We start from the raw sequence: 144,179 nt of genomic DNA on the forward strand, positions 1-144,179 counted from the left end.
AATCCAATGCACCTCACCCCATTTCAATCCACCCCACTCTATCCAATCCACCCCACGCTATCCCATAAAACCACCCACTCTACTTCAATCCAATTCACCAGACTACCTCAATCCATTCCAACATACTCCACCCTACACCACTCTAAGACAGTGGTTCCCAACCTGTGGTCCGGGGACCCCAGGGGGTCCGCGAAGCTTTCTCAGGGGGTCCGCGAAAGCGTAGAAAATATTGACAAATTAGGTCCTCGGCTTCCAGTAATGACTCAGGCGGGGTCCACAGATTCCAGTGATGATTCAGTGGGGGTCCCGGGGTTCCATTAATGTTAAAATGGGGGTCCACGTAAATCAAAAGGTTGGGAACCACTGCTCTAAGACACTCTTTGCCACTGAACCACTGAACTCTACTCCCATCTACTCAACTCTACTACCCCTACTCCACAACAATATATACTCCAACAAATCCACTCTACAACACTACTCCCATACTCTATGACACTCCACGCCACTAACGGTTGGTCATGCTGAACAGCAGTGACACTGGTGTACAAAAAACATATTGCCAAGCCATTAACTGTTGCACAGGCAAGACGTTTTGGCTTTGCCAATGCTTGTTTTGTCTTGGCAGTTTAGAGCCATCCTGCGGTCCCTTTAAGACTGCAGGGGCGGTGCTAAGGGTGTCTACTGTAATTCAGTTTAACACGAGGAAGAAACTACACGGATGAAGAAAGCCACTGGCTCGAGAGCGTGAGTGCATTTCCTGCAAGCCTGAGTTTAGCCCTGAGTGGGGCGTTTCCACGCAACAAAGTAATGTGTACATGCCCTGCAGACGGCAAGGCGTTTGTTTTCGTTCTCCGATTTTGCACAAGCATCGATCCAAGCAAGCCCAATTACTTGGAAGCTTCTGCGCCCTCGGCTCTGTTCCGGTGACTTGCACAGCCGCCTCCTACACGTCTGCGCCTCCAGCATGTTTCGTAGTGAGCCACATGTCGGTAAAACCCCCAATGCCCCCTTCCTTCTTGTAAATCGATAGTACCCTCCCTAGCATGTCGCCCCGTCGCTCTGACGTCCAGCACGTCTCTCCTGGAGTCTTCCAACGACTCCCGCCCCCCGCAGACCCACTGCACTGTATTTCCAGTGTGTCCCTCTCCTTGTCACACTGTGAACGCCACCTTTCTCAAAGCAAAATACCATCATTTGTTTAGATTTGGAAAGACCGACAGTTGCAACTTGAATCAGGTTTTGAAGAATATCCTATGTGTTCGCCTTCAACCTGACAAATTGGCCCCTATTTCACATAATTCTCTGTAACAGTTTACTCAGCTTTAAAAATATTTTATATGATTTCGCTGTGTATTTGCTTGGTTAAAGCAAATACACACATTAAAAAAAATGAAAGAGGAAAATATCAACTTTTGCTGATTTTTGCAATATGTGTTGATGTCTATCTACGCTACCCCGACAGAAAGGCAGCATTAAGTTTGCTCGTTCTCTTAAAAAAAAGTACAAGTTTGCTCCTGTGGTTATCCTTCAAAAAAGTACCCGGTGTAATATCAATTTAAGAGTAAGGCTAGACTCGCCTTTTAATTGGAACTCCCACCGAAACCGTGACATAACGTACTATAGCTTTGCTGTTACAAATCATTGTTTTCAGGACTGTTCATGTAAATGGCTCAGTTGAACTGTGTGTACATCCTGCAGATGCAGATTTATTAACCGAAAGTACAACTGGCAACTAGTAGCACAGTATTTCCACTATTGCATAACCCTTTCCCTGACACTAACCGAGCCACAATGTGCTTCCTGAATCTCCGAATAAGTACCTAATCAATTATGTATGGTTCGCACAGTGCTCGTTTGAGTTATTGTATTGAGCCATTTCTGTGGCTCTTTCCTACCTATTGAAGAAGCCCCAAAGTGCTTTCCAGCAGGTCATGTAGGTAGCTATGCAATCTTTCAATGCATAGATGAAGGAAAGGTGTTGGTTGCTGTGTTATCTCTCATTGTTGAGTTTAGTATTCCTTGTGAGGCCCTGAGAGTGTGCTCCAGAGTTGATACAGTGGTGTGTAGCCAGATTATACGCCTGGATTTGTATACAAAATGAGCAGGAAGTGTTATTTTCTGTGCACCATATACAATTCACTATACCTTTTAGGCCAGACATTTTTTTAAAATTGAGAGCATCCATGTCTTTATTGCAAATCAAAATTGAAAGTGAATTTAAATGATCGATACTTTCTACAGAAGCATATTCCTAGGTGCAATAGGGGTCCAACCCCTGGTGGCACCAGGCGAACACTGTCAAGGCCACCCAGGGAAGATAGAAGTCCAAACTCATGCAAAACACTCAATAGAGTTATCCCAGGAGCAATATATACCAGAAGCTTTGGAGGCACTGTTAAGCCACCAGTAATGCTCTCTATGGAGTCTACCCAGGAGCACTAAAAGCACAAAGCCCTGAAGTCACTGTTAAGTCGCCAGAAATATGTATGTAGATGGTATTTCTGTAGTGTAAACCTGGCCAAAAAGCACCATAGACTGTACATGGTCAAAGACATGCACAAAGTCAACAAGTAACTGAAGTGGAAGCTGAGTATTGGATTGTTTTGTGGATTGTGGTGTAGCGTTTTTCAAAGAGGTGAATGTTCAACTCCTCCTTAAATTGCTGCAGCGTTGTTGCTGCCCTGATGAATACTGAAATGTTTCAGATCCTGCGTGCACAGATGGAAAAGCTGTCTTGTTTTTAGGTTAAGCATAGCAGCGCACAAGCGCTGCTTTTCCTACCTGTTGGTATCTGTGTGGACTTTTAAACACGCCCATCACCTTCCCTCGTTTGTGGGCTTGCCTTTCAAAAATTATTTGCTGACATTGGTAAATGCTTTATGTTTGTCCCTCCTTGGGGCGGTTTTGTTATCGCCTTGTGGACCGACCCTTTTACATGGATAATTGTACGTTTGCCGATATGTTTCACTGCGAGTGAACTTCTTTTTTCTTTTGTGTCTCTACTTTGGGCTCACGCTCAAGGTGGCCATGACGCTTTTAATCGGCTCACTTATGCAAAAATGTTTTTCTTTTCATTTTCAATTTATGTGGCAAGAAAAGTCCAGTTAGGAATTTACAACGCTAATAGCTCTAACACAAGTCCTGTTACATTGCAAATGCTTGTTTTCTTTTTTTTACGCTTAGTCTGCAGTCTAATGGTGTCCTAGCTGTGGGTTTGCTGATATCCATCAGAGATGATGAGTTTGTCTGCAAGACAAGTGTGAGTGCTGTGTCATGTTTATTGTTCTTGTCAAATGATAGGAATTCTGTCTTGATTGGATAGAGTTTCAGGTAGGCGCTGGACATCCAGACTGCATGAAGTGCAAGCAGTGTTTGAGAGGTTGGACCAGAGAAGGACGTTGCTGTTGAATCCCATTTGAGACTCCAGGGTACATGTGAGAGTAGGATGGTCAACTCTGTGGGAGGCAACTGAGAGGTCCTTAAAGATCAGGAGATAGGGGGGTTGTGCAAGAAACGTTTATCATTCCTGTGGTCTTGAAGTTGAACACGGGCTACTTTTCTCAATGATCTTGTCAATGAATGGCAGCTGAGTGATGGTCTTGTACTTGGTAAGGTCATCAGGGTCTAGTGTAGGTTCCTTTAGGAGTTGGAGGCTCTGGACTGTCTTGAATGCTTCTGGAAAGATTCCTTAAGTGACGGAGACATTGATAGTGGTAACCAGGGGTAAGAGAGCATCTCCAGGGAGAGCTTTGATGAAGGACGATGGTAAGACATCATCTTCAGAAGAAATGTTTTTGAGGGAGTTGAATGTGTGAGCAGGATCTTCGAAAGAAAGGGCTTTGAAGGCTGACTATTGCGAGAGTCAAATAGACTCTTATGTACCAGATTGTCGTCTGCTGCTCTTCTGGCTGTGCAGCCTTGCCTGCTCTGACCCGCTGCTCCCTCTGCTGTATTGCATTGCTCCCCGTGCATTGTGCCTGAGCCCCTGTCCTAGTCACTGTTTTCTCTGCCTGTTTTTATCACTGTCCCTCTGCTTTATGTCACAGTTTTCACTGTTGTCACTCTTTTCACTGTTGTTTTTTTTCCCGCTGCTTGTTTTTGTCACTGTTTTCACTGTTTTTGTCTTGCTGCTTGTTTTTGTCACTGTTTCCACTGTTGTTATTTTTGTCTCGCTGCTTGTTTTTGTCACTGCACTGTTGTTGTTTTTGTCTCTGTTTTGCTTTGAGTAATGACCGAGCTGACAAAAATCTCTGGAACGCACTTATCAGTTCAAAGAAGACATTTATTATTATTTCACCACAAGGTTTGAAAAAAAGGAGATTAGTAGGTTGAAAGCACACGTTTAAAAATAGTCACAGCAATGAAAGGAAAATATACCAAAATGATTCTCAACTGCAATGTACACAGCAAATATATGTGGTTATAATTATGCAAAGCAAAGAATAAAGTAAAAATTCATCACCGTAGGGCCTGCCAAGCTCTTTATCTTTCTCATGCCAGCAAGAAGATGACCCCGTTCAACTGTGAAAAAGAGATCTCCACCCTCACGGGACAGATATGTCAGGCATTCGATGCCTAATCCTGACCGAGGTCTTGGAAATTCTACTGCTACTGAGCAGGGCCACCTTTTTATATCTTAAAAGAACCGAAGGGCTTTCTAGAAAAACCATTCCCATAAAAAAGAAATATTCAAACATGCTGGCTAATGTAGGTCAGAGTTGAAAGAAACAGGTTGGAACTGGTCAGTCTCCCAAATTGTCTCTCAAGGCCAAACCATTCCCTGCTTCCACAAAAAAACAGAAGTCTGGTACATTCTTATCGTGCTGACTGACTAACTGTTCGGTGATAATATGTCCTAGCTCTTTGGTGAGAAAGAATACGAAAACAAGCACAGTTTGCAATGTGGAAAAACAAAAATATGGTCAGCCTTTAACATGGCAGTGTCTAACGCTACGATAAAGTCATTAGGCAGCTAAACTGAATACAAAATGTATCTGCAACTGGTGAACACTGAACAACTAATCCAGATGCAAAGTGGTGCAACACAAAGTCAGTGGTCAAAAACACATATTTCACTACAGTCTCGCTGCTTGTTTTTGTCACTGTTATCACTGTTGTTGTTTTTGTCTTGCTGCTTGTTTTTTTGTCACTGTTTTCACTGTTGTTGTTTTGTCTTGCTGCAGGTATGATTCTCCCCAGTTGCTGACTTTTCCAGCCGTTTCCCCTCCTGCTCGATTCTGCCACCCCTAATCCCTCTTTAACCATCAATCCAGCGCCCCTCTCTCCCCCCCAGGTCCTAATTAACGGAGGCTGCAGCGCTGAAGCGCAGTGGGCATGCTGCTGATGTGCCAAAAGCAAGCCCATCTGTGCCTGGACTGCACCCAGCACCAGGCAGCCTGGCCCTCCGTCCCTGGCCCTCCATCCACCCACCAGTACTTCACCACTGAGCTCCATGCTCTGGACCCCAGATGCCACAACAGCTGCTGCATTGCCTCCCCCTGCCCCTGGTCAACCAAAGGACCTTTCACCTGCTGACGCTGCCACTTCTTTTGCAACACACCCATGCAGGAACCCTCACCGCACCCAACCAGAAGACCCCAAACACACCAGAACTACTTCAGTGCGTTCTGCTCAACGCTTCATCCCTCTGCAAACATACCACGGAAATCTGGGACACCATTACTAGCCTCTCTTTCAGTGTAATCTTCAACACTGAAGTCTGGTTGAACCCCTCCTCGACCCCTGATACTGCCACCACAACGCCACATGGCTACAAGACAATACACAGTGACTGCACCAACAAACCTAGGGGAGGCATTGCCATCATCGTCAAGTAACCTATCCGATGCCTCGCCACCGAAGACGACCCCACACCTATCCTGGAACACCTCAACTTCCAATTCCTAACTGATGCCAAGACCACCATTAGAAGCACAGTTGCCTACAGACCCCCTGGACTGCCACCTGCTTTATGCAACACTGTCTCCAACTTCAGAGCCCCTCAAGCTATTGACTCCAAGCACTACATACTACTTGGTGACCTCAACTTCCACCTTGAACACCCGGACAATGCCAACTCTACCAATCTCCTGGAAAGCATAAGCAATGTCGGCCTCACCCAACTGGTCACCGACCCTACACACAGCGCAGGGCGCACACAGGACCTGATCTTCACTTCCAGCTACAGTCAAGTTGAACCACATCACCAAACTCACCTGGACTGACCACTCCCATCGTCCATTTCACCATCACAGGCTCTCATGGTACCTCCACCAAGCCCTGCAGCTCCCCTCACCACAGTTGGAAGAAGGTGACTGCAACCCAGTGGACACAGGCCCTCAACACCATACAGCCCGAAGCTGCGTCAGGCCTAGAGAAGGTATTTCAGAACTTCACCGACTGGATCACCAAATGCACCGACACAGTCACCCCTATGAAGCCAGACAAAACCAACGAAGCCTCAAGACCAGACAGCCAGTATACCCCTGAACTCAGAACCATCAAGCATACCTGCAAACAAGTAGAGAAGCAATGACACACCACCAAAAACCCTCAGACCGAACTGCCTACAAAGCAGCTTTCAACAAATAGCACCAATGCATCAAAGTGACCAAAAGAGCAGCCCTCGTGAACTGCTTTGAAACAAGCGCCAACCACACAAACAAACTCTTCAACATAGTCAGGGAATGCTCCTGCTCGTCAGCCACCTAGTACACTATAAGCCGTTCACAAGAGCTCTGCGACACATTGTCAAACTACTTCCACAGCAAGATAGCACCCATCTACAACCACTTCGACCCCCAACCCTTCAGCTTCAAAGTCAACATCTCCGACCCACCCACACACACCAACCACATTATCACCATTTGGACTCCGCTCACCATACAGACCACCTCAGCCATTGTGTTCTCCATCCACTCCAGAGTTCCTATCGGCCCCAGCCCCCAACACTTTCTCAACCTCGGCTCCAAGGAAATCAGTGCAGAACTAAACAACATCTTCAACGCCTTCATCAACACAGTGGCTTTCCCTATCAGATGGAAACCCGCAGAGGTCATACCCCTACCAAGGAAACCCTCCGACGACCCCAGCGAACTCAAAAATTATCACCCCATCTCACTGCTCCTGTACTCCACCAAAGTCCTTGGGAAGGCCATCAGTCACCAGCAGACCAAACATCTGGAGAAAAAGAACCTGCTAGACGCCTCCTAATCCAGCAACAGCATGGAGACGGCCTTCATCGCAACCACTGACAACATCAGAGCCCTTCTCGACCGTGGTGAGAATGCAGGCCTGACCCTTCTCGACTTATCGGCCACTTTTAACACAGGATCTTACCACACCCTCATCAACAGACTCCACAGCATCAGCATCCAGGGAAAGCCCTCTTTGAATCACATCCTTCCTCACTGGAGGAACACAGAGAATCAGCCTGCCACCCTTCACCTCGGAACCAAAGAGCATTTTCTGCGGCATACCCCAAGGATCGTCCCTCAGCCCCATCCTATTTAAAACTTACATGACTCCCCTCGCAGACATCATCACAACCCACAGACTCAGCATCATCTCCTAAGCAGATGACACTCAACTCATCCTTTTGCTCACCAAAGCCACCACCAGAGCAAACTTCCACAATGCCATGACCAGTGTTGCCAACTAGATGAGAACCAACTGCATCAAGCTCAACTCGGACAACCCGGAAGTACTGATCTTTGGGAAGAACACACCTCCCCTTGGGACAACAGTTGGAGGCCTTCTGAGCTTGGACCCCCACCTACCGACACGCCCACAACTTCAGCATCATTCTCGACGACAGACTCACGATGAAGTGCAAAGTCAATGCAGTCCCCTCCTCTTACTTCCACACCATCCACATGCTCTGTAGAGTGTTCAGATAGATCTCCATCAACACCAGAAAGACTGTCACCCATGCCCTGTCAACTGCAGGCCAGACTATGGCAACTCTCTCTACTCCAGCATCTCCACTCAGCTCCTCCAGAGACCACACACCATACAGAATGCAGCTACTCGACCTTCTCAAACGTTCTCACATCATACCCCACCTCAATAACCTCCACTAGGTCCCCATCAAGAAAATATGCCACTTTAAGATTATCACACATGTCTACAAAGCCTTACATGACCAAGGACAGGCCTACCTCTACCACCGCGCAAACTTCCATCAACCCTACAGCACTTGCGCTCCGCCGCACTGAGCCTCACACACACACACACCCCACATCCGTCAAAGCCTCAGTGGGGGTCCTTTCTTCTCCTACATCACCACCAAGACCTGAAAGGGCTTATCCCTCCACCTGCGAGCAGCTCCCTCCCTGGTAGACTTCAGACTCAAGACCTGTGAATTTACCAGCACCCAGATACTCTCAGGGGTGATAGAGTTGCGCTATACAGATACTGTTTGATCTGTTTGAATTATAGCAGGCCTGATGTCTTCGATGTGCTGTTGGATCTTCTGTATTTTTTCACATAGGAAGTTGATGGTATTGCACTTTAAAATGAGTCACTGGTGATCCGGCAGGGGTTTGATGCAATGCTTGATCGTCTGGAACAGCCTTCTGCATTTGTTAGTGGCTTGACTGAAGGTGTTGGTATAGTACTTCACTTTGGCTGATATGGTGAGCTGTCTGCCTTTTGAGTGGAGGAACTTCAGTATCAAGAGGTCCTCAGGAGTTTTGTTTTTATTTCATTTTCCTTCCTGTGTCGATGGACCGTTTATTGTCATAAATGCCTTTAGCCCACCAGGCTTTGGCTTGCACTTGCATGTTTTAATTGGGGAGTGGATGTTCACCTAGGCAAAAAAAAAAAATAATAATTTAGAATAGTGTTGATGTTGGGTGTGGAGTTCATAGGATGAAAGATGAGTTCAAGCATTCGGTTGTCTACGGGACGTCTTTGAAGGATCCGAAGGTTTGGTCTTCTTTTATGTATTCACCTTAGCTTGTTGGTAAGACGCTAAAAGATAAGGATGGCAAAGTCATCCAGTCAACGGGTGGGGGGGGGGGGTTGCATTGGATTGCTAGTGAGGTTGAGAAGAGAAGGACTAACATCTGGCCTTTGGGGTGTGTTGGTTGCTTGACATGCTTTACCACGTTATTGTATCAATGAGGTAGAATAGAGTGTCCTTTTCTTTATTTGATGGAGGATAAATTCACCCAAGAGGGTGGTGTGGGCATGTTGGGTGGATGAGGTATTGAAGACATCAATAATTTCCTTGTTCTGCCCGGGAAGCCTGTACATGAGATGGAAGGTGGCAGTCTGATTTGCAGAGTAGGAAACTCTTTGGAGGTGAGTGCTACTTGCTTGCCTGGGGTGCAGGACTTATGGATAACAGTGAGACCACTTTCCTTCTTATGTCCACGGTTCACAGGATGGATGCTGTAGTCTGTGGGAAGAAGAACATCCAGGACGTGCAAAGATGTGGGCATGAGCTGTGTTTCTGTGATGAAGAGGGCATTACGCTTGTGATTGGTAATGAGGTCTGTGATGTCTGGTTTTGTGGAGAACTGCAGAGCAGGCATGAGTTGGAATGTGTTTTCTGTAGTTTGAGGTTGTGTGATAGTTAACGGAATGTGTATAAGGCTGGGTCTGTGTGTTGTGCGAATGCTATGTGAGTGTCTGGGTCGTCTGCATCGGGGTGTGATTGCAATATGGGGTGCTGGGTGAGGCCCATGATTGTATCTTACCATGTAAGTTTCAGTGGGACAAGGGATTCTGGCCAAAGGCCCTTCCTGGCCGGAACAGACGATAGCTTTGTCCAAGTCTACCCTTTTATGGAGATACCCTAAAGAGCTGACTGAAGCAGGGAAAAAGCAAGAAGTGATGTCACTTACTTTGCAGATGGACGATGGCAAATCTAGTGACGCCTTAGGGAAGAGCGGAAGAGAATTTAGGTCAGGGTATTGGGACAAGAAGATGCTGTTACCTTTTCATTATCCCTACGTCCTTTCTCCTTGTCACAGGCATTACTTCTGTGGTTATTCCACCTCTGACATGAGAAAGTAAAGAAAGTTAATCAAAAACTCTGCCCACCCGATGGATGCTCCAAAGACTTTACATACCCATAGAGTATCCCGTTTTTTCTCATGACTGAGACGAAGATTTGTTTGTGCCGGGCACAAGGGGAAACCAGCTCTGCTACAAAATTTTAATGAGTAGAAGGAGATTATGTCTGTAGTCCCTTAGCATTAATATTAGCCCAAAAGGAGAGTTGACTGTCCGTTGCAGCAAAGGATGCTGCCAATTTTACATTAGCAGAACGTGTTGCTATAAAGGTACTGGAATGGTAGGATTGTAGTACACATTTTCGTTTCTGGAGCTTTTTAGGAAACTGTAACCTTACGTTTACCCTTACCTTTGACTTTGTTTCCACCCTGGTGGGGATGAGGGTGACTCGAAAGGTAAGCTTTGTAAAATTTGAGTGTGATTAGCATCTTAGCAAAGTTGGTGCACGCATATCAAGTATCAGTAAATGGTAATGCACATGTGCATACTTTTGTTTTTGTGTACGCACACTTTTCTCTTTTAAGTAGAAGACATTCTGCAAATATTAGCAATTTTGTTAAACTATAAGTGTTGTTTGTGGCAGAGTTGTAGCTGGGTATAGAGTTGATGCTGGGTATTTGCTTTCATAGTAGTAAAACATTCAAGAAAGACACAAAATGAGAAGGCTGTCTCTTATGGTTCCTCTGTTCTTCTTGTTCTACAAAGAGCCGGAGAAGGGATTTTTTTCCAAATCGAGATGATCTAGAGGAGAACGTGAGTTACTAAACAGAGACAACTACAAAACTGCTTAATGTTTATTTTTCTGAATATGACTGACAAGAATATGACTTTGTTGCCAGAATAATGGGAAACATATATGGATAAGAAATTTTACCAGAAAAATAATTAGATTATAACTAGAGCATATCATAATATGGGATTTTCGTTAGAGAAGTTACCATCTACATTCTCAGAGCCTGTTCTGATACAGTTTCTTCATGCTCCACCTCCTGCCAATTAATCAACATGTTATGGACGTTATTGTACAACAATGGAGAGGCCCAGAATAGTCTCTGCCTTTTAGATGTCAGGGTAAGAAAATTCCACAGCCTGTAGCAGTGGATTTCCTGGTGAAATCTCACATCACTGGCAGAGGAGAGTCATTTTAAGGGTCTGACTGACAAAAAGACTGACTCGCCTTTAAAGAAGACCTATGCTGGTGTTCATGGGCAATGAGATAGGAATTTTTGGTGCTTACACAAGCCTGTCACTTGTACTGGATTTTAAGTCTTTATTTAAGGCAGTACAAAAGGGAGATGTTTGGTCTATTATGGTGGAAGCACCTAAAAAACAAATAAGAGTTTATCTCTGACTTATGTTTTGATGCTGTACGTTCAGCTGCATTGGCAGACACTGCACTACAACAAGACACAATCTATTTTTGAAGCAATAGAGAACAGATTCATCTTGGAGGTCGGCAGCCTTACGTATGCCTTTTGATGGATCACATTATTTGGTACAGTACTAGAGAGGTTGCCACAATTATTTAAGAAAACACATCTTTCATCATCCAGATAAGGCTACGGCTCTTCTGCTGGTAATGTTAGTCTGTTTCCAAGCCCTCTTTTGGTCTGTCGTTGTGAAGATCTTCACAGCAGCAACAATCTTGCTATTTCAGGACGCACAAAAATAAGAATGACAGTAATCAGTAGAAGACAAAGGCTTTTTGTTCTTAAAGACAGCATTCCGGACTATGCCAAACAGGTAACTAATCTCGTGGGAGGTCAGTTCAAGCTGTTCTTGACGAGTTGGAAGGAATCCACGTTTGATGCCTCGATCATGAAAACAATCAGGGAAGATTGCCTTACTTGAATTCTCAACTGTCCCTCTAGACACAGGGACGATAGCTACTCCTTGCCCCCAGAATTCGGCCAAGTTGAAAGCACTGAGGTCAGCAATCCAATCATTGAAGAGGAAAGAGGAAAGATATATTATTCGATAACTTTTCTAGTTCCCAAACTATTAGGAGACCTCAGATTGATCATTAATCTCCAGAGAATGAACAGGTGTATCGAGAAGATACCATTCAATATGTAAAGTTTACAGAACATCCTTATATTAATTCCAGAGTGTGCATTCATAGTCACAGTGGACTTGAAGGACTCTTACACCCATCTCCCTGTGACTAGGGAGCAAGGAAGCACTACTATTTCCAGGTATTACTCTTTGGTAAATGATTCGTACTGAATATCTGTATAAAGTTGATGGATCCATTCGAACACCTAAAAGGATGGAACTTTTATCCTTATCTTTGTGAATGATAACTACATGCTCCATTAATGAAAGGAGCTCTGTTGGGATGGAGAGCAGTCCAAGAATGTCTTTTAAGTTATAGATTACTGATAAACTTCATAAATTCAGGTTAGAGCTGGTTGAGGACAGAACCTTTTTTGAAACTCTTTTCAGAGTAGATATTGAAATGGAATGACTTTTGTTGTTAAAAGTGTAGAGAACGTGAGCATAGCTACTAGTTACTGGAATCTAGTCAAGTTACAGCACGTCTGTGCCTCATAGTACAGGGTCATATGGCATCATCTGTGTTACTGCTACTTTTGGTATATCTTCATCTGAGATCGCTAGTATTACACTTGTTATTGAAGTACTAGAAACCTGCCTCAATAAATCATAAAAAATTGATTCCAGTGACATTCCAGATGAAAGCAGCATTGCAGTTTTGTTTAGCTCCGGATTCTCTTGTGAAGGGATTTCCTCTGCAACCGGGTCCCAGGAGGATTATAACAGTGCAAATCAGTATAGAAGGTTGGGGAGCAAAGTTGATGAACCTATCCATACAGAGAAGCAGGGGCAGCTCCTCCTTTAGGGCGGTGGAGCGTCGACCCACCCCCTCTGCCAGCAGCGGCAGCTGCAAAACCTTTAAAAGAAAACGATAATAAACTTAGTTTATTAACGTTTTCTTTTAAAGGGGCGGGGTGACGTGCATAGCACTCCCCCTCACTGTGTATGTATGTTTGGCTGGCTTGCTCAGGCCGGCTAAACACAGGCACAGTAGGCTCTCTGCAGGCCAGCAACACAGTTGCAGCATCAGGATTGGCTGCAGGGCAGGCTGGGAGACTGTGCCTGCAGCGAGGAGACAGAGGAGCAGAGCGGCGTGCGGTGTCTAGGTAAGTGTTTTTTTTAAATTATATTTTATTTTAATTCTCCCCCCGACTCTCCAACCTCTCCTCTGCGTGCCGCCCACCCCTTCTGCTTGCACAAGCTGCTCCTGCAGAAAAGATGGTCTTTTCAGGAGAAGACGACTCATTGACCTGGCGGGAATTGTCAGAGATTCTTCGAGTAAGATGGCAGTTTCAGCTACAGATTCTCCATCAACGTGTTGATTTGAACCAACAATATAGGTGCTATGTCCTATGTGAACAGACAGGGAGGGACAAAGTGTTTATGCCTTAATTCTATTACATTGAAGATTGGGCTATAGGCAAAGCATCATCTTCTTGTCTCTGAGAGCGATGCACATCTTAACCATGTAGAATCAGATCTCTTTAGCAGAAAGTATCCTACCTCTCATGATCTGTTCCTAACTCCAGAAATATTTGTGAAAATATGTTGCATGCTCGGGAGACCTTTCCGGGATCTGTTTACCTCTCCAGAGGACAGTTACTACAAAGATACTTTTCTTGATTTCGCACTCCAGTGTCTGTTGGAGTGGTTGCCCTCTCTACACCGTGGCCTCTTCTTCACATGCTTTCCCTTTTGATTCCTTTGATCCTTTGGCTGCATCTAAAGGTCCATTAAGTGGCCCAAGTGATAGTGGTGGTTCTTTTCTGGCCTCGAAGACCCCGAATCCCTTTGTTGAAATCACTAGCTATGTGTCCTCACTGCTAAATTACTCTGTTACCCTTCCCTCTTGGAGCACAGGTGTCTCTTTCACTTCGCCGGTTGTCACTCTCAGTCTGCAAGTTCAAAGGTTAGGTTTTCAGTGTAGAGTAATCTCTCACTGTCCATCTAATCTGCAGGAAAGAAGCCAGCTCCTTCCTCTAGCGCGGCACTGGGAAGAGCACAACCAGTTTTACCTTCTATAACAAAGGGGGGCTAGCATGCCTCCCTGTCATCACTGCAGGCAGGTGGGTCCTGCCACTCCTGGGTTTTAAACTAGGACCAGCAAAAGGCCACAGGGACTGTGATAACTAACAGCTGCTTGCATCTGTTACTGCCTGGGTTAGAATTCTTCTCCATGGACCCAGCAAATACTGAGGTGCTCTTTCCTTCATTCCCTTAACTTTTCCTCTGATCTCTATCCATCTATCCTCTTTCCTCTTGCTGTCTTTCTGGCTTTGCTTATACCTCCACCATGTCTATTGCAATAAAGTAACAGAGGCACAATCAGTAGTCCTGGGGCTTAAAAAAATAAACTCCCAAAAGTTCAAGTCTACTGGACAAATACACAGTGAGTTAAATGGTAAGTGCCAAAAGCATCCAGCTGGTAGTCTCAATTGGCCGTGAACCAGAGCCTTGTTTCCAGGACATTCCAAGCGTCCCACAGCCAGGAACAGTGACTATCGCGACGGCAGGCTGATCCTGTCAGAAAGTCTACTCTGGCTCTGCAAGGCGATGTATGTCTCCTGTAATTAATACATATTTTATATGATGAACGGTGGAGCAAATCAGGACGAGTCAGAAGACTAAGGGTAAACCCCACCCCCACCAAGCACAGGCTACCAATAGGGATGTTCAGAGTTTTGATTACTCCCTGCTGGAGGGACAACCGAGGTCCATGCCAGGGTATGACACTTGGCCAATGTTTAGCTTAAGCTAGGGATAGGGCCAAGTTTCTTCCCTTGTGTAATTAGGCCCAGTCATCGATAGGGAGCTGAGATAAGTGATAACTCCCATTGATCCCCTGTAGGTCATGTAGATAGCGTCATAGAGACAGCACAGTGAAGAAGTGGTCTCTTTCGGAGAGGTGTGTGACTTTCACGATTATGTAGATTCCTCCTCCTTGGAAGTTGGCTAGATATACCTTTCAGTCATTCAAACGGGCAAAGGAATTTCAGGAGGCTCTTGACAGGGCCCTGCGCTTTTCTGAGAGAACATTGTTGGGCGATAACCTGCTCCTCAAGGCTTGAGCGCTTCTCAGCTTGGTGCCACTGTACTGGATTTGGACTGAGGAGGGGCTAGTTTATTGTCAGCCTGCAGGAGATCTCCCACTGCTCACCCCTCCATTAGCTTTTCTTCCCAAACCAAAGTGCCATATGATGTTGCCTGCTGATGGTAACATCCAGACAGCCCTCTCTGCTGATCTTTCTACAGGTGACATGCGTGATGGCACGGACTCTGTTACAAACTGTCATTACAGCACTGTTCACTACCAGTTATTAAGTGAGCCAGCGATCCCTACCTCTCAGGATACTTTTCTAGAGTGCACATTAGGGCTTGAGAGTTCTCTGAAAATACCCAGTTTGTTGGCATTCGGATATGCTCTACTTTTTCTAACTGTAGTTATTATTGCAAATGATTGATGTTTAACACTGCACGAAATGGTAGTTCTTGTAGGTAATGTGGGTTAGCCATCCTTCTGAAGTACCATTCTCAGTTGGTTCCTGCAACTTGACAGCATACTTTACTGTGCTGTTTCCCTGCAAATCATGAAATGTCTTAATACAGAACATTTGGCTATCAAGAATAGACTACAGCAAAGGCAACGACACATAGAAAGGGCTGTCACTCTAAAGTTATAGATGGCTATAGATTTATCACAAACACCAGAGATTTCTGAAATCTGCTTGGTGTGTGAGCTCATGCAATACTTAGCTTGCTAGTGTAAATTTTTTATTCACCACAACAATAGTGAATGCGTAGAGGCATTTGTGACACGGACTGAGACCCAGAACGAGACTCTGTCATCTAGAGTCGCACACCATGAGGACCATCCATACAGATCATGATTACAGGTGCCAAGTTGTAGAGTATTGACAGTGGTGGCAGTGATCATCTTTATAGTCTCTTACAAAGGAAGAAACAAGATTCACCTCTGTGCACTCATTCGCAGAGAAGAAGGGCAAATGTCTGGATGCAGGCCAATCAATCCATGTACAAGGAAGCATGTGGCCACAGCCCTGCAGAGGTCATGTACTGCCCAGATATCCTTCACGCTTTTGGATGGTAGCACAAAGCAGTCATCTAAGGCCTAAATAAAAGCGGAGCAAAAACACATATTCTCCTCTGGATTACTTCCTCAAAGTGTGCGTCTATGTCTGCAACGCAGAGCGTGCCAATCCAAATCAGGTTTACTGTGAAGCCAGACAGCCAATCTTCTGAAAATGGGGGATACTAAGATTATGATCTGCTGATTTCTGTCTCCTCGATGAAATATTCTGGTGTTTAGAGGGAGACTGCCTTAATCGGATCTGTTATGGTTGTTCAGTTTTTCTGTCCAAGTTTCACTGGGTGAAGCTTAACCTCCATTTGGACTTTTCTCAGGCCAGTGCCTCAGTTGACATATTAGATGCCCACAGAGTTACACATATGGGATGCTAGTCCCACTCTTCCTGGAGGGTGGCCACAGCTGTATCCTTGCTAGGGCCACTGGAATCACGTGATTCTGCTTCTGTGACAATTTTTGCCTGATTTTGCATGTGCCACATAATCCATCATCAGCTGCATAATCTGTAGATTTTAATAAACAATTTTGTTTGCTCAGACAGATCAAAAGTTAAAAAAATATAGCGACTTAAATTCGGGTGCACCAGAATGCTTTTTTCATAGATTTACTGCTCATCTTTCGGTTGATTATTCTCTTATTTGAGTGTTAAATTGGCACTAATAAGTTAAACTCTTTTCCAAGACACTGCGACCAGTTGTAAAAACGGCAAAATATTGAAGTAATACCACAAAATAATCCTTTTCTTGCTGCATTATTTAGTCAACCCTGCAGCATAATTTGGTCCTTCTCTGCCGCATAATTTCAGTGGCGCTGATCATAGCACTAGTGGAGTCGATTTGGTGTGTGGGCTTGTTCCCAGGGTCCTCTAAACCAATCTTGTGCCAATGGGAGTGAAGATCAGACCAGCGCTTTAGCCTTGGATCCTGTTGGCTTAAGTCAAGCATTATTAACACTGTAGAGTACCTTAGACCCAAAAGTAAATCAAGCTGTTAACACTCTTAATGCTTGGTTTTATTGGTTGTTCCTTTCTAGGAAAGATTTCTGTTTTTTTTTTTAGTGACCCTCACCCACTCTAGTAGTGACATGCTTCATCATCTGGTCCACCCCAGCCCCTAAAGGCCAGGGTGGGCTCAACCCACCAGCAGTAGCACTTATTTAGCTCTTACCGGGGAACTAAAGATCAATAAAAATACCTTACTGATCACAAAGGTTTCCCTTTATTTTCTGTGTCAGTAGGTTTGGATAAAACACAAAAACATTTGGGGTACTTTAGGGTTTTATGGTCCTATGACCCTCAACTATTGTGTCACCATGTTTCAGCCTTTTGAAGGCCTAGAAGGTCCCGGGCTTTCTGCAGGACAGTAAATGTCAAATGTAGCCCGGTTACTGATGAAACACTTCAGTAGAGTATAATAGGTCATGTGTAATGTATTAAAAATGCATGCAGGGCATAAATCTTAACTCGCCTGTAAGTAAATTGAAGCACAGTTGTGGTCCCCGTATAAGGAAACCACTTCGCTTCTCTGGTGGAGTAGGGTAGCATGCTCCTGTAGTTAGTTTAGTTTAGTTTATAAGATTTGTAAAGCGCATGGCGACCCGAAGGCATCCCAGCGCTACACAATCATCAATCATCAGGGGGAAAACGCGGCAGTTTGCACCTATAGTCACCTCTCACCCAGGCTTTGTGCTGGCATTCGTCAAGCACCTTTCTTAGTTTCTCGACATAGCCAGGAGGCAGGACTGCACTGAGGTTTCTGGCTGACTGCTGGGGTATGAGGCATCCTTGTGTGAAGCAAGATCTGGGAGATCTGTGGAGAGGGCTGCAGAAAGATAGAGCAAGCACAGATGTCTGGATGATAACCCCCAGATGACAATGCAGCCACATTTGGTTCCCCGCAAGAAGCACACCCTTTATGTATAGATATTCCTACCCCATCTTTGCATTTCATAGTATTATAAATAAGATGTTTCTATCAACCCATTTAATGGTATAAGAAGGATTACAGGCTGGTTTGCCCTCCTTATATTTAAATCTGTAAATAGCAGCACACATACAAATCTCAGCAATGAGTATCTAATTGTGACCTTTTTTTAACTGATTATATGGAAACATGACATTCACAATAAAACCGAATGTTTATAAAATGCATGATAAGTTTCAAAAGCGCTCCATCTTGCCTTTCAGTTACTTCAGAGCACTGAAATGCTAAGAGGTACAGTTCAACATACAATTTGGGAAAAGTTGAACTTAGACCGAATTGGTCAATAACTGTATCCAGTTTTGTTTAACTATGACCCTTTAATCTCAAACAGTTTATCTGAAAGATCTCCTTCAGCTAAACTCATTACCATATTAAACAATGTGATTACTTGGGAAGCGTCAGTGCCATGTCTCAGTCCCCCTCAGGTGGAAAAATATATTAATTCCCACCTATGTCCAACTGCTAGGAAAGGTCCTTGTGGTCACTCTTGCAGCATTCAGGTCCTAGGGCCAGCTATCTAGGCACCATATCTCTTTCCAGCCAAGGCACCTGCCAGCTCCAGTCCTCATTGATCATCTGGTCACTTTTGGATTCAGTAGTCCTTTTGCTTTTTGGTTCCTTGGAGCAGGCAAATATGGAGTCAGCCACTTGACCCTTGAAGAACAGCTTCAGTTCCTGAGTACCAGCATGTCAGGATTTCTTGAGTTTTCTTCTTCGTCTTCTTCTTCTAGTAGTTGTGCATATTCCTTCCTTACAAATATTTTTTCACCAGGTCCGAGAATGTTCTCAGGATGTGGTGGTGGGGTGGTGTAATTTCCTGTGTACTAGCCATCGATATAATTCTCTCCACTCGATCCTAACTACTTTCTTGCAAATTCTCCAATTCCTTTTGTAGCATTTCCTCTTTCAGAGTATTGCAAACCCTAGAATAAGATGACTCCTGTCATCTTCCCCCTGAAGAACTTCTAGACCCTCCTCTAGCCACTCCCCTGTGAAGATGAGGTATAATTTCCTTTCAGTGATCATTTGGATAGCACAATACAACATACAGTTCACAACCCCAACTCAGACCCCTTGTTTGAGCTACCCCTCCATCAAAGTAGAGGTCCCATGTCACCTTAGCTCATGCTCATGGTGGCCTGCCTTTTGGCGGGTCCATCATTTTTTTTTTTAAGCATTATACCCCAGGTTGTCAAGTCCTCCACCATTTTGTCATCTCTTCTAGTGAGCTCTATAGGCTGCTCATTTGGTATAGTCCACTTCAGTAACCCTGCCTTCCACGCCATTCATCTGAGGCCTTGAATGCTACCCAATGCATTGTAATCTGCCTCCCAGCCAACACCATACCAAGTACCATAATCTGTGTTTTCATTTGAAGTGTTTCTTGCCAGGCATTACACTCTACAGGCACAGCTTTATAGAACCCTCCAAAATCATCTCAATTTTGTTGGATATCACAGTCAACACCGTCCCCCCGAATTATGCAAGTTGTGGGAAGTCCAGGTCACATGCAAAACATTGGCAGGGTGGAAGACTACTCCTGCTGCACACTGTTTGTCAGGCATCAAGTGGGTTCTGTGCAGTTAATAAAACTGTATAAATTTGAATTGATTATTATGAGACACTTGTCAGACTTGCTCACAAGCCCTCCTCCAGTCAGCCAAGGATCTGTATTGGTTCTCAGCAGCAGGGTTCTAAACTTGTTATTGCCTAGGCAGCGCAAAGTATAAATCCTTAAAGTTGCTTTCCACCAAAGTTAACAAAAATCTACATTAACCAATAAATTAGATTTTTCAGACTAAGAGAAAAATAACTTTTAATCATCGGTATAGGATTTTCCCAGTCAGAGATATGAAAATATGATTTTTATGCAAGGTTACGCCTATTCATGCAAAATACAACTTTACCTACACAATGAGAACAGCTTTTGGATAATTGTTCCCAATGAGAACATACTGTTCCCAATGTGTACCATGCCACATTTTTATATATTTAGGACCAAGCTCCTCGGGCTTATAATGCATGCTTTAGGGGCGATTTATCTAATATATTAAAATAGATTTTCCTACATGGCAAAGACACTTTATCTTGCCATGTGTTACAGCACTATTAAACTGCTGTCCAGCCAGTGCACAAATCTACCCTCTGAAGCCACATATTTTTGTGATATTTGTGGGTGATCTGAATATCCGCCACCCATATATGGCATTTAACTTCCTTGACACTGATGCAACTTCTCCACCAACTGACATTGATCATACTGTACAGAGAAATAACCCAGTTGGGTGAAACCAGTTCATAGTACGATTGAATGGACCAAGCACACACACTGTGGCACTGAATAATGCTGTCGCAGTGCACAGAGTCCTAATATCTGCATAAATGGGGTTTGTAAAAAGCAGAAACATCTAGGGTGACTAGGCACAAAAGGTGGATTTCCTATTATTGCCATTTGCAAATAGTTTACATATACTATGCATTTGCATTCTGCTAAAACTCGCATTTCTCCATTTTTAAATGCGTGCCCTTGGGGCAAATTACTCATAATATTGTACCTTAGTATGGGTTTGAAAACTCTTTTAAGGCCCCTCAGTCCTTCATTTTGCTGACCTCGGATCATGTCTAATGGCATTGTGTAGGCATCCTCGTTTGAAAAGTGGAAGAGGGTTTCCGTAAGCACCGTAGTCATTGGTCCAAAATTCCTATTAGGGTGACATTCAGATACTCCTATTTGGGACCTCAAAAACTTGGAAATAATTGCTCAAGGAAGCAATTAGTGTTTTTGTTTTTACGGGGGATTTGGCCTACCCACCTTTTAACTTCCAGAGGCCCCGTTGATGCTGAAATATTCTCCATCGGAGTTCCGTGCTCCCTTTGCTCCAAGATTGACGTGCATTCATCTGTGTTAGCTAGTTGGCAGATTTGTGGGTTTGCTGATAAGGTACTTTCCCTATGAAGTTACTCTGATACTGGCTTCCCCAGTCCTCTGGCTAAGAGACCACTCCATATTATTGGGGACATAATAGTCTAACCCATGGGTACTCGCAAACATTTTCCCAGGGGCCAAAAAGTTTGGTCTGTGACATACCTGGGGGCCGCACTGATGCCAGGGCGGTGGCGGTCAGGTGGGGTGACTAGGGGGATTGGTGGCAAGGTAGGTGTAGGGGAAACAAAGGATATACATCTAGTGGCTGAAATAAACAATGGGAAACCAGAAAACCTGGAATTAATCCCAGCTTACCCACTTTTCCAAATTGTGTGATCCTAGGCAATTGTTTAGTGTCACTTTCCCTCCTTTTTCTGCATTATCACATTTAAGATGACCTCGAAATACATGATTCATGGTGTGCACTGCACATAACCTGCTTCTGTGTTTGATTTAATAAACTATAATGTTGTTTATGTATAATAGGAACCCAGGCCACCCATAAAGTGCACATACCAAGTGACTTGCCTCTTTAATTTACTATTGGTGGTGTTCTCAGGGTAAGGGAAATAATTAATGTTTCCACATTTATGTTTGAAAACTATCACTTTAAAAGGAATTCATCTCAATGCACTGATGAAATAAATTGTACTAAGGCGAAAAGGTTCTGCATGTTAACTAAATACACTTAATTTTGAAGAGACTGTCTTAGTTTTACACTTATGCTGCAAGATGTCTTTAAAAATGAAGGCGTTTCTAAAGTTAAGTGCAGGAGTCCCTTCTTCCTTTCTTTAGCACCAATTAAGTTTGAAATTAAAGATTGTGTGTGTATTTAATATTTTTGTTAGTGCGGAGTCGAGCAAACAGCTGCCCAGTGCTCCTGTTGCTCCAGGGGCCGCATGTAAAGGGCAGAGGGGCCGCATGAGGCCCGCGGACCGTACTTTGAGTATCCCTGGTCTAACCTAATGAATTTGATATTGGTTGAAATAAGTTGTATTAACGCACCCGTCCTGGAGCTTTGTTTATATTTGACCTGGAAATATGAATCCCTACCAAATTGTATATTTGTCGTTGTTATTTTATTTTTATTTTTTACAGGAAACAATGGCCCTTGTTCCCTATGATGACACACTAGCTGGTGGCTTACTGAAATTTCACCAGCCTGCAGCCACCTTCAGCTTTGCAAACCGCACAATACATATCCAGCAAAACTGGAATAAGTTAGGAGTGGCAGCAGTGGTGTGGGATGCGGTAGGTGCCCTAAAATATGTAAAAGATTATTGTATGGTAGGTGCCTTCAAATATGTAAAGGACAATTATGCTTTCTTTGTGTTGTGTGCAATGGCAAACATGTCCACATGTTGAGAAATGTATCTAGAGCTGCTCCATGGTCCAATCCATCGAAAGCAAAACATGTAGAGGATGAGTACTTTGACATTATTGACCGTTTGTACTTCTTCCTTGTTCAGCTTCTTACTTCAGAAAGTGTGCATCTATGTCTATCAAACAAGAAACCTTGCTAGTTCTTTAAATTTAATGCCTGCTTTAGGCCTATCCATTTGCTATAAGAACACGTTACTCACTGTTGTGTTTGAAACCTGTCTCTGAATGTCTTGCACCTCAACTAACAATTTCCCACATACGTTATCCTACATCTTTTTCTTATCGTACACTCTGTAAGGGCACCAGGTAATGATGCAAATTGGAGCATTCACGGTCTCGCCTGGGTAGTAACTTGCTATACAAATCAAAGAATTACAATTTATGGACCCACAAATGTGCCCACCTGTTTTTCTAAGATTCAGAAGCTTCAGAAACTTGCTGAAGTTTGTGTCCTATATCTGGCTAAGTTCTCTCTTTTTTGGTCTTTAGTATATCAAGATAGCCATGGACCTGAGAGTGGCCTTATTTTCAAAAATTGTGACATTCCTTCTGGGGGACTAACTTAACTCCTCTGAGCTGTGTGGAGCTGGGTGTAGGTATACCCAATGGGTTTAGGCCCTACTGTGCGTTGGTAGTGACACACACCCATGCCAAACAGTGTACCTGGCTGCCCCCTTCAAATATTAACTTAATTTCATCAATAGCTCTCCCAGCTTTTCTCTTTTTGGGTCGGACCACTTTCAGAGTTGATGCCATCTGAAATGAATCCCCAATTAAGGTTTTTGGTAGGTAGGTGGATTGTTCACATTCTTTACTGTGATCATGTGATGTAGTAAGTGACGCAAAGCTTTGGTGAAGGTTCACTGGGGAGAACTGTGTGCTCGCGTATAAGCCTTGATGGGTTACCCCAGATTTTCATTCTTACAAGTTGATAAGATGAGAATTAATGTGAGTTGGATAGTTATAATTTTATTATATTCAATTTAGAATGCTTAATCTACAAGCATAATATAAATGAAAAATGGCTATGCACAAAAAGCATTTATGGCTCGGATTAAAATAATGATTCATGTATGTACAACACCTTGCACAATTGTTTATTTTCTCGCTTCGGCCACTCTTCGGCCCCTGCCGACCTGGAACATCTCTGCGTACATCTCTTGTAGATGATTCGAGAGTTGCAGTTAGTTCTGGTTTTGGTCTGTTGCTGAACTGTTTTTTTTTTTCAATTTGCATGCACCGAGTTTTGTTACTTGTCCGATTTGTTAAAATTTTTAGAGGTGGCTTCCATTTCCCCAGTTTACTGTTGACTGTGGGTGGATGGGTGATGGCAGCATTGTGACAGCCTACTTCTTGTGCCTTAAAGCTAATGGTGCAATACATGTCTCGCTGTAGTGTGTTTTTTTTTAGCTCTTATTATTGCTGCTCTAGTCGCCTATAAAGCTACCTGTGTGGTGCTGAGTAAGAAAATTTTTCTTCTCCTTTTCAGTGGTTCTTTACCTAAGGTTCTAGCCTTGGGTAAACGTGGCGTGGTGTGGCTGTAGGGCCATGTTGGGAGCTTAGTGCGGGTCCTCACGTCTCCAGTTCATCAAGTACTTAGCTTCTGGGTGTTGGTAATTGTTTATATGCAGCCCAGCCGGCCCATGTACATAAACGTTTGTACGGAGAAGGGTGTTCATTGAGTCAATTACAAGATTACTATAATGCATGCCTGTCACATTTTATGTTTTGTCACAGGTGCTTCCTTTCCTCTGTCTTACATAATTGTCTCGTGTGTGCTTGTTTTGACAGCTGATTGCTGTGTTTTCATAAAGTAGGGGGCACTTAGCGGTTTTGGACTGGAAGTGCTGGCGGCTGCGAGCTAATTGTTGTAGGATTGCTGGTGAGCAAGATCATTAGATGTCCTCGGGGATGGCATGGTTAGCGCAGTATCTCATGGGCATCTGAATGCAGGAGGTGCAGTGTGGAAGGTTCAGCAGCTGGATGCTCTCTCTACTTACTTTTTCTAGAGAAATTGTGATTGACCCACTTGGCATTTCCTTGCCTGTATTTACCCCTCCCGAAAGGCCTGATGTACAAAGCCTTTTCGTGGTCCCAAAGAGACCCGTTTGCAGAATGGGGCCGTTTGTGACCTCAACAAGTCATTTTCTTATGTACAGAACTAAATTGCTATACAGTAACATGTTACCGAATCGCAGTTTTGGTTTACAACTAAATACCGATTAGGTATTCGGAAGGGGAATGTTTAGGGCGTCCCTTCCAAATACTAAATCGGATTGATATGTGTTAATGTTTTGCAACCGAATTTCGGTCGCAAAACTCTGATCTTTCACCACCTCCTCAAAGGAGAAAGTAAGGGACTTCCTCTCCTTTGTCAATGTTGAAAAAAATCACTTTTTAACAATAGGCAGGGGTCACATGAACCACTGCCTGCGCTTAAAAAATTAAACTTGTACATCTTTTTTTTTTTTTGTAACATCCCACTTTCCATAAAGGGAAACAGGATGCATTTTAAAATGCTTTCTTTAAAAGCAATCACAGATATTGTGGTCTGCTGAGTTCAGCAGTTCACCATGGGAAACGTCTTAAACAACGCGTCGTGAACAACGCAGATGTTTCCCACGCAAGCGTAACCACGCTTGCCGGAACAACAACTGCCTTTTTCTGTGCCTTAACCACACATGTGCTGAACTACCATATGCATGGTTAAGGCACAGGAAAACGCAGAGTGGATCGGGAGAGGATGCAGTGAGGTAAGTGGGGTTGGGGGTAGTTTTTAGGGGTGGAGTGGGCAGGGGGGTTGGGCTATTTTTTTTTTTTTTTTTTAAGGAGTGGGGTGGGGAATTTGGGTATTTTGGGGTGGAGGGGTTGTGCTATTTTTTCTATTTTTTTTAGGTTTTGAGGGTAGGGTAGATTAAGGGCTTTTGGGCTTTTTTTTTTAGGGGCAGGGTGGGGAGGTTTGGGTATTTAAGGGTAGGGTGGTCGTGCTATTTTTGTTTTAGGTTTTAGGGACGGGGTGAATTAAGGGATTTGGGTGGGGCTATTTTTTTTTTTTTGGGGTGGGGGCAGTCTGGGTATTTTAGGGTAGGGATTTATGCTTTTTTTGGGAGGGATTTTAGGGGTGGGGTGAATTAAGGTATTGAGTGGGGGCGTTGGGCTATTTTTTTTTTTTAAGGGGTTTGGGGGTCGTGCTGTTTCTTTTTAGTCTTTTTAGGGGAGGGTGTGGATTAAGGGCTAGGGGGTGGGTGGGGCAGTGGCACTATTTTTTCATTTTCTTTAGGGGCAGGGTGGGGGAGTTTGGATAATTTTTGGGGGGGCTTGGGGTGGAAGGTGGGTAGTTTATTAGGGGGAAGGTTTTAGGGCTCAGAGTGGGTGGGGAGTGTTGGGGTAGTTCAGTTTTTAGGGGTGGGGGTTGGTATAGTTTTGTTTTTAGGGTTCAGGGCGGCTGGGGTTCAGGGAAGTTTTGTTTTTAGGGCAGGTGGTGGGGTTGTGGTAGTTTAGGTGTGGGGTAGTTTTGGGCCCCATGACAGGTGGGGAGGTAGTGTGGTAGAACCACGCATGCCGTTTTGCATACCGTTTTCACACATGCCTTTACTAGGCATGCTTTTACAACAAAAAATCGTTGTAAAGAAATGTGTGTTAAAAGCATGCGTGGAAACAAGTAGTGGTTTCAACCACGTTGTTAAGGCATGCATGGTTCCAACATGCATGGTTCCATCATACATTCGTTCACCATCTCTGTGATGGCTACTATTCCTAGTGGCTCTCAATTTGTGACCTACCTCAATAATATTCATGAGATAGGTCGAATTGCTACCCAAATGGAATCAGTAATTTGCAAACTGAACTGTTAGTATATCAGTTTGCTAATTACTACACTGGTCACAAATATACTGGATGCAAATTGCGACCAGCTCTTAGTAAATAGGGACATGACTTCTGCAAGTACTTCTGCACTTGACTCTCAAGGTAGCGAGGGTAAGTAGTCACAGACTTCTCAGGGAGGTAGTGTGGGCGTGCTTAGCTCTCAACAGTCAACCAACAGACACAATCATCTCAGTCCAGCCCAATGCCTGTCTTTTCAAGAAATAAACTTATTTTTAAGCACATTTTATTGTAGTTTGTCAGACATCAAAAACGCAACTGCCCAATATTATCATGAAAGACCATGCACCAGCAGACAGACAATAGCACAATCCCAGACACATACACAGTCACACCCATATATGTATAGCTTAACGCCCCCAGGTGTAGAGTAACATCAATTTTGTGAGACGTGTGATAAGTGTGGGTTGCTAGGATCACCTCCCCAAAAGTATGTTGGTTATCTTCTTCCATTCCTGCAGATTATCTTGCAGCTTTTTATCTGTACACACCATCTTCATCTGTATTTCTGCTTCTAAGAAACAATCAGAAATGTCTTTATGCCACAATTATAAGGAAGGGTCCTGGGGTTGTATTTAGTGTATCATGATTCTATGCTTGAAAAGGGCTCATAGTAAGGATGCACATTTAAAATAAATGTCACCCTTTTTATGCAAGGGGTGTAACCCTAGTATAGTGTGCCAAGAAACATTTTATTGATACCTTCCGAATCAGGGACAAAGGCTTCAACATTTTCACCCAATATTTATCAGGCCACCGGACACACCCAGATATTTTGAAGGAAGTCCATTTTGATTTTTTTTTAACCTTCATTCGATTGCGTTGGATCTATATTGCTAGTGGTTTGTGGGGTACGGTAGACCCAATGCAAAATCTTAAATTGAATCAGGTGAAAGCAGGTATTACTAGAAACAATCTTATGGTACTGTATCCCTCTAGCCCAACTTGGGTGGGGGTGGGAACAGGGCAGTCCTGTCTATCTGCCACATGGCTCAAATCATCAAAGTTACTATTGTTTGGTTGGATTGGTTCTGTAACACTGCCTCTATAAGGAGGAGACCTGTCTGCCCAATCAATAAGTTCTGTAGTCACCTGTATTGTGGTAGATTCCGGGGTTTGACCCGGGACCTTGCCCTAGAAGTGCCGAGCTGCTGCTGTCATGTTAGCAAATGCCAAAAACTGGCCCAAACCCGCAGAGAACCTCTGTCTAGCCTCCTTAAATGTGATAAAGGCCTGCCCCTCTTGCCAATTTCTGTGCACCCTCCATCAGTCCACACAGCTGTCTCTGCCGCCCGTCTTTGCTTGTGGAAGAATGGGTATTCCCATATTTCCACCCTCACCACATGTTTACAATATTGCTCCCAGGTCTGAGACATTGATACTACAGTATAAGGTAAAAGGCTTTCTGAGCCATTCGTTTCAGTACCAAATGCACTGTTCCTCACGCATCCCTACCTTGTAATTTTGTCTCTCCACAGCTGTAAATGCTGCATCTGTGATGCCCAGTATTAATACTCAAAATCTGGGAGGGCTTTGGTATGCTGGACCTAACCCCCGGGAGGTGGTCTGCCTCGTAGAAGGACAGTTGTTATTGTGTCCGTTCTGCAGATCACTCTCTTTAGTAATAAAACGTGTCACCATGGAAGTATTAGCATTTTACTGAGGGTCACTCTTTCCGCGAGTGACAATGGTAGTTTCCGCCAGAAGGGGAGATACTTTTCCATGCCCTGCATGATCTTATCAATGTTGAGTACTGTGCCTTCCACAGCAGTGTGGGATATGTGTAAACCCAGATGAGAAAGCAAGTACTTATAACTACATAGTTGCACTAAATATACACAAATCCATTGATCATACAAAACAGTGCTTGTGAATCGCTACACTTGCACTGTTGCCTCTGCTACTCTCTTCTGGGTAGCTCTCACAGGAGTTAGTTTGAATCAAGCTCAGGTGCAGTAGTAGTATGACGAGTCAAATGTGCATGCAGTCCTTTTTATTCTTACTCACTTTTTTAGATGAATGGCACATTTAGAGTCCTCAGTCACCTTCTGTTAGAAGAGCTGGAAAGCCTGCTGGAGTGCATTGGAGGGTAGATGCAGATCAAATCTGTCTCTCATGCTCACCAAGCCTCAGTCTGTGTAGCCATGCCGAGGGGTCTGGTGCAGGTATAGGCACGGGCTCATCAGTCTTTACCGGGGTTGAGAATATATGCTGGCTGGATTATCCTGGGATGGTCACAGGTGTTGGGATCCCAGTTGGACCAAGGAAGGTGAAGCCTGGATTGGGTCTTTGGCAATCTGGTAACTGCTGCCCCTGCCCAGGCCTACGGGAGATGTCCATATTATTATGGTTTCCTCCAAGATGAGGATGACAAACCAGAGGGTACAGGAATCATAGGTGCTCCCTAATTCTCTCTTAGTAGTCTGCTCCCACTAGACATCCCACAGCCACCTGGGACTCCTTCTGGCCAGTCTCCCCTTCAGGGCTAGGCAGCCTGTTCCCCTCTCAGCAAGAAGGCAGGCTTCTAGGTTTTTCAAGGCAGATACAGACTTCAGGTAATGTTCTCTCATCCCTGGGAGACTGGTTATCAGTCAGACACCAGCCCTGGTTGATCAGCAGTCCTTTCAGTGTTTTGAGGGCACTCCTTTCTGTGGACATACAGGACTTGGAACTAGGGTAGTTTGAGTTCCATTTTAATTCACAGCCTCTAAACCGGGATTGTGGATCCATGGTCTCAAACTTTTGAACCAATATGGTATGCTTCTTCTTTCATGTTTCCTCCATAAGCTGCTTTACACAGCCTTTGCTAGAATGAAGCTTCTCAAAGCAAGTAGCACTGGGACTGCCACCAGCCTGGAGCACCCCCAACAGAGGAACAAAGAAGTGTGAGGTTTCTGCACCTGCTTGTCTTCCGCCCAACTGAAGTAGAAATAAGGGTCAGACAAAAAGGGATGAACTCTACTACAAATGTCCTTGCGTTACACAAGAGAAACTACATTTCCAACCCTCACTTACCATCAACCAACAGGCAGTACTCAGGAAGACTAATCCTCACCTCCCTGCTAACAGGAATCCTCGGGGAATTTCTGAGCCTAGCCCTGTCTTCATGCTCCAGCATACTCATTTTATTGTCTGGACCGTCTCACTGCCTCTAAAGGAATGCAGGCAATACACTTCCTCTATCTCCAAACATAGTTCTCAACCTCCATCATATGCCAGGGCATCCAAAATGGATCCTACTATCCTCATTTACTCAGGCTTGCTCATACATACAAATGATCACAACGTCATACTTGAAGATCCTGCCTCTTGCCCCTAGACACCAAATGGCAGTGCTCAGCAAGACTAATTGTTTTGAAGTAACATGGGGCAACCATATTCCTAGGAAGCTGGGCAAGAAGGAGAGTTTGAAAAACAGTTGTTTCTTCGGAATCATCAAATCCATATTCAACATTTCTAGTCAAATAAGTCTTTCATTGAACAAGCTCACTATCGGCAAGATATATACAAATTGCATTGATATAAAAATTATAAGCATTATTATACAGTAAGCATAAATATACAAAAAGATGCTCTACTTTAAGTGGTGCAGTGCATGTGACTTGTGAAAACTGACAATGTGATTTAGAAACAAATAATTCAGAACATTTAGTCTCAAACATTAAAAGCTAATCGTGGACCCAATCATTGTTAGGCTCGATATCTATCTCCCAAACAAATTATCATCAGATTCCGAAATTTCTAATATGTCAATGCTTTGAACCACTCTCCCACACACCTTCTTCTGCCTAGAGGGGTCTTCATAAGGACAAGATGCACCCTCTCACTCTGTGGGATCAACTACAACATGACAGAACGTACAACCCTGTATCATTCACTTCAAACATTGCAAGAGCTGGTAAGTAGTCCCTCTTCTCAGAAGATATTAACAAGTATACATATATCAAGAGAAGGCTTAGCGGACTCCCTTGAGTCTGAAATCAGTCAAAACACTTGGTGGAACTTCCTCAGTGCACAGAAGAGAAATTGCAATCCTACCCCAGTGCTAAGGAAGGCGAATCAGCATCTCCTCATTAACAAAAGGGCTTATTGAATTTCCAACTGTAGTCCTGTCTCCATACTTCTCAACTGGGTGTCTATATCCCCTACGACAAGCCACATGATTTCAGGCAGTATACTTCCCCTGCCTGGGAACATAGACTTCACCGTTGATCATGTACTAGACCAGGGGCATCTAAAATGGATCCACTGGCCTCTATTACTCAGGCTCACTTATACACACAGATTGTCAGCACATCATATTTATTCTGAAACTAACATCTTCTTTTGTGACCAATGAATGAATTCTTGTTTTAGAGTGCAGTGAGACTCCATTCCTCTCAGACGTTATTTCTCAGAGATCAAATGAGATACTGAATAAAAGGTGTCCTTCACTCAAGCCAACGCATTGATCAAAGGCTACACTGGAGTCTACCAAATCATTGCTGATCGACAGCCTGGAAAAGTAGTCAACTCTACCATTATCCCTGCCAGCATTGTGTTGAATACAAAAATTGGATTCACACAGCTTGTACAAAATTGTAACTCGCTGGAAAGAAGCTATACCAGTGCCATTCCCTGACAGGCTTAAGATGAGTTCTAATTGTGATTTGTCTTCTCCATGAGAAAGTTTTAAAATACTTAGCACCACAATTGCATCTTAGAGGTTCTCTTTCAGGCATGGATTACTTTTGCTTATCTTGAAAAAGCACCCTGGTGGATACAAGTGCAGCAAGATTGCCAGAGAAGTTCTCCCCCTTTCATGGCTGGGCAAGTACTGCACCCAGACCAACCCCAGTGGCTTTCAAGGTTCACAATGCAGTCTGCATCTTCCTTTAATGGAGTTAAAGAGAGGGTATTAATAATTTTGTATTTTTTAAAACAGTTTACTGACATGTATTACATCCAATATTATTTAGCATTCTTCTTTATGAGTACTCTAACAGAAGCTGTTCATTTAGAAACATTTTCAACAAATTGTGAATATTATTTGCATAAACCTAGAAAAGAAACCAGGTGTTCTTTGGTTTGGGTATTTGTGCTTTTGTATTGGCCTTACAAATTCTTGTGGTCTTAAACCTTCACAGGTTACAGTGTCCTGAATATTCAGCTTACTTCCTAGTAAATAATCTACATTTCTCAATTGGAGCATCCTACCTTGCTCCTGCAAGATTTTCAGAGCTTTACAAATCTGTTATTGTTTTCACCTCCTGAACAGCAGTGGCATCATTCATGTTTCCAGTTTGTCCCTAAGTCCTTGGAAAATGTAGGTGGCCGATGAAAATCAAAAGTCATGCACTAATAAAATAAAAAGCCAGTATCAGGATGGAGAAAAGTGGTCCAGTGTGTACAATTAGGGGTTGATTTATTTGATGGTAAAGAGCACATATAGTAAGGATTGAAAATAATTTCACCCCTGCCATGATCACAAATAGTTCTTGGATTTTGGGTAAGGGGTTGCAATGAACCAGAATCAGTTTGTTAAGGGATCTGGGATTGACACTTAATCTCAATTTGCTTGTCTTCGTATGCACCAGAATTATTGAGGAGACCCACTCCAAGGATTCCACTGGTTTAGTTATACCTTCTTTGCATATGTTTTTCAGTGTAGTAATTATTTAAATAATCAAGTCTTGGACAACAGTTCTGAATTTGCTTAGCATGAGAAATAGTTTCACCTTATGTGTAATAAACTCTGCGGCTCGTTTTAGTCTGTGGTAGTGGCTTTATTCCAGGTTAAAGTCTGGATTCGCTTGATTTATACTTTTTATTATGTTGTGTAGTTTCATTTCCAATGGATTATAGGTGATAATGGTGCGATGGGGAAGTGGAGGAGCAGTTAATTGTGAGCATTCAGTACAGATGGTACATATGGTATCTGGTTAAGACCTTATTTAAACGATTAAGAAAAAAGACATATTAGAAAACTAAACAAATGATCTGAAATAAAAGTATAGGCACTTATGAGGCTGAAGCAATAGTAATAAAAAATAAATTATACAAATATGGGAGGTAAATGTATAAATATACAACAATATGTATTTACTTGTTTGCACCCTCATGATGGCTGCTGTGATTTCCTTTGTTTAAATTGTCATCTATGTATTTGGAAGGTTTGAGCTAGAAATGGGAAAGTATAGGCAGTGCTACTTCTATTCTCACTGCTACCCTTAGTACAAAATATTTTGGGAGTAGAGCTTTGAATATCTCAGTGCTCCAATGATTTCTAGTATCATTTGTACTGAGTGTGGGATGCTTAAGAGGGACTTCTTTTCCTCTTGCAACTGGAAATGTGCACAATATTCCTGTGGGCTGATGTAAAACGTGGAAGGTTCTGCAAGCATGTAGTGGCTTAAGCCAGCTGACTCATAGCCCGCTCACTGTGTATTTGTATGTGTTGATGATATCAGCTCTGGCAGACAGCTAACCTGCCTAAATTGGGAATGAACATTGAAATTCCAAAAATAAATTTCTGTTTCTATGAAAAGCTGAAACTGTTGTTCCTTACATCTTATAAGGTTCCTATGATTTATTCTTCTTTCCATTATTGAAAAAGCTGTGAAGTGACAAGGCAAGCACTAGTAGCCCTCAAATCCTCAACAACAAAATGTCTGTTAAAAACTTTGGAAAATTAATACAAAAAATTTAGCAATGCCTAAATATCTTCATCCCACGCAAAGGTAACTGTGGAAAACCAGTTATTATGACCAGTTCCCCATAAGGTAAAGGTGTGGTAAGCCCATCGTTCCAAATTTACCACATAATATTTTAAAATTTTTCATACCCTCAACTGAGGGCTTGAGCTTAAGTGTTTTTAATTCAAAATATCACTTTGCCAACAGCCAAATCTACTGACGTTTGATGATGACCGCCTGCTGTAAAAGTTGGTTTACATATTAAAGTCACAGCTTGCAGAAGTTGGTCAGTGAGGACTTTGAGTGTGGAATGGAAAGCTGTGAATGAAGCTGTGGGGGAGCGTGGAAGGATGAGAAGATTGCAAAGGGTAAAAGTTAGGAGGATGTGGAGTCTGAAGAGTAGGTCAGTAAGTAAGATGTGGAGGCAAATGATGAGGAAGATAATAAATAGGATGTGGGGGTGGAAAGAATAATCTCAAAAGGATGAAAGGAGAGAGATGACAACAGGGTTAGGAAAGGATATGAAGGAGAGGGAAAATCTGTAGGATGTGGAGCAGGATAGTAGAATAGTAGGAGCCTTTATGAACGGTAAGGGCTAGAATCTCATATACAGTATGAAACAGAAAATTACAGTGAATAATATCAATGTTGTTAGAAATTGGGTTTCTGGTTGGCAAAGGTATGCACCCTTTCCAAGCAGCAACCACAATCCTAGTCAGGGTTAGTCAGTTACACACCATAAAATCTCCTGTGCCCACCTTCTGGTAGCTTGGCACAGAGCAGGGAGGCTTAACCTAAGAGGAAATGTGTAAAGTATTTGTGCAATACTTCAAACATTAACACAGTGAAAACACCACAAAAATACTTCACACCAGTTTAGAAAACTAGATTATATTTCTATGAACGAAACATGACCAAAATGACAAAAATACAATAGTAGAAGCTGAGAGATGAACGTTTAAAGACTAAACTTAGTTATAGTGCTTACAAAAATAAAGCACCCACAAGCGGTAACTGGTGCGCCTGACTGGGTCAAATCAAAAAAGTCAGGTCAACTGCGATGGAGCACAGGTCTGGTACAGGGACCAGGCTTTGGCCTGCTGAAGGAGTTCCTTGGTTCTGCGATGTGTCATCTTCAAAGCACAGTTGCGGGGATCAGAGGCGGGGATGCATCATTCCTTTCGATGTAGGCGATGTGTTGGTTCCAAGCCGCACAATGTCAGAGATGTGTCAGAAGCTGTTGGGCAGTTTTGGCAGTTGCAGCACTTTCTGGCAGTTGCAGCATTTTATACCCACTTATAAGGCCCCATGACTGGATTGGCACCACTTGGCAAGGCTTTCAGCAAGCAAAGTCCAGGTGCTGTTGCAGGATAATGAGAAGTCTTTGATGTCAGAGGCCAGCCAACATGCCCTTGGAGTCACTCTGGTTCAATTGAGATGTGTCTAGTCCATCCTCAGCAGGGCAGAAGGCAACAGACAGCAGAGCAGAGAAAAGCAGTTCTTCCAGAGCAGCAGTCCAGAGTGGCAGTTCTTGTAGCAGCCCAGCAATCCTTCCTCTGGGCAGAGTTCTTCACAGGTCCAGTAGTGCACTGAGTTGGTGGTGTCTGACGTCCAATACCCAGAGAGGCCTTTGAAGTGCACACAGTCCCTCTGCCCTAGCTCCAGACTCACTACAGGAGGGTATACAGCCCTCTGTGTGGGGACAGTACTCTGCCTATTCAGGCGTAAGTGTCAGCAGCTCCCTCCCATCCTGTCCAGGATGGCCCATCAGACTGTGGATGGCCCGTCAGTCACACCTAAGCTCCATTTGTGTGTGGCTGTCTAGAGGGAATGCACATAACCAGCTGTCACCCCACCCCTGACATGTATTCAGAGACAGGCAGAAGGAACCAAATGGCTAAAATAAGAAAATGCGAACTTTCTAAAAGTGGCATTTTCAGAATTACAATTTAAAATCTGACTTCACCATAAGTTATGAATTTAAATTGTGATTCCAGAGACACCAAACCAGAGGGTTCCATCTATTCCCAATTGGAAATTACACTTCTAAAATGTAATAAACCAATCCCACTGTTATCCTATGGGAGAGCTAGACCTTGCAGTAATGAAAACAAATGTAAGAGTTTTTCACTACTGGGACATGTAAAATGTAAAGGTACTTGTCCTACTTTTTAAACATGTTGTACCCTGCACTTGGGGAGTCCAGGGCCTACCTTAGGGATGACTAATGTACATTAAAAAGGACGATTTTAGTTCTGGCAAGAGAGTTAACTTAATAGGTCGACATGGCAGTTTAAAGCTGCATACACACTAGCTCTGCAGTGGCAGGCCTGAGATGTATTAAAGGGCCACTAAATGGGTGGTACAATCAGTGCTGCAGGCACACTAGAAGTCTTTAATTTACAGGCCCTGGGCACAAGTAGTGCAGTTTACTAGGGACCTATAAATTAATGAAACATGCAAATTATGGATAAGCGTGTATTTCCATGCTTTAAGCAGAGAGCACATGAACTCTAGCATTGATTAGCAGTGGTAAAGTGCCTAGAGTCCTAAAGCCAACAAAAACGATTTCAGCAAAAACAGGAGGTCAAAAGGCAAAGCGTTTGGTGATAACCGTGCAGAAAGGGCCAGGTTCAACAAATGTCCAGTTAGTTCATTTACTCTAAAGAGGGAAGGGGCTTCAACTTACATGCAGATAAATTGAGCAGTTAAAACTGTGATCTGCAAAGAAAACCAGAAGTATCTCTGAGGACTTAGGAATTAATCTGCCCTCTTGGTAATTGCAGTGGCTTTCTCTTACAAGGGATTAGAGTTTATGGAAGCGGTACGAATGTGGGGAGTCTGCACCACACCGTTGTACTGGTCCAAAGATGGCTATGAAACCGGACAACTCTTCAGGCTAAAACCTCAGTTGCTTAGTTTTAAATACTGCAAAATGTACAACACATTAGTTCCTAAGCCCTAAAATCTACAGCTGAAACCACAAGGCCTGCACCACAATAATGTCACCGGTGCAGGTCTCTGATCTGGTGTTGATGCCACAGGTGACTGGGTGGGTCACCAGTGCCTGGTTAGGAAGCTGTTCAAGTCATTCGAGTCTAGTCAGTAGCTGAGAACATAACTGGTTCTTATCTTTATAATCGCACATATTGATGTAAACGTGGGTCAGTAACAATTCATCGTGGCCCGGTACATTGAAGGGAAGCATCCCATACTATTACAGCCTTGGTCTAGGCTATTTGGTGGTTATGGGCATCGAGAATCCAGCTGGCTTCCACTAAGTTCAACGTTTCCACCATTTCCTTTTTGGCCTTATGGTTATGGTCTCTTAAGTGGGGAGCTAAAATGCCCTTATAAAGTCTTAAAAATGTGAGATCTCCAAGCTGTCTGGGCTATTATGGCTCAAACAGTAAATGAATCAGGACGGTCTCCTCAAGCCAACTGACCTGCACTCCCTGTCGGGGGTTATGAACATGACAGCCTGGGGCTGGGAAGGGGATAGAGGCTATCTTTGTATGAGAAGGGTCAAGTGCAATGCAGGCAAATTAGGCGTTGCACTGGCTCAGAACGGGGGTACCCATAATCTGGTACCAAATGGCTATAATAAGATGGATCACCCCCAATTAAGTTGTGTGATTGTCGATTTGACTAGAGAAAAAACACTCGGTTTACCAAAAAGTCAGACCGTGCAGGAAGATCTAGCTTTTCCACAAAGAGGACTTTGGTGCAGCGAACCTTCACCTAATTTACCTTTGCCCTACTATGTAGTCTAAACCCAAAGAGCATTCGCTCTGGATCACTAACCTGTAAAAGGATTGGTTAATGTGTACTCCCGAGTGCCCTTGTGCTATTCGTGGATTGTGTTTTCATACCACGTATAAAGGCGCTATGCCCTTGTTCGTTGCTCAGATTTTGAGTGAGTTTTGAGGCTTTACTGTTACTATTGCTCAGTTTCGAGATTGAAAAGCCTAGACTTAATATAAATTCCAGTGTTTAAATAAACACCCATTGGATGGCTCTGTGACGCCTCCAGGGCTGATTTTGATGATTAAAAACTATTGTAATTGAGGAACTTTCCTTATTTAACTAACGGTTTTATAGTAAAGTTTTGTTTCCTACGACTAATATGGGAATAAAACAATGTTTACTTTTTTATTGCACTTTCCCTTCTTATAGCAGTGTTGTTTTGCCGTCGCAAGATCCAGCGATATAGCAGTTTGTCATCCCATCGCAAATTAGTGCGATGCATAAGGCGAAGCAGTCTGTAATTGTAAATGGCCCCTTATTTGTCAAGATCTTTCTTCAAAGCTGATATTGTGAGGGACAGAGGCAAAATTGATGAAGCTGGATTTCTTATTTCAGGCCGTTGTTCTGTGCACCTTTTTGGAGATGGGCACTATTGACCTAGGAAAGCGGTCTGCAATCGAGCTGGGCGCAGGAACAGGACTTGTGGGCATTGTGGCTGCCTTACTGGGTAAGTTCTTCAGATATGATCAGTGAAATTTATACTTACATTAATAGGAATACAAGCACAGACCTTCGACCCCTTATTCGTCCTTTGCGCCGCACTGCTAGACTTCTTCAAAAATATTTCTGCTTCATCTTCAACGAGGAACTCTGCTTGACTATACACGCAGTAGAAGCGCCATGTTTCTGTGGTAAAAACATTGGCATTATCGGCCGCTTCATGAAATTCCAGTGGAGTACTGCGCAGTACCTCGACAAGGAGTGCTTGATGAAATTGGACTCTTCACGGGAAACATCCTTTTTTACGACCTTTTTTTCTCCGAAAGTCGTGGTTAACGAAAGCGCAACAACGCTTTTTTTAACCACGACTCCGTTTTTTTGTGCCTTAACTACGTACAACGAACATGCGTGGTTAAGGTACAAAGAAGGGAGTTGGCGAAGGTAAGTGGTGGGTTTAGGTTTTGGGGAGGGGGTGGGGGGTTTTAGGTTTTGGGGTGGGGTTGGGGTGGTGGGGGGTTTTTGGTTTTGGGGAGGGGGTGGGGGGTCAGGGGGTTTTAGGTTTTGGGGTGGGGTGGGGTTGGGGGGGTGGTGCGTTTTTGGTTTTGGGGAGGGGGTAGGGGGTCAGGGAGTTTTAGGTTTTGGGGTGGGGTTGGGGGGGTGGGGCGTTTTTGGTTTTGGGGAAGGGGTGGGGGGTCAGGGGTTTTTGGGGTGGGGTTGGGGGTTTTAGGTTTTGGGGTGGGGTTGGGGCGTTTTTGGTTTTGGGGAGTGGGTGGGGGTTAGGGGGTTTTAGGTTTTGGGGTGGGGTTGGGGCGTTTTTGGTTTTGGGGAGGGGGTGGGGGGTCAGGGGGTTTTAGGTTTTGGGGTGGGGCGTTTTTGGTTTTGGGGAGGGGGTGGGGGGTCAGGGGGATTTAGGTTTTGGGGTGGGGTTGGGGGGTGGGGTGAGGGATGTAGGGTGAATGGTGCCTATTACTAATGCTTTTATCAGGAATGCCTTTACAACGAAATATCGTTGTTAAGGCATTCGAGGTAAAATCATTAGTAGTAGCAACGAGGTCAGTGTTCCGACCTCGTTGTTAAGGCAGTAGTTGTTTTTGAAGTCGTTGTTTCGTCGTACAATCACTCTTCACTGCATTATAAATCTACCTGTTCGTTCACATGAAAATAGCGGCTAAGCAATGATCGAATCAAACGCACTTGGGTGTGAATGATCATCTTGCAACTTTACTTAGGGTTTTTTTAATATGTTATATTATCAAGAGAAATGAGCAATGTGCCACATTTAGACCTTGATTTAATTCTTCTCTTTTTACAATGCATTGTGATTTTAACACACCAAGTACAATTATCACTTACTCACCTACCTACTAGGCAAATCTCCTTAGTATGATCAGTAAATAGCATTTTCTACTCTTTTGCAATGCAATTAACTTAAGCATTGCCAAACTTCCCTTATGCTAGTTTTTTTCCCAAATAATTAATTTTCTAGGAAACAATGCAAGAAAGATTGTTCACCTGGTGTTATGCCGCTTTCGGCTAGTGGTTACATTGTTGCTTCTGTAACCCCAACAGAAAGAAATAACACAGAAAATATAATTAAAAAAATACCTCCTAACAACTCCTCCCTCTTTACACCCCATCCACTAGTGTGAATTAGCCATAAGATTTTGGATATCTTGTAATATCTATATTGGCCTCCAAAAGAGTGTGATTATGGGAAGCTCTTGAGGACTAATTGTCTAATTAAATAAACCCACTGATCTCCATGTTGGGGTACAAAGCATATTCGGTCTTCCTGGCTCAACACCTCCAACAATGGATTCCATACCCATAATGGAGGTATGTCTAGTTTCTTCCATTTGAAGACAGTGGTTGTCCTTGTCACCCTTAGGCATTGCAAAACCCCATACCACTTCTGCTCGATGAGGTCTTCATATACCCCGAGCTCGGCCCAAGGACCATTGTTTACGGCGAAGAGCAGGAGACATGGGGGAAATCCCTGCTTCATGCTTCTGTGGAGACCACAAGATTATGAGAGCTGGCTTTTGAATGCTATCCTTGCTGTGGGGCTCACATAATTAGCCAAGACCATGTCTCTCAATTTCAGATCGAATCCCATTCTATCTAGCACCTGTGTCAGAAAGGGTCAGTGCATTTAGTTGAATACTTTCTCTGCCTCTGATGGACGCAGGGCAGTCGGAGTTTTTTTTTTTCTCAACCGTTTCAACCAGGCAGACCACCCTCCATACATTATCATGCACCTGCCTATCTGAACAAAGCTGCATTGGTCAGGATGGACCCGTATTGGCAGGCGGTCATTTAACCGTGAGGTCAGGATTTTAGCAAATAGTCCTGCATCCTGCAGTGAAGATGGGCAGTTGGTCTGTGTGTTGCGCAGTACCTCACGTCCTTCCCCGCTTTGTGGGATTACTGTGACAATACTATGAGTATAACGTAGTTTACTCTCCATTAACATAGCAAACATAGGAATGGAAATCTTAAATTCAAATATACAACATATTTCAATTTAGATATTTATTATAGCTAATTAAACATTCAGTTCGCACATAATATAATCAACATAGAATCAACCCAAAAAATTATAATACAACCCCCTACCCTAAATGAAACATACACATATGAAAACATAAATAACATACCAGTAAATACGCAAAAATAAACAAATAACACAGAACCAACAAAATCACAAAATAATATACATACAAATTTACAACCGCCTAATACATGAGAGGATATTTAAACCGCACAATAAAGCCTGGCTTGTAAATTGGCATGTCTTGAACATTGGCATGAAGTGTTTGAAATTGGCAAATTTGAAGCCCTGACCAGGATTGGCTACCATCAGGCCTGTAACACGAGAATTTGAATCAGGAAATTATAACCTAGAATTGGCTGTTATTATGTTGAAATTTATACAATCCAAACTACAACGCATAATTGTAGCATCAAAGCAGTAACTTTATTGTGCGGTTTAAATATCCTCTCATGTATTAGGCGGTTGTAAATTTGTATGTATATTATTTTGTGATTTTGTTGGTTCTGTGTTATTTGTTTATTTTTGCGTATTTACTGGTATGTTATTTATGTTTTCATATATGTATGTTTCATTTAGGGTAGGGGGTTGTATTATAATTTTTTTGGTTGATTCTATGTTGATTATATTATGTGCGAACTGAATGTTTAATTAGCTATAATAAATATCTAAATTGAAATATATTGTATGTTGTATATTTGAATTTAAGATTTCCATTCCTATGTTTGCTATGTTAATGGAGAGTAAACTACGTTATACTCATAGTATTGCTTCCCTGTGTGTTACTCTCTGTATCTAGCTCAGGGACCCTGTTTAGATACGAGGAATTACTGTGACAATAGCCTTGCTCATTAATTTTGTGTCTCTTTTAGAGTCAGCACAGTCGTCAGTCTCACTAATTTGGGGATTAACTTTGTAGCATACACTTTATGGAATCCTTTTGTAAAGCTGCCTGGGCCTGGTGCTTTATTTTTTTAAATCAGGAATTTTATAACAGGCTTCACTTTCTCGTCTCTAATGGGTGCTTCCAAATCTACCATTTGTTCTCTAGTAAAACAAGGGAGTCTGACCTATAGAATGTAGTCATGTTGTTCTCTCTAAGAGTAAGAGTCTCTGGAAATAGAGAGTGACATAAAACCTTCTAAATTCCTCTAGCTTCTCCTCGTCTTTGGTACGTGATTTAGCTGCATTTGTTTTATCTTTTTCAAATATTATTTTTCTTGCTTGCCCCATAGCTAGCTAATAGGGCGCCCACCCTCTCTTCTAACACTAGAGAGCATTGTTTCAGATAAAGCAGAGATAGTTCTGTTTTGTTCATGTAGCTGAGTCATAGCTGACCTCGTACTGCCATTAACTTATGGTGTAACTATATAGAAGGGCAAGATTTGTAATCTTACTAGTCTGTTTTTAATACCCCTCCAATTTCTACACTTCAAAAGCTCTTAGTTACCTCGGATGGGACATCACGAATCACTGATTCCCATGTTTTCCCATGAAACTTCAGCCCCCCAAATTCAAGGTGACCTATTCTTCTATTTGTTGGTCAATTTCCTCCTTGAATATGGTGTCCCTCAAGAGAGAAATATGGTAGCGCTGCATCTAGGACCAGTACCCATTTGCAGCTGTGTAGAAACTGTAGTGTGATCAGACTCGGAGACTGAGCTGAAGCCTGTCGGTATAACATTGGAAAGTAATATGTTACTCATCAAAATGTAATCTATCTGTGATTATAAGCACAGTATGTGTGAATAATGGTGTATTTTTTATTTAATGTATGTAGGTCCTTCCATGCCTAACTAGGTCCTATATCAGAAAATATTAATTTAATTTTCTAGCAAAAGCCCCCACCTGTATAGATCCGGTAGATGACCTGTTACTCTGAGAGTCCCATGCTAGATTAAAGTCCCCACCAACAACAATCTCTCTGTTTGCCAGTCCAGTAAGAGCCTCAAAGAACCCCCTCAAAACCAAACTTGTGCTTGAGTTACATCTAGGGAGTAAACCATAGCCAGTGTTGTGTTACCATCCAGTCTTACGAGGAGTCCAGAGATTGCCCCCCCCTTTGCACCCAAACCTAGAACCACGTGTTCTGGCTACTGTAGGTTCTGAATCAAAGGAGTAGACAGGATTCCTTGTTCATCAGTATACAGCCCATTAATAGGTTGGTCTCCCTGCATCCCACTCATTCTGTAATGTGAAGAAATAGTAGTCCCCCATGCTTGGAGACCTCAGAGTGAAATGCCCAATGGGTGACTTCAGTCCCCAAGACAGTGAGCAATGGTGTTAAAAAATGAGGTTAGGTCCACAGTTCAGTGTTTTTCATTCTGGGCATCAAGCTACCTCATCTTCGTAGCACCTCATATAGTGAATTACTTATGAAGCCTAGTATTATTGTTAACCTTCTGGGGTCTCTGCTTCTTACAATTTGCCCCATCTTATTCAGTTGTTATGTGGTGCTTCCCTAATTTGAACGTTCCTCCTGGGATTGGTGCTCCACCAGGTCCATCTTAAGAAGTTTTGTTGTCTTCTCTGACCTTTTTGTAAAATTATGTTGCCCCCCTCCCTGCCTCCCCTCAAATTTGAAGGCTGTGCCAAGTGGCTATGTCTGTCTATAACAAATTGTATCTTCACTGAGCTTATGCATAATGGACATAGAGTTCATCCTTTTATGAAGGGTCACTAGTGAACCGTCTTGAAATATCATGCAAGTACAGTCTTGGAAAGTCACTAGAGGCCCTCAGACCTTTCTCTTTTTAAGAGAAGTAAATAAATTTGATCAGGATATCTTTTAGGCACAGGGAGTGCTGTGGTCTCTTGTTGCCCACTGTATGCCCATTCTAAGCAGATGCTCTGATGATCATCAGTCATAACAGTTGAAAACATGCCTGCCATGATCGCCTCCAGATTAGGGCTTTCTCCACCTTCCTTCAGGACCCTAATTTGTAAGTTCTCCCACCTGGATCTGTTATCAAGTTCCTCTGTTTTCAACTTTGCATCCATATATTTTAGTTTGATTGACTGCTGTGTGAATTTGAGACTTGTTCTAGAAAAACAAATGTGTATACCCTAGTTTGTATTTCCATCTCTTTAGCACTCACAGAGTGCACATCCTGTGTAAGATCATCAATCCTAGAACTCGGGTCAGAGCACGGATCACATCAACTTTTTTCAATATTGCTCTGAGGTTTTATGTCAGATCATTTTTAAAACAATAGAGGCTGTGCAGCAGGTCTGTCTTTGTGACTGCCATGTCTGTTTCTTTGTAGTCGTCTGTGCTGATAGCGCCCCGCACCAAAGCAGGATCCTTAGTAGCAGTTCATGTTTTAGTTCTAGATTTGCCAAAAAAGGCTTTCAACCCCTCTAGTGGGGTGTTATTTTTAGGAGGCATTCAGAAGGGGACTGAAGCACAGCTGGCTTGGTGAGAAAAGTGAGCAGTTGTAAATGTTGATGGCACATCAAGGCACTTTTAGAGGATTTTCCATCAATTCTTGCCCTATATAAACGCTTTTTTATGTTTCCTGCAACTTTGAAGTTTGTCAGAAAGTCTTTTATGGGGTGCAGGAGGTGTTTGTTAACCACTGCACGCTCCAGCTGCAACTTTTCAGTTCACTGCTGTATTTTCTCTTGTCATTTTTCCCATGTGCCCACCCACCCCCTGCGCTCGCTGCAGCTACATCATCTGTCCCTCCTTCGGGGCCCTCGCTGCAAAGCTTTCTTCATTGATAAACTAGGTCCCTGTAATTGACATGTCAACGTGAATGGACAGGTATGACGACCATGAGCTCATGTTAAGGGTGGGGGCTGTGAGCATCCTTTCTGACTGTCACATCCTACTTGACAGGCCTACTAGGTTTACATAGAACACTTGGGTAGAATGTGAAAGGTAGAGAACTGGATTCCAAGAAAGTTCCTGTTTATCCACTGTCAGTGTGCTGGAAAAGCCTGCTTTTGGTCTGCCAGACTTCTGTCTCTAGCTTATTGGGTGTACAGTGCCTGCTTTAACCTGGGTTTTAGTGTTGAATGTGGGAGGATACTAGTATTATCATAGTACCCCCCCCCCCCCCCCCAAATACACAGACACACACACACACCTAACCATCAGAGCCAAAGTTTAGTGTGGCTGAAGGCTTTTAGCATCTTGAAAATATCCTTAGTGGGTAAGGGTGGCCCTGGATCTTTTAACTTATTGGTTCCGGCATGTCCAGGAGTCATTCCCATCCACTAGTTTGTGCCAGGCATAAATATGGCATATCCAGGCACTCACTCCAGAACAATACTAGCCTGAGGAAGAAATGAAGAGGACTGGACCTGCTGTCAGTGCCCTGATAAATGTCCTGAAGGGCTGAGCCTGCTCCCTCTTGTCCCCAGGAGAAAAAAGTGGATTCCAAGGGTGATGAAGGGGAGATCCTTTTCAAGTTACAGAGATCCAACAAGGCGCAAGAGGCCTTTCATGCAGTTGCCCAGCTGCTCAGTGATAGCTGGGCCTGGACTGGAGCCTGCTGTTGGCCTTTGTCTGACAGCCTGTGCTTCTATAATTGATGTCCCGAAGGTCCTTGGGGGCCTTAGAAGTGTCCCTTTTTTGTGGATTGTATGTTAAAGGACTAAAGTCAAAATGTAAAATCTTTGTCCAGGACGAACATGGGCGGTGTATCAAACCCACACTCCTCGCAGTTAGTGTCCATTGCAGTAGGTCCCCATCTACCACGACCATAGACTGTCATAGGCACATCGGCACTTTGTGCTTCTTGCTGTTCCTACTTAAAACAATAAAGATTCTATTTCCAGTTCCCCTTATTGGACCTTTGTTATTTTGGGTCCTGTTGCTTATTACATTTTACTCAACTTTCTAAAGTCGGTTTGGGATTTTTATTGTGTTGCATTTGACTTTATTACTGTTTTGGTACTTCATAAATACTTTACACATTGCCCTAAGTTGTGCCTGTCTGCCTTGTGTCATCCCTACCAGGAGTTTGAGTGTAGGTTAATTTAGTGACTTGAGGGTTCACTCTGACAAGGGTTGTGATCATTCCTTGCACTGTTCAGTCACCGACCCCAAATAATAATATTCCGATTTCATACAATAATCATTTATATTTTAAAATGAAAAATGAAAATCTTGCTTTTTTATGCTGGATTTGTATCAACATTTGGTGTGGGGTTTCCACTTCCAAAGAGTGTCTAAAAGACCATTCTTTGTACATGTGTACCTATAAACATAAATTCCTGTACTTTTGTTCTCTTATATATGGAAAATGTCACTTACCCAGTGTACATCTGTTCGTGGCATTAGTCGCTGCAGATTCACATGCTGTGCACATCCCGCCATCTGGTGTTGGGCTCGGAGTGTTACAAGTTGTTTTTCTTCGAAGAAGTCTTTTTTCGAGTCACGAGACCGAGGGACTCCTCCCATTTCCACTCCATTGCGCATGGGCGTCGACTCCATCTTAGATTGTTTTCCCCGCAGAGGGTGAGGTAGGAGTTGTGTATGCTAGTAATAGTGCCCATGCAATGGAGTGAATACGTATGTACATAATGAAGTTTAAAGTAATATATTTACAAATTTACAAATGTTCAAGATCAACTTCTAAACGGCTACAGGCTCCCGGGGAGGCGGGTGGGCCCATGTGAATCTGCAGCGACTAATGCCACGAACAGATGTACACTGGGTAAGTGACATTTTCCGTTCAATGGCATGTGTAGCTGCAGATACACATGCTGTGCATAGACTAGTAAGCAGTTATCTCCCCAAAAGCGGTGGTTCAGCCTGTAGGAGTTGAAGTTGTTTGAAATAATGTTTGTAGTACAGCTTGACCTACTGTGGCTTGTTGTGCCGTTAACACATCTACACAGTAGTGTTTGGTAAATGTATGAGGCGTAGACCATGTTGCTGCCTTACATATTTCGTTCATTGGAATATTTCCTAGAAAGGCCATGGTAGCACCTTTTTTTCTGGTTGAGTGTGCCTTTGGTGTAATAGGCAGCTCTCTCTTTGCTTTAAGATAGCAGGTTTGAATACACTTAACTATCCATCTAGCAATGCCTTGTTTAGAAATTGGATTCCCTGTATGAGGTTTTTGGAAAGCAATAAATAGTTGTTTTGTTTTTCGAATTAGTTTTGTTCTGTCAATGTAGTACATTAGTGCTCTTTTGATGTCTAATGTATGCAGTGCTCTTTCAGCTACAGAGTCTGGCTGTGGGAAGAACACTGGTAATTCTACCGTTTGATTTAAGTGGAACGGTGAGGTCACTTTTGGTAACATTTTTGGATTTGTCCGTAGAACTACTTTATGCTTGTGTATTGGAATAAATGGTTCTTGTATGGTAAATGCTTGAATTTCACTCACTCTTCTTAGAGATGTGATGGCAATCAAAAATGCAACTTTCCATGTTAAATATTGCATTTCACAATAGTGCATGGGCTCAAAAGGTGGACCCATGAGTCGTGTTAAGACAATGTTGAGGTTCCATGAAGGAACTGGTGGTGTTCGTGGGGATATAATTCTCTTTAGGCCTTCCATAAATGCTTTTATGACTGGTATCCTAAATAATGAAGTTGAGTGCGTAATTTGAAGATAGGCTGAAATTCCGGTCAGATGTATCTTTATTGAAGAGAAAGCTAACTTTGACTTTTGCAATTGTAGTAAGTATCCTACTATATCTTTGGCAGATGCGTGTAAGGGTTGAATTTGATTATTATGGCAGTAATAAACAAATCTTTTCCACTTATTTATATAGCAGTGTCTAGTGGTAGGTTTCCTAGCTTGTCTTATGACCTCCATACATTCTTGTGTGAGGTCTAAGTGTCCGAATTCTAGGATTTCAGGAGCCAAATTGCTAGATTCAGCGATGCTGGATTTGGATGTCTGATCTGTTGTTTGTGTTGTGTTAACAGATCTGGTCTGTTTGGTAGTTTGACATGAGGTACTACTGAGAGGTCTAGTAGTGTTGTGTACCAAGGTTGTCTTGCCCATGTCGGTGCTATTAGTATGAGTTTGAGTTTGTTTTGACTCAATTTGTTTACTAGATATGGAAGGAGTGGGAGAGGGGGAAAAGCGTAAGCAAATATCCCTGACCAGCTCATCCATAACGCATTGCCCTGAGACTGATCTTGTGGGTACCTGTATGCGAAGTTTTGGCATTTTGAGTTTTCTTTTGTTGCAAATAGATCTATTTGTGGTGTTCCCCACATTTGGAAGTAAGTGTTTAGTATTTGGGGGTGAATCTCCCATTCGTGGATCTGTTGGTGATCCCGAGAGAGATTGTCTGCTAACTGGTTCTGAATTCCTGGAATAAATTGTGCTATTAGGCGAATGTGGTTGTGAATTGCCCAATGCCATATTTTCTGTGTTAGGAGACACAACTGTGTCGAGTGTGTGCCTCCCTGTTTGTTTAGGTAATACATTGTTGTCATGTTGTCTGTTTTGACAAGAATGTGTTTGTGTCTTATTATGGGTTGAAATGCTTTGAGCGCTAGAAATACCGCTAACAGTTCTAAGTGATTTATGTGAAACTGTTTTTGCTGTATGTCCCATTGTCCTTGGATGCTGTGTTGATTGAGGTGTGCTCCCCACCCTATCATGGAAGCATCTGTTGTTATTACGTATTGTGGCACTGGATCTTGGAAAGGCCGCCCTTGGTTTAAATTTATACTGTTCCACCATTGAAGCGAGATGTATGTTTGGCGGTCTATCAACACCAGATCTAGAAGCTGACCCTGTGCTTGTGACCATTGTGATGCTAGGCACTGTTGTAAGGGCCGCATGTGCAACCTTGCGTTTGGGACAATGGCTATGCATGAAGACATCATGCCTAGTAGTTTCATCACCAGTTTGACTTGTATCTTTTGATTTGGATACATGGTCTGTATCACATTGTGAAATGTGTGAACTCTTTGTGGACTTGGAGTGGCAATCCCTTTTGCTGTGTTGATTGTTGCTCCTAAGTATTGCTGTGTTTGACACGGAAGAAGGTGTGACTTTGTGTAATTGATTGAGAAACCTAGTTTGTGGAGGATTTCTATGACATATTTTGTGTGTTGTGAACACCGTCTTAGCCTGTTGGTTTTGATTAACCAATCGTCTAGGTACGGGAACACATGTATTTGCTGCCTTCTGATATGTGCAGCTACTACTGCTAGGCATTTTGTAAAAACTCTTGGTGCAGTTGTTATTCCGAACGGCAACACTTTGAATTGGTAATGTATCCCTTGGAATACAAACCTTAGGTACTTTCTGTGTGAAGGATGTATTGGTATATGGAAATATGCATCCTTTAGGTCTAGTGTTGTCATGTAGTCTTGTTGTTTGAGCAGTGGGATTACGTCTTGTAATGTAACCATGTGAAAGTGATCTGATTTGATGTAGGTATTTAATGTTCTGAGATCTAGTGTAGGTCTCAGACTCTTGTCTTTTTTGGGTATCAGAAAGTACAGGGAGTAAACTCCAGTGTTTATTTATTGTTTTGGTACTAACTCTATTGCTTCTTTTTGTAGCAATGCCTGAACTTCTAGTCCTAGAAGATCTATATGTTGTTTTGAAATATTGTGTGTTTTCGGTGGGATGTTTGGAGGGAATTTGAGAAATTCTATGCAATAACCATACTGGATAATTGCTAAGACCCAAGTGTCTGTTGTTATTTCCTCCCAATGTTTGTAAAACTTGGTTAGTCTCCCCCCCACAGGTGTTATGTGTTGGGGATTTGTGACCTTGAAGTCACTGCTTGTTTGGAGGAGTTTTGGGACTTTGGAACTTTCCTCTATTCCTTTGAAATTGTCCCCCTCTATATTGTCCCCGAAAACCTCCCCGCTGATACTCGCTCTGGTAAGTGGGCTTTGTTTGTGAGGTTGTGGCTTCTGTGGTTTGCCCTCGAAACCCCCCTCGAAATTGTGTCTTTCGAAATGTGCCTCTGCTCTGTGGGGAGTAGAGTGCGCCCATGGCTTTGGCCGTGTCAGTGTCTTTCTTAAGTTTTTCGATTGCAGTGTCCACCTCCGGCCCAAACAACTGCTGTCCGTTGAATGGCATATTCAGCACAGCTTGCTGTATCTCTGGTTTAAATCCTGATGTACGCAGCCATGCATGTCTCCTTATTGTTACAGCTGTGTTGACAGTTCTAGCAGCTGTGTCTGCAGCATCCATTGCTGACCGTATCTGATTATTGGAGATACCCTGTCCTTCTTCTACTACTTGCTGCGCTCTTTTTTGGAACTCCTTAGGTAAATGTTCAATAAGGTGTTGCATCTCATCCCAATGGGCCCTATCGTATCTGGCTAGCAAAGCTTGCGAATTTGCAATACGCCACTGGTTTGCTGCCTGTGCCGCCACCCTTTTGCCTGCAGAATCGAATTTTCGACTTTCTTTATCTGGAGGTGGTGCATCTCCTGAAGTATGAGAGTTGGCTCTTTTGCGCGCTGCTCCCACTACAACAGAGTCTGGTGTTAGCTGTTGTGTAATGTACACTGGGTCTGTTGGTGGCGGTTTATATTTTTTATCTACTCTTGGAGTAATGGCTCTCCCCTTAACAGGCTCCTCAAACACTTTTTTGGAGTGTTTTAGCATTCCGGGTAGCATAGGAAGACTCTGATATTGGCTGTGTGTGGACGACAGTGTATTAAAAAGAAAGTCGTCTTCAATGGGCTTTGAATGAAGGCTGACATTATGAAATGCAGCTGCTCTTGACACCACCTGTGCGTAGCCTGTACTATCCTCTGGTGGCGATGGTTTAGCTGGATAGCATTCTGGACTATTATCTGATACTGGTGCGTCATAAAGGTCCCATGCGTCAGGGTCATCTTGACTCATTCCTGTATGAGTTGGGGATTGCATCATTGGTGGAGTGGCTACCGGTGATGGTTGCGGAGAGTGATGTGGGGATGGTGGCGGTGTTACTTGTTTAGCCACCTTTGCGTGTGGCTGTTTGTCTTTGTCTTGGAAGGCAAGCTTGCGTTTCATTTTGACTGGAGGAAGAGTGCTGATCTTCCCTGTATCTTTTTGATAAAGAGCCGTCTTTGTGTGTGATCTGGCTCTATTGCCTGTAATTCCTGTCCAAATCTATGTGTCTTCATTTGTGTGGACAGTCCTTGTTCCTCAGTGTAGGAACTTGTTTTCGGTTCCGAGGCCGGATATTTCGGTACCGAAACCTTTTCGGCTGCTTTTTTCGGCTCCGACGAAACCTTTTTTACTTTCGGCGTCGTGCTCTCTTGGTGCCGACCCGTTTCGGTGCCGCTGTCTCGGTGCTGAATCTTCTCTGAGCCACTATCTCGGGCCCGAGATTGCTGTGTGCCGGTATCTCGACTGGAGTCGGATGACTTCGACACCAGCTCGTCCTTTTTCGGTGCCGATGAACGGTCACCTACTTTTCGGGTTAAGCCATGGCCTGTTGGCGGTGGCGTCCCCTGGGCTTTAGCGCTTTTCTCGTGAGTTCTTGGTTTCGACGTCTTACTCACGGTTTTCGGCGTTTCCTCGGGATCGATCTCCTCAGAGTCCGACTCCTGGGTGGAGAATGTTTCTTCCTCCTCCTCGAAACGCTCTTGTCCTGTCGGCGCCGACGCCATTTGCAGTCTTCTTGCTCTTCGGTCCCTGAGTGTCTTCCTGGACCGAAACGCTCGACAGGCCTCACAAGTATCCTCCTTGTGTTCTGGTGACAAACACAAGTTACAGACCAGATGTTGATCTGTATATGGATACTTGTTATGGCATTTTGGACAGAAGCGGAATGGGGTCCGTTCCATCAGCCTTGAAGAGACACGTGGCCGGGCCGACCAGGCCCCGACGGGGATGGAAGAAAACCCCAAAGGGCCACCGGAGCTCTTCTTAATTCGGTGTCGATCTGTTGTAACTAACCCGATACCGAACGCAAACAATACCGACGATTTTTCCGAGATTCTAACTAACTTTCCGACCCGAAACACGGAGCGAAAAGGAACACGTCCAAACCCGATGGCGGAAAAAAAACAATCTAAGATGGAGTCGACGCCGATGCGCAATGGAGTCGAAATGGGAGGAGTCCCTCGGTCTCGTGACTCGAAAAAAGACTTCTTCGAAGAAAAACAACTTGTAACACTCCGAGCCCAACACCAGATGGCGGGATGTGCACAGCATGTGTATCTGCAGCTACACATGCCATCGAACATATATATATATATATATGTTTCTTATTGATCTGTGATGTATGGTGGCTTAAAGTCTGGTTAAGTTCTGGCACCTGGTTGGTTGGAATATTTTTTACTAAAACTGCATCACAACTCGAAACAGAACCATGGAGCTGTGCTTACCCCCTGATACCAACACGGGTCAAATATCCTGGGAATAGGAACTGCCTTCACCAGCTGTTCCTCTACCTTGCACAGCACATCTCCAAAATTCGTCCCCCACCTTCAAACAGTCCACTGTCCTCTCCCTCTTTTATTGTGCCCATGTGGGCCCTGGTGTATTGTTTCTCACTTAAATCAGTGTATGCACCTTTGCATTTCACTCTTCCCTCCCTCTGTTTGCAACGTGGCTGTAGATCCTGCTCTGACGCCTGAACTCTGTACACCATTTGAATGCTCTTCTTGCCTCTGACCCTGTGAGTGCTCTCTGACGCTTCACTAGCACATTTTGACTTTACCTCGCTTTTCCTTGCTCATCTCTCACTCATTAGTGCTCCTGCGTATGCCAGATAGTGCTCATGTGGGACACCTGCTGTTTCTCTTTATAGTTCCACAGTTCCACCCTCATCAGCTCCCTCGGCATTGCAATTCCAGCTTGAGAAGAATTGGCAAAACCAGCAGCAATCAGTAGTTCATTAACTGGCAATGCCTGAGAATGGAAGGCCTACTGATAACAAGCCTGTTGCAGCAATCTGACATTGCTGCTACATCCTGTACCTTAATCATAGTAACTACGGAAGGAAAAACAGGAAACAATTGAATATTGGTAAATAGCCAACACCCAGAGTACTATTTTGTGCACCTGTTCTACCTCCAACATGAGCCAGGACACTTGCTTTGTTGTTTAGATGAAAAGCCCCTGATTTTTCTTTTTTTCATGCCTACCCAGTCTCGACTCCATTTTTGTGCCTTTTTCATTAACATGCTGTCCTTGAAATGAGGAATTACATTTAAATGAAAATGTTTGTTTCAGTTTAAAAACAAGCCATATAAATTACATTAAAATATCAATTTACTGATCAATAAAGTATTTTAAAATTCCTAACGTGCTCTACACACTTACCCGTTCTTTCTCATTCATCTCGTAATAAGGAGGTGGGTACGTTTTTAAATTTATCATACATTTGTACAATTTTCTTAACCATTAAACACGATGTGGGTGAGAGTCTCTAAATGTATTTTACATAGATGGCATCTTCTATTTCTTCTTTTTACTTCAAAGGTAGGTCCTTGCAACATCATGATCCTTCTTCGTTCTGAAATTAGATCGTCGTGTAGTAGTGTACAGTATTGCTTTTACTACTCTAAGACATAAACTTGGAATATCTGTTTCTTTGGATAGACATTGCATTTGTTTTTCAACATCACGTTTCTTTAGAACGGTCGATATACTTCCATCATCCAAATATCTACTTAAGTCTTATTTGTTAATAGATTGGCTGCACTCTATTTTAAAACTTCTGTATATTGGAAATCTGGAGTTCTTAGTTCTGGAAGAAGGCAGTCAGAGGCAAAAACAATAAGCGAATGAAAAAAGTTGATGTAGCAGCATACGATCAATTGAATTACCCTATAATTGATTGCATTTATTTTGGTTTCTAGGCTAATTCCTTCCATTGGAATACTTTTGCTTAGAGTAAGTAATGTAGTGAATCCTAGTTTGTTTTAATGGGATTACACGAGTTAGCTTAGCCTTTGGCTTGCAGACTCGTGCCCCCATCACCTAGTGACTTTTAACCTACTTAGCTTGCTCTGTCTTAGCCCATTTAATTATTTAGTTCATCTAAGATGGCTGACTTGTTTATAGTTAGGCCGCTTGTTATGCTTTGCATGATCAGTGCCGCCGCGCTAAGGCGTCAAGATCAAGCAACAAAGACAAACAAACAGTAGGTGTTCACACTTAGGGATTTTCCCTCTCTATACTTTTGAGGGATTTGTTTATAAAAATCGTCGTCTCAAGCATGTCTGTTATCTATTGTTTGGGAATACACCTACATCAAGGGTCCTGGTAGATCTGTATAAATACATCGCACTTTAGACAGATAATCAGAGGGATTCCGACCAGAGGGCATCGCCACCATTGCTGATAACGATGCTGCACCTCGTCTTGACGCTGACCCAGTCTTCGTGTCCCTGCGGAGTCTGAGATAGAGACCTCATTCCAAGGTAACTAGGTTTGGGGCTCCTCTCATGGACATGGCATTGGCAGATTAGGTTTAACAAACCCAGCTCTCCTTTAGGTAAGAGGTTAGGCTTATCATATTAGGGTATTAGGGCATATTACACCTCTTATGTCTTTTACATGCATTGCAAGATGGTGGGGTTCTTTGTAATAATAACTCTCGTCTTCACAATTCTGTTTCTTGCACTATTCATTATCCTAATCATTGCAGCCCATGCAACATATCGCAAATTGCAGTTGAGTTAAATAAAAACTATTGAAACTTTACTGCATCTTTGTCCTTGCCTGTGTTTGAATGAGACATTGTGTATCTGTGAGAAAAGGGTAATCTCCGTTTAACCACGACACTCTCTGAGATGTCTTATTCTCAAGTCCATGCGTAAAGGCTGCCACAAATCACCTTTTACTATTGTGTTTCTGGTGAGGTGCTGCTAGTGAGCCGGTAAGGTTGGGACAACAGTTGCGACTTGTTGTAGATAGGCATAGTCGCCTACAAACAAAGTACTGTCATCCTTAAACCAGCAGTATTGCATAGAGCAAGAGTCCAAACTACGACCGTAAATTTGGCATTTGATTGTTTTATATTTAGGCTGTTTAAACAGCCTAAAAAATAGCTGGATTCAGTATACATATGTTGTGAATTCTGGTGAGGGGTTTCCAGTGTTTGATAGTGTTAAAATAATCAGCGATCATTGGTGTTTACTCTCTTTTGCCAAATCCCAGGGACTGTGTTTTTTCTAGTGCTTAAAAAGAATGTTGATTTTGTTTTCTTCCTTCCTTTTCATTTGCATAACAAATGTTCTTCCCTTCTTTCTTCCCTCTGGCTCACTTCTTTGTATCATTTACTTGAATTTGGTCTTTTAAGTACCTTCGCATTATTTGACTTTAAAGCCTGCCTGATTTCTCAGTACTCCAACCCCTCTTTTCAGCAGTCCAGTCCCTCCACATGTCAAGCATGTGCATGGATGGAAATATGTTTGCACCTCATTAAGGTTTGATTGTAGTAGATAAAAGGTTAACTAATGATGGGCATTTAACACATTTTCCTGATGCTCTGTCCATTAACCAAATGGCAAAGATCAGTGGAAGGAAGATTTTCTATTTAGAACATGAGATACTTTGTGGGGTGCTTAGTGCTTTGCTATTGCAAGCCAGTATCATACTACCCTGTGTTTTGTCTCAGGATATCAAGAACAATGAGCTAATGTTTTTTTACTGTGATCTGGGACTGTTTCTGCCCTGTCTGGTCACAGGAGAGAAGACTGATAGCAACTACATACTCATACTGTTAGCTGTAAGGACATTGGTACCAACAGAGTGTTCTGCTGTATGAGGAAGCTGCTGAGGTCGTAAATAAACTTTATAACCAATAGGGTGTCTTTGGTCATGCCTATACAGTTTACATCATGAATTAAGTTTGTTTATGGGATTTCGTGCTTATTTGAAAGCAAGCACAAGGTAATTTTACCATTGATTTTTACAAATCATGTGGATGTTATTTGACATTACAGGACTTTGTTTCTGCTGAGCATATGTAAGAACTGCCCAAGGCATTTTACCTGTGTGGTCAGTGCAGCATGCACAGTTCTAGTTCGTTTTTCATCTTGGAACGAGGCCGACAAAAATGCAGCTCAATATGTTTCTATCAAATGCAGGCAAAGGAGTTTGTTTGTAAATGTGATGTTGGCAAGCGTCAAGTTATGTCACAGCACCATAGGTTCCAAGATTCACTTTGACATGGAGGAAGTAAGAATGAAACCTTAACTTGGTGATCATGGGCGTTATGACCGTGTCCTTTTGTCGTGCACAGAGAATGAGTCTGTGCACATATTTGTCGTAAAAGTGTGCTGTCTGCTGCAAATACTAGGAAAGCGAGATCAGTGATTGTCTTTCATGTTTCTGAGCTGTAGTATCTACTTCTTATACTCTAACATATGTTTTCTGAGTTAAGGTGTGCACTAGAAGCAGCACAATAGCAGCGGAAATGGTGCATGAATCCTTTCTAAGCCTGCTCATGGGGTCTGAAGTTGTTCAAGATGATACGTTCTCTTATCCTTCTGTGTGAGGGTATATGGTTCATAAAAGCATGCTGCTGGACCTGGCCCTTTTTACAGGGTCATTCCCCAAACATTTTGCATTCTCCTCCTTATTTTTCTGACTCTTTTTGGCTGACGTTATGACTCTGGGCACTTTAGCACTGCTAATCAATGCTAAAGTGCATGTGCTCTCCCTTGTAAACTTGGTATGATTGGCTTATACCTGATTTGCACATTTAATTTACCTGTAAGTCCCTTGTACAGTGGTATCTCTATACTCAGGGCCTGTAAATTAAATACTACTAGTGGTCCTGCAGCGCTGCTTGCTCTACCCACTAAAGTAGCCTTTCAAACCTGTCTCAGGCCTGCTAGCACAGGACTTGCGTGCACAGTTTGCTGCCACAGGGACCTGACATCTAAATCTACTTGCCAGGCCCAGAACTCCCCTTTTACTGCATATACGTCACCCCTAAGGTAGGCCCTAGCTAGCCCTATGGGCAAGGTACTATGTGTCAAAGGCAGGACGTGTGCCTAGTAGCGTGGCACCATAGTGAGGCCCCCTTTTTGCACAGTGGAGCGCCGGGGGTCCCGTATGGTCTTTGTAGGGCACTAGAGGTCCCGTTACATCACCAAACAGGTACTGTTAAAAGGACATATAATTTATAATGTTCCTGTTATGGACATGGTATTTTATTATGTTAACATGTTTTTTTGTACTACATATATGTGCTGATGTTCCTTTTATGGGCATGACATGCTGATATGTTTTCTTGACTTGCCATATAGTTTATAATGTTCCTGATAGGGGCAGTTATGATATTTCTATGACAAGTGCATTTATTTAGTAATCTGATTCCTGACTACTGCTTATGTTGCAGAATAATAAGTAACCAGTGTGTTATGTGTGACTACTGCTGGTTCTGCAGAGTAACTATTGTGTAACGTTCTGACAACTGCCTGAGTAGCAGGGTATTACTGACATGTTGTGTTTGGTCTAATGATTACATTGCGTACAATACAGTTTATTTTTATATACCTTGGTGTTGTGTTTCCATTGTGTTGGGAATAGTGCATCCCGTGTGTTGTGCAAATGCTTTACACATTGCCTCCTAGTTAGGCATGACAGCTCGTGCCAAGCTACCAAGGGGGTGAGCGGGGGTTATCTTGGACGTGTAACTCTCTTGCCTGGACTAGAGTGGGTGGGTTCTGCCTGGCTTAGATGCATATCCTAGTCAACCAGAAAACCCATTTCTAACATTGGTTGTCAGCGGAGGGATAGGATTTGCACTTGCACAATACCATTGTGACTCATAGTTGCACCACAAATTGCACGTAGACCACTAAATGTTCTAATTCGTTTTTATATTAATTCTCTTGTTCTCTCGAACCAGTCATTTTTATTTATTACTCCTGTGTCATATACTTGCACTTGGGACTCTCGTTGTCGTACACCTGTGTTGCGTTAATCAAAATGGAATCCACCTTTGACATGCATGAGTTGTGGGAATACACTCTAGAAGACTTAGAGGGATTCTGCAGGGAGAGAGGTATAACTATATGTGGAGAATCCAATATAATAGTCCTCCGGATAGCCCTGTATTATATTGAGCAGGCGCACGGGGTAGCAACAATAAAGGAGGCCCAAAGAGGGACGGTTCTGAGGGTGACCCTGAAGAGAACCACAAGAGTAGTGAGGACCAGTGGCGGCCCGTCCTTTAGGGCGGAGGGGCCACGCCCCCGCCTTTTGCGCCCCCACCTTTTGCCCTCCCATGAAGAGTGTCTGTCAGGCTGAACAAAGGTCAGCCTGACAGACACTCTTCATGTTCAGGTCAGGCAGCCAGGAGCAGACATGCGCGATTTGCGCAGACTCCTGGCTGCCTGAGCTGAACTTTGCTGGGCTGAGGAGATCACTATGGGCGTGACCTCCTCTACCCAGAAAAGGTGCCTCCAGGCCCTCCCCTGGGTGACGAGGAAAGCGTCACCAATTGACACTGTCCCTGGGCGCTTCAGTTTAAGCCCTGAAGTGCCTAGGGCGAGTGTCAATCAGTGACACTTCGTCACAGAGTGGGGTGGGGTCAGCAGTCTCACTGACCCCATCCCACTCTGTGACGAGGCTGAGACTGCTGCCTTCCCTCATTGGGAAGGGAGCAGTCCCAACCCTCCTGGGACCTGGAGGCCGAAGGTAAGTGTGTGTGTGTGATGTTTCAAATTGAATGTTTGGTGTGTGCGTGCATGTTTGAATGGTATGAATGGTGTTAATGGATGTGCGTGCGTGCATGTGTTAAAGAATGAGTGTGTGATGTTTTAAAATGAATGTTTGGTGCGTGCATCGTGCGTGCATGTTTGAATGGTATGAGTGTTGTTAATGGATGTGCGTGCGTGCATGTCTGTGTGTGAAAGAATGAGTGTGTGTGTGTGTGTGTGTGTGTGCCCGCCCGCCCCCCTCCCTCCTAAAGCTGCCGGCTGCCACTGGTGAGGACTCTGAGAGGGAGGGTCCCCAGTCCACAGCCTAGGGGGACAGTGACCCCAGAGAGTTAGACACCAAGGGAGAAGATGACTGGTCAGGGACACCAGTAGAGAGAATGGACCCCATAGATAGTGAGTCCCTTACTGGGTCCTTGCCTAGTAGCAACACCACCTCCCATTCCCTGTCAGAGATAGGCGGGAAGAGAGGGACCTGAGGCTTCAGCCAGCCAGGCTGGCTGTAGAAGAGGGAAGGGCTGATGTAGAGATGGCCTTAGTCCAGGAGAGGATGGTAAAGTCTGAAAGGGCCTTTGCTAGGGAAAGACTCGCCCTAGAGCGCAGTCTGACAAATCTGGACTCACCAGCACTGCAGGTGCAGTCCAGTGTTGGCAGCATTTATTGTAGTGTTAGACACAATCCTTAACTACCCACAGACCTAGTGCCTGGGTTTAAGAAGTGGGGGCGACATACGTCAGTGGCTGAGAAAGTATGAGGAAGCTCTAGTTGCGCGCAGGACCCTGAGAAGGATTGGGGGACTGGCCTAGGGAGCTATATTCCTGAGGTGGGAAGGGATGCCCTACTGGCCCTAGAAGGGAGTGACAGGCAGGAGTATCCCCTCATCAAAAAGGCCCTGATAGAAAGGCATGGTCTCACCCCTGAAGACTACAGGTTGAGATTCAGAGGCGGCAGGAAGCGGTCTCACCAGTCTTAGGAGGATTTTGTGTGGAATTGTTGCAAAGCCCTAAGCTACCAAGGAGGTGAGCAGGGGTGATCTTGGACATGTAACTCCATTGCCCTGACTAGAGTGGGTGGTTTCTGCCTGGCTTAGGTGCATATTCTAGCCAACCAGAAACCCCATTTCTAACACATGCTTTTCAGACCATCATATAGTAAACCTAGAAACAGGAGTGCTAGGTGCAGTATTTTATGTAAAGAGATTGATTCTGAAGATATCTTTATTCACAGTAATGTTGTTGCTATAATCTTAATACTAGAGATTTAAGAAAGCAAAAATGTAACGCTCAGTAAAGGAGGACATCATGGAAGCCCCCTGCCCTGGAATGACACACTACTTAGAGTTGAGATATGAATCTGCTAGCCATTACCCAGCAACATGCCATGATCCAAGGGCATACATGTTGAGCTAGGCTTCCAGAATGAGAGTAATGTAGGTCCAGGGACCCTGCAGATAGTCACAAGGGCATTTTAAGCAGCTAACCATGTCTTGAGTGTGCCATAGTAGTAGCATCCATCCCTGGAAAGAGCTTAGAGGTAGGGGGCAGCAGCTATACTGTATGACACCCCAGGATACCAAAGCAGTAAGGGTGGAGCAAAATATGGTGTTTTCGGATTCTACTGAAAAGGAAATATTCTCTTCTCTGATGTACATCCGTTTTGATCAGTTTTAACTGAAAACCGGAAACCCTATTTTTATTTTGTTGGTCTTTTGATTTACTTGACATTCCAGGTCACAACAAGTGTGCCATAATGTATAATATAAATATACAGCAAATGAAAATTAATCTTTTCACTCACTTCCCTTTTCGTGTAGCTACAATTATCAAAAATAACTTTCAGCAGCCAGTGTCTTACAGTGTTAGCACACATAAAGATTTGTGAATGAGTAGTAAAACGAAGAAACAACTTAATTTTCTCTTTTTCTCTTTACTTCTATATCACTTTCCATCCAAACATTAGGCCTAATAAACAAATAAAATCCTAATAATTCCACTTTCCTAAAGAATCCTGAAATAAGGCAGATCATTTCCTACATTGGCCTTTACATTAAGAGGGGGCATATTAGCTTTACACAACATGATAATGGCAAATTGGAGTGAGGGTGAGGTGAGTGGGGGACATAGTGTTAATCCAGAGGGATAGTAGATTATCCCTCAGATTTGTCTGTTTTCAAACATTAGAGAGAGTCTACACAGCAGTGCTCCATGGAACAGTGTTGTGGTATATGTTTTCCAAATGCATCTCTTCCAAGGTAAGATGAAGCTATACTATGTGTTGTGGCCACGGTAATTCAAGAACAGATATGAGGAGGTATACTACTATACAGGGAGTGCAGAATTATTAGGCAAATGAGTATTTTGACCACATCATCCTCTTTATGCATGTTGTCTTACTCCAAGCTGTATAGGCTCGAAAGCCTACTACCAATTAAGCATATTAGGTGATGTGCATCTCTGTAATGAGAAGGGGTGTGGTCTAATGACATCAACACCCTATATCAGGTGTGCATAATTATTAGGCAACTTCCTTTCCTTGGGCAAAATGGGTCAAAAGAAGGACTTGACAGGCTCAGAAAAGTCAAAAATAGTGAGATATCTTGCAGAGGGATGCAGCACTCTTAAAATTGCAAAGCTTCTGAAGCGTGATCATCGAACAATCAAGCGTTTCATTCAAAATAGTCAACAGGGTCGCAAGAAGCGTGTGGAAAAACCAAGGCGCAAAATAACTGCCCATGAACTGAGAAAAGTCAAGCGTGCAGCTGCCACGATGCCACTTGCCACCAGTTTGGCCATATTTCAGAGCTGCAACATCACTGGAGTGCCCAAAAGCACAAGGTGTGCAATACTCAGAGACATGGCCAAGGTAAGAAAGGCTGAAAGACGACCACCACTGAACAAGACACACAAGCTGAAACGTCAAGACTGGGCCAAGAAATATCTCAAGACTGATTTTTCTAAGGTTTTATGGACTGATGAAATGAGAGTGAGTCTTGATGGGCCAGATGGATGGGCCCGTGGCTGGATTGGTAAAGGGCAGAGAGCTCCAGTCCGACTCAGACGCCAGCAAGGTGGAGGTGGAGTACTGGTTTGGGCTGGTATCATCAAAGATGAGCTTGTGGGGCCTTTTCGGGTTGAGGATGGAGTCAAGCTCAACTCCCAGTCCTACTGCCAGTTCCTGGAAGACACCTTCTTCAAGCAGTGGTACAGGAAGAAGTCTGCATCCTTCAAGAAAAACATGATTCTCATGCAGGACAATGCTCCATCACACGCGTCCAAGTACTCCACAGCGTGGCTGGCAAGAAAGGGTATAAAAGAAGGAAATCTAATGACACGGCCTCCTTGTTCACCTGATCTGAACCCCATTGAGAACCTGTGGTCCATCATCAAATGTGAGATTTACAAGGAGGGAAAACAGTACACCTCTCTGAACAGTGTCTGGGAGGCTGTGGTTGCTGCTGCACGCAATGTTGATGGTGAACAGATCAAAACACTGACAGAATCCATGGATGGCAGGCTTTTGAGTGTCCTTGCAAAGAAAGGTGGCTATATTGGTCACTGATTTGTTTTTGTTTTGTTTTTGAATGTCAGAAATGTATATTTGTGAATGTTGAGATGTTATATTGGTTTCACTGGTAATAATAAATAATTGAAATGGGTATATATTTTTTTTTGTTAAGTTGCCTAATAATTATGCACAGTAATAGTCACCTGCACACACAGATATCCCCCTAACATAGCTAAAACTAAAAACAAACTAAAAACTACTTCCAAAAATATTCAGCTTTGATATTAATGAGTTTTTTGGGTTCATTGAGAACATGGTTGTTGTTCAATAATAAAATTAATCCTCAAAAATACAACTTGCCTAATAATTCTGCACTCCCTGTATATTGGATGGGCATTATTTTCCTCTCCTATTGAAGGAAATGGCTTTGTATTGGATCTCCTAAGACTTAATAAATTTAGTTCAGAGTGTGGGAATTAGTAGTTGTTGAAGCTCTGCTAGGTGTGAATAGATTCCCCCCTAGAAGTATATATGGTCAGATATCAATAAAATAAGTTATAAAAAGTTTAAATAGAATGCAGAATAACCCTTGGCCATTAACAGTAAAACAATTGCTCTGCACAGGTTTTTTTGGTCCTCAACAATAAACAGATTAGGTCTGTAGTGTGGAATATTAAGGAGTCATGACCTTGGATGTATGGTGATATGGCATCATAAATCTTTTAAAGATTTTACAGGGTCTGTGGTTTTGCTAACAAATGGTGCAAGGATCTCAGAACTGTGTAATGGAGAGAAACCAGGGATTGCAGCTGCTTGAAACAACATTATTGGGGTCATTTATTACCAATCGTTGTAAACCTAGGAACCTTTGGGACCTGATAGACTCCACCGGCCCAGACATCGCCTTCCTCACTAAGACATGGACAAACACAGTATCAGAACCAGTTATCGCCATCCCCAGTGACTACAAACTGCTCTGCAAAGACCTACCTTCCAGACCAGGCGGCTGACTAGCCATCACCCGAAAGACCACCCTCCGCCTATCAATCAATGCACAGGAACCCATACCCCTCATAAGGCATCTCCACTTCCAAGTCCACAGCACCCCAAAGGCCACCATCTGCAGCACCCTCATCTACAGACCACCCAGCCCCCACCCAGCTGTTAGCGACTTCATAGCCCCCATGCTGTCGCCTCCACCAACTACATACTCCTCGGAGATCTCAACTTCGACATTGATGACCACACCTCCTCGCTACTCGAGAACCTTGACACAATCGGTCTCAAGCAGTTGGCCACCTCACCAACACACATCGCCGGACATACACTCGACCCCATCTTTTCCGCCAACAACAATGTCACCATCAACGACTCAACACCGCCATACTGTACCGGTCACCACAGCATCCATTTCTCCATCACCACACCTGTAGCTCACATCAACATCGTCCACACAGGAAATGGAACCAGACCCCAGAGGGGCAATTCATCAACACCCTTAGCAACTCGCCACCCCAACACAACAGTTGCTAACACCTCAGCAGCCAAACTCCGCCAATGGATTGCCGATTGCGCCAACACTCTATCTCCACTACGAACGACCACAGGGAAACACACCATCAAGAAAGCCAGCTGGTTCACCCCCGCACTCCAAGAATCGACAAGCACCTGCAGGAGAGTGGAGAAAGGATGGAGGAACAGCAAAGCCCCGGAGGACCTTGCGGCCTTCAGATCCACCTCAAGATCCCACCATGGCCTCATTAGAGCCACCAGAAAAAACACCCTGCAGGACCGTATCAACGCCAGCACTCACAACATAAAAGAACTTCGCCACACCACAAGCTGAGGTCACTAACATCCCTCCATCCCAGAACCTCTGCGACAGACTAGCCACCCTCTTCCATCGGAAAATCGAGGATATCTACAGCTGTTTTGAACACCAAGACTCTCGGAACTCATCAACAAAGTCCCAACTCGGATCCACTGAACCCCCACAGTTCCTGCATGCCTGGACCCCCCTCGTGACAGCCGAGACTTGTTCCATCATGAGCAGCATCCGCTCTGGAGCCCTAACCTATCCTTGCCCCCACTACATCTTCAACAAAGCCAGAGCCTCGACCGCACCAAGCTCTGCAAATACTCCCTAGAGTCGGCCACCTTCCCTGAGGACTGGAAACATGCCGAGATCCTCCCACTTCTGAAGAAACCCACTGGTGACTGCAAGGATCTCAAGAATTACAGCACCTTCTCGCTGCTGCATTTCCCAGCTAAAGTTGCCTAAAAAGCAATCCATGCACAGCTCTGCCAACACATCGAGAACAAGAATATCCTGGACATTTCCCAGTCAGGATTCAGAACTAACCACAGCACCAAGACCGCCCTGCTTTCCGCCACAGATGACATCCGCTGTCTCCTCAACTGTGGTCAAACAGCAGCCCTCATCCTACTGGACCTATCAGCCTCCTTAAACACAGTGTCCCACTTCACCCCATGCACCACACACCACGCAGCAGGCATACGTTGCAGGGCTCTTCGGTTGATGCACTCCTTCCTGACAGGCAGAATGCAGAGAGTCAGACTCCCGCCACACCTAGCGGTACTTACAGAGATCAGCTGTGGAGTACCCCAAGGGTCCTCATTGAGTACCACACTGTTCAATGTATACATAGCTGTGCTCGCCCCAGTCATCAGAAACTACGGTCTGAACATTGTCTCCTAAGCCGATGACACCAAGCTGATCATCTCCCTGACAGAAACCCCCACAACGGCCAAGAAGAACTTCCAAGACGGAATGGAAGCAGTTGCCGCCTGGATGAAGGAAAGCTACCTTGAGCTAAACTCTGACAGGACAGAGATCCTCATCCTCGGGCCCTCCTCCTCAGCTTGGGACGACTCCTGGTGGCCCTGCACACTTGGCAGCTCCCCACCCCTGCAGATCATGCACGCAACCTCAGCGCTACCATGACAACACAGGCAAACTCCTTCACCTACACCTGTTTCTACACCCTCGGACTCCTCCGGAAGATCTTTAGATGGATTCCAAGCGACTCCCGCAAGACTGTAACACACGCCCTGATCACAAGCAGACTTGGCTACGGCAAAACCTTCTATGCTGGAACCACCAAGAAGAACCTGAGCAAGCTACAACAAATCCAGAATGCCTCTGCCAGATTCATCCTGTATACCTCCCGCCGAGAACACATCACAGGATACCTGAGAGATCTCCACAGGCTCCCCTTCGAGAAGAGGATCAACTTCAAGCTCCTCGTACACGCTTACAAAGCCCTCCACAATCTTGGACCCAGCTACCTCAACCACTGCATCACCTTTTACTCCCCTGCCAGACCTCTCTGCTCCTCCCAGCAGTCGTTCGCCACCGTACCCTGCATAAGGAAGTGCTCGGGTGGAGGGAGATCTTTCACCTACCTTGTAGCAAAATGCTGGGACACCTTGCCTCTCCACCTCAGGCAGTCGCCTTTGCTATCTCAGTTCAGGAGGACCTTAAGATCTTGCTATTCGACTTAATCTTGAGGATGTACCTCACGGCACCTTGAGACCTTACGGGTGAGTAGCGCACTTTAAAAATGCTAATTGAATTGAATAGGGGATGAGGAGATAGAAGGAATTTTGTGTCCAGCTATATAAAAATGCCAACAACTCCAGTCAGAACCAACAATGTGAAATATGCTTGGTAATTCAAATCGGAAATATGGTTTGATCTGATTCATCAGGTGTTATTTGCATCAATGCATTCAGTGTCATTATTTTTGTAAATGGAACATTTATAACTGCTGTTAATTTTGGCGTTTGTTGCAGGTGCAGATGTGACCATTACAGACCGAAAGGTGGCTTTGGAATTTCTTGAGCTCAATGTCCGAGCAAACCTGCCAACTCATATCCAGCAAAATGTTTCTGTCATGGAATTGACATGGGGAAATGACCTGGAGAGTTTCCCAAGAACGTTTGATTTGATTCTGGGAGCAGATATCGTTTACCTAGAGGATACTTTTGAGGATTTGTTGAAAACCTTAGAACACCTGTGTTCAGAACATACAATGATTCTTCTAGCCTGTCGGATTCGCTATGACCGGGACCAGACATTTCTGACCATGCTGAAGCGGCCTTTCTCTGTATCTGAGGTTCATTATGATCGTAATTCTGATGTTCATATATTCAAAGCAACAAAGGGCACGATAACGGAGGAATTGTGATCACAATGTGTGCATGTGTGCACATCTCGAATTCTACCCAATGTTAAATATTACACTACAATATTTCAGTTATAATATATCCAAATTTAAGGAAAGCTAGCCATAAAGCCAACCATAACCAGAGTTTAATATTTTGTTGTATTAAATTTATTTGCCATTTGGAGGGGCTAAAGGTGCATAGTAAGTAGCAATGTAGGAAATGATATGTCCGAGGTAAATGGGATAAAGGAAGGATCAGATAAGGTAATGTTGGTAACGTTATGTTCCTCGCTATTCCATTGTTTGATATTATGTATTTATTTTGGCGCATTCAGCATAAAATTTTTCCTTTTTTACAACAGGAAAATGTTTATTAAACGCAGAAAGTGAAATGCTTTCGGTTTTCTTTTCTGTAGTAAAACGAGGAAACAAATGTTTCATAATGGAGTTCAGAATTTAGTTTCAGTAAACATGTTTTGCTTTGTTTGAAAAAACATTCTGCTATAGAAAATAGATTTCATGAACCTGTTCTCCGAAAAATGCAATACAATTTTCCGGTTTTCTGCAACCTTAATAAACAGAATGCTGATTAAACCGTTGACATTTTAAAATTTTATCAGAGAGGCGTGCGTGTCATTATCTAAATGCACGTTTACGGTTGTGGGGGGATAACGATGCAAAATAAATGTATATAAAATCTTGCATGTTTGCCTAATTTGAATGAACAAAAACTGTGCTTCTAAACACATTTTACACGATAGTTTTCCTACTGTATGTTTTTTCCCACGATTCATGGAACTGACATCGTTCAATACTGCCTGTGGCAGCACAAGCATGCTGCAACATCATGCATAATTCTGAGTGCGTGATTTACGCAGAAAGTACAAATTCAGTACAAGCATCATCCTTTTAATAATTATGACCTCTTTGGTATAACTTTTCATGTGTTGTAGAACAAAATGAATGGAGAGAAGCTCCATTAAGTCCATGGAGGCTTTGCAGGAAGAGCTTACAGACCTCCTTGTATTATTTTCGCATGGCATAAAGAAGGCTCACAGCAACTGGCCACCACCCCCTAGTGGCATACACCGCAACAGTGGCAGCAGCCGCCACCATAAATGTTTGAGGCAACATAAGAACACAGATGAGCTGGCCTCACCATAGCGGTTCCTCCAGCCCGAAACAATGACTTCACTTCATTCAACCCTGCTCCCACTATCACACAACTCTTGTTAAGGAAACAGATTTTTTTTTCTGTACCAATAGGAGGAAATTAGTGACTCTACAGTTATCAAAACACCCATATTGAATTGAAATAGGGGAACTAGTGCCTAATCGGTGATCGAGAGAAGAAACTATCAACATAACACATCTGCTAGAAGAAATGGCATCTCCACCCAGTCATAAAGAAGTAAAACTACCATATCAGGGAAAATTAGTGTACTACGTTTATATGTTTCCTCATTTCAAAGAAAGATGGCGCACTGGTCCCTTACTAGATCACAGGACTGATTTGGAACCACTACTCTGCAGGATGACTGCCATGCAGAAAGTAATTTCTCATCTTCAAGTCTCATCAAATCTACATTTTTCTAAGCAAATACTCTAAATTCCAAAATTGGTGAAAGCATGCCCCACACATGAATGGGATCATTTTTTTTCTGAAGAAGAGTTCCCCTTTTAACTGAAATCTCAAACTTTGAATATGAAAAAGATTTGTGATTTGGGAATTCCAGATAATGACCTCATACATAGCGTTAGCAGCATATGCCAGACTTCACATGTGGCCTCGTATGGCCCAAATTACAGTTCACGTGCATTGTTCCTATTTACACTGGTACACCACTGGTGAGCCTTGCGGCTATCAGGACAGTGCACCCAATTACAAAAAATGAGCAGTTGACAGTGCAGGCACAAACCTGTGAATAGTGCATTGGTGAAAGCTGGACCAGTTGTTTGAAGGTGCCAGGCCTGTTTTCACTGCAGGCAGTGACCTGCCCTTTCTTTGGGGGATCAGAGATTCCCTCACGGGTGAATACAGTGTGTGACTGCAACTGCCTGCAAGGGAGTGCCTGCTGTGTTTCTGTGATGGGGTTCCTTTGGGTGCACACTGACTACCCTCCCATAAATGGTGCACAATCAGTGTGCCTCATGATGGCTTTTTTGACTCTGTATCTGCACATGGCGTTGGTGAAAAGTGTTCTTTTATTTGCGTGGGGCCTGCCCACCTTAAAATGAGGGGATTCCCCATACCAGGCAAGTGCAAGATGTGCAATGGTACAATCCATATAAAATAAATGGTCGCACAAGAGCCTGTGGTCCCCTCTATAATACCATTATGGCCAGGGGCAGGTGCAAATGCCTGTTGCTGCCCCAGGCCACTATGTATAATAGGATCACAGGAACCCCTTTCATAACAGTTGTCATAAGCGATAAGGTCATGGAAAGAAGTTAGTATTGGTAAGTGCTATTGTTCAGTGCTCGCTACAATAGTGTTACAGTTGCAATCTCTTGCTGGGCAGTCCTTGTGCAGACCTGCCCTAACCAGATGGAGTGTCACATGCATGATCTAAGGAAATGGTCTCAGAAGAAGAATCAAACTCCCTACACCCGTTGACTTTACTCACCTGTGACTGATCCATACCCTCTGCATCATCCATTTGCCAGTCATTATATGCGTTGTCAGTGATGAAAGGGGGCACCTGGGTGATTTGATGCCTGAACTTAACTCCCAAGCCTGTATCCATTGGTCAGTGACCAAATGGTTCATATAATTTTTCATAAGTCTCCTGGCCTGTTGGAACAGCAATAGTAGTCACATCAAATCTTGTACAGGAGTCCTGATGCATGCATCCTTTTTAGAGAGACCAGAAGTGAAACATCTAGTGGTGGTGGGTATTTCATACAGCCATGGGGTCAGCCCCTCAACTGTGATCTGCACCTCTACTTTCTGGTTTCTAGTGAGGCTGGTGAACTCCCACACCCTGAAGGTAGGCTTTCTTTTGATCACGACCTTTCTCCAGAGATTAGGAATGCTTGAAAGGGCTACGACAGGGTGCAGAATGCCATTGTACATATCTGTTATTAGGATTTATACCTAGCTACAAGTACTTTGATGATCTTGCACAAGCCCAAAAATACTTGTGTGCCAAAGCTGTTGGTTGACTTGAAACCCTTATAATTAAATATCAAAGACCTGTCAAATTCTAATCTTTGCTTCCTTCCAGTTTAGATGAGCTGCCAACATTTTGTTCCTATCAAGCTGGTAGCTGTGTCATTTGCTGCTTGAGTTCCCCTACATGCGTCCTAGAGAAGTAGTATGAAGCTTAATAGATTTTTAAGAATGCACAAATATGTGAAGGCATCAAGGCACTAAAGACTAGTTAGTTCAGTTGAGAGAAAAGACACAGCAATAGCTCTGTTCTAGGCATCTGCACTACGTCGGGTTTATAAGGTTTAAGAGCCAGTTTTTCAGGGCTTTTCTAAAGGATGTATGATTCTTCAAGCTGGTAACTTGATGGGGAAGAGTCCATAGCTTATCTGCAGCCACTGAGAAGACTACATCTCCATAGTGTTTTCTGAAATTTGGTACGACTACTAAATTTTGATTTGCTGATCGAAGCTGTCTAGTGGGTGCATAACACTGGAACATAGTTCTAAATTCTCCAGGCCCTGATCTAGGTAGGGCCCTGTGAGCAGTACACAAAGCTTTCAACATTCCACGCCTTTTCATTGGTAACCAGTGCAGCTCGTTTAGTCCTGCTGAGACGGAATGGTATTTGGGACTGTCTAATATCAGTCTTGCTGCTATTGGTTGCAGCTTCATTAAAGCTGACTCGTTGATGTCAAGGTAGTGCCCATTGCAGTAATGAAGTCGGGAAGACAACCACTTGTTTTCAGGCTGGTACTGAGAAACGTTTCAAACAATCATAATAATGTAAAAGCAGGTTGAAACTGTGTGACTGACCTGTAGGTGAAATGCCAGATTTTTGTCCACTATCACTCCCATATTTTTTGCAGACTCAGTGGGGGTAGGCTGTGATCTCAACATTTCTGGCCACCAGCTATTGTTCCATATAGATGGCTTATTACAAAAAATTTAGACCTCCGCGTTGTCTCCATTTACTGTTATACATTTATTTCTCATCCCATTTAGCCACTGCCTCCATGTAGTTAAAGTTGGCAGATAAGGCCTCAATGTTTTTGTAATAGACATAATTATTTGGGTGTCATCAGCATACAGAAGTGCCTGTAGCCCAAAAGTCCAAATCAGTTTGGCTAGTGGGGAAACATACAGATTAAATCAAGTTGGGCTCAGGGAAGATCCCTGAGGGACCCCACATGGCAGGGTGAAAGAATGCAACTTGAGTTGGTTGACAACCACAGTCTTAGATCTTTCCATAGGGAAGGATTTTAGCCATGTTAATGCTATGCATTTCATAGCTAACTCATGTAACCGACCTGTTAGAAGGGTTGGCGATATGGTTTCAAAGGCTACGGACAGATCCAATAGGATCAGTGCCACAGACTGCCCTGCATCGACCAATGATCTCATAAGTGTCTACCGCTGAGACCAACACAGTCTCTTTACCATAGTCAATCCTAAATCCAAATTGCGAGCCATCCAGCAGTCCCTTTTCTCAACATGAAACATGAGCTTTGCATTTAGATCTTTTTCCAGAATGTTAGCAGATATAGGTAGCAAGGAGACAGAGAGATAGTTTTTTAGATCTAGCTTGGGCTTTTTCAGTAATGGCCTGACTGCAGCCTATTTCCACAGACATGGATAGCATCCTGTACTGATGACTCCATTCATCATTGTTGTCAGGGGAGGAGAAATAGTGCTAGCTACTAAATGTATTGTTTTAGGAGGGCAGTGCTTAAAGGGGGAACCGTGACTTTATACCAAGGAGTTGAAGCTCTATTTGTTCTGCTGTCATATGTGTAAAGGATGATAGACCAAATATATGCTCCTCCGTTCCCTCTGGTCTCTGAGGCACTAGGCTCGGACTCGGTTGTGAGAGGTTTAAAATCTCCACGGAAAGTGAAATTCTCTTTTCCACGATGATGTTCAATTGTATGGGCTAGTTCTATTGTAAAGATGGACAGTATACCCTGGGGTAGATGGCATCCACCAAGCTCGGGCCGAACGAGTCAGTTACCTAAGTTTCAGTGACAAACCGCCGATCCGGGTTGTGTGCCACAGTGAATTCAACAAACTCTATTTTGCTTTTAATTAGATATCTGTCATTGATCAGGAACCTATTATATTTCTCTTCTGTGGGGACGTCGTCTTCTTTAGGTGGCCACTCTGGAGTGCCATGGGATTTCGTGAACATGCTAGATGAGGGCGACGGGATATCAACCTTAAACCTTCACATGATGTACAAGTGTAGCCCTTACTCTGATAGAGTTCAAAAGGCCAAAAGGAGAACAACCTGATGACGGCCTATGACAGTTTTCTCAGTAATATATACACTCAACGCCCTGTCTACAGTAACTACTCGGCTACTGCCCACAAGCAGGTGCTGCTGATGGGTGCAGAGATCAGGTGAAACCCTCCCCCAAGTGATGGAATAATAAGTATTTGTTTCAGGTCTTTGAGACTTCGTTGGAAAGTTGGGGTTGGGAACTGACAGAGAGTGCATGGCTGGGATTGGTTTGAGTTGCTGGGGTGAATTGTTACTGACAAGTAATTTATGTTCACACTATATTTTGGTCTTCTTATGGCTTGTCATTTGTGGGGCTGTGTGGTCCTTGATTTGCTAGTGTTTCTGGCTTGGCATGTAGATGATTTACCCTCATTAATTACCTATCCTTTAGTGAAATAGGAATCAACAATATACCGAAACACCAATATCTGAGATGGGAGAGAACTTAAAGTGTTAAGTTGGATGAGACACATTTTACGGAATGTTAACATACAAATCTGGTCAGGTTGTGGGGTTGCCAAGCCTTTTACTTCTGTTACCCCCTTCATGAAAGAAGTATGAATTTTGATTGATAAGCATGCTCCCGTGAAGATCCTTTTTCATAGGGGGAAGAGTATGGGTTGTTTATTAAAGGTATCCTCTCATGGAAAGTGGTACACCTGCTTAATGTTTATGGCCGAAACCCATATAGTTTGTTTCTAGCTGCATCAACCATAGTACCAGTTGTACTGACCTGTTATGAGTGGGCTATTTCAAATGCAAGCTGGACCCCAGCTTAGGTAGGTCCTCTGGGGTATCTCAGACTTCTTTGAGGAATACTCTGGCACTGCAGTCAATATTTACTTTTTGTGAGCTAGTTGACAGTGGGGAAACCTGCACATACAGATTAAAGATCATATTCGGTGTGGTGAATCAAAGGATTAATGCATCCACTGCAGGAAACTGTACGGGACCTCGAGGCCAAAGGTTCAAGACCCAGCGGGTCCACTCACTCTTTCAGCATTCTGTGATCCATAATATGAGTACCATTTGGTATCAGCACCAAGATGCCCAAAAAAGTACCCATGAGCTATACAAATATACTTTGTTACGAATCTGCCTCTTCATAAATCTAGAACCGAATTAGGCAGGTTATTATTGGAGTGGTCCAGAAGGTAAAATTCTGTGTATCAACTATGTTCCCAGAAATGCGCTCTGGACATTTCTGATTTATGGACATGGACACCCTAGCCCCTTTATTGTGTGTACAACCTTATGCTTTGTAGGAACTAAGCTGCATATGCTTTGTGAAGGAATACATTGAACTCTATTTTGCTGCCAACGTCTACTCCGCAGAGATGTGTCACGACTTACGTGCTGCTTAAACCTGGAGTCCGCAGATCGAGTGGCGTGGGTCTTGAATGTTCGGCCTTGGCCCAGGTAGGGGCGACTCTTTCTGGTAGCCACGGTGCTGCAGGCAATGGAAACGCCAAGAGCAGACCATGCCCCTCAGAAGTAGCGCCAGAGGGAAAAAAAACCTGAAAAGGGGAAAAAACCTCCAAAAAGATAGGTTCCTGAAACAGGAACAAAAGAAGAGGAATCAACAGAGGCAAAAATACAGAAAATATACTGGAACCGACGAGAACCAGCACTGGAAGGTAAAGAAACAGGAGCGAAGACACCATCCAAACAGGAAGTGTTGCAGCGCAAGGAGAGAAAGAATCACAGCCCTTAAATACCAACAAACAGGAAGTGACCAACAGGAAGTACAAGGACACCATCTTAGATAGGGAAAAGATACATAGAATAGAATGGACTAGGAGCCATAGAGAGTAGGGAACAAGGAATGCTGGGAAAAGAAGGGAAATATGGGAAGGGAGAAAAAACATAAAGGAAGGCACAACCAGATAGCCAGAAAAGAAAAGAGCAGGTGAGTGGGGGGTCAGACCTGCCTGTGAGCGCGGTGTAGGATGCAGATCAGCCTAGGGGCACGGCGCGTCTTGTGACTGCGTGCCGCGGCCCGAGCCGAATGTTCGGCTCATTCCGCGCGGTGGCGTGACAAGATGTTTCCATCGTTTCCAGAGACCTCTACTAGGTATGTGCAAGGCATCTCCCTGACAACAGAGAGACGTGAAATGCCTCCAAATAGCTGGCAAGTGATCATTGTGAGTTATCCAAACATATGCACACTACTGAAAATCCAGGGCACTAAGATAGACGACCTGGAGAGTAACGTGGGTTTACTGATTTTAGGAGACTATTTGAACTCATACACCACAGTAATGCAAATGTAGTTATGAGAAATACAGTCTTAACCAAGAGGATACGTCTGGCAGGAGCCTGGCCTGCATGTCCAATATAGAGCAGGGTATTCACATATGCAGGAGATATGGATAGTGAACGGGAGCACTACTTGTGACGCTGCACAGATTAATTACAATTTCTGGAAGAACAGTCAACAGATCGATGTCGTTAATCCAAATGAACACACATTACACATGTCAGTGGAATGCTAGTTGGTGAGCCTAGCTATGAAGGTATGTACATGTTAGTGTCCATATGGATTAATATACTTTGGAAAAGCGTGAAAAGTGAAAATTACACTTACTGAATACCAGTAAACAGAATCAACAATAACAGCACATTTTGTTTTAATGCAGTCACAATATTAGTCAACTGAAATTCCAGGTATTGGAAAGGCTTTAACTACAACCAGAAACAGAGACGAGAAGGAAACTACTCCAGGTTCATTGGATAAAAAAAATCTTAATGCACTCAGTGAAAGAACGTAGCTTTCTTTACCAACTGTTCTGTCTTGCATTTATGCTTTTGACATATACACTTGTGTTTTCAATTTTAGTTCAACAATTTGGGTAACTGATACCATATTCGTGGAGTTATGATTTAATGTTTTATGCCTGTAGTATAACAGAATTTTTATAAACCGTGAATTTTTCTAGCTTGCTTAGTATTTTGTCCCATTTCAGTATGGTTCATTGTGTTTCTCTCTATGGGAGAGTTATTACACTAGTGTTTTCTTTCCCCAATATAGTTGAGCTATTTATTCCATCGAAATTATTTAAACCTATTTTCCTTCTTTGTCTCTGATATCACCCACATGATTTATATTCAGATCAGTTGTTTCCTATTTATATATGGTGCTTAGTTCAATCCCTTCATTCAGGCTTAGTTAATGGGTGTGATGGAACGGGAAAGTCCCTCGCCAGAGATAGACCTTTGCTCTAAGTGTCCCACCTGTGGTGATATCTGGATTAATGTAATGATTTTTGGCCATGAGAGAACAAAGATCATGTTCATGCACTATGTCCTAAGCCTGCACTATGTCCTAGGCCTGTGTCACGGACTGTGGTCTGCTTACAGCAGAAGGGGTGCCAAAAGCACTACTCTTACTTGGTGAAACGCTACTGCCTTCACCGTGAGCCAAGTAGCGCAAGTTCGGTGGTGGCAGCATAATGTGGGGCATATTTACAAGGAGCTTGTGCTGCCATTGCATCATTTATTTTTATGCTCTGGTGCCGCATTCTGTGCTCCATAAGTTACAAAACAATGCATTAGACCCAATGCTTTAGATTTTGTAGGCCTGTGTGTCACAACATACCTGCGTTCCAACTGGCTGTGCCACCCAGTTTATAATGTATGCAGGGTAGGTGTTCCCTCAGAAATTCTCACTGACAACTGTCAGATTTATATTTACAAGTTTGCCAGTGTGCGATGCAGCTTTACAATGTGCTGCTTTCAGCCTGTCATGTGTCAAAATTCCTACGCCTCTGTAACGCAGGAGTAGGAAATGACGCAGTGGTTTTGTCTGTCTAGGGATCTGACCAGCTTAAGTCAGGTAACACACTGTAGTAAGTAATACAATCACATCCCCTCAACTAACAGTACTCCTACACATGTAACAATCATGTCGTAGGACCCCTTGACCAATCTGGGAACATGGCACCTAAGATATTAGCATCCATTGCAGCAATTTGATGCTATGTACTCCATGTAAGGGACAGGCCAGGATTGTCTCACATCTGTAGAGAAATGGGTCCCTAAGTCCAGCCAAGTGTTCTCCAAAGCACAACAGGTAAGTACACACAAAAGGTAGGTCACATGAATTGCCACTTTACATTACAACATATACTGGCATCCACTCACATTTAAGTGTCACTCAATATGTCACACATACTTAGGTCTCTATGTACACATAAGTAGACTATGCCCACTGTAATGTGACATATAGCCATGCTCCATACTGGTCTGTATTATACCAGGACCAACATAGTATAGTATAAGATGACTTTTCCACAATTTTACACTCTATTACATTGGTCCCCACACATTAGGCTACTTGCCTCAGTCAGAACTGTTTTTTGATGCATTGCTAAAGTTGCGCTTGTCTTTAGCCCAGCTTCAGCAATGCACCACTTGTGGCCTTAATGTGTAGCGGCATCCTTCCCACTGATGCGTCAGAATTTCTGACAAATCCGTGGGACCTGACGCCATGGTGTGCCGTACTGTAAATACGACACATCCATGGCTTCGTAACCTGAAGGGGTACTTGGCCCAGTTGCTCAGAGCCCCTAGTAGGGCAGGCCATGAAACACCCGAGTTAAAAGCTTCAACCACCATGGTTGGGCCCAGTAACTCCTTGTTGCACCGCAGCTCTCTGTAAGAGATTCTGACAGGCTGTGAAGTAATGGGCTCCGTCCCACAACAAAAACCCAGCTTTTTGATTTTGTATTTCATATTTGTTGGATCTCTACTGTTAGTGAGTCTGCCTAAAGGAGTCTTGCCCATTGTAAACTTCTGCCAAAATGGTTTTAACCTGTAACTCCCAGTGCCTTCTTTTTGAAAAAAGGTGCACTGCTGTGCAGCTGGGGTAAGGGGCCCAGTGCTGACTACATCTGAACACACATGTGCCAACATGTTTAGGGCTGATTGAGGAAGATTGTTGTCTTACTCAACCTGGTGAGAGACAGATAGTAATACCGGACCCCTAATATACTGCCTTTAATAAAATTGGTGTCCAGAGATTTCCATTTTTGATTTGTGTTTTTGGATCATTAGAGAAGTAATTTAGCTTGGGTAGACATTGCTGATCCGAACCAAAAGACAGATGTGTTTTGTAATATTTCAGGACCATGAGTCATTTATACTTCATTTTGATGTCAAAACATAGGTTTTGAGGGTCAAGTAGTCTTATAGAGACAGAAAATAACTCCTCAGAACAACCCTTACACCATTTTCCAAAATGGCAGCTATATTGGAGGAAGAAGAGAAATGTATAGAAATGTAAAAAAATAATGTTTTTTTAATCATTTTATGTGTACACCAAACAATGTTCTGAATACGAAAAAAAATAATGTTCATCACTCCTGTTTTAGACACATTTTCATAGTTCACTTTATTTGTTTAGGCAATCACTCGTGGTACATTTGCAGAATGTTGAACATTTGAGAAGAGCATATCGACAGAGACATCTTTTTGTAGCACAGGTTTTGCAAGCACATGTACTTGTAAGTTCTGTGGGTAGAGGCTTTATAAATTTAGTAGGTTTTAGCACCCCATCACTATCTTCCCAAACAAATTCACACAGATCTTTCTCTGCATATGCATGATCAAAACATTACCACATCTTCTGATCAAGTAGAACGCACTTTTAATGTGTCCACGCACAGAATATGATGTCGATGGAAGGTCACTTTGTGGGACTGATCTCTTGAACTCACTGTACCAAAGATCATCCGATGTGTGACAGTCAGAACTCATTTTCCACACATGCACAATGCAATTTTCTACAACTTCAAAGTCACATTCTTCTTTTATCTCAGCAAATCCTTTTAGAAACTTCACAGGTTCAGCAGTTAAAGCTCAAAGCTTCGTAACAATTTTGCTCATAGTGTCATCACTATTAAGAATATGTGCCTTAATAAGAACACTGGGCATCTCTGGGTGAAGTTCCCTATACAGAATATGAAGCAGGGTGAAGTGTCTTTCCTCGCCCATTCAATAACGTATCCATAACTCTGGCAATCTTTAAATGATGTACATTGCAACAAGTCTAAGTAGCACAATAATAACATTTATGTAATTTGACAGTACAGTGACTCAATTGGAACCATTTTGAAAAACCCACTCAACATGTGGCACAACACAAAGGTCAGCTTCCTCCAATTTGCTGCTAATTTATTGAACAATGTGGCCAGTACCTATATCTTTTGAATATAACTCTGCAGGCACCAACTTGTCATTGGAAATCATTTTACTTGCAATAATTGGAAATTCAGTGTTCACTAAAGCATCAGCAATGTTTTGACGAGTTAACATCTCCAAGTTCATCTTGTTCGATGTTGATGATCAAAATGTATCAAGTTGCACAGGTATAGGTGTTACATTTTTGATGCAGGCAAGGTCAATTGTTCCACTTGTAGAGATTCATCTGATTCTCTCACATTCTTTGACAGATAATTCAAGATAACTGTCAAAGACAATGTGCAGTTCTTGCAAGGTGCACACTGACTGATATCTGCAGAACAGTCTGAATGACCTCTCAGAAGTTTTGTATAGATTACATTTTGACCATTGACAAGTGTGACATATAGTCCACAATAACAGCAGTTTTCAATGAGGACACCTTTTCAAATTGAAATTCTTCAGGTGTAAGGTTTTTTTTACAACTCTTGTACGGGTTTGTGCTTCACTGGTTTGTTTGCAGCATCTCTATCAAATAATGTGTTCATTGGAAGAAGACCATGTGACAGAATGTCCTTGATAAATCCACCCCTTTCATTTGCTACATCCATCTCTCTGTGCTTGTGAAAGTTGTATTTTTGTAACCTGTTTTGTAGTGGCTGGTTGGACGAAACTCTTACTAAGGCAATTAAAGCGTGGAAGTTTAGCTTTAGTGATTATGTCAAACAGCTTTCTCTCTTTCAATACAAATCTCTCCTGCTTCAGTTCTGTGTATAGTTTCGATCCATGTTCCAGTATATATAGTAGATGTGTCTTTATATCGTTATTCACATATTGTTTGGTCATGAAGTTGTGTAGTCGCACAGGCTCAGTCATTTCAAAGGGGTTTCCTTGTTGCTGCATGAAATGAAGAAGGCTGTCAACATGTTTATTAAAATGGTCCCCTCGCTTTATCACAAGTTCATGGTGAGAAAAAGTTTCACGATGGTCCATTCATTTTGATTTTGTCATCTCTCTGAAAACATTGCAAATAGAATGGATTTCATAGTAAACTAGCTGCAATTGAGGAACATATTCACTTTTATGTGTCTGAAAAACAATTCCCTTGGAGCTTTTCTGTGATGTCTGGATTGTCTGTTCCAGTTTCATATCTGGAGCCACAACATTGAACCTTCCTTCTCTGTCTTTCACCACAAAATGTCTTTGGAGGAATTTTCTGTAGAGGCATGGTTTTTCCACTCTTTCCAAATACCAGGACTCATATCTCAGGTTGTTTATGCAATTGAATTTGAGGAGCACAGTAATTAGTGACTCCACAATCTTCAAGTGCAGCTCACAATCTCCTTCCCGACCAGTATGTACCACATTTTTCACTAGAGCTATCATGTGTAAAACATTTCTCTAGTACTTGCAAATTTCTGATTTGTCTTCACATTCTTTGACAAACTCTACAAACTTAGCTTTCAGATTTTCTGTTTTTGAACTGAGTGTATTGAACATTTCTGGGCTATGTCTTTTGAATGAAGTGCATCCTGTGCTTTTTTCACTTCTGAGATAAGATACGCAAAAGCTAATTTGTCATTCTTGTTCCAGAAAGCATTCCAACGCAATGTTTCTATAGCCTCAGATATGTTGACCATACCTTGTAACGAACAAACATAATGAGTCCTGCTCAATACTGACTGGACAGTTTTGCTTCCAAAGATTGCAGCCTCAATAAGTGCATCTATTCCACATCCACTGAGATAACTTCCTGCACACCTCAGAGCAACTTTTGTTCACTGGATTGTTCATACAAATGTCAGCTACAATATGGAAAGACCTTTGTCTCAGAAAATTGGTAGGGTGGGCTAGTCTTCAAGCTGAGCATGCACATTTTGGACATTTTCTAGAGCTGTGTACTGTTGCATAGTTTGTGACTACAGATGGTATTACTGGTAAACACCCAACCTTCTTCAGTGGGACAGTATTCTGAGAGATCAGAGCATGAACTCCAGCCCACGGAGGAACTGGCTTTTCTTCATCCTTTAGTCCTCACTGAATAAGCAATATGATAAATTCAGTTAAATCAGCTTTGCGGACCACAGTACCATGTGGAAGAAGATCCATGTCTCCAGCCACTTTAAAGCTTTCTGTTCGACTGGGACATGCTGATGTCTTGTAGTGATTTTGCACATGTGACAAGGCATTTGGAATATAAGTTTGCCGCTTTGTTTGTTTATGCCTAAAGCTGACACAGTGTGTCTTCTGGCAGCTCCTCCATTGATAGTCTTGAAAAAGCACCATGTCACTATCAAGTGTTCTGGATATTAGAGAGAAAGAAGAGGTGTCTTCAAAATTAAAATTATCAAGAGCAGCAATTGTAAATCCTTTCTGTGTAAAGTGACTATGTCATTATAACTTGTTGATACACCAATCTTATTCACTGAAGTGATTACCTCTCTACTTTTGCACTTGTCATTGATTGTGTGGGCAGCATCATGTGTAGCAGATTTCTCTTTTTGCCGTTATGTAATTCATAAAACATGATTTGGAAAAGACAGTAGAGTTGCACAGCATAAGCCTTTTAGTTCATGGGATTCGTCTTCCACTTCTTCGCTTGTATCTTCAAAGCCATCATCAATGTTGTCGGCCTCTATTCTGAACTCAAGAACGTTAGTTTATAACTGTTTTTCTTTGCTGATATTAAACAATGATGTAAAAAATTTTATGACAACATCACAGACATCACTCTTGTTGAGTCCCATGATTTACAGAGCTCAGGGGCATCACAAAATTCGCCATTAAATCCAAAATCTAAATCTTTCAGGACATTTCTTTAAATGGTTCCTGCTGATATTACTGCATCCTGTGATCTTGTTTTAGCAGCAAGAACTTCGGGAGTCATATCAGCTGATAGCACCATAAGTGTCTCCTTCTTTTTGTTAGACTGACAAAAATGAATTCTGTCATTCTACATTCTCACCAGAAAAATCCTAATTTTATTATTATAGATCAATACAGTTTCATCAATGTTGACCATTATTTCTCTGAGCTTACTGAGTTTGAACCCGTAGCCAGGACTCAAGAGTGGCTTTCAAATGGGGGACATGGCCAACAAGATGGCCATCTATACACGTTTGCGAGTGTCTCTGGCTGCCAATTTGGAATCCGACTGAACTCCTGCCATTGGTCCCTGCCTTAAACCCCTCAAGTAGTGGCATAGATGGGGTGAACACCATGGAGCCGGGAAGGTGCGGGATTGGGTCAGGCATAGTGTCAAATACTGACACTTGAGACCTGGGTGCGTAGGGCGGCAGCTAAACGGCAGCAGACCACAAATATGCCTGACCAGCAATCCCAGAGACTGAGAGTCCGTCCTAGAGCCCGGAGGACATCGGAGCACAGCCCCTTGACACAGAGACACAGGACTGCTGGGGCTGCGCGTGGAGGTACTCTGGCCTCCGGACGTGGTCCGGACTATATCTTCCGACTCCTCCCTCGGGCCAGGTGTGAAGATGAGCCTGAAGTAACACATCTCAGTTTGAGAACAGTGGGCCGCGGCGGTGGGCCTGCCCTGAGCTCCTGCCATCAGGACTTTACAAACACAGGTGAGGTGAAGAGAGTGGACCCCCTGGGAGGCAGAGTGAGGTGGCGAGGCACATTAAAAGGAGAAGAGCCGTGGGGCAGAGCTCCAACGGCCCGGGAACCCTTTGTAAAACCTAGATGGCATTAAAAAACAAGGACTGGGAGATGCTTGTGTACTGCGCAGGGGGCGTGTATGCCTACTTTGACTGCTCCTCAACATCCTGGCCATAAATGCACCAGTAGCCCCAGATAGAAGTATACATCTTGATGTAGTGGGTAGATAAAGGACAACCATGTCGAGATTGCCAATGGAGGGAAATCTCACCCCCAACAAAAGGTGGGGCACTGAACTACTCCTCCATCCTGGGCAACAGTGCTTAAGGCCTTCCCATCCCCCTCTGGGAATATCGCACCGCAGTAGATGGGACATGGAGAATAGGCGTACCTTCCCACCCCACCAACGAGGTGATTAATAGAGGGGAGCCTCCTCTTTTGCAAGACACCAACACTGCTCCTTGGTGCCACATGTGGAACTGTCACAGACTACTGCATGACCACCAATCCGTGACTTAAGCATGACTGGGGCAGAGGTAGGGTGAAAGAGCGCATTAACCACCAGATTCAGTTTTGTCACCTTGTGGCTGGGGATAACCTCCCTGATACACTCATCAAAGTAACAACAACAAGAAGCACATGCAATAGCAAAGGACAAGGACCCAAATCACTCCAAACAGGGCAAGATGGATCGTTACACAAAAGTGGTGAACCCCCCAAGGAGAAACGCAAGTCATGGCACCACCAATGCCCGTTTACACTGCCCTGCTGTCGGCCATCCAATCCTCCTATGAGGCACTGGAATAGAAGATAGGTGAATAGAGATCCAAAGTATCCCTCCTGCACCAGGACCTCCGAAATGTGATGGCACGAGTAACGACAGTGGAGTACAGGATCTCAAAATGGAAAACGCAGCAAATGGATTGTGCAAAGAGCTCACGGAACTCCGAGCCATAAGGAAGGACCTATAATGGAAAATTGACGATGCAGAAAACCAAGCATGAAGAAACAACCTGCACTTAGTTGGCTTCCTGAAGGGAGTTGAGGGAACCAGCATAGCAACCTTCTTAACCAAATGACTGAAAGATATACTCCCTGATAAAAAAATTCTCCCTGCTTTGTTCTAGAAAGGACTCTTCATGCCATGAGCGCCAGACCGCCACCAGGCCTCCCTCCCCCCGAGACCAATGATAGCCCGCCTCCTCAACTTCCTGGACTGAGACATGATCCTACAAGAAACATGGCACCTAGGGGAGATCCACTACAGACAGTCAAAAATTAAGGTCTTCCCTGTTTATTCATGCGAGGTCCAGAAACTGCGTTGTACCTTTGACTCTGTCAAGACAAAGCTTAGGGCCCTTCAACTCCAATATGTTACTATACCCGTGAAACTTAAGGCCATTTTTGAGGCACAGGTCCTTTTCTTTTACTCGCCAGAGGAGACCTGGCTAGAGGAGAGATGCCCGTGTGGCTAATGCTGGGGAATTTCGGCTGCGGGCCGAAATAATCAGATGATGGAAGGTACGCGGGCCAAAAGGAACAAAGACATAAAGCGAAAGCGAATGCAATCGCAGCAGCAACAGGAAAAAAGAATCCTATCTGACTGGTTCACGGCTGACACGTAAACCGGGATTCTCCTCAGACTTGGGAGACAAGCCAACCATACACTCAAAAAAACACTGAGCCAGGTTTGATGAAGGGCGAGTTAACTCCAGATGAACTCACAGGTGACTCCCCTTTGGAATCAGAACACAAACACCCACTAATGGCCACAAATGTGGACATGGAACGAGGGCATCAGGACACTGCACCCCTTAGAGAAGAAACCTCACCAAATAAGGATGGAACTGGCAATTAATGATGGACAGGGCTGCTCGTTGTGCAAAACAAGAATGGGCACGCTCCACTCTTCTACCACTGTCCACCAATCTTATTGTGAGAGAGTGTATCTTTTCTTTTCTCGTAATTTCCTTTCTAGAACAGTATTTTTTTTTGGGGGGGGGTATTTGTTGGTTGTTTCAGTGGTTAATGCTTTTGTAGGATTATCGCACTGTGTTCGATATGGGGAGACAGACCTCTCAAGCTCTTTTCAGAAATGAACTAGATCAAAATATATGGTTCAGTTTGGAGGTAGACAATAGTGGGCGTGCAGGGGGGACAGTTGCAGCAAGGGAAAGTTGTGTTCACTGGTTTCTTTTGATTAGTGTTGGTACTGATGATGTACAATCAGGTGCCACGCAAAGACAAGTGAGAATAGACAGCTGCATCCACACACTATACCACCACTCAATAAAATGACACTGGACAGTCAACCTGAAAACCCCCCCATTACGATCTTATCATGGAATGCCAATGGGTTAGGCATCAAGACTAAACAAGGGTTAGTGACTCAGTTTACCAAGAGGAAACAACCAGACCTGGTTCTCCTTCAGGAGGCACACCTACAGGGAATAAACTGTCCTTTTCTGGGGGAGGAGCATACCACGCTCTGGCCTATGCAAGTTTCAACAGGGGGCCTACGGGGTAGCCATATTAGCGAGAAGAAACCCTCCATTTCAAGTGGTCAGGACTTGGGTGGACATAGTACGGCAGGTTTGTGAGAATACACGGCCGCAGAGGATGAACGGAGATGACGGTGTGGAGCGTATACGTCCTGCCAAGGCTGCGGGCTCCCACATTGGCCAAAATCACAGACACTCCTGACATTATCTTCTCCCCTGCACATCCTAGGTGGGGATTTTAATGGTATAATGGATGGTGGCCTCGACCAGTCAAACACATTGACCACTTCCCTAACACGGACAGCGCTAGCAGAATTTACAGACGGGCTGGAATTGACAGACATATGGCGAATGGCACACCTGACAGACTGGGGCACAAATGGTCTAGTCACGCTAAGACTAAATAGTGGTATCTACTAGTGGGGCAAGAGACATCAAACAGGAAAACTACCAAGCAAGAAGCCTATCAGATCACTCGCCATTGCTGGACACATTATGGTCCCTTAGGGATAGAAAAGCCATGGGATGGAGATTGAACGTCTGGGACCTGAGGGACAGAGATGTGACACGTAGTCTCAGAGTCTAAAACCAAGATGTACTTTGCTGAGAAACAAGACTCGTGACCTCTATGATGACACTATGGGAGGCATAGAAGTCTGTCTTATGTGACAGAGCACAAAATGAAATAGCACAAAAAAAGAAGAGGGAAGCAAAGGAGCTAAAGGAGCTGGAACCCCAGATACTGCAACTTGAGGGTTCCCCGGGATCAAAAAAAGACACCCTCCTCCTTAGGCAGATAGCGTCCTTGAAACTGGAGTGCAGAGATCTAGCACAGGCCAAGAAACACATGCTGGCCACACATCACAAACTGTACTATTCTGGGGATAAGGCAGGGAAAATACTGGCATGGCTTAGCAGAAAAGAACAAGAAACCAGATGGGTAAAGTTGATTCAGTCAGGCACGGGAGAAATCTATGACATGGACACGCAAAGAGTGGGGGAATTTGCACGCTATTATGCACATTTCTACAGCTCCCAGCCACTTGCGGACTCAGACGAAATACCTTGATACCCAGAGATGATACCCAGCCCAGAACTAGATGACACAGACAGAGAGGACCTCGAACAAGACTAGACACTAACCGAGGAACAGGTGGCAATAGCCAAGCTCTGACCGGGGAACACCCCCGGACAAAATGGCCTCCCAGCGGAGTTCTATAAGAAATATTTCAACATATTAGGGCCCCATCTGCTGAACATGTTCCAAGAAGCAGGAGAGAAACGGGCCTCTGGAGAGCTGTAATAATCACATTACCCAAAGAGGGGAAATCAAGATACAGATATAAGTCATACCACCCAATTTCATTATTAAACGATGAAACAACACTGCTGGCCATGACCCAGGCCACAAGTCTCCTACAGGTCATATCCAGGTTGATTCACCAAGATCATTCCAGTTTCATTGCGGGTAGATCGACACAACTTAACCTTAGAAGTGCGCACAACTGACTTACCACAGTGCACTCGCAGGATACACCACATATTTTCCTTTCCCTGGACACAGAAAACACCTTCAAGCCACTCATTAGACCTTCCTAGAGCAGACACTGTGCAAATTTAGGTTCAGCTCCAAATTCAGAAAATGGATAGTGCTTCTATACCGCAATCCAATGGGAGCCATTAGAGCCAATGGGACAACCTGCATGGAATTCCTGATAGCCAGGGATACTAAGCAGGGGTGCTAACTGTCACCCCTTCTGTTTGCCCTCATACTGGACTCGCTAGCAGGTGTGACAAGACAACACCCTAACATACATGGATTCCGGACTTCCAGTGGGGAAAGACAGGAGGAAAAGATATCGCTTTATGCAGACGATATGCTACTATACATCACTGACCCCACAACACCATCCCACTGTTCTTCCAAACTCTGCAGGAATATGGGGCCCACTTGGGCTCCAAAATTATTTGGGATAAATTTGTATTATACTCCCCACGGGAGTTGTCGGATCCCCTGCCGACACCATAGGGCCTCAGGGTCGCCAATGAGGGCTTTAAATATTTGGGAATCTTTCTGATGGCTAAGAAAGAAATTGTTCCTTCTGGCACATAGGCAGAGTTATTTCGAACTTTCAAGCTGATGTGTTGCGCTGCGGGGGCTCCCACTTACACTGATGGGACGATGATTACTCTTCCCAAACTGCTGTACGTGTTCCAGATACATATTACATGATTCCCCAGATTTACATTTGCCAAAATAAACACCTACTATGGGCAGACAGTCACCCATGAATAGTAGCCAGAACATTACAGTGCAACCCATACAATAGGGGACTTGCCCTCCCGGATGCAGAATGGGCAAAGAACCTGATAACCATAAACAACTGGATCCACGCCCCACAAGACCATCTGACCTTCCGTCTTGAAAGAGACCTACTGGGTCAGCAATCCCATCTACATTAGCAGTATGGAGGGCCAGGTTTAAACAGTCTCCCTTTTGCTTCACAAGTCACGGCATGGCATAAGACCACCAAAAGACTAGGTTGGGCGCAAAAATCACTAGAGTGACACCCCTGTGGAATGGGACATGGCTAAAAGAAATGGCAAAATTACAGGGCTTTGAATCGTGGGATACAATAGGCATCTCCACAGTAGGGGATATCCTTGAAAATTGAGGCATTATGTCCTTCTTGTCAATACAGTAATACAACATGTACTCGTCCCAAATTCTGTAATATGCACATCTGCGCCATGTATGGCAAGTCCAGGGATCAATAGAAATTGACATTTCTGAATATCACCCTCTAGAGAGAAGGCTACTAATGGAAGAGATTGGAAGGGGAACCATTTCCTGCACATATAAAACGATTAACAACATTATGCCAGACACACTGGGTACATTGAAGTCTAGGTGGGGGCAGGACCTAGGAGAGCTCGACGACCTATATTAGGAAGCAGCACCCATGTACCACTGAGAAGAAGCCATTAAATCCCGCCTATGCCTGATCCACTTTAAGGTCCTCCACAGGGCCTATTATGACAGACAAAAACTACATCAAATGGGGAGGGCCCCCTCGCCGCTAAGTCTGCAATGTGGGAATACTGGGAATGCCCTACGATTCAAGTCTACTGGAAGATGATAACTCAGGAGCTTACTGAAATACTGGAGGTGCCGATTCCACTAGAGCCAAGGTTTGTCTTGTTGGGAATCACGAACGATATAGAACTCCCACGATTCAAGCTTCTGCACTGTGCACCAAGATTGGTGGTGGCAAAAAGAGATGTAGCCAGACACTGGGGAGTGTGCTCTAGAGATGCCTAACATACATAAATGGCTGAAAGTCATGGAGATATACGCAGAAAAGGTCATCGAGCATAGCAGAGGTTGTCCCTGTAAGTTCAAGAGAATATGAGGTTGGTAGAGGACTGGAGAGGTTCGTGGGCTGGGAGCAGCATCATATACTCAAGATTCTTGCCATGATCCAGTTGTTAATATGTAATAAATATGTTCAGGGCCATCAATCGTATGCCTCTACGTTGATGCCCACCACTGTCAAAAGTATTGGCAACATGATATGATGCACTGTGTGTATAGTATCACACTATGTTCCTGAAATACTATGTTTATGCTTGCAATGGGTCGAGCACTTGATTGTAACGGTCCCTTTTTGCTTAAAAAAAAAAAACATTAAAAAAAGAGTGACTTTAAAACTTGATTTGCTTTTTCAAAGAATGCAAACTTAACTGAAGGCTGGATGTTACGCTGTTGCTGGGAGCTCATTGTACATTCATATTTTCGAATGTATGTGTGCATGCAGTTCGGTAGGCATACAAATGCGCTGCAAATACATTCACTTCGCTTTTTCGATCAGCTACTTGGCTGAAAACGTAATCTTGGAAGAAACTATCTGCAGATAAAAACATGTTTGCCCTTTGAGACTCACATACTCCTCACTTTGTTCTTTCGTCAGTCCCTTTGGCCCTTGCTCTAGCTAAACCATAGATAAAACATTGACAATACTCTGTTTTATGATCAGTTGTTGGAGGTGAACGAGGAGTAGCCACCGATCTTCTAAGTGAATAGGTATAGGGTTTGGTTGTCGTTGCTTTCTCAGAAGACTCAGATTCTTGTTGTGTTTCACTGGTTTCTGCTATTTTTTGACAATTTGTTTCCAGGCTTTTTTCCATTGTATATGACTTGTAGCACTTGTTGTTACAATAACAACATATTTAGTCCTCTTCACCCATCAGTTTCAATCTTTTGTGAACTTCGTCTTGCCATATTTCTGCAGCATCTCAAACTCTCTTCTGTCCAGCCGCAGTTGATGTTAGCTTTTTTTGGATTAGTTTGGCATATTTCAAATTTTTTCTTTGTTGAAGGATTCCCCAGATTTTGTAATTAGCAACACTGTCAGGGGGTAAAGATCCTCTGCTTCCACCTGCTTTGCTCATGTTTATTAATTTCAATCAATTGAAAACCTGAAACAAAAACAATATTAAAATAAATTACAAATATGATGGCTAAAACGCATCATTATAGAGCCACCATTTTGGAAAATGGTGGAAGGGTTGCTCTGAGGAGTTATTTTTGTCCCTATAAGTCTACTTGACTCCCAAAACCTATGTTGTGACACCAAAATGAAGTATATAAGTCTCATGAGTCCTGAAATATTACATCATCACTGCAATACATCCGCCATTTTTAAAAGTGTCTTACAGAAAAAAATCTGCCCTGATTAGCAATGTTTACCCAAGCTAAATTACTGCTTTAATGATATAAAAACACATATCAAAAATGAAAATCTCTGGACAATTTTTTTTTACGAAGGTGTAACAAGGGACTAGGACAATAGGGCCCAGAATAAATTAGCTATAGCCTATGTGAACCTTATCATTTAATTGGGAAGCTTTGACTACAGTGTAAGTTTGTAGTGACTAAATGTATTTTACACTTCAGGTGGAAACTGTTTAAATTACAATTTTGGATTGGTTACCCATTGAAAGGTCACTGACATGATTTTCTCTGTGCATCCCTTGGTCCCAGATTCAAATAAAATATTACATTTTAACTATTATTCCTTTATGCATTTCGTTTTTTCAAAAATGTCTCTAAGCCAGCCCTGAGATTCAGGTTTTGAACTACCCTGTTGGGTCATGTTAATACTCTGCTGGCCAGGTGGCAATTCGAACCTTCTTTCTAAACAATAGGTTAATTTTGAATGACATCTACAGACTGATCGTCAGGTGGGTACCCCTGGAAGTGGTCCTACAGAAATGTGTAACTGATCAGGCGGCCTGGGGAGTGCAGGCAGGGACTGTAGTTATCCTTATAGGCAGCAGGGTTCAGTCCTTCAGGGCTCCTCTAAGTCACAACCAGCAGGCCCAGTCCGCTTGTGATCCTTCCCTTGGCCTACATCACCCACTTTGCAAAATAGCAAAAGTCTTTGTCAACACTAAACCTGGGCTCAGGATGTGTGTGGGGATTACTATGATAATCATAGTGTCCTTCCCCATCTAACATTGAAATTCAATTTGAAGCAGCCACTGTACCCACAATAAACCCAGAGACAGAAATCCAGTAGAACAAAGGAAGGGTTCTTCAGCAACCAAACAGTGGATATACAAGAACTGTCTTGGCATCCTGTTTGCTTCCTTTCCAGTGATCCCCATGTGTTATATGTAAAATAGCGAGACAGAAGTCTGGTAGGACAAAGCAAGGTCCTTTAGCAACTAGGTAATGGGTAAAAAAGATTTGTTTTGGCTTCCTGTTCTCTCCCTTTCAAGTTTTACATGTAGCTCAGCAGACCTGAAAAGCAGGATTCAACAGTGTGCTGTCAAGGTAGGCCCACAGCCTCCTTCCTGCATATTCTGTGAGGTTCAAAGAAGTCATCTCTGCCCATTCTGCCCAGTCTATAGTTTGCTCCTGGAGTAATTTCACATCTATTCAAATGCTCAACACTGGCTGTGGGAAGCTGGATGAGCAAATTCAAATTAGCCTCCAGAAATGTCAGGCAGCGAAAAGTTAACTTTCTAAAAGGTACTTTTTAAATATTTATTATAAATCTGACTTCACTATTGAATTTGTTTTTTAATAACTATTCAAAATAGCTGTTTAATTATTTTTCTAGCTGGTCCCATTCCTGAGGTATAGTATTAATATTTTAAGCTGCTCTCTCTCTGTTTTATTCATCCTTCCCACAGTGAAAATAACTTTAGGGTGCTAGTCATTGTAAGGACATATTAACTTTACATTTATCATGTCTTTTAAATACCGTGGACTCTGCATTGTGGTCTACAAGACCGTTCATTACATGATACAGCAGCCATCTTTGAGGCCGGTCTGTAAATAGCATTACTTTTTTCAAGTAGCTTGTGCTTAGCTTCAAGAAACTAAGAAGGCGTGGGTGAGTGACACAAACCACACTTAACCTTGAAAAACACAAACCAACTCCAGTGAGTACTTGGTGCACACTCGTCTGCCTTGTATTCTTAGACCTGTGAATCCAATTTGGTATATCCGGCATCCACAAAGTAGGGCATTACCTATGAATCCATTTGTCCCTGACAAGAAACGAAATCACGATCAAGGGTAAAATCTTGCAACAATTAAAAACACATAAAGAAGATTAGTGCACTAACTTAATTAAAGAGAACTCTCCTAATGAGACAGTTACAAAGGGATTCAGAATTGATTGAACAGTGATGATGAATCACAATTTGTAACTTTTACAAATTGAAAAAACTAGAATGTGGTTGCTTATTTGGATGCATACCTGAAATACTTAAAGGTCAACCGAATAGGACAGCTGTTTTAAAATTGGTAATTTCCAACCCAGAAAAGACAGTACAAACGCAAAATAAGAAATCTGTAGAAATCATCTCATAAGAACATTGAGGTGGTTGCTTATTTGAAAATGAATAATTCAATTGAATAACTATGAGGTAAGCTTCCATTTATAAGCAGAGGTAATGATAAAACTGTAGTAATGAAAGTATACTTGTTTTCTTTCGATGGTCGCACATGTGTAATTGTCGTTTGTGTTTTACAACTCGGTCAGACAAAGCCCTGAAGCACATAGAAGATACACTAATCAGGACCGCTTGAGATAAGTGCAAGTCTATGCAATCTACAAAGTATACTTAGGAATACTTTCTATGGGGTTTGGCAGAATCATGTTACTTTTGGAGACAGACTCGTCTTCAGGTGAGTGAGATTAATCAAAGTTTGACAAAGACTCCCACACCAGGAGACTATGTCATGGCCCTTGAATATATCATATACCAGATACACAGGGCAGTCCCACCTTTTCCAATTGTAGGTTCCACCACTTCCTGTAAATACTCCAGGGAAGTGGATGAAACCTTATCAGTAGTGAATAAAGATGGAATGAAGAAAGAAAGAGAGAGAAACACTGGCTCCAGAAGGCTAGATGGTAGAACACCTGGACTTGATACACAGAAATACAGGAACACACAGCATTACAGACCACTAATGTGAAGCACAACATATCTGGTACAAGGACTCACACTGCAAATAGTCTCCAGCCAAAACTGGAAACTTGTTCAAGAGCTGAAGTAAGAATTAACTTCACCACAAAGCTGAGATGTATTAGTGGCTACAGTGGGACAAGAGAAACATCAATCAGGAATGAGTACAGTAAAGACCCAGAGGAACCAGGAGTGGAAAAACATTAACAGTGTACGAAAAAGATTGGGTGTGAACTGGTACGAAAGCAAGAGTGTTGTAAGAACTGCTATTATCAGCCACCAGCTTTCAGGAAAGGGGTGACATCATAGTACTCTACCTAACTTGACCTAGAAGTTCCCTGGTCAAATACTTGCTCTGAAGTGGCAGGGGCAGCTTCTTGCTTAAATGAATTTGAAAGTGCCCTGTCCTGCATAATTATAGTTTCCACTGTCTGGTCTTTCATCTCCTTCATATGTTGAATTTCCTAGACCTTTTCTAATTTGATAAGCTTGGAGAGCTGACATTACTTCACTCTCAAAGGCCCTCCTTCCTTTTGGATTGTGCTTACTAGGAAACCTTTTGTGAAACACTCTGAGTAGTCTTGAGGCACAGACAAAAGACACTGGATCTCAGGAGTAATCAGATAGGTCATATCCTTTCCAAGCCACCAAGTACTGTAGTTGACCCCTAATACATTGGGATTAAAAGATGTATTCCACTTTGTACTCAGGTGTTTCTTCAAACAGTTAGTTATGAGAAATAGCCTTTTTGAGCCTAGAGGCCTAGAATACATGTTGCATTCTCCAATGACAATGCAATTTCAAAACCAGATCAGATGCTTATATCAATCTTGTAATGTGAATGTGACCTACATATCATGGGCAGAACTTAAAGACCCTTGAATGCACACATAATCAGTGAACAATGACACCCTATTGCCCATGTTGAATATTGGAGTAGGCTGCAATACCTGTCTGCAATCATCTTATATTTAGTGTTAGCTGATTTTAAATGTGAAAGGACAAATTCCCGAACCTTACACATGTGTATAAGCAATCTCTGAATGGAAGGAAGAAGGGAACGAGAAAAAACAGGTGGCCAAATATAAAGGTGGAAACCAGATAAACAATAGAAAGGGGTGTACCCTAATGCAGAGTGTTACTGTATGAAAACTTTGCAATAGTGATCCACCTATCCCAGTGGCCAGAATGATCCAAAGACAGAATCTCAGATATTAAGGCCCTCATATCGAGTGTGGCGGTCTCAAGACCTTCACACTCGCAATGGTGGTTGGACTGCCGCAGACAGGGCAGATGGGGCACGGTCTGACAGCCGGCACCACCAGGTTTCGACAGCCTGGCAGTCTTGGCAAGTGCAATCTGCCAGGGCAGCGCTGCAAGCAGCGCTGCCCTGTGAATTACGAGTTCCCTTCCCACCAGCCTTTGCATGGTGGTCTCATTGCCATGCAAAGGCTGGCGGAAAGGGGGAGTCGGGCCCCATGGGGACCCATGCACTGTCAATGCACTTGGCATGATCAGTGCAGGGTCCCCCATGGACAGCCCGGTCGCGCGTTTCCTTGCCTGACTTACAGGCATTGAAATGTGCGACTGGTGCTGTCGTGCCCGATGCACCAAAACATTGCCGCCGGCTTGATTACGAGCCAGCGTCAATGTTATGGTGAGTTTTCCACTGGAAAACTCTTAATAGGACGGTCTTTTAAATGAGGGCCTAAGTGTCTGGCTTAGTTTTTTCTGAGTCTCCATTTGTTTGAGCATGGTAACTTGTGGACAAGACGTGCAGAACGCCTAATTGCTTAAATCAACCCTTTCAAAATCTGTCAACAAACTGAGACCCATGATCTGTATCAATAATTGTTATAACAAATATAACCTGACAATTGTGATGCAAAACACAGTGGCAAATAAAGGAGCTGTTGAAATCTTTTTAAGGGTGTATAGTGTGCTGTTTTTGTGAGATAGTCTATAATCACCAACAATACCATTGTCTCTTTTGAAGGTGGTAGATCAGTTTAAAGTCCACAGAAATCCGTGACTGTTAGAAATGGGGTCTTTGGTTGGCAGTCAGGTTACCCACTGTCCAAGCAAGGACCCTCACTCTAGTCAGGGTAAAAGAGAATCACCCTCAGCTAACCCCTGTGTAGCATGGCCGACGCGACTCCACTACAAGTCATTCCCCCGGGAGGCACAGGACAGTGTCCCGGAACCCGGAAGCCACGTCACAGGATGATGACCCGGTTATCCGGAAGCAAACAACCCAAAAGGGAAGCGCAGCGTGACCACGGGGAGGAAAAACCCTGCTGGAAACCCCGGACGAGGAACACGAGCGGCCAAGACAAGGAGAAGAAACGCCGACACGGGTGACGGATCACTGAGAAGAATCACTGTGGAGCGTTTTACAACACTGCAGTGCCAGCCACGTCCCTGGAGGGACGTGGCTTTCGCCGGTACGTGCCTGCATACTAAACCCCTCAGGATATTATTGGTGAAAGGGGTTCTAAAAGCCTTTCATTTCCCGTGTTCATTTTATTTTATTTTATTTTATTTCCCTTTTGAGATACTGGGAATTTCCTTCTTCTTTTTTTTTCTTTTCTTTTCTTTGTTTGTTGTAGTTTGTTTGTTTTGTTTTCCCTTATTTATGGCTGCCGGGTTAAAAGAAACACAAGTCTATGGACAGGACCAGATATTATAAACCCTGAGGGTCCTATTGTGCCTTCATTTAGAGAAGCTTGTTTTTCTTTTCTTGGGACAATTATTTCACTGGATTCACTCTCCCCTGGCTTCTTGGTGAGATATCCCACACCTCCTACCCCACAAAATAAGAGGTCTGAAAGGAAAGACCCTTACCTGTATTATATTTCTTTTTTCTTCTCCTTTGCGCTCCGGGGGATGACGCCAACGCCGCTCTTCTCCACAAACTCCTCCGTACCTGAGCAATAAGAGAGAGAGAAAAGAAGGCCAGTTAACAAACGGACAAAGAAAGACTTGAGAATAGCACAGATAAAAGACTAACAAGAACCATTTGTTTAACTACAACAAAATAAATGTAATAAACCTCAATATATCCTTATTGTCTGAAGCCTCATTTCTGGTCACCGTGAGAGAACCAACCACACCCTGCTTACCCCCTTGGTAGCTTGGCACGAGCAGTAGGCTTAACTTCAGAGTGCTAGGTGTAAAGTATTTGTACCAACACACACAGTAACTTAATGAAAACACTACAAAATAACACAACACAGGTTTAGAAAAATAGAGAATATTGATCTAAACAAAACAAACCAAAACGACAAAAATCCACATTACACAAGTCACGTTATCAATTAAAAAGCAAAAAGAGTCTTCATGTAGTTTTAAACACACACTAACACTGTTAGCGTGAAAATGTACCTTGGGTGTGTCACAAAATGACCTGCACGGGCGAGTGTGCGTCAAAAAGGGCTTGCGATGCGTCGATTTCACTCACGAGCGAGATCTTGCGTTGTTTCTCCTTTCGTCGGGTCAGGCGCGTTGTTTCTTCTCTCCGCAGTAGAGCGATGTGTCGATCTGGTCAGCACTCTCGGGTCCGGTCAGGCCTTGCGTTGTTTTTACACGGCCAGCGGTCCTTGCGTCGGACATCCAGCTGCACGATGATCCAAAAACCACGCAGCGCGGGTTGCGATCTCACCAGCTTCCGTCAGCGATGCTGCACGTTGTTTCTCCAGCTGTGTGCGTCGATTCTTCGGTCGTGTTGCAGGCGAGCGTTGTTTTTCAGCCAAGAAGCCGGCAGCACGTCAATTTTTCAGCTGCAAATCGGAGTTGCGTCGATCTTTTCCCCGCACGGCCTTCTGTGCGTGGATTTCTTCCTCTTAGGCTGCCAGCTTCTCCTTTCAGGGTCCCAGGATCTGGTTGGCCACCACTTGGCAGAGTAGGAGTCACGCCAGAGACTCCAGGTCCTGCCAGAGGGTAGTCTTTGCTGTCCCTGAGACTTCAAACAACGGGAGGCAAGTTCTAAATCAAGCCCTTGGAGACCTTCACAAGATGGAAGGCACACAAAGTCCAGTCTTTGCCCTCTTAATCTGGCAGAAGCAGCAACTGCAGGATCGCTCCACAAAGCACAGTCACAGGCAGGGCAGCTCTTCTTCCTCAGCTCTTCTCCACGCAGAGGTTCCTATTGGTTTCCAGAAGTGTTCTAAAGTCTGTGGTTTTGGGTGCCCTTCTTATACCCAATTTTTCCTTAGAAGTAGGCCTACTTCAAGGCAAAGTCTATTTTGATTGTGAAATCCTGCCTTGCCCAGGCAAGGCCCCAGACACTCACCAGGGAGTTGGAGACTGCATTGTGTGAGGGCAGGCACAGCCCTTTCAGGTGAGTGACCACTGCTCCCCTCCCTCCTAGCACAGATGGCTCATCATGAAATGCAGACTACACCCCAGCTCCCTTTGTGTCACTGTCTAGTGTGAGGTGCAACCAGCCCAACTGTCAAACTGACCCAGACAGGGAATCAACAAACAGGCAGAGTCACAGAAATGGTATAAGTAAGAAAATGCTCACTTTCTAAAAGTGGCATGTAACCGGGTTACGTGTTCCCCGGTTACGAAGACTGACCCCAGCCCTATCTGCCAGTGCCCCGGGGGCAATGGTGAAGGCAGCAACCCGCAGGAGTCCCGCTTGATCCCGGATATCTCAGAGTTAAACTCCTCAAAAACAGAGTTTTTGGTGTGTACGCCGTCAGACGCAGAGGAAAAACCAAACACCGAAGAAGAGACGGGAGAGAGACGGCAGACTTCGGAGGGAGGAGAGAAGATGTCGGAGCCCGAAACCCGGAAATGCTGACCTTGCAGCAACAGACGGGAGCACTTCCCCGCCACGTCCCTAAAGGGACGTGGCTGTCGCAGGTACGTTCCTGCATTCGCATTCATTATAATAGCCTACTCGGCAGAGGAGGGAGAGTGGGTGCAGTGGGGAACAGGGCACTAGGAAATGTTGACGACAGACCTATGAGATAGCGAGCACTATCAGGAATACTAGAAGAACTTTCATTTTCGGTCTTTGAGATACTTTAGTTTGGTGGAATCTCTGATTATTGCACTAACATCTACAAATAGGGGCTGTGAAGTTAACAACCCTATGGAATTAATTTACAAGGTTCCTTTAAGGAAGAAGCTAGAAACCACTGCAGGAGTTGGTGATCTCTTGGGGTATAAAACAGAAGGGGCCCCCTGTAACCTCACCCACCACGCTACACCACCCTACTAACCCTACCCCATAGGTCCCAGAATCCCTACTTACCTTCTCTTTTCTTTTTTTTTCCTGCGTTCCCCAACGTCTAAACCGCTGCCTCCTCCGGTCCTGCTCAAACTACGGGGACATACACCATTGGAGGGAAGATCCCTAAAAGAAAAGGACAGGATATCAAGTTAATAACGGAGCAGAATAACAGAAAGGAAATAAGAACATCTAAAGACCATCAACAGGAAAGAACTAAGAAGAGACATTAAGGGTTACTCAGACCCCAAGGAAGGAAGGAGGGACTAAATTACATAAAAGAAAAGAAAATAACACCATTAGAGCACCGCAATTTCGTCTCAGAGCAAATTATTTTCTTGAACCCTTCCAAGTGCTATAACCCCACCTCCTACAGTGGTGTCAGAAGTGGGATAGCGGCTATAAGGACTCAAAGAGGACAAGACGGTGCTCTTAATATGGAGGTAAAGCCCACTATTTGAAGACATGATACAGCAACTGGCGGAGGGACAGTGCCATCTCCAAGTAGTATGGGAGGAACATCAAAGGGAGGCTAAGACAGACCGAGAAACACTCCAAAGCACGCTAAAGAGCCAGGCGACCATCATTGCGAATAACCAGCTGATACACGAAACCGCCTTGCAAAAACTAACGGACACCATAGCCGCAACGCGAGTCCATCCCCACGTACCGAGCTCGGTCCTCCAAAAGTATCAAGAAGGTGAAGATCCTGATGCGTTCTTCACCAACTTTGAGAGGGAGGCAACCTCTGCCACCTGGCCCGAAGACCGCTGAGGATACTATGTGGCCCCTTTATTGACAGGAAACCTACAAGCGGCCTATCAGGGGTTAACCCTGGGGGAACTACCCCTTACTCAGAGATAAAGAAAAGCATTTTGGAACGTGTCGGCTTTGATACCGAATATTATAGACTTAAATTTAGGAAAACCAATTGGGGCCCATCAGAAAACCCTGCGCACTACTGTATACAGTATTATCAAGTGAAGGACTTGGGGCTGAAATGGTTGGTTCCTATAGGTACGGACAGGGAAGATATTATACAAACAATTCTCCTAGAACAATACTTGGAGGTATTACCAGCGGTCACCCACAATTGGATCAAGCAGCACCCCAATGTAGACACCATGACCGCAATTGATGTGGCCTGTGCCTACCATTGGTCTTCTGATTTTAGGCCTGGACCATCCAAAGGAAACCCCACGGCCAGTCGACCTAGCACATCTCTTTTCCGTCCTATACCCAGGAAAAACACTGAAGAAACTGTTAGCCCCAGAATTACTGAAAAGTATCTGAGTCAACAACCCCAATGATACAGCTGTGGAGAATGTGGTCACATTGCCCGTATGTGTCCCCACAAGGAGGAAATACCGGAGCCTATGGAAATTGGCGTTACCCTTGGAAGGGTTTTGTTTACTGGAAAGGATAATTCGAAGTATTTAAAGGAAATGGTTGTTAATGGACGTCGGACTACCGTACTGGTTGATTCAGGCTGCAGCCAATCAGTCATTCGGGCCAGCCTGGTGAACTGCCAAACCTTAAACTCAAGTCACACTGTATCTTTATGTTGCATCCACGGTGATATGAGGGAGTATCCGTTGGTCCCTGTCTCCCTTGAGTGGGAGGAGAGGGGAGATATCATGAAGATGGGAATCATCAAGCATTTGGTAGAAGAAGTCATCGTGGGCACTGATTATGTACACTGACCTTTTGGATAGCACACAATGTAAGAGTCAGACGGATCCGTGGTGGAAGGAGGGACCCTTCGCTGAAGAACAGATCAGCCTGGGTAAAACATGTTACAAACCTATTAAGACAGAGAAAAGAAAGGAAAGAAAATTATACCACACTAAGGAAGAAAACCACAAAAGGGTAAATGTAAGAAAAGTTGCGATTACTTCCGTTCTCCCTTTCTGTAGTAGCCAAAGGGAAGACCCTACCCTTCAACATGCCTGGAGAGCATCTAAGTCCGAGATAACGGGAGAAGTGGGTCCCTATTTTCTAGTACAAAGAGACCTCCTTTATAGGATGACAAACAATAACAACCAAGAAAAGAAACAGCTGGTAGTCCCAGAACCCTATTGCATTTAAGCCTTACACCTAGCACATAGTCACATAGGGGAGGGCATTTCGGAAGAGAAAAGACGGAAGAGTACCTGTTACGCCGATTTTACTGGCCTGGGGTATTCTCCCACATCTGACGATTTTGCCAGCAATGTCCTAAATGCCAGTTAGTAGACCCAGGTCCCAGAAAGAGGGCACCCCTACATCCACTACCCATCATCGAGATTCCCTTCTCACGAATAGGCATGGACCTGGTAGGTCCCCTTATTCCTTCCTCAAAAGGGTATACTTATATCCTCGTCCTAGTAGATGATGCAACATGATACCCAGAGGCTATACCACTTTCTAGCATGACTACAAAGAGTGTAGCCCATGCCATGGTTGTTGTTTTTTCGCCAGTAGGTTTTCCCAAGGAAATTCTGACAGACTAGGGAACCCCGTTTATGTCAAATCTCATGAATCAAATATGTCAGATCATAGGCGTAAAACACATAAGGACCTCTGTATACCACCGCCAAACAGACGGCCTTGCGGAGAGGTATAACCGTACACTGAAAACTCTTTTGAAAAACAACATCTCCGAAACAGGCTAGGACTGGTATAAGAAGCTGCCCCTAGTCCTTTACGTGATCAGGACTCACGTACAGTCCTCTACTGGCATAGTCCCTTTGAGTTAGTTTTCGGTCGACAATCCTGAACCCTGTTAGATATGGCAGCAGAGATGTGGGAGAAAGAAGAAGGAGGGGAAAAAGCCCTACTAGAGTACACCCAACAACTCAAGTCCCAGATCCAGACTGCTTGGGACGACGTGCGAGTACATCTAGAGAGAGCCCAAGACAAACAAAAATGATACTATGACAAGAATACCCAGCTCCGACAACTACATCCTGGAGATAAGGTCCTTATCTTGCTACCCAGTTCAGATAACAAATTGTTAGCGAAATGGCAAGGACCGTATAAAGTCATAGGAGTGGTAGCTCCTGTGACCTATACGATTGAATTGTCAGAAAACCCCAAAAGAACCCAACTATATCATATTAACCTACTAAAGAAATGGGAAGAACCGGGCAAGGCGACCCCAACTCCAACAACAGGGTTTCTCATAAATACTGTCAAGGAACTAGAAATGGTGTTTTGTCCAACAGATCAGGAGACAAGACCCGAAGAACCCCACATAAATACTTCCCTCCTACCTGATCAACAGGAACAAATAGATCTCCTCCTTTCCAAACATAAACTGCCATTTTCCTCAAAACCCGGGAGGACTACCCTGACCCATCACATCAAAACCCAACCAGGGAAGGTTGTCTGTCTTCGATCTTATCAAATTCCAGAAGCCCGAAAACAACTCGTAGAGCAGGAAATAGAGAAAATGTTACAAATGGGTATCATAGAACCCTCGGTTAGCCCATGGTGCTCCCCAGTCGTTCTTGTGTCCAAGCTGGATGGGTCCATCCACTATTGTATAGACTTCAGACAGTTAAACGCCATATCACACCCTATCTCGCGAGCAGATGAACTACTGGGAAAGGCCCATTACATGTCCACCCTAAATCTCACTAAGGGCTACTGGTAGATCCCTTTGTCACACGGGGACAAAGAGAAGACGGCTTTCTCCACGCCATCAGGCCTCTATCACTTTACTGTACTCCCTTTTGGGTTACATGGGGCACCAGCGACCTTTCAAAGACTCATGGATACCTTATTACGGCATCATAACACTTATGCTGCCGCATATCTTGATGACATAGTGGTTTACAGCAAAACTAGGACTGAACACATGACTCATCTAGACACAGTCTTCACCTTATTACAACAGGCAGGACTTATCACGAATCCATCAAAATGTCGGCTAGCATGCAATGAAATTGCATACCTTGGCTATTATATAGGAGAGGGTCGGATTAAACCACAAATGAGCAAAGTAGAAGCCATCCTGTGAATACCTCCCCCATCCACGAAAAAGGAATTACGCTCCTTTCTAGGATTAGTTTGTTACTATAGAAGATTCATCCCACACTATTCCACCTTAGCTGCCACTTTAACCGATCTTTTACGAAAAAGGCAGCCCGCGAGAATAACAAGCATGACCCCATCCCAACAAAACAGTTATTCCATCCTACAAAATAGTCTTACTACCGAACCGGTATTGCGTTGTCCCGACTTCCATTAACCATTCCATCTCCAAACAGATGCTTCTGACGTAGGCATAGGGGGTGTATTGTTCCAAAAGGACGAGGCTGATAACAACGACCCCATAGTGTTTATAAGTCGCAAGCTCTTGCCTTGGGAACAACATTACCCCATAATCGAAAGGGAATGTCTGGCGATCAAGTGGGCTATTGAAAGCCTTCAATATTATCTTCTGGGCCATCCCTTTCAACTGTATACCGATTCTGCTCCCCTTACATGGTTGTCCAGACATAAGAACACCAATTCACGCATTCTACGTTGGTTTATGGAACTGCAACCCTTTACCTTTCAGGTGCACCACCTCCCCGGAGACCTGCTGTGTAATGCTGATTATTTATCACGGTATCCCACCAGCCAGGGCCTGGAACAGTCCCTTTCTAGGGGAGGGGTGTGTAACCAGGTTACGTGTTCCCTGGTTACGGAGACTGACCCCAGTCCTGTTTGCCGGTGCCCCGGGGGCACTGGTGAAGGCAGCAACCCGCAGGAGTCCCGCACGATCCCGGATATCTGGGAGTTAAACTCCTCAAAAAGGGAGTTTTGGGCGCGCGCGCGCTGCCGGACACAGAGGAAAAACCAAACACCGAAGCAGAGACAGGAGAGAAACGGCAGACTTCGGAGGGAGGCGATGAAGACGTCGGAGTCCGAAACCCAGAAACGCTGACCTTGGTGCAACAGACGAGAGCACTTCCCCGCCACGTCCCTAGAGGGACGTGGCTGTCGCAGGTACGTTCCTACATGCGCGTTCATTATAATAGCCTACTCGGCAGAGGAGGGAGAGTGGGTGCGGTGGGGAACAGGGCACTAGGAAATGTTGACGACTGGCCTATGAGATAGCAAGCACTATCAGGAATACTAGAAGAACTTTCATTTTCAGTCTTCGAAATACTTAAGTTTGGTGGAATCTCTGATTATTGCACTAACATCCACAAATAGGGGCTGTGAAGTTAACAGCCCTACGGAGTTAATTTACAAGGTTCCTTTAAGGAAGAATCTAGAAACCACTGCACGAGTTGGTGATCTTTTGGGGTATAAAACAGAAGGGGCCCCCAGTATCCTCACCCACCATGCTACACCACCCTACTAACCCCACCCAACAGGTCACAGAATCCCTACTTACCTTCTCTTTTTTTTTTTTCCGTTCCCCAACGTCCAAACCGGTGCCTCCTCCGGTCCTGCTCGAACTACAGGGACATACACCATCACAGGGAAAGACCCTAAAAGAAAAGGACAGGATATCAAGTTAGTAACAGAGAAGAATAACAGAACGGAAATAAGAACATCTAAAGACCATCAACAGGACAGAACTAAGAAGAGACATTAAGGGTTATTCAGACCCCAGGGAGGGAAGGAGGGACTAAATTACGTAAAGAAAATAAAATAACACAATTAAAGCACTGCAATTTCGTCTCGGAGCAAATTATTTTCTTGCCCCCTTCCAAGCGATATAACCCCACCTCCTACATGGCATTTTCAAACACACAATCTTAAAACCAACTTTACTAAAAGATGTATTTTTTAATTCTGAGCTCAGAGACCCCAAACTCCACATGTCCATCCGCTCCCAAAGGGAATCTACACTTTAATAAGATTTAAAGGTAGCCCCCATGTTAACCTATGAGAGGGACAGGCCTTACAACAATGAAACACGAATTTAGCAATATTTCACTATCAGGACATATAAAGCACATTACTATGTCCTACCTTAACCATACACTACATCCTGCCCTTGGGGCTACCTAGGGCCTACCTTAGGGGTGCCTGACATGTAAGAAAAGGGAAGTTTTAGGCCTGGCAAGTGGGTACACTTTCCAAGTTGAATTTACAGGTAAAACTGCACACACAGACACTGCAGAGGCAGGTCTGAGACATGATTACAGAGCTACTTGGGTGGGTGGCACAACCTGTGCTGCAGGCCCACTAGTAGCATTTGATTTACAGGCCCTGGCACCTCTATTGCACCTTATTAGGGACTTATTAGCAAATCAAATATGCCAATCAGGGCTAAACCAATCAACCATACAATTTACACAGGGAGCATATGCACTTTAGCACTGTTTAGCAGTGGTAAAATGCTCAGAGTTCAAAAGCCAACAGCAACAGGTCAGAAAAAATAGCAGGCAGGAGGCAAAAAGATTGGGGATGACCCTGCAAAAACTCAAAAGTCTAACAGTGACCAACTTTGCTGAGGAGGAGATAAACATTGTAATAGTCCAACAGACTTCTTTCAGGGTACCTTAGCTTGTACACAGATGGCACATTGTTGAACAGACTTTTCAATTTCTCCGCTCATTGCTGGAAACCAGAATTGTTGAGTTTTTACTTCTCTGGTCTACTGTATTCCTGGATCTTCTCTGATTGGAGGTTCATTCCCCATTTTATCATTAGCTTTTGTAATTATGGATACGGGATAAATCCTTTATTCTTGTTCCATATTAGCTTCTTTTTTAATGTCCTTCAATTGGAATCTTGTATACTCCAATTTGAAATATTAATGGATTAAAAGTGTTATCTTAATCTGAGTAAGAATATCTCTTAGTCTTCTGCACTCCCTCCTTTTTAGCACCAAGCCTCAAAATTGTTGGAGGACTAGTGCAGATTTATGTTCCTTTCCTTGCTGTAGCAAAGCATCTGCCTCTAATGCCTATGAACTCATAGTCAAACCTATAGACCAGGGTTTATACAAACATTAAATAATTGGAAAGCCACAGGCTCTGCTTTAGTATAAAAGGTGTGTCCCAGGCTAATACATCTTTGCTAAGAAATGAGAGAATAGAAGTGATCTCACCTTGATCTGTTGGAATTCAGCCAAAAACCTAGAAGTGCATTGTGCCATAAATGATTGACTGATAATGGTACCCAGAAAATCTTTTAGGTGGTGCTATTCCTGTGGAAGCTAAGGTATTCGGGAGAATGTTCTTCATGGAGCAACGCGCTCCTGAGTCTGGAGTGGGTGTCATACTAGTAGGCATGGTTGTTTAAATATTACAACTTTTAGCCATACTGGGGAGACTTTCCTATACCATTGAATTGAGTGTTTCCAACAAGTAGTGATGCCATTGCTGAGCCACTTCAACTTCACTTTGTATTGTATTTAATGCTTATGGCATAATCTGCAAAGGATGTACCTTTGCATCACTTCTATCATTTGGCAATCTGTCAAGAACTTTGAATATATTAAATACCAAATAGCAAGGGCAAACCCACTCAATTCTTGGTGTTGAAACAGAAGGAAAATACTTGCTAATAGCAGGTAGGATGGTAGAAGTCCTGGAATGGATTCTTGGACGTACAGGAAGGCACAGTATCACAGACCACAAATGTGAAGCACACCTTATGCGGTGAATCAAGAAGGCACACTCTAATTAGCCCCAGGGCAACCTGGAAACATGCACAAGAACCAAAATAGGGATGAACTTTGCCCCACCTGGGAAGCTACGATGAATTCTCAGTGGAAAGTCAATGAGGAATGAGTAAAATAGGGACACCACGGGGAACTGAGGAGTTGGGGGGCGTGGCCTGGGGCCGATGAAGCTGCACACCTGAAGCGAAGCTCCCGGCGGCCATTGGAGGGCCTTAGGTATCCTGTTGATTTGACTGCCCTGAAAGCGGTACCCAGGAGCGTTGAGGGGCACAGTGGCGCGGGGGCACCGACGCCCATACTTTTTAGGGGCCGGGGGAGCCCCACGACACTGCGCGGAGTCTCCGGACTTTGGACCGCCATAGGACAAAATGGTGGCCGCAAGTCTTGGACGGGAGAGGCTGCGGTGACTCCGCTGTGCATGGGAGCACAGACCTGAATTGGGTGCGACCCAGATGCGCAGCTGGGCAAGTGGCCCTGGTCCTGTGTGCTGAGGACCCCCTCCTCGTACAGTCGATGTTCATCAGAGGACTGCTCTAGGGTAAGTGGGGGCCGTGCTTGGGGTGTAGGAGCGGGAGGCTCGACCCATTAACGCAGGCCGCCCCCCATGGAGAGGACATTGGTGCCCCTCCCCCCCTCAGTAATAGGTGAACACTGGGGATGAAAGGGGAGGCGATGACACCTCCATTGTGCTGGAATCACCCCTTAACACGTGGCGCATCGTAGCGGAGCACCAATAATGAATCTCTCCTGGACCCAGGCAAAATCGGCAACAACGAGCTGACCTCAATGGTGGCGTTGAGGTGAGGCACACCGACACAAAACTACAGGTATTTAGGGCTTACATCAGACTCCCACGCAAAGCCCTATAACTAAGAAGGGGAGATTGGACTCATTTATGCTGATACCCTCCACAATTGATAGAGACACGAGCGGGCTGCGGCTGGAATTGGACGGCCTGTTTCCTGGACTATTTATGGTTAAATAGCCTGTTGCAGCTGGTTGCGTTTAGTCCCTGTGGGGGAAGTGGAGACAGCGTCCACCAAGATGGGCAAGCCAAAAAAGAAGGAGGGACAGGACATGAACACTATGGGAGCTAATATGCCGCGAGGACAGACCACTAACACATGGGCGAGCAGCTGCCTGCCAACCCCTGAGACCACCCTGGACACTATACTCCAGGCGATCCAAGCCTCCTGGGAGGCCCTCGAACACAAAATAGACACTCTAATAACGGTGGATCTCTCCTTGCTTAGGAACGTCCATCGCAGACTAACGGATAGGGTGGTCTCCAATGAAAGAGCCCTTGAACAATTGGCCCCAAACCCTAAAGTTCTCTCTACGAACCTGGCAGACCTCACATCCCGAGCAGAGGACGCTGAAAATCGAGTTTGCAGGAGCAATATCCGATTGGGGAGTCTCCCTGAAAAGGCGGAACAAGGAGCGGCTAGTATGGAGACTTTCCGGGAGCAATGGATCCGGGGGGTGGTAGCTCCTGAGGGCTTATCACCCTTTTTCGCAATTAAAAGGGCCCACTGTGTGCCGGCAAGATCGCCTCTCCCAGGGGCAAGACTGCTCCATTTTAAAGACAGAGACTATTGGGGTCATTACAACCCTGGCGAACGGTGTTAAAGCGGCGGTAAGACCGCAAACAGGCCGGCAGAAAAATAAAGGGAATTATGACCGTGGCGGAAACCGCCAACAAAGACAGCCACTTTAACACTCCGACCGCCACGGCGGTACAGACAAGCAGCGCGGGCGGTCACCGCCAACAGACAGGCGGGAGACAAAGTACCGCCCACAGTATTACAACAGATATCTCCAAATACTCCCTGCGATAGTCTTCCTGCTCCTCTACGATCATCAGCAACGCCGGCGTCGAAGACAACGGTGAGTACTGCAACTACGACATAGGGGAGGGGGGAGGCAAAAGTCAAGGACACACACACGCAACACCCCCACCCGATCCTCGCACACTACAACACACACACCAATGCATTTCCAAACATTACAGTAACAACCCCCAACCCCCCCGGAAGAATGCAAAGACAAAAGGAAATGAGTTCAACCATTGTAATGTATCAAAATACAGTAAGCTAATATATACACATATATATACACATTCAAAAAATTATACATTACGATTAGTAGTGCAGGTATGTACCATTCAATGTCCGTGGAACACTGGGTCCAAAATGCATGGGCGAGGCCCACATCAGATACCTGACCAGAAACGGAGAGAACACTGCAGGGGCATCAGATAGAAATACAACAGGCACCTCAGGGGGAAGGAAGGGGGGGGCACCTCAGCCGGATGACAGCACCACGCCAGATCCACGACATGGCTCCATGCCCATTGATGTATCCTGGGGAGTGCAAAGCCACAGTCTCACAAGTCTTTTCAGTGGGTGGTTTGCCCACTGTACCATCCTGGGGAGTGCAAAGCCACAGTCTCACAAGTCTTTTCAGTGGGTGGTTTGCTCACTGTACCATCCTGGGGAGTGCAAAGCCACAGTTTCACAAGTCTTTTCAGTGGGTGGTTTGCCCACTGTACCATCCTGGGGAGTGCAAAGCCACAGTCTCACAAGTCTTTTCAGTGGGTGGTTTGCCCACTGTACCATCCGGGGGAGTGCAAAGCCACAGTCTCACAAGTGGATAACAGTCTCCACTGGTTCTGGAGGGGGATTGGTGCCCAGAGTGCTTCATCCTGTTAAGGACTGAGGTAGTGGATGCTGTTCTCCACTGGTTCTGGAGGGAGACTGGTGCCCAGAGTGCTTCATCCTGTTAAGGACTGAGGTAGTGGATGCTGTTCTCCACTGGTTCTGGAGGGCGACTGGTGCCCAGAGTGCATCACTCTCCCTGTGACGGTCCCAGTTCCGTCACTGCCCCTGCCGCACATGGGCTACCGGTGCTTGATTTTGCGGTGCTTGCCCTGTTCAGCGGTGCTTGCCATGGCGGTCTTTGCCCTGTTCAGCGGTCTTTGCCCTGTTCAGCGGTGCTTGACTTTGCAGTTTCTGACCTGTTCAGCGGTGCTTGTCATGGCGGTCTTTGCCCTGTTCAGCGGTGCTTGCCCTGGCGGTCTTTGCAGTGCTTGCCATGGCGGTCTTTTCCCTGCTCAGCGGTGCTTGCCATGGCGGTCTTTGCCCTGTGCAGCAGTGCTTGCCCAGTTCAGTGGTGCTTGACTTTGCTGTCTCTGACCTGTGCAGCGGTGTTTGCCATGGCGGTCCCTCATTGCCCAGCGGGGCTGTGGCTGCCGGGGCCCTCCTGGGCACTGACTCTGGCAGTGGTCTCCTGACCAGTGATGATGGGACTTCCCTCCTGGGCACTGACTCTGGCGGTGGTCTCCTGACCAGTGACGATTGGACTGCCCTCCTGGACACTGACTCTGGCGGTGGTCTCCTGACCAGTGACGATTGGACTGCCCTCCTGGGCACTGACTCTGGCGGTAGTCTTCTGACCAGTAACGATTGGACTGCCCTCCTGGGCACTGATTCTGGCGGTGGTCTCCTGACCAGTGACGATCCGGCTGACGGTGGCGTCCTGGGAAGCGGGGATGATGGCGGCCTTCTCCGCCGTGCTGCTATTCCCAGACTTTGGCGCTTTCTTCTGCCCCTTCCCCACCTTGGGAGGAGTCACAGCTGACTCGACACTCCCCCCGGGACCCTTCTGAGCGGCTTTGCTGGCAGGAGTCTTCCCCCTCTCCCGTCGGGCACTGTCCAACTTCTGGTGCTTCACAGGGGGGGGACTGGCTGTGCTTTGGCTCCGTGTCACACTGGCTGCCCTGGTGCCCGGTGTACTCCACATACCTCTAACAGGCACAACTGGTACCGGAGATTTGTTGGCTGAGGTGCTAGTACGGGACCTATGAATTGGAGGGGGGGTGGGAAAGAGGTCAACGTTGCTCAGGAAAAGTTTCTGACGAACACTGGGACGGGTAGCTGGAGGGGGTCTGGGAGTGGAGGAAGAGGAGGTGGTTGTAGGAGGTGTAACTTTTGATGATTTGGGTGCAGGTGCATGTTCTGGAGGCTGTCGTGAGGTGGATGGATGTTGGGTGTGTGTGTGCCCGCGTTTGTGTACTTTGGGAGGGGGCGTCACAGACACACTGGGAGAGGACACAGGGGACGTATAAATGGTAGTGGGGGAGGTGAGTGCAGGTGAGCGGGGTGTGGTGGTGGGTGTGCTGGTGCGAGTCCTAGTGGCTGTAGTGGTAGTGCATGCAGGTGAGAGTGTAGACGACACTGGGAGGGAGGAGGGAGACGACGAGGAGGGGGACACAGTGGAGGCAGTGGATGTTGCTGTGTCTGTATGTGGGTGATGCTTGTGTGAGTGCCTGTGGGATGTGTGGTGCCTGTGTTTGCCTAAGCGGCCCTTGTGTGTTGAGGTGTGTGCAGGCTGGTCTGATGGTGTGCTTGGGATAGGCAGAGGTACAGGGGATTGGGTCTGGGTGGAGGAAGTTGGAGGGGGGAGGCTAGACACAGGGACAATGGCTGCCATCAGTGCTGAGGCCAGAGATTGCAGGGTTCGATGATGGGCAGCCTGACCAGAATGAATGCCCTCCAGGAATGCATTAGTGTGTTGCAACTCCCTTAGTACACCCTGGATGGCATTCACAATGGTAGACTGCCCAACAGTGAGTGACCTGAGGAGGTCAATGGCCTCCTCACTGAGGGCAGCAGAGGGGACAGGGGCAGGGGCTGAGGTGTCTGGAGCAAAGGTGATGCCCACCCTCCTGGGTGAGCGGGCACGGGGCGAAGGCTGAGGGGCTGCTGGGAGTGCGGTGCTGGTAGGGGGGGTGGCGGCGGTACCTGTAGAAGTGGGGGGCACAGATGTTGCCACCACCACAAGGGAGCTCCCATCGGAGGACGAGTCCGTGTCACTGGTTGCTGATCCGTTGACCGCCGTGAAGCTTCCCTCGCCCTCCGTCCCACTGGTGTATTCTGAGTCCATGCTGTGGCCCTCCATGGCCAAGTGGGATGCAGCCCCCTCATGCTCCGGTGCCACTGTACCTCCGCCTGATGATGCTGATGCACAAAATTACAGGGAGAGCACAAAAAGGGGGGGACGACAGAAGAAAGACAGGTTGAGTGCATGGCTTACCGCTACCGTTGGCGGACAATACAGACACAGCAGCCCCCTGCACTACGCCGCGCTGTTGGGCTCTACAGATGCAGTTCCTGGGATATGGCCTACATGGCTATGGTGGACATCTGCACACATAGATGACACAGGGGCATGTATACCTGTACTTGGCACTCTACAGAGGTGGGGTGGAGTGGCACATGGCCTGCATTACGGAGGGGCCTCGTCTACGGAACTCGCCCTGGCCTAGGGAAACCCATAGCCCTCCTCCCCCACCCAGACCCCTCCACTGCGCGCAAAGTCAGCAGAATGAGAGTGTACTCACCCCCTTGTGTCTGCTGTGATGCCCTCAAGCAACTCAGGGTAGGCCACCGCCAGGATCCGGAACATCAGGGGGGGTCATGGTGCGACAGGCAACCCTCCCACGTTGGGAGGCCATCCCCAGCTGAGCCTCCGCCGTCTTCTTGCTCCAGCGGCGAATGTCCTCCCATCTTTTACGGCAGTGGGTTCTCCGTCTCTGGTGGACCCCAGGGTCCGGACGTCCTTGGCGATGGCACGCCAAATATCCTTCTTCTGGTGGGCGCTGACCTACATGACATGTACAGGGGAAGAATAGAAGTCATTACCAACTGCACCGTCGAAGTGAGTGGTCCACATCCCTACCCTTGCCATGTGGCACATGCATTCACAGTCCTTCATGCTCGCAGAACTCTGCCCCCTTCCTTCTTACAGTCAGCCCTCTCCACCCAGGCATAGCCCATACAACTTGCACCCTATGTACTCACCTGTTGGTCTGGAGGACCGTAGAGTAGCGTGTACTGGGGGAGGACCCCGTCCACAAGCTTCTCCAACTCCTGTGCAGTGAAGGCAGGGGCCCTTTCCCCAGACGCACGTGCCATTGTCTCTTCCAGACCGAGGTCACAGCAGCACTTGCAGTATAGGTCCTCTCCTGTCGAAGATCAGGTATCGAGTGATTGAACAGATAGAAAATGGCGGTCACGTCCGCAGCGATGACGTTCGCGGCGGTGCGTATCATCACCGCCGGCGCACTTCGTCATTGGCTCCTGGGACCCATAGGGTCCAATTTTAACCAATGCAGCATTGTGCAGCGGTCTTCGACCGCCTACCGCGACGGTGTACAACGCCAGCGCAGTTACCTCACATCCCATTGTCCCACTTTAGAGGTCAGGCAGCTGCCATTTCAGGGGCCCACATGGCTTCATTTTCAACTGCGTCTCGCAAACGTAGGCCTGGACTCAACCCACATACAGACAACGTTTTGGATTTTGTTTCGTGTTCTGTGTAGCTGTGGGTACATACCTCTGAGTTGCTTGACTCTGTGGTCGCTGTTGTCCTTCCTAGGCACCGTCAGCTGGGACATGTGAGGAGATGGCGGAATCCTCCGGTGTACCGACCGCTGGTGGACCTGTTGACAATGGAGAAGCAACATTTAATCATCACCTACAGGTTTGACCGTGCCACAATCCAGGAACTGTGTACCCAGTTGGAGCCAGACCTTATGTCACCAATCCGCCATCCCACAGGAATCCCCCCTCAAGTGCAGGTGCTATCAGTGCTCCATTTCCTAGCAAGTGGGTCATTTCAAACAACAGTGGCCATGGCATCAGGGATGTCCCAGCCTATGTTTTCCAACGTGTTGTTGAGAGTGTTGTCTGCCCTGCTGAAACACATGAGGAGCTACATCGTTTTCCCTCAGCTGGAGGATTTGGCTACTGTTAAAGGTGACTTCTGTGCCCTTGGACATATCCCTAACATCATAGGTGCCATTGATGGGACCCATGTAGCTCTGGTCCCCCCCCACAGGAGTGAACAGGTGTACAGGAACTGGAAGAGTTATCATTCCATGAATGTACAGATGGTATGTTTGGCAGACCAGTACATCTCGCAGGTAAATGCTATGTTCCCCGGCTCAGTGCATGACGCCTACATCCTGCGGAATAGCAGCATCCCTTATGTGATGGGTCAACTCCAGAGGCACCGGGTGTGGCTATTAGGGGACTCTGGTTGCCCCAACCTGTCATGGCTATTGACCCCAGTGAGGAATCCCAGGACCAGGGCAGAGGAACGCTACAATGAGGCCCAGGGGCGGACTAGGAGGGCGATCGAACGCACCTTCGGCCTCCTGAAGGCCAGGTTCAGGTGCCTCCATATGACAGGTGGTTCCCTATTCTACTCACCAAGGAAGGTGTGCCAGATCATCATCGCCTGCTCTATGCTTCACAATCTTGCTTTGCGACGCCAGGTGCCTTTTCTGCAGGAGGATGGTCCAGATGACGGTGTTGTGGCAGCTGTGGAGCCTGTGGACAGTGATGAGGAGGAAGCAGAGGAAGAAGACATTGATAACAGGGACTCAGTCATACAGCAATATTTCCAGTGACACACAGGTGAGAACACTTTCTTGACTACTACCTTTACTTTCACACTTCTCCCTTTATCCTGTCTGTCAATTTCAAGCAGTATTTGGTAACTGAGTTGTACATTTCCATTACGGTTTCACAGGTGTGGTTACCAACATGTGTCATCTGCTTGCATCCTTCATGGACTTGTGATGTGTGACATAGGTATGTTGACATTACATTTTCGAACGGATTTTGTCATTGTCATAGCTAATACACATTTTCAAAATCACAGACTGACTCCAGATTGTTTTGTGCTTCAAGGGTGTTTACTGACGTGCTAAATATTGGAGGGGGTGGTAAAATGGTGAGGGGTGATGGTGGAGGAATTAAACTACATTTAACAATATAGAGGTATTGTATGTATTAAAAAACTCCAATTTTCAGATGCGACGCCACTCACGGACATGCCAGACGGGAGGCTGGTAGCAGACTTACCATGGTCTCTGGACTCCCATATGATCCATGCTACACTTTGTACATCTGTCCCACATCCTTGAAAATTTGAGTTTTTTAATACATACAATACCTCTATATTGTTAAAGCCTTGAAAAAGTCAAGGGTGACGAAACACGATTCGGCTGTTTTCTCTCAACCATGAAAATTGCATTGGCTTTCAAACCACTTGCCTAATGTATTTCATTGGATCAGGGTACCAACTTTCCTGATATAGCACTAAGGAATAAATGGCTTTCACTATGATCCTGAGATGTGCCGTGGTTTTCTTCATTTTGTATATGCAACAACCTATTCAGCCTTCGCTAGAGGTGTACTAATATGGGTGCGCCCTGGGGTGCCCTTTCAGAAGACGCATGAAATTACAGATAGGGAGGGGCGGTATGTCCTGGTGACTGGGAGACTAGAGGGCAGAGATATAACAATTGGGGGCATTTATGCACCAAACCAGGAGCAGGGAGCTTTTCTTGCAGTGCTTTCCTGGGAACTGGGACCCTACCTCATGCAGGCAACCCTGATAGGGGGAGACTTTTAACTGTATGCAGACCCTGAGTTAGATAGGTTGCACCCCCCGCCGCGTTTCCCAACTACTAAAGTGGCTAGATTGTTCTCTGGATGGCAGCGACAGTGAGGTTTTATTGATAGTTGGAGACACCTCCACCCTACAGACTGAGACTACTCTTTTCACTCCTCCTTACACGACCTACACATCCGTTTAGACACGTTTATCGCCTTCCCTGAGGTAATCAGCGTGGTGGAAGCAGCGGAATACCTATGCCGCACAATCTCAGATCATAATCCCCTGTTGTTGTCGCTGGCTTGGAAAAGAGAAAAACCACGCATACCAAATTGGCGTTTCAGAGCAGAAATGCTTGAGGATGACAACTTCAAACACTCTATATCGGCTGCAATAGGGAATTTCTTTGATCATAACACGGGAACGGCATCTTCTCGCGCAATTCAGTGGGAGACATTTAAAACGGTCATTAGGGGTAAATGTGTAGCGGAGAAAGTGGGGGTACATAAGACCCTAGAACAAGACATCCAGAAATATGACGACTCCCTTAGAGATATTGAACATCATAGACCAAATAACCCAGAGCTGGCCCCCTTTCGCACAGATGCTAGAGAAAGTTGCAACAGAGTAGTTGAGCCGTTTTGATTACAAAAGGTATTTATCTAAACAGCACGCAGAGGGAGATAGGGCAGGATTGCTGTTGGCATGACTTGCGGCTCCACCGATACCTCAAGCCTTGGTAATGGAGATTGAGGACTGAGGATGCCATCTATATGGGCAGAGTGAAATAAATCCCAGGTTTACTAGCTATTATTCTCTATTGTATGCCCCACCTGCGGAGGCTTTGAGCCCAGCACAGCTAAAGGACTTAGATGACCTTGGCCTCCCACGGCTGGGGGAGGAGGACCGACTGGCCCTCGCAGAACAAATCACAGCTGGGGATATTAAAACTGCAGTGAAAACTATGGCTAGGAGGAAGGTACCGGGGGCAGACGGACTCCCAGTGGAGTTTTATGATGCATACTTGGACCAGTTGTCCCCACATCTCTGTGCCCTCTACACAGAGGTGAGGGAGGAGGGATCGCTGCCTCAGTCAACGAATGAAGCCATAATGATACCACTCCTGAAACCTGGCAGACCGGCAGTGGATGTGCACTCATATCGCCCCTTGTCCATGCTTAACATGGAATATAAAATACCTAGCCGAATACTGGCTGCCCGACTTACCCCATATGACGACACTAATTCATAGGGACCAGTCTGGGTTTGTTCCCCAGCGCAGAACATAAGACAGCTGGTCTCGATCCTACACTCTAACACCCCGGACTTGGAGAATGCGGCAATTATTGCAGTAGATATTGAGAAAGCTTTTGATAGCCTTAGGTGGGATTTTTTGGAGCAGGTAATGCTGAGATTGGGACTGAGTCAAGACTTTATCCGATGGATGAATCTGCTCTACACAAATCCCACAGCACGGGTACGCACAGGCAGAACAGTATCAGAACAATATCTAATTAACAGGTGCACCAGACAGGGTTGCCCCCTGTCGCCCCTGCTCTTTGCGATTGTGGTGGAGCCGCTTGCGCGAATAGCAAGATCAGGAACCTGTTTTGAAGGGTTCCGGGTTGAGACGCAAGAGCACCACATTGCGCTCTATGTGGACGATATGCTGATCTTCCTAGGAGACATGGAAGCCGGTCTGCCAGGAGCGATGGCAATGCTGGAGCGATTCGGGGATGCATCTGGTCTGAGTATAAATTGGCAGAAATCTCACATCTTTCCCCTAGAAGGGACCCAGAGGGTGAGAAACACAGGAGAGCTTAATTGGACCCCTTCTACATTTCGTTATCTGGGAGTCAACATGTATCATTAGTTGGAAGACTTACTAGAGGGGAATGTACATCCGGCAGTTAGGAAACTGAGAGCCGACATGCAGTTTTGGAAAACACTTCGGTGACAGGAAGAGTATCACTGATAAAAATTGTAGTATTACCCAGACTGTTTTTCCACCCTCCCATTGGTTGTCCCAAAATCGGTATTCAGCAACATTAATACCATGGTAACTGGTTTTGTATGGGGGTCAGGCAGACACAGACTGGCTTTAGGTACACTCCAGAGACCCACATTGGAAGGGGAATTGGCCGCGCCAAACATGGAGATATATTATTGGGCATGTCAGCTGCAATGGCTGGCAAGATCACTACATGAGGAACAAGAGGAGCGGGACACACAACGTAATACGGGTCGGTCTCTCCACACCCTCCTGAACGTGTTATTGAACCCCAGAGGGAGACAAGAGCAGCTCCCACAAACATTACATACTATGCGAGTGTGTTGGGGACGTAGTCTACAGCGCACAGGAACTGTGTTCCCGTACGCACCGGAAATACCAATAGAAGGTTTGATCCACATGCCGGGGGCGGGCCCTAACTGGGGTCATGAAACTAGCAACATATAATATTACAGTACTAGGGGACCTGTTCCATAATGGGGAATTACTCACCTTTGCTGAGATAAGGGAGCGATTTGATGTCCCCCCGGGAATGTTTCTCTTATATAATGCAATTATTAGGATTATATAGAGATCATGGAAGGCAGGATCCCATGAGCCGACTATACATGATGGCTGTCAGATTATTTGCATACGGGGGAGAGAGGAGTGACATCAGCCCTTTATAGGGCCTTTCATAAAGACACTTCCCTTCCTTTTGATAAACTCCGTCTGACATGACAGACAGAATTGGGAACACCTATAGATGAGCAGAGATGGGCCAGAATTACTACACACATACACACAGTAACTAGGAACGCTTGCTTCAAATTGATTAACCTTTATATTTATCACAGAGCGTATCTTACCCCCCATAAAATAGCAAAAATGGATGCATCTGGAGGTGGAGGGTGTCCCCGCTGCTCAGAGCCAGAGGCAGGAATAGAGCACATGTTCTGGAGCTGTCCAAAAAATCGTGCCTTACTGGGAGGAGGTGTTCCGGAGTCTGACTGCAGTTACAAATAGAAGGCTAGAACTGTCCCCCTTAGTAGCACTACTGGGGGATTTTCCCTGCCCTCATGCCAAAAAAAACAACCAATAGATATATTGATCTAGCATTAATTCTGGCTAAAAGAGAGATCACAACACACTAGAAAGACGCCAGGGGTCCTCACACACAAAGATGGCAGAACGCAGAGATAAAATGGACAGAGGCAAAGGGAACCATATTACACAGAGAGGCAGCACGGGGATGCAGGTCTTGGGACTTGGCGAGACAGTGGGACACCTTGTTAGATTGCCTCAATCATCCAAGTGATGCAGCCTCAAACCAATTGCGGTCAGCCTATGGAACAAATACTGATGAAGACCCTAATTCATAAATGTACATATAACTGACTCTGATCAGGTTTTCCCATCTGAAAAGGCCATGCTGATCAAGGAATGACCTATTGTATGCTGGGGTGAACATGGGGGAGGGAACCAGGGAAGGGTAATGTTTGTCACCTCTTGAAGGTGTATGTTCTTTTTCTACTTGTAAACTAATAAAATATATTTTAAAAAAACAAAACAGGGGGAACTGAGGAAGGGGAAAACCTCAACACTGTGAGAATGAGATTGTGTGCAAAAGGGTGTGAACGCAAGACAGACTCAACAACTGCAGTTGCCTTATACCATATCTCGGGTCAGAGGAGAATTTATAGAACTCTACGTAACTTGCCGCCTTGTCAAAAACTGGCCCTGAGGTGGCTGGAGAAGCATGGTGCTGAAATGACCCTGAAAGTGCCCCGTCCTGCATGATTGTAGTTTTTGTTGTTCTTTCAAACCATCTCCTCCACATGTTGTGTTTCATAGGCCTTTTCTGAAAAGATTACCCAGAGATCCGACAGACTGCCAGGAAATTGGTGTAGGAGGGCAGGAACTCAAAGCTCTTTCTCAAAGAGGAAGAGCAACAAAGCTCCAGAAAAACATGTTTCAGAGGCCAAAAGGTCCTAAAAGACACTTCTGGTGGTTGGGACACACCACTAGGAGTGAAATAACAAATCCCCAGTTCCATATGGCCCCCTTGCATTGGAGATAGTTGCTTTTGAGTGTGCTGCTTGTACGTAGTGATTTGTGTGCAGGCAAGCAGCAAGAATATCCCAAATGGGGTTTTAGTCCTGGGGTGCCTGTGAGGTGGCAGGTCCTGATTTCTGCAGGAGTGATGCAAGCTCACCAAAGTCCTTGAGGAGTAACCTTCAGTGCACTCTTGAAACTCCTAACCTTGTGATTGCTCATCAAGGGATGGAGGTTGTTGAAATGGGATATGAAAAGAATAGGTAGTCTGATAGTAGGGACGCCTGGGAATGGCTTCCTTGGAAGTGTCCAGAAGCTTATCTTGGTTGAACAGGTTTCTGCAGCTTCTTATTTCATAGAGGACTGCAGCCTAGTTTTTGAGACCTAAACAACAATCACCCATGTGATTGCACTTAAAATTTAAAATAGATTCATTAAAAAGTTCTAAGAGTCTTATTTCTATCATGATGGTTCTCAACATATAAAGCATCCAATTATCCCTTTTATAACATAACAATCACTTCTTTATCTTTATGAGATGGTTTCAGAGTTCTCATTATCTCATAATTGTTCAGATTCTACCGCATTAGGTAGCACCCATGAAAAAAAACCTTTAGATTTGTTCACCCTTATCACTCCAGGCAAATGTAGATAGACTGCACCGAAACAGAGATTTAGGCCCTCATTACTACCCTAGCGGTTGGTGATAAAGTGGCGGTAATACCGCCAACAGGCTGGCTGTAAGTACCGCCAAAGACAGCCAATGTTCCACACCGACCGCCATGGCGGAAACAACAGCCACCAAGGCGGTAGCCACCTACAGCCAGGCAGAAGACAAAGTTCTGCCCACCATATTATGACATAGCAAACCGCCACCTTTTCTGGGGTGGAACCAACACCACCAAAAGCCTGGTGGAAACAGAACAAAAACACAAAGGAATCACCATTGGAGACACAGGGAAGAACCACGCCACCATGGAACCAGAAATGCAAGTCTTTCCGATGATCTTCTACCATGAACACCAACGTGAGTGAAGACGACAACGGTGAGTACAGCTGCCTAGCACACAAGGGAGGGGGGGAGGAAAATGAAAGTGACACACACATGCACAACACATACCCCACACACACACCATACACACAATTGACGAAAGTGATTGTAATAAGATCAACATCAAAAATAATAATTCAATGTGGCAATGCAACATATATGTACAAATGTACAAAAAAAGGACACTGCCCAGTCCACAGTTCCCAGGGGCCACATGGCCACAGGGCAAAGTCCAAGGCCCCACTTGATCCCTGCACCAATATGGAGAGAACACTGCAGGAGCATCAGTTGGCAAATAGGCAGGCACTTCAGGGGGGAGGGGGGAGCACCTCAGCCAGATGCGGAAACAAGACAACTGGTTCTGGAGGGGGCAACATGCCCGGTGCTTGGTCCTGGGGAGTGCAAGGCCACATTCTCTCAAGTGGGTATCTTGACCAATGGTTCTGGAGGGGGCAACATGCCCTGTGCTTGATCCTGGGGAGTGCAAGGCCACAGTCTCTCAAGAGGGTGTCTTGCCCACTGGTTCTGGAGGGGGCAACATGCCCTGTGCTTGGTCCTGGGGAGTGCAAGGCCACGGTCTCTCAAGTGGGTGAATACCCCACTGGTTCTGATGGGTGCAGGCTACACAGGAGCCCATGGAGGCTGGATCAAATGGCGCCCGCCAGCGGGGACAGCTGCACTGTGGTGGTGGTGGTTGTGGGAGGCTCCTGCTCAGCCCCTGCACCATCCGATGGCTGCACTGAGGTGGTGGTGGTTGTGGGAGGCTCCTGCTCAGCTCCTGCACCCTCCAATGGCCGCACTGTGGTGGTGGTCATGGGAGGCTCCCGCTCAGCCCCTGCACCCTCTGATGACTCCACTGTGGTAGTGGTGGTGGTTGATGGAGGCTCCTGCTCAGCCCCTGCACCCTTCGATGGCTACACTGTGGTGGTGGTCATCGGAGGCTCCTGCTCAGCCCCTGCCTTCTCTGACGGCTGCACAACCACGGCTAGTGGTGTGGTCTCTGACAGCTGCTGGTGCAGGCTCCTTCCCCTTCTTGCTGGCTGGTGCAGGCTCCTTCCCCTTCAGTATTTGTGGCCTGGAATCCTTTCCACCACAGGTAGGTGCTGCTGAAACTGGGCCTGCGGACTCCTTGGCTGAGGTGCTTGGTTGGGACCTTGATACCCTGGCCATACGTGCAGGACGAGGGGGTGGAGGGATAGGGAAGAAGTCAATCTGGGAAAGGAAAAGCTTTTTAGGGACATTGGGGCGGGAAGAGGGAGAAGTAATGGGAGCGGAGGAAGAGGGAATGGTTGTTGGAGGTGTTTGTCTGCCGGATTTGGGTGCAGGTGCATGGGTTGTATAGTGTTGTGACGTGTTTTGCTGTTAGGTGTCTGAGTGCTTGCGTTTGTGTACTTTAGGAGGGGGGACAGACACGGTGGGAGAGGACACAGGGGACATGTGCATGGATGTTGTGAAGGTGTCTGCCAGTGAGGTGTGTGTTCTGCTTGGTGTGGTGATGATGCAGGTAGTGGATGATGATGTAGTGCATGCAGGTGTGAGTGTGGACGTAACTGGGTGAGAGATGGAGGAGGGGGAGAAGAGGGAGACAGTGGAAATAGTGGATGTGTTTGTGTCTGCAATTGGATGGTGTTTGTGTGAGTGCCTGTGGGATGAAGTGTGGTGCTTGTGTTTGCCTGTGACACTCTTGGGTGTTGTCTTGTGTGCATGCTGGTCTGGCTGTGTGCTTGGGATGGGTTGAGGTTGAGGAGAATGGGAATAGGAAGTGGAAGTTGGAGGGGGGACGGTAGAAACATGGGACAATGGCTGCCATCAGAGAGGAGGCCAGAGCCTGGATCGATCTCTGTTGGGCAGCCAATCCAGTGTGAATGCCCTCCAGGAATGCATTAGATTGCTGCATCTGGGCTGCCAGCCGCTGGATGGCATTCACAATGGTTTACTGCCCTACAGAGATGGTTCTCAGGAGGTCAATAGCCTCCTCACTCAGGGCAGCAGGGCTCACTGGGGCAGGGCCTGAGGTGCCTGGGGCAAAGGAGATGCCCACCCTCCTGGGTGAGCGGGCACAGGCAACTCGCTGAGGGGCTGCTGGGAGGGTGGTGCTGTTACGGGGGTGGCGGCTGTACCTGTAGCTGGGGTGGTCACAGAAGTGTCCGCCACCACCAGGGAGCTCCCATCGAAGGAGGTATCTGAGGCTGTATTTTCCCCTCCGGTCTCTGCTGTGGCGCTCCCATCGCCCTCCATCCCACTGGTGCCCTCAGCATCGGAAGACTCTGCCTCCTGGGTCCTGTGGGATGCAGCTCCCTCCGTCGCCGGTGCCTCTGCTCCTCCACCAGATGATGCTAATGCACATAAGGACAGGATGACAAAACAAGAAAGGGGGGGTAGAGAGACAAAGGATACGCAGGGTCAATGACTGCACCAACACAACCATTGGTGTACACAACACCATCTCACACAGGGAACAGGTCTACGCACTATGCTTTGCACTACCAGTGATATTGCTAGCCACCAAGGCAGGAGGAGGAGCACACACCGCCAACTGCAGCACACCTGGGACCCACGCAGCTGTGACCAGTAGTGGATGTGAACAAGCTAGGTAGGCAGTATTTTCCCTTCAGACCCTTAGCCACCGGAGGACCTATGCTGCTATGTCTGGCCTAGGAGCACCCACTGACACACAACCCCCACCCGGATACCACCCCTCCAGCCATTTCCTTCAATGATGGCCACTGTACTCATCCCCTTGTGGCTGCTGTGATGCCCTCAAGCACCCATCCAGCTCTGGATAGGCACTGCCACTATGTGGGCCATCAGGGGGGTCAGGGTCCACCGGGCATCCCTTCCTCATTGGGAGGCAATTCCCAGCTGGGACTCCGCGGTCTTCCGTGCCATGCATCTCAGGTCCTCCCACCATTTGCGACAGTGGGTGCTCCGCCTGCCATAGACCCCCGGGGTCCTCACCTCCTTGCGATGGCACTCCATATACCCTTCTTTTGATGGGCGCTAACCTGCAGAGGCAATACAGACAGGAGGACACCATTAGACAAACAGTCCAGCCAGTAACATGCATGGCCCACCATATCCGTTTCCATCACTGTTGGCACACACATAGCCCAGCACTCAACGTGTACCCAGCCAAGAGGACATCACTCCCCCCTTTCACAATGCCTTCACACACACCTCCATGCATTCATGCCACATGCATCGTGCCCACAGTGTACTCACCTGTTGGTCTGGAGGCCCATACAGCAGTCCGTACTGGGGTAGGACCCCATCCACCAGTCTCTCCAATTCCTCTGAAGTGAAGCCTGGGGCCCTTTCCCCGGTCACACGGGCTCCAGACACAGGTCACAGCAGCACATGCAGTGTAGGTCCTCTCCTATGGAAGGTCAGGAAAAAAGTGAGGAATCAGATAGGAAATGGGGGTTACATCCGCGTCGGTGCATACCGTCACTGCCAGCGTAGATCACCATTGGCCACTGTACTCCATAGGGCCCAATTATAACCAATGAGGAATTGCACAGCGGTTCCCAACTGCCTCCCTCCGCGGCTCACAACGTCAGCAGCATTACCTCACTTCCACCTGTCCCTCCACACAGGACAGGTGGATGCCATTTTGGCGGGGGGGGCAGGCCTATGGAATAATGCTGCATCACAGGATAAATAGGCACATACTTGACAAATTACACTGTCCCATAACATGTTTACAGATTGCGGACTACTGTTGTGGCTCCATTGTTCAGTTTGTGACAGGCTCCTCACTCTTTTGTCCCTTAGATACCTACTGCTGCGGATGAATAGGAGATGGAGACATACCCCCATGTACAGACCCCTGGTGGACTTGGCTACACTGGAGGACAGGCACATTATCCTCACCTATAGACTGGCTGGGCAGGGCCACAATCACAGAGCTGTGTGCCCAATTGGAACCTGACCTGATATCTGCTATCCATCACCCCACTGGGATCCCCCCTCTTGTGCAAGTGCTATCAGTGCTCCATTTCCTGGCAACTGGTTCTTTCCAAGTGACAGTGGGCTTGGCAGAAGGAATGTCACAGCCAATGTTCTCAGTAGTGCTGACAAGAGTGTTGTCTGCCCTGATAAAACACGTGTGCAGCTACATTGCATTCCCCCTGGTTGAGGATTTGGTCACTGTGAAGGCCGGGATTTATGCAATGGGGCATATCCCCAGTATAATTGGGGCGATTGACGAAACACATATTGCATTTGCCCTCCCCCCGCCAGAATGACAGGGTGTTCAGGAATCGTAAGAGTTTCCACTCTATTAATGTGCAGATGGTGTGCTTGGTGGACCAGTATATCTCCCACGTCAATGCTAAGTATCCTGGGTCGGCGCATGATGCCTTTGTCCTGAGGAATAGCAGCATCCCAAATGTGATGGGCCAACTAGAGAGGCACAGGGTGTGGCTAATAGGTGAGCCCTGGCTCCCAACCAGTATATGTTGGTGTATGCCTATGCTGTTGGCCATATAGGATAGTGTATGGCTAAATGTTGTCCCTCAATATTTGCAGGTGACTCTGGTTACCCAAACCTACCATGGTTGCTGACGCCTGTGAGGAATACCAGGACAAGGGCAGAAGAACTTTATAATAAGGCACATGGGCGAACCACAAGGATCATTAAAAGGACATTTGGCCTCTTGATGGCCATGTTCCGGTGCCTCCATCTGACAGGTGGGCCCCTTTGCTACTCACCTAAGAAGGTCTGCCAGATAGTGGCTGCATGCTGCATGTTGCACAACCTGGCCCTCGGACGCCTTGGCCCTTTTCTGCAGGAGTAGGAGACTAGAGATGCCCCTGTGGCAGCAGTGGATTCTGTGGACAGTGAGGACGAGGAGGCAGAGGATGAGGATGTGGACAACAGAATATCTGTAATCCGTCAGTACTTCCAGTGACACACAGGTGAGACGGTACAACTTTACATTTCAATGACTTTGGTTGTATTCTATGTGGCATTGGCATGCTGGTATTTCCCACTTCTATGCCCACTTACTGTTACCTCCGGCTATTCATTTTGCAGATGTTGGTAATTTGACAAATACTCCTGGTGTGACTATAACCAGCTACAGGTCATTGATTCTATGCTCATTCTATGTACAGTTCATTTGCACTGGTTGTACCTGTTTCAATCAATACATATTTGAAATACATGACATACTCAAAATCAATTTATATCAAAGGGTGTTTATTGTGGTGCTAATATATAGAGGGGGAAGTGCAATGGGATGGGGTGATGAAGGAGGAAAGTCCAGGGTATTGTTCCAGTCTGTTTGTAGCACATGTGCATTGTCCAAGTGGACATAGGAAGGGGAGCAATGGAAGTTCAAGGTGGACAGGTTGACTGAGTGGGACACAAGGGGGCAATCAGGAGAGTCTCATTTCCTGGCGAGGGTCTTGGCAAGTGTCTCTGGCTTCTGTCTGGATCGCAGGGAACATTTGCGGGGTGGTTCACCTTCTGCAGGGGGAGGGGTGCTGGTGGCCTGTGAGTCCTGTGGATGGGCATCCTGGCCACTAGCGGAAGTGGAAGGCTGTTCAGATGACTGGCTAGTGGAAGGGGCCCGCTGGTGTGACACTGCCTCCCTCATAATGTTGGCCATGTCTGCCATCACCCCTGCTATGGAGATCAGGGTGTTGTTGATGGCCTGCAAGTCCACCATGATCCCCTGATACTGTCCCTCATGCAGCCGCCTGTTCTCCTGCATGTTGTCTAGGATCTGGCCCATCAAGTCCTGGGAATGTCGATAGGCACCCAGGATCTCACAGAGCGCCTTCTGGAGAGTCGGTTCCCTGGCCCCGTCCTCCCCCTTGCTCACAGCAGTCCTCCCAATGTCCCGGTTGGCCTGTGGCTCTGTTCCCTGAACCGTGTGCCCACTGCCACTGACCCCAGGTCCCTGAGTGTGCAAGGTGTGGCCTGGGTCCCTGTATAGATGGGCACACTGCTGATTGACGTGTCCTGGGGACAGAGGTTTGGGTACGCTGGGTGGGTGCTGTGGTGTTGTTTCCTGATGGGGAGGCTCTGTGGTAGTCTGTGATTGGGCTTGGGTAACGGCTGCCCAGTGGTCCCTGATGGGCCAGGTAGATCGTCCAGATCCTAAAGACCAGAGTTACTGTCATCACTGTGGGCCTTTTCAGTTGGGGGACTGGATAGTGCTGGCACCTCCTCTCCATTGACATTGGCTGTGGTACCTGTGGGGATGTAAATGATGTATTATGCTTCATGTGTATGACATATTGTACATCCCTGGCTTCCCCTCTATGGTTGTTGTTGCCCTGCCACTTTTACTTGTGTATGTTCGTGTATGGTGGGATTGATAGTTTCCCTATGCTGTGCATGCTTTAGTGATGAGTGTCCATGAAGGACTGTGAGGGGTGTCCATGCCTTGGTACAGCATTCAGGGCTTGGCATTGGGATTAGTGTGATGTGATGTTGGAGTGTGTGGGATCGAGTGGAGTGATGGGAGTGAGGGTGAGGGTATGTGATGGCATGCAGGTAGGGGGGTGATAATTGTTGAAAGTTGACCAGAGTCCAGTCCTCCTCCGACTCCGGCCAGGCCCTCAGGATGCAGTATTGCCAAGACTTGCTCCTCCCATGTTGTGAGTTGTGGGGGAGGAGATGGGGGCCATCGCCAGTCCTCTGGATAGCGAGCTGGTGTCTTGCTGATATTGAACATAACTTCTCCCTTAGGTCGTTTAACCTCTTCCTGATGTCTTCCTTTGTTCTGGGGTGCTGCCCCCACGGTGTTTACTCTGTCCTCGATTCTCCGCCATAGCTCTATCTTCCTGGCTATTGATATCTGCGCCACCTGTGCTCCAATTAGAAGTGGCTCTACCCTGACAATTTCCTCCACCCTGACCCTTAACTCGTCCTCAGTGAAACGGGGGTGCCTTTGTGGTGCCATGGGTGTTATGTGATGTGGGTTTGGTAATGTGTTGGGGTGTGTGAAGTGGGGTGCGTGAGGGATGTATGGGTGTATGTGGTGTGTACATGTAGCTGTGGCAGTGGTCTTGATGTCAGTCTCATGCCTATAATTTGTATTCTTAAAGGGTTGTGGGTAATGTGGGTGGGTGTTTTATAGTGGTGTGGGTGTGGTGTGTGTATGGGTGTCAGGTGTGTGTTGTTTGAATTGTCCAATGTGGTTTTGTTTTGTCTGTCGGTGTCCATTGTGAGCGCGGTGGTATGTACCGCCAAAGGTTTACTGCAGTTGAATGTCTGCTGTGGTGATTCGTGGGTCATAATGTGGTGAGCATTGTTCTGTTGGCGTAACGGTGTGGGTTTTGATACCGCCACTTTATCACTGACCTTTGGGCTGGCGGATTTGTGTCTGTGGCTGTATTCTGTCGGATTGGTGTGTGTGTGTGCTAATATGGTGAACGGATATCTGCTGCGGTAAGTTGGCGCCCGTCAGTGTGGCGGTAAGCTGGATTTACCGCCAATGTCATAATGAGGGCCTTAGTGTCAATGATCATACACAACTATTGATGAACATTACATCTTGCTGTGCAGTCTCACAATTGTCTTCTTAATGTGCTGGGTGCACAAATGGTTTTCCTAGATAAGATTTGTGAGTATTTAACGGCGAGGAATCACTGATGGTTTCATTTCCTTTACCCCTTGGTTCAATAAGCGATGCAAGAAATGTCATTTGTGGAGTTTCCTGGGTCTACATGGTTCTGTGGGGGAACAGGAGTTCATGAAGAATGAGGAGGAGCCCTGGACCTCTCACAGGTGTGCACGGTTTCAGAGGTAACTATATTCTCATTTGCAGGACTTGGCTACACTATGCTTTTCCTCCTGAGTTTCTTTTGAGACTTTTGCTGGACCACAGATGTTTCTGACCAGAAGATAGCATCACGATCAGCAGTGTGCAGACCCAATGTAAGCCTTAACAAAATACAAACAGGATCATTGAGGAAGTATGCATAGCGTCTCTTTAGTGGGTGACAAGAAGGCCTAAGTTTTAAAGGAACCTAAAGGGCAGGAGGGGGCCAAGAGGGCTACTCTCTGGTGGCGGAGCCCTCGAAATGGAAACATGCGTGTGCGCCCATGGTACAATTCATGACAGTACCCCTCAGGGGACCAGCCAAACCGAAGTCTCATTGTGCTACAAAGAACCCCCATTAGTGATAGGGTCTGCCATTGCAGTACTGGCATGGGGAGCAATATACTCTGTTTACCATGTGAAATGGGCATTCTCCTGAGGTGCTCAGCACAAGGTTCTGCCTCCATATAGTGCTTTGAACCCTGCAGGCCAGCCCAGTAGCATCAGTAAGGCAGGTGGGAGGCAAAGAGGAAGCTGGCTCACCTACTACCACTTTGAAGCAAGTCATGGGTGGATGGGAAGCTGGCTTAGACCTAGGGGTTTGGGGCCCCTGTGCAGTCCATGTTCAATATTGCGCAGATGTCCCATGGGGGATGAGAATCCGCTCCTGAGTACAGAGGTCAGGTAAATTCTGTAAATAAAGAGAAAGTAAAATGAAGGCTCTATTTTTATATTAAAAAAAACACTATCCTTTTTTGCACTGTGCCAGAGGTGCAGAACAGCGTCCTTAGTTTGTCTGGAGAGAAAGAGTTGTCTTCTACGAGCACAGAAAATATGATAAGGGCATTGAGTTCTGGTTGCATGACACTGGAACTAAGGGCCATATTTACAAGGAACATTCTAACCCTTAGTGCCACTTTTTTGCCACAAATGTGACGCTAATGGACCACTATAGCGCCATATTGACAAGGTGGCGCAAACTAGGCTTGTGCCACCTTGTAAACCCTTTGTGTCACATCATGCATAATATATGCATGATATATGCAAAGGGGGTGTTCCCTCGTTAGAGGGTCGCTAAACATGGCACAATAGAATCTACAAGATTTGAATGCGCCATTTCTAGTGTCATTTTTAACAGCTGCTTAAAGCAGGCGTTAAAATGAGGCTCCCACTAGTTTCAATGGGCCTCTTAACACTATCCTGGATTAGTGCCGTTTTTTTAATGGTAATCCACTGTAGCGTTACAAAGGGTCAACAAAATTATGTTATTGCCCCTAATTTTCTCCCATGACGCACCGTATTGTAATTGGGGCGCTACCATGGTGGCGTTAGGGGACGCAAGGGGGCCACACTACAGGTGCACACTACAGAGCGACCATGCCTCCCAAGAATACATTTGTGTGTTTCTCGTTTTTAAAGAAAAACTTCTAAAATCATCATTAGAAAAAGATGTCTAGTTTAAAAGGAAATTTAAAATGGAGACTGTGGGCCCGACAACATCCTCCCCTTGTTTGAATGGAGACTACTCTACTACTAAATACATATAAAAAGCCATGTATAACTTAAAAATAACACTTTAATAGTATAAGCAGACACAGAAAGCCATAAGAAATGCCAAATTAAAAACCATGCAAACAACTAAAAAATGAATCAAAACAAGTTTTAAAAAACAATAAGCCAATTTAAAGAGTCTAGGAGGCACCTGAATTGAAATACAGCATCTCCAAAATGTTTACCGCATCATGTCCAGAATGTCAGTAGGGCCCAGGAAGGAACCTGCATCCGCAGGCAACAGATCTATAGAGGCCTGAAGAGCAAGATCCAAGGAACGAATATGGTCATTACCAGCCCATTCAGCAGAAGCTGCATGCATCAGTGCCAGGCACACAGCGTTAGAAGTGCAGCCATATTCCAGAAGACCAGGAGCGGCATCTTGCAGCAAAGGAAGATTCATCACAGGACATCACTAAAGATGCGACTGCAAAGGACGCACCAGCAGATTTATATTCTTATACTGCAACAACTGCATAGAAAAGCATAAGTCTGGTGGACACTTGAAAGAGTACCACAAACAGCAAAACACCGGCTGCACATTCTGAAACCAGACAAGCCGGCAGGACAGAGACCAGTTCTTCGTCAGTTCCAGTAGCAAAAAAGATACTCTAAACTACTGTATCCTGTGTTCACGACACAGAAGGGCATGTGGTAATTTCATCACCACTTGGCCTCGTTATGGGGCATCCATTGACGAGCAACAAAAATTTAACTAAAATAGCAAACAACAAGAATTACCCAAACAGAATGCCTCCAAAAACAATTGGAAATAAGGAATGTAAAAAAGATGGAATAACTCCAGTGCAGTTTGAAATGTAGAAACAACTCCAGACCCAATCAGTTAAAAAAGTGTGCCACTCCAGTGGTGTTAGAAGCATTACAAATATGGTGTACAAGCTCTCCTAAATGCTGTGGCAAGTGAGTGAGCAAAAGCGATTGCATTTCAGAGGAAGAATGGGCAATTCGGAGATCAAAAGTTTCATCTTTTGGAAACAATAAGGCTTTCAGTTGGCTCAGTCTATCAAAGCTTATTTGAAAAATAGGGAGCACTGGCCACAAAGTAACTTCCCCGGTTGTATGTGTAGGAGGATATAAGATATTCATACAATAAGTCACAACCTTGGAAACAGTGAATACATAAGGGGCACCTGGTTTCATTTAGCAGCAACCTTGATTGTTTAAAATCAAGTAACTTCCGTCAGAAGTAAAACAAATACTAACTTTATCAATGGTACTGAAGCTCCCTTCAAATAACACGCTAATTCAGCTATGGATGCATTACAAACACCATGAAGTGTTATCTCTTTACAGAAAAAGGAGTGACCCAAAGAAGTTTCACATTCATTTAGATAAATAAAAACATCTTAGTACCCATGCATACATTTGTGTTCAAGGAGGAGAAGCCATGCCTTGTGTAAAAAATGCAAAAATAACAGATGATGGATGGAATGCTGAACAATGCAAACATTTTCCCCTAGTCACAAAGATCTCGGTTTAATCCATCGTATTTTTGCCCAACACGCCACCCCAGTTTGGACCCAGCTATATACAAATCAGTATTGACCTTGCTTCCCGTGGGAACAGTCCAGCCCGAACGGCCTCGCTGGACCTGAAACAAGCATCTTGGGACCAGTTTTGGGGTATCATCCCCCATCAGGCAGGCTGGCTGGGGATCAACCATTGCCTAGGCACTACAGCAGCTAGGAACGCATACACTACCATCTGCACACCTACTGGAAACAACTAAGCCCTGTCAGCCATGGTAAGGTAGCTACCTTGCGTTACCAAGAATGCATACCACCCTACTTAGCTAAGGAGGACCATGCAGGAATGTCAGCACCAGCATATGGGGGCATCCACTGACTAGAAACCTGCACTCAAACCCCATGCCAGACAAGAAATGATGAATGCCATACACACTGGACACCCCACCTTGTGGCTGCTGTGTTGCCCTCAAAGGCCCATCCAGCTCTGGGTAAGCCAACTATGCGGGCCTTAGAGGGGTCAGGGTCCGACAGGCACTCCTCCCTCATTGGGAGAACGTCCCCAGCTGGGCCTCTGCGGTCTTCCGGGCCCAGCGTCTCAAGTCCTCCCACCGTTTCGTGCAGTGGGTGCTCCGCCGGCAATGGACCCCCAGGGTCCACACGTCCTTGGCGATGGCACGCCACAGCCCCTTCTTCTGATTGGCGTTGACCTGCAGTGGAAACAGACAGAAGGACACCATGAACCATACAATCCAGCCTGTCACACATATGGCCCACATAAAGCATTTGCCCCTCATGTAGCACATACATGACCCATACCTCTGCATTCACATTGCCTGCAGCCATACCCCCGATTGACACACTGCTAGCACACACACACACATCTCCATGCAATCATGTTGCATGCAACGTACCCATGTTGTACTCACCTGTTTGTCTGGAGGTCCACACAACTGCCCATACAGGGGTAAGACCTCATCCACGAGCTTCTCCAACTCCTCTGACGTGAAGGCTAGGGCCCTTTTCCCTGTAGCATAGGCCATAGCAGGTTCCAGACACAGGTCACAGCAGCACACGCAGTGGAAATGTCATCCAGAAATTAAGTGAAGTTGTAGAAAGGAAATGGCGGTCACATCTGCAAGAGTGAACACTGTCACCGCTGGCGTTGAGCATCATTGGTTCCTATACTCCATAGAGTCCCATGTTAGCCAATGAGGAATTGCACAGCAGTGCAGACCGCCTTCTGCCATGACGCCTAATGCCGGCGGAGTGAGGTCACTTCCACCTGTCCCTCCATACAGGACCGGCAGTTGCTATTTCCTACTGCTAGTGCTCATGTTTGGATTCTGTCTGTGCCTCATTGGTGTTGACTGTACACACCTAGACAATTGTAGTGTCCAAAACATATACATGCGCTGTGTACTCTGATGTTGTGTGTCCATGCGTGCTGTTGTCACACCCATATTCCTTTTGGTCCACTTAGACACCAACCCACTGCGGAGGAATAGAAGGAGGCATGCACCTGTGTACAGATCCCTTGTGGACATAGCTACATTGGAGGACTGCCACATCATACTCACCTATCATCCGGACAGGGCCACAATAACAGAGCTGGGTGCACAATTGGAGCCTGATCTGATACCGGCAATCTGTTGTACCACAGCAATTCCCCCTCTTGTGCAGGTCCTGTCAGTGTTCCATTTCCTGGCAACTGGTTCATTCTAGGTGACTGTGGACTTGGCTGCAGGAATGTCACAGCCAATGTTCTCGATTGTGCTTGGAAGGGTTTTGACTGCTGTACTGAAACACATGTGCAGCTACATCGCATTCCCCCAGGTTGATTATTTGCCTACTGTGGAGGCTGGATTCTATGCAATGGGACACATAACACATGTGATTGGGGCCATTGATGGAACCCATATTGCCTTAGTCCTCTCCAGGGCCAATGAATAGGTGTACAGGAATAGGAAGAGTTTCCACTCACTCAATGTCCAGATGGTGTGCCTTGCTGACCAGTACATCTCCCACGTCACTTCTAAGTATCCTGGATCTGTGCATGATGCCTATGTCTTTAGGAATCGCAGTGTCCCACAGGTGATGGCATGACTACAGAGGCACAGTGTGTGGCTCATAGGTGAGCATAAGGCCCCACCCAATGTATGTCAGTGTCATACCCCATGCCATTGTGCATGGTTAATGTGTGTGATCTTGCAGGTGACTCCGGCTACCCAAACCTGTCCTGGCTGTTGACCACTGTCATGAATCCGAGGACAGGGGGTGAGAATAGGTACAATGATTCTCATGGGTGTACTAGGAGGATTGTGGAATGAACCTTCGGTCTCCTGAAAGCCAGGTTCAGGTGCCTCCATCTGACAGGTGGATCCCTCTGCTACTCCCCTAAGAAGGTCTGCCAGATTGTTTGTGGTGTGTTGCATGCTGCACAATTTGGCCCTCAGATGCCATGTGCCCGATCTGCAGGAGGAGGGGGGTGACAGTGCAGCTACGGCAGCTGTAGACACAGATGACAGTGAGGAGGAGGAAGAGGAGGAGGATGTGAACAACAGAACACAGATAAGCCAGCAGTACTTCCAATGAAACTCAGGTAAGACTGTTGATCCATACATGTCTACATGTGATTTATGTGCTGTTTGGGTGTAGTATTATGTCAGACATTACCATTGCATCTCAATTGACTGTCACCTATGCCTTCCCTTATTGCAGATGTTGGTGTGGTTACAACAGTGACCTGATGTGATGACTACAGACTGCTGAGACACATTTTTTGGATGGTTTGACACATTACAGGACATTTGCACAGGATAGTTCAGTACTGTTCAATACTTTGTACATTTCTTTCTGATAAATCACTATTAATCAAGTTGTGTTCAAGGGTATTTATTTGAAGAAAAAAAACAATGGGAAATGCAATAGAGTGGGATAATGGATGAGGAAAAGTACAGAGTAGTGGCCCAGTCTGTTTGTGTCACAGGTCCAGTGTCCATGGGGCCATAGGAAGAGGAGCAATGGCAGTCCAAAGTGAACATGGTGACTCAGTGGGACACAAGGGGGACATTCGGGAGGGGCTCATTTCCTGGCAGTGGTCTTGGCAACAGTCTATGGTATCTGTCTGGGTCGCAGGGAATGCTTGCGGTGTGGTTCACCTTCTGCAGGGGGAGGGGTGCTGGTGGCCTGCGGGTCCTGGGGCAGGTCCTCCTGTCTACTAGCTTCAGCTGATGTTGGTGGCTGTTGGATGGACTGGCTAGTGGAAGTGGGCCGCTAGTGTGCTCGGTTCTCCCGCATGGTGTTGGCCATGTCACCCAGCACCCCTACAAGAGAGGCTATGTTGGCATTTAGGGACTGCAACTGCTGCATGACCTCCTGGTGGTGTACCGCCTGCAGCCGCTGGTTCTCTGCATGATAGTGATCACCTGGCCCATCCTTTCTTGGGTTTGTTTGTATGCTCCCAGGACATTTGTGAGTGCCTCCTGGGCCGTCGGTTCCCTGGGCCTGTCCTCCACCTGGCACACAGCTGCCCTCGGAGTGTCCCTAGCCCCATGTGCCTGAGTCCCCTGAACAGTGTGCCCATTCCCAATGACACCAGGACATTCATCGTCTTGCCTGTGTGGTGTAGACTCAGATCCCTGTACAGGTGGGCACACCAGTGATTGACGTGTCCTGGGGACAGAGGTTTGGGGGCGTTGTCTGGCAGCCATGGTGTTTGAGTCTGAGGGGGAGGGCTGTGGTAGACTGGGTGTGGGATGTGATGTCCAACTGGCCAGTGGTCCCAGATGGGCCAGGGAGTTCCTCCAGATCCAGACCTCTTGAGTTGCTTTCATCACTGAGGGCATCTTCTGGTGGGGGACTGGGTTGTGGTGGACCTCCTCAAAGCTGACAATGGCTGGGGCACCTGTGGGGATGAAAGTGATGTGTTAAGGTACATTTCTGTGACATTTTCTGCATTTCCAGCTTTCACAAAGATATTGGTGTTGTCTTCCTACCTTTGGTGGTGTGTGGTGATGTATTGTGGGATTGGTAGTTGCCCATGCTGTCCATGCATTGGTAGGTGGTGTGCATGCAGAGGTGGGCGGTATGTACTTACAGTGGGCATGGCATGCAGGGCTAAACATTTAGGTATAGCTAATGGGGTGGTGCACCGTGTGGGATGGAGTGGGGTGAAGGGAGTCAGGGTGAGGGGTGAGTTGGTATGCAGGAATGGGGTGGTGGTAGGTTGGTAATGTTGACTCACCAGTGTTCAGTCCTCCGCCTACTCCAGTGAGTCCCTCAGGATGCAGGATTGCCAAGACCTGCTCCTCCCATGCTGTCAGCTGTGGGGGAGGAGGCGGGGGTCCACCGCCAGTCCTCTGGATGGCAAGCTGGTGCCTTGATTCAATGGAGCGCACCTTACCCCCATAGGTCGTTCCACCTCTTCCGAATGTTGTCCCTTGTGCGTGGATGTTGTCCCATGACGTTCACTCTGTCCACTATCCTCTGCTATAGCTCCATCTTCCTGGCAATGGATATCTGCTGTACCTGTGCTCCAAACAGCTGTGGCTCTACCCTGACTATTTCCTCAACCATGACCTGCAACTCCTCATCAGTGAAACAGGGGTGTCTTTTTGGGGATATGGGTGTTGTGTGGTGTGTGTGTGTTGTGCAGAGAGTGTTGATTTATGTGGTGGGGTGTGTGGTGCGTGACGGACTAATGGGTAGTTGTGGTGTGTGTTTGGAGTTGTCTTTGTGATTTGCATGGCTAGTTGTTGCGGTCTTTTTATGTTTGCAAAGGATTGTGGGTAGTGTGGGTGTGTGTTTTGTAGTGCTGTTGGTGGGTGTGTGGGGTGTATGTATCTGTGTCAGGTGTGGGACTTTTGTTTGGGCCAATTTTGTCTTGTTTTATTTTTGGGTAGCCATTTAAGCCACGGAGGTGTTCACCGCCAATGGTTCACCATTGACTGTCCACTGTGGTGATTGGTGGGTCATTATTTGGAGGGCATTGTTTTGTTGGCGTAACAGTATGGGTGGTAGTTCCGACAGTTTATCATCTCCAGTGGGTCTGGTGGATTTGTGGTTGTGGCAGTTTTCTGTTGGTTTTGTGTGTATGTGTCATAATGAGGCAGACGGATGTTTGCGTCTGAGGCGGTATGTTGGCAGGAGTCACCGCTGCAGTATTCGGAATTTATCGCCAATGTCATAATGAGGACCATAGTCTGTTGTACCCTTTTATTTAAAAAAATAATTTGGCGAGGGATTAGACATACCCTAAACAAAGCATCAGTGCCCTAGACCTGTGAGTGTCTTGTAAGCCAAACAGATTTAAGGTCAATGTATGCTTTCCAATAGTCATAACCCATTAGGGCTAACAGTGAAATCAAGGAATCCAAATAAATTAATTTTGTTTGAGAATATTTTTCTTAGGTGGGGAAGGCATAAGCCTATAACAAAATGAAACTGGGACTGTAGGGACATGACCATGGAAAAATAGGTGAATTTCTTCAAATATGTTTTGGAATTACCCACAGGTGGTGTCAGGCAGGGTTCCCACTGTATATAATTAAACACAGCATGTGGCGTACTGGCACTGTGTAAATAGGGATGTACATAGTGATGGTAACAAAACATTTCAATATAATTTACAGAATTCAAATGCAAATCGTCATGTTCAAATACTGAATATGATTTTTATTCAGATAGCATATTAGAAACACTCAAACATCCCGTTCATCAGAAATGGAACCTTGGGTAATAATTTGAAAGACATACGGAATTTGCAATGCCTCTGTAGGACCAAAAATGTCATACAGGACCTTATCCCAAACAATACCATCATTGACAGGAAATGCAGTAATGTTCACAAGGGATAAGTCTCAGTGGACCTTATGTGAAGAAGAATGGGATGTAAGCACCTCAGCTACCAGTTCTGGAGAAGAGTGATCTAGAAGACAGTGTCCATTCACAGCAGGAAAAAACCTTTTACAAAATTCAATCCAGAGGAATAAGAAAAAATAATGAAAGAAAAATGAAAAGGCAGTACCATGGAGGAAACGGGTAAGTCTGTTTCAGCCACACAAAAAAGTGCACGTGCACCATGCACAGAGGTATGCCAAGAACATGGAGAAAAATCATCAATGTTGACAAAGTAACCAGAGACAGTCTGAATTATAACAGGCACCTCATTTGGCAAAGATAAGCAGGTAGGCACTTCCAAAAGATGTTGATAGTATAAAACTTTATTGCTAGGAGCAGCAGTAGAAAAATATACACTCACATTAGAGACGTGTACTATATTAGTAACAGGGATGATTGAAAGTTCAACATCTGAAGTCCCTAGTCAGGGAGTAGAAAGACCAAGACTACTTAGTACATGTAGAGGGAACTCTTGCAAGGTAGGGAGAAGAGACAAGGAACTACCCAGATACTCTTGTGGCCTACTGTGAAGAACTGGCCACATGATGTAACTTGATCAAATCAATTGAAACTTGTTGTTTCTGTTTAGAACCAGCAAGTGGTGGCAAAATTACAGTTAGAGTACCTTGAAGGACAGGCACCGGAGCACGATAGGACAAGCCAAACAGTTTTTTGTCTGCAATCTTCACCCAGAATAGACCCCCAACTTTAGGAGTCCAGCTAGAAGTTGCTGGTTGCTCATACACTTTGTCAGTGGTACAACATTTAGAAGTTAAATATGAGTGCTCATCTTGGAAGTCTGGTAATTCATGTAAGACAGTGAAATATTCATTGATATCAAAGGGTACATCTGCTGACACTGTGCCTGGGTTACCAAGACCTGAGACATATATTTGGACCCCGAGTAACATTTCTTAGGGAGCATGACCAAAGACCTTCTAGGTAGATTATTAAGAGCTCTCTGGGCTCCATACAGGTAATGGATTCAACTAAGACCTAAACCTAATACTTTAGCTGATAAGGACTGCTTTAAGTCACAGTTCTTCTGTCCACTATCAAATTTACCTCAGGATGACAGGAGGAGGGATAATGCACAGCAACATCCAGGATACCCATACCATCCTGATAAGCCTTTTAGGCGAAATCTGGTCTTTGTTCTGAGTGGAATGCTGCCACTGCAAATGTACCAATAAAGACTTGCAAATCTTTAATAACAGTTCGAGCATCAGAAGATAGCTGTGGCCACACATATAGAAATCGAGAACAAGAATCAACAGCCGATAAGATAAATTTAGGCCTGCCATCCATTTGGAGTGGTCCACAATGATCTAAATAGACACAGTGTAATGGCTTATTCAAGACTAAAAGTGGTGTCTGTGGTGTGCATGCAACTGTGGAACTTTCAATTTGGTGACAAATGTCACAACAAAAGGCTTACATTTTACTCTGATTATAAAGACCCTGCCACCAGTAATTGTGCTGTAACAAGGAAACTGTAGCCGCCTAAAGGCTGAATAGGCTTTATGTGGCGGTACACCACTAGTCGAAGGAGTGACCGCCGTCATAATGTCATCATTTATCCTTGTATGTGAACGAGTAATTGCAGCTACTAACACAGTCTGAACAGCCACCTTGGCAGCTTCATCAGCTAACAAATTCCTTGCAACGTGTACACCAACACATTGATGACTCAATTTGTGAATGACTTGAGCCTGTGGCAAAGCATCTTTCAGAGCTGCCAACTTTCCCCAAAGAAGCTTATGTTTTATGGCATTTACTTTAGAATCTCTGAATCCTTACAAGTGCAAATAAGTTAAATTACCATTAAATAACCACACACAGTAACAGGAATCACACACTATAAGTAAGGGGAATTGTGGATCTGTATCCTGCAGTGCCAGAACTAAAGCTTCCAATTCAGCCAGCTGTGCGGCACAGACACCCAAAGATTCTGTATATGTTTTATGTGTCTGAAATACACCATCTTATAGGACACCTTTTACTGTAGCACATGCAGCCGAGTACTCATATTTAATACTAACGGTGGACTGGGCTTAACCATCAGTACATATTATATAAGCATACTGAGATAGAGGCAAAGTTTCATTAGACACAGAGTATTCTTATTCATACTGGAGGAATTCCTGTGTTCTCAGAGTAGGGTCACAAACATAATCTACATCAGTAGCTGTTAAGGAAGTGGCCCACTAGATCCATCTTGGATATAAGGATTTTGCGTTAGGGACACTTGCCTTGGTGACAGCCTCTAAGGATAGAACAGGAGATACCACAATCCCTTGAGCCAATGGATGCTCCTTCAGAACAGCTGTTTAAACTGCAGTCAGAATTTTTTATGATGATGCAAAAGGCATTTCGCCATTGGAGTATGAATGCTATTTATAAGCAATCGGTACCGTTTCACCTTCATTAACAGTGACGCATGTGTAACCACTGGAACCTGCAATTATGCAGACCACTAAATTAGTAGTGTTAACACGAGTATGTAAGTGTTTAGACTCCAGCATGTCTGTTTGTAAGGATCTGAGAATAGAAGTATGTTCAGTAATCCAATGGGTATTAAAAAATCAAGACAAATTAAATCGTAAAACAGCATAACCTGTATAATCCGGTATGTATGTTCTACCAAAATTTAGAAAGCCTAAAAGTGATTGAAGCTTTTTCAGGGTATTTGGTGGTTGCAAAAGAGCACATTTCTCTAAGAAATGCGGGGTTAGGCTTCTGCTTTCATTTGACAATTCAAGTCAAGTCAAGCCAAGTCATGTTTATTAGCATAGTTAATTAAAGCCAATGCCAATTTTAAGATCAGGTCACATAAATCCTAGCAAGATAGACATACAGAACACACTTCATAATTTAACATAAAAATACACAGAATTATAAAAGCTATCCCCGCCTGTTAATTTTAAGATTAAAAATTACAAAAAATATGAACAATAAATGTGCACTAGATCTGTAAAAAGTGCACATTTTTAGCAAATAAGGTACCAACGCTTACTTATCCCACTGATTACCTTAAGTTACCTTTATAACAAGCCTGCTGACTCCTTTCCCCTCTAAAGGCTAAGTTTTGAGACCAGACAATTGCTATTGGCCTAATTAAAATAACAGTGCATCATATTATTTAAATATGTTTTAAAACAATCCATAAAAATACTCTACCCATTTGCATAAATTAATTCAGGACTGCTCTTGGCTTAAACCTATCCTTATTCGATAATTTTTTACATTTCTTTAAAAATCGGCATTATAAACTTCGTGCCCCTGCAAACCAGAGGAATTGAAGTGCTGCTTAGCCATCTGATAACTACTTGTCTGCACAAATGAATGTTTAGTAGCTTAAATATGTGTTTCAGGTATATTTTCCTTTGTTCCATAGGTGCCAGACACACACAAAAAAACTTGTTCTAGTGTCTCTCACTTCTACCCACGAAGACAACTGTATTTTCCAAGGAGGGGCAATGTCTTTAGTCTCTATCATACCAAAATGAAATAGCATGAATTTTTTGTTTCAGAACTTGAGAAAAGTGCACTGATAAATATTCCTGGGCTCATAAAGTTTTATATGATGATAGTACAGATCAAGCATGCTGTCTTAAAGCAAACATGTTCTTCTCTGTTAGAAAAGACATAGGCCGAGTGGCAACGTTTGCAATGCAGTTAAACTCTGCTTTTCCCAAGTTCATGGCCCATGCATCTTGCACATCTAGGGCCAGATGTAGGTATATTCCATTTTGCGACTTGAAATTGCGAGTCAGATCAACTCGCAATTTGCGAGTTGCAAATTGGAATGTAGGATGGTGTCCCTGACACCATCTGTGACTCGCAGGGCGGTCGCAAAGGCCCAACTCATTAATATGAAACTCGGGGCACTCACAGGGATGGTGGCCTGCTGGAGACAGCAGACCACCATGTCTGTGACTGCTTTTAAATAAAGCAGTTTTTTTTGTTGTAATGCAGCCCATTTTCCTTAAAGGAAAACGAGATGCATTACAAAACTAAAAAATGAAACGTTTTTGTTTAATTTTTTCAGCGTAGGCAGTAGTGGTACATAGGACCACTGCCTGCTCTGGAAACATGTTTTTAATGCCATTCACAAAGGGGAAGGGGTCCCCAAGGGACTCCTTCCCTTTTGCGAATGGGTTAGCACCCCTTCCTAATTGTGACTCGCAAACCCGTTTTGCGATTCGGTAACCAGGTTACCGAATCGCAAAAGGGGTTTTGTGCATTCCCAAGTGCGACGTGCAAACTGTTACCTACATCTGGCCCTAAGTTCCTTAATTGCATGATTTAAATGATGGCCCCATGAACCTTTCATGTTGCTCCGCTTTTGTTCCTTGATTTCCAGCCAGCAAAGGTTGCTGATAGAGCCTACCTCTGTGGCTCGAAGTCTCCACCAGAGTTTAATGTAGGACACTTGCACTTGAACGCTTGATTTTTCAATCCAAATTCTAAAAGTACCTTTGGTGGTGAGGCTGAGTTCGGGATCTGAAACACTGTTTTGTAAACCTTTGTTTGGATTTGATTAAAGAAGGCTATTCCGTTGCCCAGCATAATTTTGCCTCAATAGGTAACTGTTGGCATTAAGAGCTCCGACATTATCCAAAGTAAATGGCTAAGTGAAGGACAGCTCAGGTTTTGCTTTAGTAACTTGAACCCATAAGTAAGGGACTGTGCTTTTGCTTGAGCTATGCTATGAAGGGACTGCCTCCACAAGATTTCCATTAATAAACAATGCAAATGATTTGAATTTCGAATCAACCAGCTGAACCACCTTGATGTTATTCAGGTTTAATTCTAAACCTTGCTCATCCATATAGCTGATAAGGGCATCAATATTGTGCTGCAAGCCTACTGGTGTTTGGCTCAGTAATACAAAATCAACTGCCTATTGTAGCCATCCTATTGCTTTAGAGGCCAGAATGGGCAGATGGCTATTATCAAGTGAGAGCAAGCCAGTCAAGTCTGCAAGGTCTAAATTGAACAGCTTGGCGCTAGGACACATCCTTGTTTGAGGCCATTAACTGTATAAACTCTATTAGTAACTTGACCTCCCTCTCCAATTTTAACTTGCACCCAGGTATCTGAAAACAGATCAATGATTGCACTTGGTAGGCCACTGGGAGGACCCAATTTTTCCAGTTTTTGCCACAGTCAAGCTCTGGGAACACAGTCAAAAGCTGATTTGAGATCGATGAAACACGCAAATAACCAACTCTTCCCATGTCTGGCCTCTGCAGCTAACACGGATAGTGCTGCAAATTAGTTAATGTCTCCATACCAACTCTAAATCCTGTCTGACTTTGAGGTATAAGATTTTTATCATTTATCAAAGCTAAGTGAAGAAGACAGGATGCATGGAGCTTTGCTTCGACGTCAATTCAAGCTATAGGCCTATAGTTTGAAGGAGAAGCGGAGTTACCACTCTTGTAAATCGGATGGAAGATGTTTCCTTTCCATGAGTCTGGCAAACGTTTGATATGATAAAGATCATTAAATAGATGCACTAAGTAGTGGGTCCAATATATTACTTCACGTCTGAAAAGGGCGTTCGGAATTCCGTTCTGACCTGTTGTCCCTTCCAATTTTAGTTTCTTTATAATTCTTGTCAACTGTTCATTGTCTATCACCATGGAGGCGGGTTCATGGTTGTTTAAAGGTGTGTCAATTTCCAACTTAATTTTGAAACCAAAGTTGGATGAAGCTGGACTACATTTGCGTTTCGGAACCAAGGGGTCATCACCCTTAACCTTTTGAACTGGGGCTGAATACATCGAGAGCTGCATCTATCTCTGCATCTATCTCTGCATCTATCTCTGCATTAGATTGTGGTGATTTTCCCAAAGACAGCCCATTCACCAGCTGCTAGAACTTTTTGTTGTTCTACAGTTTGCTAAACTTCAGGAGCTTGGAAACTCTGTTTTTCGTACCAGCAATCTTTTGTGTATTGCAGTTTCAATTTAAGGAGTCTTGTTTTATCTGGCTTCTTACCCCGTCGTAGTTCCTTTATCACTTTTCTTGTTTCATGTGAGACTTGAGCTTTTTAATTACGCAGCTCTCGATTATACCAAGGCTAGCCTTCCATAATCACCATTGTTGTTTTTATTTGCCTCGTTTATGAATATTGAAGGACGTTTTTTAGCAGAACATTTTTGAATAAAGAAAATCACATAAATGCAGCCATGCCCTTACCTGCTCACCGGGATCAGATTCTAGTTTTTCCTAGTTTTCTAGTTCATTGTCGACCTCTTGGATAGATGCAGCACATCCATAAACCTCTTCCATCACTTTCTCAATTCCGAGGCCCTGCCATTTTAGTTTTTTGTAGGTCAGTCGAGCAGAAATGTTTATGTTTGTTGGAGGAAGCTGCTTACTTCTGAGCTTAATCCTGAAGGATTGTGGAAAGGGATCACTCTCTGAACGTACAAGTATTTGACAGGAGGTGATTAAAGGCAAAGCTGCTTTGCTAATTAACATGAAGTCGATTGTTGAGCTTTTTTGGCACTTAAAAAGGTGATTGGTGGGGAGAAAACTTCTTTTGGGAAGTACCTCAGACACTTCAGACCGAGATGTTCGAACCTCTTGCCCAAATACATTCCACAATGTTTTAAGCCCCTTTTTTAATGGCTTTGCCCAGGTCAACATTGAAGTCTCCTGAAATAATAAAAACTGCATGCTTATACTGCTTCTGCAGAGTTTTTATGATACTAAACAACGATTCAATGTTGTCTCCTTTTTGTGCCTTATTAGGGTGAATATATATGCTAATAAGCAGCAGTAACATATAAGGACAAGTTGTCTGCTGGGGCACCAGCTTAATTGGCAGCATCCAGTTCACTTCTAGATCAATCTCTTTAATGGCCCAGTTGTATTTAGTAGAACAGAATATAGAAAGACCATATTTAGGGTGCCCAAATTTGTGAGATTGTGTTGCTGAAGCGTAGAACCCAACATAGCCTGAAATTTGGATGAGCTCTGTGCACCAAGTTTCCTGAGACATGATGATGTCATACTTCTCGAGAAACAACCTCACATCCACATCTAATAGTAGGTTCTCCAAACCGTGAGAGTTTCAAGTGGCTGACTTGAGCATTTATAGGACGTTGCTTGGTCGGATTGTTGAAAGGAAGTGATCCGATATAAACTTGCTGGATAATGTCCTGGTGTAGCACACTTGGACCCTTCACTATGGTTAGATTTTCCAGTCTACTCAATGTGTTATGTACTTGTACCGCTCCTTTTAAGACTGAACCCCCTGTAGTTTTCACTGGGAGCAGTGGACTGTGGTAGCGGGAAGGTTCTATTCTTAGTAATGCAATACCCCATGAGTCAAAGATGTCTTGGTTTGCCAGAATTTGAACAACAATATCTGCCGAAGCCCAATATGTTAACGTTGCCTCTCTATCCCTTCTGTCTGTATGGGACATAAACTCCACTGATTGCAAGTCTGCCAAAGTAGTACAAGCTAGGGACAGTATTTCATTCATAAGTTTGATAATAGCTCCTCTATTTAAGATGCCAAATGTCCCCATCGAGTTATAGTGAGGAATTAACAATAATTTGTTCTCTCCCAAACCCCGACTAGATAGCTGCATCAATGGGCATGATAATTTTGAAGGCAGTCACTTTTAGTTGCTGGGCTTTGACCGACCTGTTCTGTTGTTCCTGCTCTACAGCCCATATATGGATTCCCTCATGTTGTGTTTGAGTGATTGGTCCGTTTTGATCAGTGGGGAACGCTTGATTATTTGTCCAGTTTAGATCAACTGGTGGGGCATTGGCCCGCTGGATACTTTGGACTTCACGCTGAAAACAACTTCCTGCCTGCTCCGGGGGACAAATTACTACTGCTTCCCTTTGAACTTGGTGACCTCCACAACTTCATTCGCTTTTGGACTTCCTTTCTTCAATGTCTGGTTCTGATGTTTTTGATAATTCCTGTCTTCAGGTGCCAATGTAGTGGGATAATTGTTAGTCATTCCCTACATTTTATCACTATTGTTCCCCTCTTGATTTCCCGATTCCAGGTTTGAAGCCACGGTCTGCCCAATTGCCTGAAGGCTGAATCTGGCTTATTTGTTAGCTGTCCACAGTTTTTACCATTCTCGCTATTTTACTTTATCTAGGAGCTTGCCATTGCTCGTGACCATTGTAAACTCTTGTGAAAGTTCTCCTGTTTTGCCACATTTTTGTTACTTTCTGCCTTGTTAGTCCCCTCAGAGTCAGAAACTGGGGTGCCACTAGGTTTGGAAAATAATTTCCATATGCTATTTTGCTGCGCCACTTTACTTTTCTTTTGTGCTTTCCTTTGCTTTTTCTTTTCCCTCTTGTAAGTAGTGATCAATTCTCAGCAACTTCAGATGCAACTTCCCCAGAGTTCACGTCCCCAGTGATACCTACATCTCAGGAGCCCGTTCTGATTTCCTTTGGACTATGTTCTGTGGCCTGGAAAGGATAATGAATAAGCTGTAAAGCAGTACTTTCTTGTTCTTGGGAGATTTCAGAGGCAACATACTTCTTGACGACTGATTTTTCATTAGCCTCATCCTCGATACGACAGCATCTAACAGGGGATCTAGATGATTGTGTCTTTACTTCTGTCAAGATATCATTGAGAATTGCTGTCCTACTTTGGGCATTATCCCCTGGCAGTGCACATTGACACAAGACTTGCTGGGTGTAAGAATGGTTTTGGGCACTTCTTATCAGGTCGCTGAGTGTTTGTTGCTTCTAATCGATGCTCACTACATGCACTGCCAAAATATTAAGAAGATCAACCTGAATTTCCTGCTTGTCAGCTTGATGGTAATTAGCTGCACACATTGCGTCCATGGTCAACAGGAGGGCCCGCCACAAGGCCACTGACTTTTCCATTGCTGATGTACCAGGAATTTATTCCTTGACTTTAAAGTTGACTGATGGTAGGGGGGCCAAGAGGGTATCGGGTTCCTCTTGATCGCCCGATGCTGTAACCGTTAGACCATCCTGCTTGTTTAAGCTCCTTGGACTCCTGAATTCAAAGGAGAATTTTGTCTTAGCAGGAGAACTAATGCTGCAAATGGAAAACAGGCTCAAACTGACTCTTGTGAATCCGAAAGTCTCCCCTCCCCATGTGAGGGAAAAGTAGGAAGTGCTGGGGGCAATTTAGTCGGCCCTATAACAGTGTCCTGCTTGCATAAGACTGAGGCCCTCCTTTGACTTTGGCGGTCGTCCATGAAAACCGCCAAAGCCACAGGTGCCAGAAGACCGCCAGTGCTGGCGGTCTTCCGCCCACCATCTCACGGGCACTGCTGGATTTCTGCCCAAAGTGTGGCCACACTTTGGTTGGAAATCCAGCAGTAGTTGTGCTGGCTGGCAGAGGAGCTTGGGCGGTTCCACCACCGGCCCGCCAGTAGGACACTGCCCGCCACATTATGTGCAAAAATATTGCCTGGCGGTGTCCTGATGGCAGGGCACTGCCAGCGGTGGAAGCGCCCCTTACCGTTCCCTGCAGGACGACCTCCTCCCTGGACCAGGTAAGTTGATTGTTTGACAGGGGAGGTGATGGGATGGTGGGGGGTGGGGGGTGTGTGAGTATATGGTGTCTGCGTGAAAGCATGAATGTGTGTATGCGTGGTTGTATGCGTATCTGAATGTAGAAGTGAGTGCGTGCTGCATGTAACTGTGTATGCAAGTATGAGTGTTGTGGTGAATGTGTGTTTGCGTGTGAGTGTGCGTGTTTGCGTGTGCGTGTTTGCGTGTGAGTGTGCGTGTTTGGTTGAGTGTGTGTATTCATGTTTGGATGGGTGTGAGTATGCATGTTTGGATGGGTGTGTGTATGCATGTTTGGATGGGTGTGAGTATGCGTGTTTGGATTGGTGTGAGTATGTGTGGTTCAATGTGGGTATAAGTGCTGAGGTGATTGTGAGTATGGATGCATGTGAGTGAATGCATGTATGTAAGTGTAGGTGATTGAGTGTATGTGTAGTGCGTGTGGGTGTCTGTGTGCATGTATGCGGGGAGGGAGGCGCTGTGTCTGGAGGGGTTAGTGTATCTGGAGGGGGCACTGTGTCTGGAGGGATGCGTCTGAGTGAATGCATGTATGTAAGTGTAGGTGATTGAGTGTATGCGTGGTGCGTGTGGGTGTCTGTGTGCATGTATGTGGGGAGGGGCACTGTGTCTGGAGGTGGGTGCTGTGTCTGGAGGGGGGTGGAGGCGTTTTGGGATTGCTGTGGGGGTGGGGAAGTCATCTACCAGTGACAGGGAACAAATTCCCTGTCACCGGTATCCCTTCTGCCAGGGTCAGGCTACCGCAGCTGAAACCCTGGTGGAAAGGTGGCTCCTAATACCGTCTGCGTCTTTTGTGGACCACCGGGTCAGAGATGCACATCTTCAACCCAGCGGCTCTGATCATCCTGGCGGTATGAGTGGAGATGGAGCCAACCCGCCGCACTCATAATGTGGTGGTCTTCAGCGCTAGGCTGTTGACGGAGAAACCGTCACTTTTCTGCCAGGG

At 45.0% G+C, this 144,179-nt stretch overlaps 1 protein-coding gene across 3 annotated transcripts; it reads left to right on the forward strand.

Annotated features, from left to right (window-relative positions):
- The first annotated feature begins 666 nt into the window (after nt 1-666).
- METTL21A (methyltransferase 21A, HSPA lysine) lies at nt 667-66,013 on the forward strand. 3 transcript variants are annotated; one of them, XM_069225966.1, is made up of 4 exons: nt 667-744; nt 22,190-22,342; nt 37,396-37,507; nt 64,938-66,013. In XM_069225966.1, exons 2-4 carry the CDS (start codon nt 22,196-22,198, stop codon nt 65,330-65,332), a joined length of 654 nt encoding a protein of 217 aa, XP_069082067.1. In that variant the 5' UTR covers nt 667-744; nt 22,190-22,195; the 3' UTR covers nt 65,333-66,013. The 3 variants fall into 3 exon arrangements, with proteins under 3 accessions (XP_069082067.1, XP_069082065.1, XP_069082066.1); XM_069225964.1 differs by lacking the exon at nt 667-744 and adding an exon at nt 757-989; XM_069225965.1 differs by lacking the exon at nt 667-744 and adding an exon at nt 832-985.
- The last annotated feature ends 78,166 nt before the right edge of the window (nt 66,014-144,179 follow it).

Source organism: Pleurodeles waltl, chromosome 3_1 (genome assembly GCF_031143425.1).
Source record: "Pleurodeles waltl isolate 20211129_DDA chromosome 3_1, aPleWal1.hap1.20221129, whole genome shotgun sequence".
In the NCBI taxonomy this organism is placed as follows: domain Eukaryota; kingdom Metazoa; phylum Chordata; class Amphibia; order Caudata; family Salamandridae; genus Pleurodeles; species Pleurodeles waltl.

Bases quoted from the DNA above. Each gene is read 5' to 3' on its own strand.
- METTL21A (XM_069225964.1), top strand. From the start codon at position 816: ATGCCCTGCAGACGGCAAGGCGTTTGTTTTCGTTCTCCGATTTTGCAC. The intron at 990-22,189 runs GTAAAACCCCCA...TATTTTTTACAG, and splicing joins TCGTAGTGAGCCACATGTCG to GAAACAATGGCCCTTGTTCC. The intron at 37,508-64,937 runs GTAAGTTCTTCA...CGTTTGTTGCAG, and splicing joins CATTGTGGCTGCCTTACTGG to GTGCAGATGTGACCATTACA.